We start from the raw sequence: 122,175 nt of genomic DNA on the forward strand, positions 1-122,175 counted from the left end.
TAGGGATACTTTATAGCATATATAAAAGAAATCTTAGCGGAAGATGTTGCTAGAATCTACGTTAAAGAAGTGTTTATAAGATATGGAGTACTAAGTAAGACTATATTGGATAGAGATCTAAGATTCGTAGTAGTATTCTAGGAAGTGTTCTTAGTGGAGTAAGGAGTTTAAGCAGCAACTTCTACCGTATACTATTTGCAGAAAGACGGTTAAATGGAAAGATTAAATTAGATACTAGAGCAGTATTTAAGGCATTATATTAATTATATATAGAATAATTGGGTATTACTGTTACTAGTTATATAGTTTATATATAATATAACACCTTAAGAAGGAATAGGTATATTACTATTTAAGGCAAATTACGGATATAAGCTAAGAATATTATTGTTACTATGGCAAGTAAAGAAAATAAGTAGTATAGCTAAAGAAAGAATAAAGACGTTAATAAATCTTTATATAGACCTTATGGAATTAGTAAAGAAAGTATAAGAGAGAATAAAAAAGTACTATAATGCTAAGAGATCTAAGGGACTAGATCTTAAGGAGGGAGATAAAGTATAGTTACTATATAAAAATTTTAAGAGTTAACGACTAAGTAAGAAGTTGGACTATGTTAAACTAGGACCTTTTAAAATTATATAGAGGATTTCACTGGTTACGTTTAAGTTAAACCTACTAGCTAAAATAAAGATCTACCCTATATAGTATATCGCAATGCTAGAGCCAGCATATAGGAATATTAAGCTACCGGTCTATAAAGCAGACACGTATAGAGAATAAGAAGAAGATAAATAGTAAGTATTAAAGATTGTTAATTATAAGGACATTAACGACAAAACATGGTATAAGGTTAAGTGGATAGGCTATACTAAGACTACTTAGGAGCTACTAAAGAATTTAAAGAACGCTATAGGAAAGGTATAGGAGTATTAGAAGAGATTAGGTTAGGCAGCATTAATAAAGAAGGATTGCTAAAGAATGAGTTACCTAAGGGGGACCTAAGAAGAGCAGTTGCCGAACTATTTAGATCTATTTCCTTTTCTGTTAGAGGAGAGTCTGTTCTTTTATCGCCTAGTTTCTATAAACCTTGTTTTATAAGTTTCTACTCCTTAAAACAAACCTTCTTATAAACCTTTTTAAGATAAAGCAGATAAGTAGACGCCGTAATTTAAGCATTTAAAGCCTTCTATTCCGCGTTATGGGAACGTTCTAACTTAGTAAGGGCTTGCGATAGTTTACTATCTAGCCGCGTAGCAGTAGATTAAATATAAGACCCTAAGATAAATCAATTAAGGAATTAGACGACTATTAAGAGTAATAGGTTGTGTATATTTAGTATTAGAAGTAGAGCGAACGTTATAGGATAAATAAATATTCGCTTTAGTATACTCCAAGTAAGAGAACGGTTATCGCGAAGATAGGTTCGCTAACGTAATATAAACTAACCCCTTTTTTAAATAACGAGAATATAGAGACGGCATAATCTTACTAAGAGATAATATTACAGTAATAGTGCAAGTACGACGTTGGGCGTGTAAAGAAGAAATTGCTTTAGGTATAATAAGCAATAATATTAACTAAATTAATTAGACGGATATTATACCTCTAGTAAACAACTTAGAGATGTTTTAAATCTTTAAGGATAAAGATAAAGAGAAGGGAGATAGTGTTACGGACGCTTTAAGTATAATATTATAACTACTTAAAGAAGAGACGGAAGAAGCTAGTTAGTTAATTTAGGCACGGTCTAGAATGGAGCCAATAGAACTATGCGATAAGGAATGGTAACTAAGGTTATATAGTGTGCTACGTATTAAACAAGAGGAATAAGAGGAACTTACGTACCTTATATATAAGACGTATATCACGTATAAGAAGGATTTTATAGGAGTACGGTTGTGTATTTAAGGACCCTTAGTCCCTACCTAGATAGTTCCTTCCTTGTAGTAATTCTTAGAATACAATTAGAGTTAATCTATTAGGCAATCACTCCACCAGTTATTATTACGTTGTTGACTTTTATACTTGCATTTCCTACACACCTAGCCCAATAACGAGCCCACCGTAGTTCTTGCTACAAGGTTCCGTTACAAATAATAAGTAAGAAGGAAATACTTAAGTAGCCATAATCCTAAAGATAAGAGATAATATAAAGACATAAGAAACTAGTTAAAGAATACCCTAAAAAAAGAAGTAAGGAATAACTAGAGATAATTTATAAATAAGTACACTTTTAACCCAAGCCTCCCCTATAATAAGGGCCTGTAGGCTATAGTAAAATAGGTAAAGAAAAAGGTAGGGCAACTAGTAGAAGACCTATACTTACCACCCCTATAAAGAGTAGGGGAATTATAGGCTACTAACAATAATAATAAGAAGGCAAAGATTCTTATAGAAAGGTTTTTCCCCTAACCGGCTCTAGTAGACCTTAATAACATTATGGGTAAAGCACCAGTAACTTGCCTACGGGTTAACAGCGATATAATAATAGAGGAAATGGCTAGAACTATTAGCCGCCTTTTAAATAACACAGTACTAGGTTTAGATAGGATTCTAAATAAGGCCTTAAAGACCTATAGACCACTTATAGCACCCTAGCTTATAGATATAGCTAAAGCATACTTTGCTATAGGATACTACCCACAACTTGGAAGATTTATAACGACGGTTGTTCTATAAAAAAAAGGTAAAGCAGATTACTTAATCCTAGGAAGCTACCGCCCTATTGCCTTAAAAAACACCCTTAGTAAGATCTTAAAAAAGGTAATAGCGGACCGCATAATAGACACGGCTAAGAAATACGCCCTACTACTATAAAGCTAAATAGGGGTAAAAAAGAACCGCTTAACACTATTAGTACTTACGCTACTTGCTACTACTATTAAATCTATATAGGCGATGCGAAGGGACTTTATAGTATTAATACTCAGCCTAAATATTAGTGGCGCCTATAATAATATACCCCATAAGCGTCTCCTATATATCCTTAGGGCAAAAGGCTTTCTAGAATAGATTATATAATTTATTTAAGGGTTTACAGGTTAGAAAGAAACATTACTAGTCTTTAGTAGATACTAAAGCCCCCCTATCGCAGTTACAATAGGAATACTATAAGGATTACCCCTCTTGCCTATACTCTTCCTTTTCTTTATAAGCAACCTATTTAACTCCTTTAAGGAAGGGGCGACCTAGGGGATAGGATTTATTAACGACACAAACCTAATTATATATAGGCTATTAGCCATAAAGAATTATAGAATGCTAGAGAAAGTTTATAACATCTATATAGAATAGGCAAGACAATATAGAGTCTAATTCTTACTAGAGAAATACTAGCTAATCTATTTTATAAGAAAACGTAACTAATCTATAGATCTCTAGTATATAATCCGCATTTAAGGCTTTAGGGGTTAACTAGTTTAGAGCTTAAGGGTATTAGGAGTATGGGTAGATAGTAAGCTCTAGTAAAGCGTATATACGGCGTAAGCGGCCTATAAGGGCCAAGTATAGTATATCGCATTATCTAGGATCGTTAATTCTATATAGGGCCTATGCTTCTAGAGGTCACGCCTACTATATACAGTAGTTATCCGGCTAACTATGATGTATAGGTCTAGTATTTGGGCCATTGGAGAATCTAAGAAAGGCCCCCCTAAGTCGCTCCTTAAACTACTCTAAAAGGTCTAAACAGCCTACCTCTAGAGTATAATAGGCGGATATAAGCAAACGGCCACAGCACTGCTTAAGAAGGAAGCTAATATTCCCCCCCTATAACTATATATTAAAGCCGCTGTAATATAAAGGGCCTAAAATAAACGCAACTCTAATATTATAAAGTATATTAAGACACGCCTAAATAAACTATAAAGGGACCCTAGGGCGCCCTATAGGAGAATAAACCAATAACCCTAAAGTAGGGAAGATATAATAGAGAAACAGGTAAAGAAAGTAGAAGAAGAATAGTACTACTTTAGGGCCCAGGCCTATATAGAGGAGGGAGGAAGACGCGTAAGAGGCTAGTAAAGATAATAGTAAGAGAGAGAAAGGAGCCAAAGCAGAGCATAAAAGAACGCTAGAAAACTATCTACTGTAATACAATACTAGTTAGACCAACGCTAAAGAGGCGTATAGAAGTTAAAGGTATAGAGGCTAACTAAGATAAGAGGAACCTAAGCTATAGTATAGTTAACACTATAGGGGGTAAACACTCTAGGGCTCTAAGAAGGCCTAATAAAGGCAGAAAATATAATAGCGACACTCTTAAGAACAGGAATAATAGGACTAAAAGACTAGCTCTACCGGGTGGGTATTCTAGTAGGTAGCCTAAGATGTAAATGTGGCTAGCTAAGACAGACACCAAAACACGTAATACTATTATGCCTCTTATACACCAACTAAAAAGTAATACTTTTAGTAACTGGTATAGAGAACTATAATACACTGCTCTTAATATAAAAAGGCCTTAAGGCGGTTACCTAGTGGCTTATTAGCTAAAATATACTAAACCAGTTCTGGGTTATAAGGGAAATAGTAATAAAGGGTGGGGGGGCGAGTAACGGGCGCCCCCTAATAACTCTACAGCAGTAGAGTAAAGTTTGCAATACTAGCGCGTCCGTAAGCTTATTACGGTAGCAGTAGTTCCTAAAAAGGTTAAAAAGTAAGGTAGTAAGAGCACTATAGATAACTCGCAGGCGCCTTGTAGGCGCCTTATAGGTAAGTCCTAAAAGGCGGGAAGATAGATTACGGGGTTTTCTTAAATAGAGTTTTCTCCCTATATATATATAAGGAGTAGTCCGCGTGGGCCTAATAGGGATCCAAATCAGACGTTAAGCAATGAATTATTATTATTAAAAGAGGTATTTAAAAGCTAGATATAAAAAGAGAATTTTAGTAAAAATTCTGTATAAAATATTATCTTTTATAAATATATTTTTAAAATAGAATATAAATTCCAGTTTCTATAAGATTTTTTATTAAATTATTCCGTATAGGATATTATAGGAAATGGGATATAAAATCTAAGTAATTAAATTTTAATATAGGATTTAAAATATAGTAGATTATTATATTTATTAGCTGTTTATACCATATAAATAAAATTAAAAACTATATAGGTAAATTACTAGTAAATCTAGGAATAGTAAAACGGAAGCTATAGGGTATTAGTTCCTATACAGGAGAGAAAAATATAGCTAGTGGCTTCTATAGGGGAGCTAAAGCTATATAGGAATATAAGCTATAGGGGATTAGTTCCTATAGGGCGGTAGAATACGTGGGCATTAGCACCTATAGGGGATTTATTAGTATAGGGGATTTGTTAGCATAGGGGATTTATTAGCGTAGGGGAGTAGATCCTATAGGGGAGTGGATTCTATAGGGGATTTATTAAAGTAGGGGATCGCATCCTATAGGGGAATATTAGGAGTAGGGGATTAGTTCCTATAGGGCGGCAAAATATATAGGCATTAGCTCCTATAGGGGATTTATTTAAGTAAGGGACTTATTTAAATAGGGGATTAGTTAGAGAAAGGGATTAATTCTTTTATAGCCTCTATTTAGGCGGTATAAGGCGGCTTTTAATAGGCTAGGGAGTGGATTATATATTTTATGGAAATATAAAGCCTATATAAAATAGTAGGGTATAGGGATCTAATAATTTGGCGGAAGATTAGGTTATCCGCTTTCCTAGGTTTATTTAGCCTAGGTAACTTACCCTCCGCTATTTTATATACGTTTTAACTAAAGGCTACTACCTAGCCTTAGCCGCCTAAATCTCTGCAAAACTCGTACGGTGGAAGAATATAGGAAAATAAAATGTTATTCTATATACTCTACTAATACCTTTAGATCCTTCTATACTTGCTAAAGAATCTCTTTTATCTAAAAATAAAGCGCCCTATCTTCCTTCTCCTACCTCCCATTTATTAGGAAAACTACCTTCCGCAGCCTATTAACCTACGGCTTTAGCGGTTAGTAATAAGGTGTAAATGCCTCGGCTATACAGTTAAGAAAATGGCCTTCTCTACTTACTAGCCCTAATTTTAACTTAGCTAGCTTTATAGTATTCTTATAGTTTTAATACTTAAACTTAGTTAGACCGATATCTTTACCTGGCCTATTATAGTGCATATATATCCAGAAAAGCACCTAGAAGAATAACTCTAGATTATATCTAAAGGAGTATTTCTTACTTAGAAGTACTCTTATAGCTATAAACGCTTTTATACTGGTCTTACCCTATACTTTTAAAGGTCTTTTTTACTTCTCTTTAATTATAAGATTGAAGTCAATTAAGAATGCCAACTAAGAAGAATTGTTGTCTTCCTCGTTTATTATAAGGTTGCCTATTAAAATATTATATTAGATAACGCCAGCCTGCGTATATAAAGACTTATATCCTTTAATGCCACCCTTTAGTATAGTAAGTATTACAGCCTAAGAGCTTGCCTTATAAAGAGGCTTCCTATAGTTACTAGTAATAACGCGTTAATATACGCGATTCTGCTTAATAGGGCGCTTAGTTAGAGAGGTTAAATATAGGCGCTTACCGGGCGGTAATAGGGCGCTATAACTAGAAGACCTCTTTTTACTAGAACTTTAACCTTTTCTTATACTACCTTGCACTCTAGCTAGTCTTAGAGGCATTATTAAGCCCTCTAGCTTATAGTTTATTGCTTTAGTAATATCTAGCCCCTTACGGATATTAAAAATGTTATTATCTTATCTACCTATATAAATAGTCTTATAGTAATAGTACCTAGCTATATTAACTACTTCCTTCTCTAATATCTTACGCAGTAGTTTGCCTTCTTTCTCGCGCTTTAGGTACTACTACAAGTTTTTAATAATAAGGGGTTTCTTAGAGGTATCCCCTTTATAGTGTTCTTTTTAGCAAGTTATTGCCTAACCTACAACGTAGCGTGCCCGCTTAATAATATTGTTAAGGATAAGACGCTTAGTCTAGCTATTATATATAATTTTAATATACCGTTTGCCGTTTAATGTTAAAATGGTAGGATTGAACCTAAGCTACTCTTTATTTATCTAGAGAAATCCTAATATTACTAAGGTAAATTGTAGTCTATCTTTATTAATATTAAACGGTGAAGATATAATGCCTCCTACCTAGTTATACTCTTATAGCCGCATAATAGATCTATAGAGGGTAAAGCCTAGGATAAAGCAATAAGTATCCTAAGTAGCGAAGACTTCTCTTATATATTTCCTTAAATTAAACTATGCCTATAAGGGTATATTGGTGTTTAGATTACTCTTTAGCTCTCCTAGTATAAGTATATATAACTATTTAAATATTCTTATAAAGCCAATCTAAAGAATGCCGGCCTTATAGCTGTTCTAGCTAGTTAATAGCTAGTCTTTCGTCTCTTACTATACCGTCTTTTACGCGCCGTCTTATATCCTTAATTATTCTATAGCGACGGCTATAGAATATAGCCTCGCCGTTAACCCGCTAGCGCGCCCCCTAGTAGCAATTAAGAGCTTTAATTAATGGCCTACCTGCTAGCCTTAAAGTCCACTTAGCCTAGAGCTAGAACACTAAATTACCGCCCTAAAGCATCTTATTTCCTTAGCGGTGCCTATAGGTTAAGGATAAATAGAAGAGGTTAAGTGTTAGCTTGCGGTAGCTGCGGCGGGGGTATAGTAGAAGTTTACAGCAGCTGTTACAGGGGTATAGTAGACGTTATAGTAGACGGCTAAGTAGGCTCTACGGCAGTAGATAGTTAAGGACCCCTTAGTATCTCCCTAGGGGTCGGATATATAGGAGAAGGTTTATCTAAAGACGGAATCTAGCTATTAACGCGTTTAGGAACAGATATAGGTATAGGTATAAATATAGGTATAAGACCGTCTAAAGACGGATATATAGACTCCGTAGGCCCTATCTAGATACCTATCTTCCCTTACTAGATCTATATAGGTACAAACAATACTAATAACCTTTTTATCTCGCTAAGGCGTTCTAAGATTATCTATACGCGTAATTAAACCCCCTTTATCTCTAAGATCGCGGCCTTATATCTTAACTTAGCTACGGCCTTATAGGCGGGCCAGTATTTCCGTATTATTATCTTATCTAGCGTAACTACGCTAGCTAGCGAGCTTTTTACCTATGTGGTAAACCTCTAGTACTCCTTACAGCTAAAAAGGGAGTCCTTCTATAAGGGGTAGAGTGGGAACTACTTATATAGGATTACTAAGTCCTATAATAGGATTACCCTAAGCATATAGAAGAGGCGTAGAAATCCTAAGCTTATAAGGTTAAGCCGTATAATATTATTATCGGCCCTCTTTAGGTAGTAGGTCTCTATATGTTTTAGCTAGACATTAGTCTCGGGCCATATCTTTAAGTAAAGGGCCTCCTCCGGTACCTCTCGCGCGTAGGGGAGAAAGTAGCCCTTTCCTTCCTTTAGGAAGCCGGTAATTAACCGCATAAACGTACGGGGTAGATAGCTAAGGTAGGCCCCTATTATCGCGTCCATATTCTAGTATCCGGCCTATCTAATTTAGGTCTTCTTAACGCCACTAAGCTTAGTATACCGGACGCTCTACTTATAGGCGCTATAGGTCTTCTCCTTTAAGTAAATTCCTACCCCCTAGAATATCTTCTTATTCTATTTAAACTGCGTATAATAGCTTAACGGCTATTACGGTACTTTAATGCTACTAGGGAAGACGTATAGGCCGTAGTAGTCCTCTAGCTGCTAAAAGGATAGAAAGCTCTTAGCGCTATTCTTACCCTAGCGGTTAAAGAAGTAGAAGGCTATTATAGAGAGAGGGTAGAGGATAGGGTTAGTATTACGCATATAGCCTATATACTTAACCTTACTATATTAATTCTACTTCCCCTATAATATCGATATAATTATATATAGCGCTAGCTTATTTAGTTTAGGCCCTTTATTCTCTAGTTTAATAAGGATAAAGTTAGTAAGCTAAACATTCTATCTACTTTAACCCTAGGTAACGGTAGTATAGCCTAAGGAATAGGTTAGGTTAGAAAACGGTAGCTATATAGACTAGATATAAACCTAATAAATACTTAGCCGCAGTTTAAAGGTAAGACTTAACTAAACCCGGTATCTTAGAGCCTATCTTTTTTTTTTTTTTTTTTTATATGCCCGTTGGTATTATAACTACGTAACCCAATACTGCGCATGCAGCCTCTAGGCTATGGCGCTATAGTTCTATATACATGAATCCTTCCTAGGCAGCTTAACATGTACTAGTAGCTAAGTGGACACTCTGGCCCGTTTTAAATACTAGGGGGAGCTCCTAGCCTATTTGGTGTTTTGTCCTGATATCCTTGCTTACTATGGTCTAGTTTTATGCCAAGAAAATCGCACTAAGGAAATCCTGGCTCTTTTTATTCTATTTCTGCCGTATTCTGCCGTTTCCTAGAGTAGAAAAACGCGCTCTAAAAGAAAGATTTTTATTAAATAGTTTTTGCACTTAAGAATAAAGAGGCGTTATAATAGCTTGGCTAGCTTGGAAGCAGCTACCAATTACCCCTAAAGCGACTTTTTATTCTGTACCCTATCTCTTCTCCTTGCTAAAGAAAATTAAGTAAGATAGGAATTTAGTAATCACATGAGTGTAACTCTCCCGCAAAAATAACCTACTAATGGTATTTTATAAGGGCGAACTCGTTACGTAAACCACTCCCATAGGAAAATTTTCACGAAGTTGTCTTGTATAGGGTATAAACACCAATTCGCTATACACCTTAGATTTAACGTGGCTAAAGTAACACGGGCCGGCCCCTTCCCCTCCCCTACTATAGCACCCCTATCTGCGCATCTGCGGTACGCCTATAGTGCGGTATTGTATGGTATGTTGTGGCGGTGGTGGCGGTTGTGGTAGAGGTCGTCTGCAGCGCGATGGCTATAGACAGGTTGTGGAGGTCGTCTGCAGCGCGATGGCTGTAGACAGGTTGTGGAGAGGTCGTCTGTACAGCGTAATGGCCGTAGACAGGTTGTGGATAGGTCGTCTGCAGCGTGATGGCTGTAGACAGGTTGTGGAGGTCGTCTGCAGCGCGATGGCTGTAGACAGGTTGTGGAAGAGGTCGTCTGCAGCGTGATGGCCGTAGACAGGTTTGTGGAGGTCGTCTGCAGCGCGACGGCTGTAGACAGGTTGTGGAGAGGTCGTCTGCAGCGTAACGGCCGTAGACAGGTTGTGGAGGTCGTCTGGCAGCGCGATGGCTGTAGACAGGTTGTGGAGAGGTCGTCTGCAGCGTAATGGCCGTAGACAGGTTGTGGAGAGGTCGTCTGCAGCGCGATGGCCGTAGACAGTTGGAGAGGGGTCGTCTGCAGCGTGATGGCTGTAGACTAGTTTGGTGGAGGTCGTCTGCAGCGTGATGGCTGCAGACTGGTTGTGGTAGAGGTTGCGTCCGGTGACGTGTCCTCAGGGGCTATATAGCCTGCGGCGCCATAGCGACGACGACGACGGAGGAGCGAAGGGGGAGACGACGACGGAGGAGCGAAGGGGGAGACGACCTTAGAGCCTATCTCCTAGTACTAAGTAATCGCTTTTTTAAGCCCTTTAATATTATAGCCGCTAGTAATTATAAATAGGCCTTAATTAATAAAGCTAACGCGTTAAATCCGGTTTTTATTACGGCGGACGCTATCTAGTACCGCTAAGAGCTTTATACCCTATAGCGGCTATAAGGCCTTACCTTCTAATTACTATATATAAAGCTTAGTAATAGCGGAGACGTAGCTATTTATAACTAAGTATTAAACTATCTTATTAAATAGAGCGTCTAAGGCCTCCTTATCCCATATCTCTTCTTCCTCCTTTATAGCTTCCTCTCCTATAGCTGCGGCTGCTACTATAGCTGCCTTTCCCTTAGCCGTCATCTACCTCTTCTTCGCCCGCTTGCTATCTTTCTATATCTCTTTCTGTTTTAACTTATATTTTTAATAGCTAATAGCCTATAATTCTTAGTTAATAACTTACTGCTCTAAAAATAGGTAAAGCTTATCTTCTATTACCCGGGCGTCGTCTATATTGCCTTTTAGTCTTACGCACTAGTCTTCCTACTCTTTCTACTTCGGCTTATACGCCCTTATTGTATTCTTTAAGCGCTAGGCCTTATAAATATTATATAGCCGCGCCGTCTAGGCCTTAAATTCGTTCTAAAGGCTATAGGAGGAGGAGGAGGCTAGTGGGGCTTTATTTGACCGTAAAGTGGACTATAGAGTAAGGAGATTCCTAAAAGACTCTATTTTTTTTTATATCCGTTATATTATACTACGTATAATACTACGTATAATACTACGCATGCAGCCTCTAGGCTATAGCGCTATAGTCCTATATATATAAATCCCTTAGGGCAGCTTAATATATACTAGTAACTATGTCCTAGTAGTTTATAAGCCCCTAAACNAGGGGTTTATAGTTCCTTAGTAAAATACTAAGTTATAAGCAACTACTAGGTAATGAGAAAACGGTAAAAAACTATAAGAAATAAGAAATCCTAACACCTATCCCTATCCTTTTGTAATTTACTTCTATCCTTTTACTTACTAATATCTCTTTACTAAAAGCCTAGTAGGAGTTACCTCCTTCTATAGATCCTACTGTTATTAGCTACTTTTTAGTAGTTATCCCTATTGTAACGGAACCTTATAGCAGGTACTACGATAGGCTCGTTATTAGGCTAGGTGTGTAGGTAAAGCAAGTTAAAGTTAATAATGTAATAATAACTAGTGGAGTGGTTGCCTAACAGATTAACTCTAATTGTATTCTGAGAATTACTACAAGGAAGGAACTATCTAGGTAGGGACTATAGTCCTTTAAATACACAACCGTACTCCTATAAAATACTTCTTATATATAATATACGCGTGCTCTATCTGCTTTATTACGGATTATATAGATTATATAGATTATACAGATCACCCCACGTAACTTTAGTTACTATTCCTCGTTATATAGTTCTATCGGCTCTATTCTAGACCGTGCCTAAATTAACTAACTAGCTTCTTCCAACTCTTTCCTAAGTAGTCGTAATATTGTACTTAAAGCGTTCGTAACACTATCTCCCTCCTCTCTATCTTTGTCCTTAAAGATCCTAAATATCTCTAGGTTGTTTATTAGAGGTATAATATCCGTCTAATCAATTTGGTTAATATTATTGCTTATTATACCTAAAGCAATTTCTTCTTTCTTAACTACTCGTCGTGCTCGCACCGTGGCTGCAATATTGTCTCTTAATGAGATTATACCGTCTCCATATTCTCGTTGTTTAAAAAAGGGGTTAGTTTATATTACGTTAGCGAACCCATCTTTATAATAACCGTCCTCTTATTTAAAGTGCACTAAAGTAAATATTTATTTATCCTATGACGTTTACTCCGTCTCTAATACTAAATATATATAACCTATTACTCTTAATAGTTGTCTAGTTCCCTAATTAATTTGTCTTAGGGTCTCGTATTTAATTTACTACTATACGGCTAGATAATAAACTGTCCGTTACTTTAGCGGAACTACGCCGTTTTTAGGACGCTAAATAGGAGGCTACCAATACTTAGTAACGGGCCCTCAAGTCTTGTCTTGCGGCGTTTACTTAGTTAATCCATCTTAAGAAGGTTTATAAAAAGGTGCGTTTTAAGGAGTAGAAACTTATAGAATAAGGTTTATAGGAACTTGGTAATAAAAGAACGGATTCTTTTTTAATAGAGAAGGAAATAGATCTAAGTAGTTCGGTAACTACTCTTCTTAGGTCCCCCTTAGGTAACTTATTCTTTAGCGATCCTTTTTTATTAATGCTGCCTAACCTAATTTCTTCCAATACTCCTATACCTTTTTTATAGCATTTTTCAAATTCTCTAGTAGCTCCTAGGTAGTCTTATTATAGCCTATCTACTTAACCTTATACTATATTTTATCGTTAATATCCTTATAATTAATAATCTTTAAAACTTACTATTTGTCTTCTTCCTATCCTCTATATATATCTACTTTGTAAACTAGTAGCTTAATATTCCCGTATACTAGCTCTAGCATTATAATATATTATATAGGGTAGATCTTTATTTTAGCTAGTAGGTCTAACTTAAATATAACTAGTGAAATTCTCTACGTAATTTTAAAAGGTCCTAGTCTAACATAGTTTAACTTCTTACTTAGTTATTAACTCTTAAAATTTTTATATAGTAGCCATACTTTATCTCCCTCCTTAAAATCTAGTCCCTTAGATCTCTTAGTATTATAGTACTTTTTCATTCTCTCTTATACTTTCTTTACTAATTCTATAAGGTCTATATAAAGATTTATTAACGTCTTTATTCTTTCCTTAGCTATACTACTCGGTTTCTTTACTTATTATAGTAATAACGATATTCTTGGCTTATATCTATAATTCGCCTTAAATAGTAATATACCTATTTCTTTTTAAGGTGTTGCATTATATATAAATTATATAACTGGTAATAGCAATACCTAATTATTCTATACGTGATTAATATAGTATCTTAGATACTGCTCTAGTATTTAATTTAGTCTTTCTATCTAACCGTCTGTCTGCGGATAGTATACGGTAGAAGTTACTGCTCTAATTCCTTGCTCCGCTAAGAATACCTCCTAAAATACTGCTATAAATCTTAGATCCCTATCCGATATAATCTTGCTTAGTGCTCTATACCTTATAAATACTTCTTTAATATAGATTCTAATAACGTCTTCTGCTAATATTTCTTCTATATAGGCTATAAAGTATCCCCACTTTATAAGCTTGTCTACTATTACTAAGATTATATTATAATCTTATCCAGTAATAGGATCTTTTAACTTTAGCAACTTAATAATAAAGTCCTATAATATGACCTCCTATAGTCTTTCTGGTATTTTAATAGGTTGTAGCCCTCCATATGGCTTATGCCTTATTAATTTATTCCTTTAGCAATCTAAATATTCCTTTATAACTTTTTATACTAGTCCCTAGATTCCATTAATAATATACTCCTCTTAGAGTCTTAACACTAAGCCCATAGCTCTATTATGTCCTTAAGTTATTCCCCTATAGAAATCTTCTATAAAATGCTCCGCTATACTTTTTAGGATATACTTTACTTCTTAGTTCTTATATATATCCATCTATAAATCTTCTAGCTATACTTTTAGAATTCTTTATGCCTAAAAGCTCTTTAGTATCTTATAAACTCTTTCTAGTTCCTTATTTTCCTAAGTTACTATAATTTTTGGATAATTGTACCTAATTAATCCGTCTATATCTTTTTACAGTAAAGCCCCTAATAGCTTTTTATCGTTTTATAGTTTAGCCTTATAACTTAAAGCATCTGCTCTTATATTATCCATACTCTTAGTATACTAAATCTCAAAATAATATTCTATAAGCATCTCTGCCCATCTAACCTATCTTTAGTTAAGTTCCTTCGTTATTAGAAATCCTATTAAGTTCTTATAATCCGTTTTAACTATAAATAGTTTCTCTATACCTTATAAAAATGCTCTTTATTTTTTTAATACTATAACTATACCTAATAACTTCTTGTTATAGATGTTATAGTTTAACTCTAGTAGTGTTATTTTTCGACTGTAATATACTACTAGGTGCCATCTATCTTAATGTTTTTATATAAAGTATGCCCCTAGTATATAGTCTAATATATCTATCTCTATAACCGTTTCTAATCCTAATTAATAGATCTTAAGAACTAGCTCCTAGGTAAACAATTTCTTAACTTTTTTAAAGAGTTCCCTTTACTCCTCTCTCTATACCTATAGTTCTTCTTTCTTTATTAATCGCGTAAATGGCTTAATATCCTTTAACTATTGCGCTATAAACCTTCTACAGTAATTGTAAAACCCTAAGAACGATCTTAACTGTATAACGTTCTCTAGTTCTTACTAATTCGCTATAGCCTCGATCTTCTTTAAATCTATACTAAGTTAGCCTAGTTTAATAATAAATCTAATAAAATCGGTCTTTCTAGTAAAGAACTCGTATTTCTTAATTACTACTAGCATTTATTCCTCTTATAGTCTCTTTAAGACCTATTTAACGTATTCCCTATATTCTTCCTTAGTTATTAAGTAGATAATATTATTATTAAAATATACCATAATAAACTCATCTAAGTGTTCTCCTAATACATTATTAATACACTTCTAGAACGTTGCTAGTGCGTTTATAAGCCTAAATTATATAACTAATAGTTTATATAGTCCCTCCTTTAACCTAAAGGCTGCCTTCCATTTATTGCCTTTCTTAATTTTAATCTAATAGTACGCCCATCTTAGATCTATCTTTATAAAGATTTACGCATTACCTATCCTATCTTAGATTTCGCTAATTAAGGGTAAAGAATACCTATCCTTCCTAGTAATGCTGTTTAACTATCTATAGTCGATACACAGCCTTAGTTTACCATTCTTCTTTAGTATGAATAGTACTAGATAACCCACTAATAACTATAATGGTCTAATGTATCCCTTTTATAGGTTTTCTTAAATAAACTCTTTTAATACTCTACCTTCTTCTTTAGTAAGCTTATAGATTAGAAAGAACCTTAGACTTATTCCCAGTTTTAACTCTATCTTATAGTCCTATACTATATACTCTAATAGCTTTTTACTTTCTAGTGACCATAGTCTTTTACTATACTTATGGTATCTCTTTAGTATATAACTTAAGCCTTGCTTAGTTTCTTTATATATCGCTCCAACCTAGTACCATACTAACTTAGCTTATTATTATATCTTGCGGCGTTAAGTATCTCTAATATTAACCTAACCTATAACCTAATTAATTCTTAAGTTATATTCCTATAACTAAGGCATTCCCAGTACTGCCTTATTATTCCCTAATAGTAATATATTAAAAGACATCTTAATTTATCTTCCTTTAATAGTTAACTAAATAGGTCCTATTTTAAGATTAATAATCCCTCCTCCGTAAGTTATTAGATCTCCTAAAATTATTACTAATAGGTAAGGGTGCTCCTTTTTCCTATATGGTAATCCTATTCTTTTAACTGCTACTAGTAAGATATAGTTCCTTATTACTCTACTATCTATTAATACTTTAAATTACTAATCTTACCACTTAACTTATAAATTTAGGTATTATCTTTAAATTCCTTTAAGGGTCTAAGGCTCTACTACTAGTTCCCTCTGGTCTCATAGGCCTCTACTTTTCCCAACTATTAGCTACTTAATCCTATTTATACTTAGTCCATCTTTAGCCAATACTTAGTTTACTTTTTATCTTTAATATACCATAGACACGTATTTTCTAGGTATTCCCACTACTATTATCCGTCTAGGCATTCTTCCGTAAGGAATCTTCCTAGCTAAAGTATTAAGTTACCTAACTTCTAAACTTCTACTAGGTGCTAGCTATGTATATACTTAGCATTCCGGTATTTTTATTCCTCGGTTATCTAATACATTCTTATAGGATATTTTCAATGCTTATCTTTAGGTACTCTATGTATATTACACGCATCATCTACGCACGTAATCTATAATAACGTATAGTGTACCTAGTGCTTTAGGTTAACTCTTGGCTCATCCTCGTTCTTAAGTTTAAACCTTTATCGTGTTAATCTAAACGTTACGACTTTATTTACAGGTACTAAGATACGTCTCTCGCTTCTCTAGTCCTCTAAATATTCCTTTAAATCTTTTAATATTATAATTAAGGCTCCTTTAATATAACTTATCGCCTTTTCTGTAATTAGGTAGTCTTAGATAACTTTTTCGTCCAACTATATATAGAAATCTTCCCACTTATCATTATGCCTTTGCCTATACCACTTTTAGTATAATTACTGGAGTATATATAGCTTATCCGTAAGGAAGTATCTTCTTATTATTACGTCGTAATATCCTTTAGTGTAACGCTCCTTAAACCTGGTTGGAATCTCTAAATCCTCTTCTTATTCTAGTTCGGTAAGCCATTTAGCTCTTAGTATGCCTATTCTTAGCCTATTAGTAATTCTTCGTATAGGTACCCTGTCCCTTATACGTCCCAATATACTAAATCTCTTATCTAGTTTCTATTCTTACTATAAGGTAATTCTTGCTCTAAATTCCTCTATGGTTTCTTTCCTTTCGCGTTTTACGAGTAGATCCTTAAAGTCTTCTTACTTCTTAATCTTAGTATTAATTTTTTAATCTTTAGGCCGAACACTATATTCCCCTAATAAGTCCTCTAGGTCCATATATCTGTCTCCTAGTTTAGTTACTATTTATACTACAGATTCTCTAATCTAACTAATAGTCCTTATTTATATCTTAAAATCTTAGTCCTATAGGATTCTCAATCCTAAGCTTGCTTCTAACTTAAGCTTTACTCCTACCTTAGTCCAACTAGGCTTATTAGGTATTTTTATCTTATCTTAAGAGTCTTAAATCTCACTTATCTCGTCTTAAGAGTCTTATGCCTATAGGAAACTCTACCCCAAGCTTATTCGTGTGTCTTTAAACTAAGCTACTGCCCTACTCTATTAATTGCTGTTTATTATAGGTCCTTAGGTCTGCCTTATCTTATCTTAAGAATCTTAAGCCTTTAGCTTCTTACCTTTATTAAGTGCTAAAGTAGTTTACTATCCTACTTCTCTTACGTCTCGCGAAGCGATAGATATTATATCTAGTAGGGTCTTAATCCCTACTAATATTCCCTATTCTATAGTGGAATTATCCTCTACCTCTGTTATAACATCTCTAAGGTCTGCGTACTCCTAGTAAGCCGCCTTTATCGCCTTATTATTACGGAATGTCTCGCCTTTATTAAATTTATTATCTTTAATATCCAATCTGCGAGCTAGTTCGTTAGTTCCTCTATACGCTGTAGATTTTGGCTTCTATAGCTAATAGCTTACGCCATACTTAGCGTCTTTATAAATTCGGCATGCGTTATTATAGCAAAACATAAAACTTCTAATTAAACACTCTTTTATTCCTTATAGTATACTATTATCCCTTTATACGTGTATATCTTCTACTAGTTAGGTTCCCTTTATTACATAGTAGCTTTAACCATCTTTGTAATCCCTTACGAAATAACCCTATTTCCCACAATTCATACAAGCTCCATCTTTAAATTATTAACTTTACTATAGAGTCCGCCTAAACATCTTCTGCTACTAAGATCCCTAGTTTAGCCTCTGCTCCTTAGTCCTATAATTACTAGATCCTTAACCTCTAGGTTTTTACGGTTTCTTACTCTATCTCTTATAGGCTTCTTTAGTACTACTTAGGTCCATTAGCTCTGCGCCATACCATAGTTTTTAACTTAGCTTTAGTTATTACGTACTCTACGTCTTATATAACTATAAAACTCTATCCTAACCTTTCTTAGTCTGTTCCCTTTAGTAGATCTAATTATTAATCTTAATAGCCTAATCTATTAAGTCTCTTAAGGTGTCCGCATCTTCTATTAAAATAATTACGTCCTAGACTTTAGCCTTAAGTCCTTACTTATACTATGCTATAAGTACCTTATTATTCCACTCTACTTATATTACTAGCGTCTAGAACTGTATTATATACTTAATTGCTAAGGTTTATTACATAATGTCTTAGAGTTTTCTTTCCGCCGTGGTTACTGCCTTTAGGTCTCTAAATATTTGTATAAGTTATTCTGCGAATCCTTCCTAGCTTAAGAATATAAATTGTACCTCCTAATTAGTGGTTGTTATTCTATTTATCTATATTTCTATAAGGTAAGGCTTAAACTACTTAAGTGCTCTTCCTAACAGGAATAGTCCTATATAGGCTATTCGATCTATAGGTATTAGTAGCTTTACCCCTTCTTACGTAACTTTAAAGTGCATTTACGTAAGGAATCCCTTAAGCTTTAATCTCTCTCCTAAGAATCTTTTAATTAATGGTAACTTAACCTTTACCGCTCCGATCCCATTAACCCTTTCTTCCAATACTATATTATTAGCTATTAACTAGTCAATTACCTCTTATAATTGTCCGACCGTTATAGGTTGCTATAAGTTAGTGTCTACTATACTAGTGTCGTTACCTAATCTCGAAGTAGTTGCCGCCGTTAATGGCATCGTGGTGGCTGTTTTTGGTAGCATATTGTTTAACTTTCTATACTTATTACTATAACCAGGTAGTAATTATATAACGAAACCTTATAGTAGGTACTATAATAGGCTCGTTATTAGGCTAGGTGTGTAGGTAAAGTAAGTTAAAGTTAATAATATAATAATAACTAGTGGAGTAGTTACCCAATAAATTAACTCTAATTGTATTCTAAGAATCACTACAAGGAAGAAACTATCTAGGTAGGGACTATGGTCCTTTAAATATACAACCGTACTCCTATAAAATCCTTCTTATACGTAATATACACGTGCTTTATCTGCTCTATTACGGATTATATAAATCGTACAGATTATACAGATCACCCTACATAACCTCAGTTACTATTCCTCGTCACATAGTTCTATCGGCTCTATTCTGGACCGTGCCTAAATTAACTAACTAGCTTCTTCCAACTCTTCCCTAAGTAGTCGTAACATTGTACTTAAAGCGTTCGTAATACCTGTCCTGCTTAGAAATAGGAAAAGCGCCTCTTTTCCTTTTAGTGTACAAAATAGCTTCTTTAGAAAGAGAGAAGAGCTTAGTTTCTTTTGCATTTCTCTTCTTTCTTCTCTATATAGGTTGTAGTCTAGTAATAGGTGCCTAGGGGTTTATAGTGCTCTATATTCCCTAAAACATCTACCGTCTTTATCCTCCCCCCCTATTACTTTAGAGAAGGATTTAAAATAGCCTTTTCCTAGCTTTAGCTGGAAGAAAGCTAATTGTAGCCTTTTAGGATATTTATCCTTAGGGGCTTTAAGAGAAAAGGAATAGCTTCCTTTATAGATCCTAGTATAGTGTTTTCCCTTATTCTTATTCTGCTGCTAGTTATTTTTCCACTGTTCTAGTATCTTTTCTCTTACTACTCTCCCTATATAGGCTAGGGAGGTATAAAAAGATTATAGTTTTCTTCTAGAAAGGCCCTTTTTAGCTAGCTTATTTGCTATTTCGTTTTTATAGATTCCTAGATAGCTAGGAACCCAGTAAAAGTTAATAAAGATCCCCTTACTAGCTAAATAGGAATAGCTTTGCGTAATTTTAAAGACTAGTTCTTGCCCCCCTATAAGAGATTTAAGCTATAATCTTCTAATAGCTGCTTGGCTATCTATAAAGATATAGACTTGTTTCTCTTCTAGTCTTTATTGTTTTAGGTGCTTTAGGGCCCTATAGACTATATAAAGCTCTATGTTTATAATTTCTATATAGGGTCCTAGATTCCAGTTTATTGCATATTTAATCCTATTTCTCTCCCCTATTTTATATATAGTAGCTATATTTAATTTATTGTCTTTAGAGCCATCTGTATAGTATAAATCTACTAAGTCCCACTCTAGGGATTCTTATAGATTTTCTACTAGTCTTAGATATTCTTATACAGCTTCTTCCTTACTACCTTTTAAGATAGAAAAGGATGCGGGAATAGGAGGAGACCATGGTTTTTGCCAATTTAGAGAGATTTTCTCTATTTTCTAGTTTTAAATTAGCTGCTAAACTCTAAAGGCTAGAGATAGTAGCTGTGTCTTTAGCTGTAAGAGGTGCTTTATAGTAGAGTTTTTAGGGCTAGAACTAGAGCTAGAACTAGCTGCTAATTCATCCCTATCTTTGTTAATCTCTTTTATATAGACCTTCTTAATTGCGTAGTTTTCCTTAAATTTTAGGATTCTTATTGCGTAGTTATTACAAAGCTTTTTAAATCTAATCCTAGGAGGAGGAATGGAGGCTTTAATCTCTATATCTTAGCTAGGAGATCCTCTAAACGCTCCTAGAACTAGTTTTAGAGCCTTATTTTATAGAGATTGGTACCTATCTAGTAGGTAGTCTCTAGATTTACTTTTCCACTAGCATTGTACTCTATAGTCTACTATAGTAGTAACGCAAGCTATATAAAGCTGTCGTAGGGCTTATAGAGATAGACCTCTTTATATATTACCTAGTCTTCTAATTAAATAGAAGGCTGCCTTTGCTTTAGAGATTTGTATTTCTATATATTGTTTAAAAGTAAGCTTAAAGTCTAGGAATACCCCTAACTACCTAACTAGGGGTTTAGGGGATATTTCTACGTCTCTTAGCTTTAACCCTTCTTCTATAGTGGTACGTTTACTATAGAAGTGTATAAGCTCTGTTTTGCTAACGTTAAAACTAATAGCAGCTTCTTTGGCTTTAGACATTAGCTCTAGCGCTATTCTCTCTAGCTTTTTGCAATTAGATTTGGCTGAATTTAAAGTAACCATAATTACAAAATCGTCTATATAGCTAAGAGAATAGGCTCCTTCTGTCTATATGCTGTAGATATTACGTATATATAGTAGAAATAAAATAGGGGATATAGGCGATCCCTGTGGTATCCCTATTTCTAGTTCTACTTTTTCTTATATTTACTTATTAAAGGAAAGTTATAGCTTTCTATTGCTAAGGAAGGTAGCTACCCATTATATAAACGCTATAGGTAGTCCTAGTTCCTTACAGATAGATAAAAGCTGGTTTTTAGAGACATAGTTAAAGGCCCCTTTTACGTCTAGGAATAACGTAGTAGCTATTCTTTATCTAGATTTTTTTTTCTACTATTTTTAGATTGGATATTATTTAGAAGTAGTAGGACTGCGTTTATTGCGGACTGCTGTCTTCTTCCTCCTAGTTACGAATCTTAAAGTAAGCTAGTGGTATTAGCTAGATATCCTAATCTAGTAGCGAAGATCTTCTCTAGGGTTTTTCCTAGGCAGTTTAATAAGGAGATAGGTCTATAGGACTTTGGTAAAGAGTAGTCCCTTTTATTTGCTTTAGGGAGGATAACCCCTTAAGCTTCTCTCTAGGCTTTTAGTTAATAGCCTAGGCTAAATAAAATCCGGTAGATTCTATATAGAAGATCTTCTATAATAGGGTGGGCCTTTTATAGAATTGCGAAGGATATTTTATCTAGCCCTAGGGCCTTTTTGTTAGAGCTAGAGAAGATTGCCTATTTAACTTCTATTCTTTCCAATTTTAGCTATTCCTATTTACTGTTTATAGTATAGTCCTTCCACTTTATAGGGCTAGTAGAAGGGGGGGTTTAGGAAATAAAGTAGTTATAAAAGCTTTATACTAATCGTCAAAGCTTTTTACTAGTCTTATAGTCCCATCTTTACTATACTTTAGACTAGGAATTGTTCGCAATGTTTTATCCTTTGTATATTTTAGGGTAGTAAAGATCTCTTTTCCTTATGCTTTTTCTAGGAAGCTATTCCAGCAGCTAGTTTTAGCTTCTCTTATTATGTAGAAGTATTGATTTTTAGTTTCTTTATAGGCTTCTAGTTTAGAGCTTCTAGTAGGTTATTCCTCTTAAAGTCTTTCTAGTTTTGCTATTTTTTGTCTTTTCTGTAGGAGCTCTTTATTCCACTATAGTTTAGAGAATTCGCAGGTTCTAGATTTAGGGATAGCTTTCTTTGCTGCTAGCTTTATACAGCTAGTAAGATCTCCTATTAGGTTGTCTACTAGTGTACTTAAGCTCCTATCCCTAGTTCTATATAAATCCTCTAGGGAGGCTAGAGGGCCCCTTTCTCCTGTCTCTATATAGGGGTTTTCTCCTACTAGTTCCTCTAGTACTAGAACCTTTGCTTCTAGTTCTAGTTCTTAAACTTACTCTACTAGAGAAGTAGAGAAGAGCTCCTAGTTTGCTTTTTTTTATAGAGAAAGGAGTTTCTTAAAGAGGGTTTAGGTATCTTTACGTCTCTCTAGTAAATAGGGAGAAGGCTATAGTTTTGTGGTTAGATCCTGTTTCTTCTATTATAGTCCAATAATTTAAGTATTTTCTTAGAAGTTTCCTAAGTAGAAGGCTAGGTCTATAATAGACATTTCCCTTATATTAGATCTATAAAAGGTCCCTTCTTATTTATCTAAATTTAGTAGTTGGTAGTTGTATGTATCTAGCCAGCCTACTAATTCTTTAGCCTCTTTAGTTGGATTTCTAGCCGATGCGTTCCACTATGTATAATATAAATTATAGTCTCCTATTAATATAAAGGGGAGATCCAGTTCTAGTTCTAGAATAGCTCTAGAGATAGTAGTTATACTATTTCTTTGGGTTCTAGAGTTCTCGTCTAGTTGTCTCTTATTGTAGATATTAAGTAATAGAAATCTTTTAAATTGGCCATAGATTTCTAATGCTATAGTATCTGTATCTTTGCAGATATCCTCCCTATTTCTATATTATAGAAAGCTAGAACTAGTTTTCCTTATATAGATAGCTACCCTAGGGTGAATAGCTAAATTGCTAAGGAGAATAAGGTTAAATACAGGATGCGGAATAGAGAAGTAGGATCTTTTTTATCTGTCTTTCTAGGTACTAGGTTCTTGTACTAGGATAATATCTATTTTTCTTCTAAATCCTATTTTTAGTAGGGTTTGCTGTGCTTTTTATCTTTTTCCTACATTACGCTGTATAAAGGAGACTTCTCCTCTAGCTTTAAAAACTAGGGAAATATCTTCTTATTCCTGTATAGAACCTTCTAAGCTTATACTTATTAATATACTAGTTTAGCTGCTTTAAGAGACTCGCAGTCTTTGCTATTAGCAAAGTGTTTTTTTTTTTACAATTACTGTAAAGAGGGGTAGTATGCTCGTAAGGTCTTCCTATTATATTATAAATGGAATAGGAGTAGTCCTTAGATAGATGTGCTACTATATAAAATCGACAGGCCCTAGTAGAGCATCTATCTCCTATATAGCCAAATTTTTGGCAGCTTATATACTGTGTAGTAGGAGAGACTTCTAGGTATTTAACTACTTTAGTAGCTACCCCTGCAATTAGGATTTCCTTCTATTTAAGGATTTCCTGTCTTTTCTCCTTATTTTCTATAGCGAATACTATAGAGCCGAACCTTGTTTGTGGATTATATCTCTTTACCCTAAAAGAGATCTATTTAGGTTGTCCCTATATCCTAATAGGGTTAAAGGTCTCTATTTCTTCCTTTAGAAGTTTAGAGCCTCCTTCTCCTATAAAAGGGGGGGTAGGGACGCTATAAGCTACTATTTAAGCCTAGGGCTCTAGTTTTTGTTCTCTCTTAAAGGAGAAGCAGCTAGACCAGACTTCTTTATATTTAACTAGAAAGTCTGCGTTATATTCCTCTGTTATTATAAGGAGAATATTCTACTTTTCTCTAGTTCTCGCTATAGAAGCTATAACTGGCTTCTCTATTTGCAATTTGGATATAAATCGTTAATTAATTGTATTTTGTATAGAGAAGATATCTAGAGGCTGGTCCTTTTGGTCTGTGACTAAGACTAATTCTCTTTCTTATAGCTGCTTCTTTTTCCCTTTAGTAGAGATAGGGCTTATAGAACTGGTTGTGCTACTAGCTGCCTTACTAGTAGGGGGAATTAAGGAGGTAGGGGGTAAAGAAGAAGACGAGGTAGTAGAAGAAGGGGGAGATAACGACGAAGAAGAGTAAGTAGAAGAAGAGAGGCCCTTCTTTAACTTTTCTGCGTAGGTTTTAGGGGCTACCTCCTTATAGAGGGCTCTTACTTCTTCTACTAGTCCTTTTAGGATATCTGTCTCCTGTTTTTTCTTTTCTGTTTCTTTTATAGAAGGATTTTCTCCTACTATAATTCTTTGTATATCGTCCCTAATATATTTAACTTGCTCCTTACTTTCTCCTTCTAGCCTTAAATAGGCCTAAGTTAGGCTTTCTAGGGCCTTTTATAGGAATTGTTTTAAAGGAGGGGGGAAGTATAAAGTAGCCCTAGAGGACCTCATTTTTACTAGGTTTCTTTTTATGTCTTAGCTATCTTTTTTAGGAGATAATAGGAAGTGGTTTCTTTTTCTTTTTTTTTGGTTCTTTATATAAGCTAGAGACGGCTTATCTACTTCTTCTGTATCTTTATCTTTCCTAAATGAGCATAAAGAAGATAGAGAAGAATAGGTAGAAGAGGTAGATAAGAATTCGTCATCGCTTATCTCTATAGGAGGCTTTGTTTTAGGCTTAAAAGCCTTTACCTTTAGCATTTTGTATTTTATAGCTTATAGCTTATAGCTTATAGCTTATAGGGGGGGGTTCTTAGTTTTTTTAGTAGATAATAACCTCCTTAGGTCTCTTATCTCCTAGTGCAGAGGTGAAAAACTAGGTAAAAAGCCTTCCTAGTTTTTACTATCCTTCTATATCCTTTTTCCTTACTAACCCTACTAGAGAGCTTCTGGGGAAATTAGAGTAAAAGGTAGTAGAAAAACTAGGTAAAAAGACTATAGTAGTTATTTTCTTCTCTATTAGAAGTAGAAAAAACTACTAGAAAAAAAGGACTTATTAGGCTTTTACTAGCAGAAAAGCCCAAAAAGGCAATCCTTTTCTTACTAAGGAAAATCTAACTAAAGGAGATATAGAAAAGTACCTACACCCCCTATTTTATTAGGCTTTTGCTTTATTAGAAGAAAAGCCTAGGAAAAGTCTATATTTTGGTTTTAGTATTCCTATCCTTATCTTCGCTTAGAAGCTAGGACCACCCCTTTAAAAAGATTTCTCTCGAGGAAAGGGGGTAAAAGGGTAAGTAGATCCACCTCTAGCTCGCCAGGCAGTAGAAATTTGGTCTTAAAAGTTGGAAAATCGGTTGTTTTTGGTAGAAAGATGGATATGCGTAAGTTTCGAGGTGCGGCGCTACCTTTTGGTAAGGTTGTATGTGCGGTAAAGGTTTTAAAAGACTCTATATCCGTAAAAGGTAAGGGGGAGACGCGTAAGCGCGGCGCGGGTAAATAAAGCCACTAAACGCATAAATATTAAAGGAGAAGAAGAAGAGGGCTCTATATTATACAATTAGAATTATAAAAGGCCTTTCTATATAAAATCTAAAGCCCTGTACAAGCTATCGCGGGCATAAGAGTAGGAGAGGGTTGGAAAATAGATTATTGAGGCGACGGTGAGGTTAAAGGCGCGCAGAGGCCCTCTATACTAACCTAGTACTAACCTAGGCCTTAAAGACGCGTCTGAAAAGTAGGGGCTACTACCCAAGGGGGGGGGTGATATTTGGACGATATGTCGCCGACCTTAGGGGGTCGTGCATAACCTAAGGTTATGTTAAGCTTAACCCGGACCTCTAATACCTCGCAATAGCCCGTATTATCCACTACTAACCTATAACTAGATTAGCGTAAGCAGCAACGCAGATACTCTAGTGTTTGCCGCTTATGCTAAATACTAGATTGTAATATAGTGTATTTTTTCTAAGTATGATTACCCCGCTCTCAACCTTAATCTTAATTTAGAGCGGATTATTTTTAGTCTTATCGTCGTTAGAGCCTATATTTATGGAAAGAATCATTTATAGCTCTATTGCTATCTTTAGAAGTTATTAAACTAGAATATAATATAGACTGGCGTGTAGAATGTATTGGTACGTAAGTGTAAACGGTATATAAAACGGTACAATTTTTAGACTGGTACGAAACTACTAGTCTTACATACTAGTACACTTTTTTTACTGGTAGGTTCGCAGTACTAGTCCTTGTCCTTCTAATAACGTATTATTAATCCACGCTTTCTACTAGTAAACTCTTCGTACTAGTCTAATCCAACACCAAAAATGTACCAGTCTATTTTTTATACCAGTTATAACTAAGTGACTCCCTTTATACCAGTCTAATTTAAGTATCATTCCTTCCTACTAGCTTTTGGCTAGCTTTACCGCTCTGACGTTGTGCACCGTCTAATCACTTATCTAATTATTTCCCGGAACTTAGATAAACCGCTTTACTTTTAGAACCCCTAGCTAAGCATCCCCTCTAAAAAGGCCTGATCTATAAACAAGATATAAGGTAGGTAAACCACTTGCGCGTACCTCCTTCCTTAAAAAGTCACTAAATACGTCCTGATATGGTTAACTGTGAGGAGCTCTATCCCTATAAAAGTGGTCTTCGGTTACGTCTGCGCCTCCAATCGTACGAAACAACTCGTCTCGGCACTGTTAAACTGCTGAGGAGCAAAGCCTGCATTGGCGTAAGTGACACAAGAACGGAATAGCTTAGAAAGGCGAGGCGCACGTACTCCATTGGCGATTCGAGGTTGTCCGTTGTAATACATATCGTATTTACTGGTGTTAGCGGCGCTAAAACTTAATTGAGGCTATTCGCCTAGGGGAACGGTAGGGAGCAGGCAAGCCGAGCATGAGTTACAGGAGAGTCGATGGAAGAGAACGATATGATAATAAGGGTAGGCAATAGCCTGAAGGGAGAGAGAGAGACGAACCGATAAGGAGGACAGGAGGGCTGCAAGCCCGAGTAAGGGATAAAATATCCCTTACACTCAAAGGCTTAAAATATAAGAGGAGAATAGGGAAGGAGCCGCAGCTAAATATATATGTTGACACAGGCGTCAAATATACTATATCTCTCCTATTTGCTCTTACTACCAAGGCCTTAAATTTATATTTATCTAGGTTAAAGGGCGAACTATAGAGAGAGGGAAGATAGTTGTAAGGTGAAAGCGTGCTGTGAACGGAACGCACGTGATCCCCTTGCGTAGCGTCAAGATTTAGCCAAAAGCAAAGTCTTTAGCGCAGAAGAGGGAGATATAATCTCTTTAAGGATTAGTTATTAAATCTATCCGATCCCTTATACCCTTATAAGTCCTTATAGGACCACCCCTTATAAAGCTCCTCTATCTAAATGCTGTGGGAAAAAATAAGATGGAATATATTTTAAAAAAGACAGTAGATAAGCAGATTACAGGCCAATTGGCCCAATGGCAAGGCGCGTATGTTTCTCACCTTACCCCGCCTTGTTCCGCACTAACTCGAGCAAGTTGACTACGAATCAAGAGATTGCAGGTAATCCCTGCATTGGTCATCCATTTCAATTTTTTTTAGCTATTCCCAAGACCAAAAACAAAAAAAAACACCGTAGAGCGTTAATCGCCTAGTGCCGACGATTAAAATAATAGTGTAGATCTAAATGATCTATCTAAATCGACTAAGTTAAGTAATTAAGGCTAATACGATAACAGAGCAAAGCTAATAGTATATTTATATCTAGGTTAGCCTAGTATTAAAAAATATAAAAAATTAAGGTTTTTTTTATATAATATTAAGGAGCTAAATTAGGATCTTTAAAATATAGAAAATATTTTATCTAGAAATCTTTCTAGTTAGACCTAGCGTACTATAAGCCTAACTTAGGAAACCTACCCAAATCTTAGTAGGTAGGCCGACCTAGTATATATAAATTAGGACGGTAATTAGAAGAGACTCCTATAGATAGGATTCGGCTAGCCGTGCCTAAGGTACCGTAAATACTTAGCTAGCCGCTTGGGTTAGCTAGCTGTTTAGAATAAGGCTAGCCGCTTAGGACTTAGCTAACTAAATTAAAAAGGCTAACCGCCTAGAATCTGGCTGGCCGCTTATATTTTAGCTACAGCTATAGCAAAATTTAAATTCGCTATACGTATCTAATTTCGCTTAATTACTACTAACTATATATAGTAATTGTAGTAAACGCCTATAGCTATATGTAACGACCGTTCTAATTACTAGGGATAATTAATTTAAAGCTATATTATTAGGAAAATGTTTATAGGCCAAGATTTAAGTAGGGATTGTTTGGCGCGTTTTACGTAATTAATATACAATTAACTAACTTAACACGCAGTTGACCAACTTAATAACCCTAAATGTTAACTATATATTCCTTAATATGCAATTAAGGTAATATAATATATTATTTTTAAGTTATATACTAATTATATAAATAGTTTTTTACTATTTTCTTAGCCTATAATATACTAGCTTTTAATACTTTTAAATATTTATTAGGATTAAAATAATTTTATATAATCTTATATAAGCTCAGACCCCTAGAACTTGGTTACCCCCTAAACTTAGTTACTCCCTAAACTCGGTTACCCTACATCGGGAAAATATTCGCAGGATGAGATTTAAGTAGACTTTGGTTTTCGCGTTTCGCGTAATTAATATGCAATTTAACCAACTCAACACGTAATTGACCAACTTGACACGCAATTGACCAACTTGACATATAATTTAACTAACTTAACACGCAGTTAACCTACTTAACATGCAATTTAGCCAACTTAACACGCAATTAACCTATTTGACAACTTTAAAAGCTAACTATATATTTCTTAACACGCAGTTAACCTACTTAGCAACTTTAAAAGGTAACTATATATTTCTTTGACATGCAATTAAGGTAAAGTTATATGCCAATTACGTAAATATATATAATCTTATACAATCTTATATTGTCTTATTACTTAGAGGCTCTACACAAAGCTCTACACGAAGCTCTACGTATAGAGGCTCTGCACGAGGCTCTATACGAAGCTCTACGTAGAGGCTCTGCATGAAGCTCTACACGAAGCTCTGCACGAAGCTCTGCACGAAGCTCTGCACGAAGCTCTGCACGAAGCTCTGCACGAAGCTCTGCACGAAGCTCTGCACGAAGCTCTGCACGAAGCTCTGCACGAAGCTCTGCACGAGGCTCTGCACGAGGCTCTGCATGAGGCTCTGCATGAGGCTCTACACGAAGCTCTGCGTACAGAGGCTCTGCACGAAGCTCTACACGAAGCTCTACGTACAGAGGCTCTGCACGAGGCTCTATACGAAGCTCTATGTAGAGGCTCTGCACGAGGCTCTGCGCGAAGCTCTGCGTATAGAGCTCTACCCGAAGCTCTGCCTCGGTCCCCGCTATATTACCGATAGCCTCTACACGTGCCTCTACCCTGTACCACTTATTTTTACCCTTCCTTCCTTACATTCTTCCCTCCTAGGGAGGCACCAGAACAGCAGCCAGTAGAGGACCGTCGCCAGAAACTAGACGACCGTCGCCAGGACTAGACGACTGTCGCCAGAACTAGACGACCGTTGCCAGAACTAGACGACGACGTTTGAATAACCAGCCAGCAACACCACGAATGATTCAATTAATTAATCGATCGAATTGAACCAGAGCTTTAATATTGGCCTGTCACCGAATTAAATCAAGGCCTCCTAGGGAGGCACTCTAAGACGACCACCGTTTGAATGTAATTAGGCCTTTCAATCGGGCCCGACTCCCCCAAATTAAAACATACACTGACACAGGCAGGCAGGTAGGAGGTAGGTAGGTAGGTAGGGTAGGTAGGCAGGCAGGTAGGAGAGGACCGTCGCCAGAACTGGACGACCGTCGCTAGAACTAGACCACTGTTACCAGACTAGACGACCGTCGCTAGAACTAGACGACCGTCGCTAGAACCAGATGACCGTTGCCAGAACTAGACGACCGTCGCCAGAGCTAGACGATAACGACTAGCCAGCGAACACTATAAACGATTCGATTGATCGATCCGAATCAAAATAGTACAGATAAGTAGCACAAATAGGGAGATGCTGCGGGTAGGTAGATGCGACAGGTAGGCAGATGCAGATAGGTAGGCAGATATAGATAGGTAAGTAGATGCAGACAGGTAAGTAGATGTAGATAGGTAGGTAGATGCTAACGGGTAGGCAGATATAGACAGGTAGGTAGATGTAAATAGGTAGGCGATACAGACAGGTAGGCAATGCAGATAGGTAGGCAATGTAGACAGGGTAGTTAATGCAGATAGGTGGGTAATGTAGACAGGCAGGCAATGCAGATAGGTGGGCAATGCAGATAGGTAGGCGATGCAGGCAGGTAGGTAAGTCAATAGGTAGATAGGTAGAAGAGAACCATCGCTATATTATATTAAATTATCTAAAATAATATTTATTTTACTAGCCTTATAAATAGCTTTAAAGTAGCTTTTTGTCGGTTTCACAGGGGGGTGGCCTATTAAGAGTATACTCTTGTTCTGATGGTTTGCAAAATAGGTATCAAAAGCAGAGGATCGTAAGGATCGCAGTGCTTAAGTAGGGGGCTGATAAGTCACCATAAGGGTGACTAATCAGCGACACGTGACCACGTAACCTCTGTCCAGACATTCTAATATATACATTCCAACACTGGCAGTTCTTTCTTTATGCAAAGGCATGTCCAGGCAAAGCTGCGACATCCATTTATATGCAAAATCCTTATGCAACCTATGCTCCCCTATATCTTAGGCACTGCCAAGCATTATCTCCTCCTATCGTGACATTTGGCTCATTTGTAGTCGTCATCGCCATAATTATTACTATAGTCATCGTCATCCCAATCCTCGCCTTCTGATTGGCTATCGTCCTTGTTGTTAACTTCGTAGCTAAAATCAGGCTGTTCGCAGCTCTTAGAAGTCTCTTATTGCTCTTATTTGTTTAAGGGCTAAGACCAGTTATCGTTGTCGTCGTATTAAACTGATTGTTAAGAGGCTTGAGGCTGAACTCGAGGCTAAACTTAAGGCTAAATTTAAGGCTGAACTTGAGGCTGAATGAAGGGAGGTTGAATCGAGTATTGAGATTGCGGGGAAACTCAATATTGCGGTTGAAGTTACGAGTATTGAGGTTGTTACAAAGGTCGGCCGTATACGTCTGTATTCGGAGGTTGTAGAGAAGGTGGGATAGGCAGACCCATACGCATCTAATCTTCTAGCGTTCCTAGAGGATTTAGGGGTTAAGGCCGTGGCTAAACGTATTGAGATTATAGGGAAGCTTAATAAGAATTTAGAAGTGCTTAATTTAGAGGCTAAGGCTTTGGAGGTAAGGTAAGTTCCTTTAGCAGTTTCTTCTCTAGGCAAGCTTGTAAAGCGTCTGCGCAAGAGAGACCTCTCCTTAGTGTATTGACAGGTACTCTATAGCTAACCAGAAGGTTGCGGAGATCTCGTAGAGTAACTTGGTGAGCTAACTTGAACGTATTAACAGTATATCCCTTAAATCCTTCTTAAAATCTCTTCCAAATATTATCTCATAAAGCACCCTTAAGCGCTTGTATCTGCCGCTTAATATAATTGTCGACTTCGGAGGCTTGCATCTTGTGTAAGGTTCGTAGGTCGCGGGTAAGGGGGGGGGGGGGTACGCTGGCGTTTGGGGCGCGCTATTAACGTAGTTTTTAATAGGTTCAGTAAAGAAGTCGAAGTTTAACGTTGCGCAAGAGTAGGAGGTAGTTGCGCAGGAAGTAAGGGGTAGTCGAGGAACGCGTGGTCTTCTTCGTGTTCGTGTAAGGAAGTAAAGGTGGCAAGCTTGCGGTAAGCGTAATAGACGTAGAATTAAGGGCGGGTGAGGCTGTTAATTCCTTAAATATCTTTTATATTCTTTGCTTGTGTAAGGAGGAAAGAAAATATCTGATATTCCTTAGCATAAGGTAGTTCCGTAAGTTCGTATAAGGAAGTCGCAGAGGCCTTATCTCTTCTGAAAAGACCTTGTCAATCTACGGTATAACCTATGAGGTTAACCATTGATCAATATCGGTTTCACAGGGGGGTGGCCTATTAAGAGTATACTCTTGTTCTGATGGTTTGCAAAATAGGTATCAAAAGCAGAGGATCGTAAGGATCGCAGTGCTTAAGTAGGGGGCTGATGAGTCACCATAAGGGTGACCAATCAGCGACACGTGACCACGTAACCTCTGTCCAGACATTCTGATATATACATTCCAACACTTTTATTTATTTAAAATATNCTATTAGTATAAAAGAGGTAAATATAATTGTGGTTGCTAAATGCGCAGATTGCTGGCAGGTTGCGTGTTAAAAAAACACGACATAGGCTAGTCGGTCGAGTTACTAAATGCCCTTAACTGCGCGCCAATTGCGTCAACTACTAACCATTGAGGCCATTGGTAGGGTACTATATTTTGCCGATGTACTAAATCGGCTACACCACTTTGGAAGCTATTTACACTTAACCAAATCAAATTAATTATTTGCCCCTATATACTATTTAGTATATCGGCTTTAGGCTTTCTATCTAGCGCATTTTAAGGCTTCGACTTTAGCTCCTTTACCCTTATTTTAGTCTTTTTTCCCTCTTTCTTTTCTATTACTTAGTGTTATGCGATACGCTACCTATACCTACGGTATAGGCTGGAGAGTTTATAAGACATTCCAACCGGCAGTCTATCTAGTCGCGAGACACTGCTGCTACCTTTTTGGTGCTTGCTTGGTCAAGTGGGTTGGACTTAGTCCTAACACTTAGTTAATTAAATCTATATATTTTAATATTATATTTAGACCTACTGTTATCTATTTATAAAATTTTGGACTTTTAAGGTCTTTAAGTTGCAATTATAAGCTATATATTTAAGCGTCTATATATATAGCCTTTATAATAACTCTCTAAAGTTATTAACTTCTTTTTTATAAAAGTAACTTAGTCTTTTAATTAAGTATATACTTATTATAAAGGCCTTAAGCTATTAAATATATATTATATATCTCCTTTAGGGTAGTTATAATATTAAATTAATTACTATTGGCTTATTTAAAGCTTAACCCCTTTATTAAAGCTCTATTTTTAACCTAAAAAGATTTATAGCCTTTATATAGATGTTATAAATAAATACTAAAGATATACTACCTAAATTTAATTATCTTTATTATAAGGCCTTATTTTAGGTCTTATAGTAATACTTAATAAAATACTACTTCTTAATTAGAGCTATATTATTAAGATATATATACTTTATAATTTACTTAAAATATTTTAATTTAATAGAGAAGAAATAAAATAGATTTAAGGGCTATAATATTAAATAAAGCAATAATAAATGAGCCATATATTGTATAATTTACGTTTTAATTAAAAAAAATAACTATATAATGGCTTATATAGCTATTAAGGAAATATAATTAAGGTTTATTACTAAATAACTCAGTTTTAGGTATAAAAAAGGTAATAAATTGCCCAAGTATATTAAAATTAGCTATTTAACTATTATTTAAGGTTATTGTCTGTATAAGTAGAGGTTGTAAATAGTATTACGCGCAGAGCGTATGCGGCAGGGGCCGCATAGCGTAGCGTAGGTCACCTGACCACCTACGGCCCGATAGATAGTCCGACCTCAGCCCCCCCTATTTAGGCACCGCGATCCTTACGATCCTCTGCGAAAGAGAGAGAAGAAATCAATTGAGACCAAAACCCCCCTACCGTGATCCGAATAGTTATATATATTTAATAAGCACTTTACCTTAGTATATTTATATTAATTATAGGTATTTTCCTTTAAAATAAATTAACTAGCTAAGGGCAAATATTATCTGTATAATAAATACCTACTTATAATTATTTAATAACTTTATAAATATTATTTTTCTAAAGATATATCTTATAGTAATTAAATTTAAATATATAATTAATATAACTCTATAACGGAATCCCCTAGGAGGTATATATCCGATAAGACAGTAAGAGGTTTTATTTATATCCTATCTATATTCTAGAAGACACAGTTAAATAGGTTAGGGGTAAAAGGTTTTACTAGCGTTTTAGAAGGAATATATAGGAAGCTAGTTCCCCTTTAGAGAAGAACTAGCGATTAGTCTTTAAATAGAAGTAATTAGAAGCATTTGTCCTTTAATATATAAAAACTTATTCTACCTTCTACTTACCTTTAACATACCTTTGACTTACCTTTTACTTACTAGTAATACTATTAATTAGATAATTATACGTTCTGGTTAGGCTAGCCTCTTATAATTCTAATTACTTATAATCTGTTAGGAACGTATAGCTATTAATTAATAATGACGGACTATACTCCTATACCCTATAAAGCAACGCCCTTACTGTAGGAGGCTTAGAGAGTCTCCTTAGAGGAGCGCATTCCCTCTACTTATAAAAAAAGTAGACTAGGAAGCCACGGCTAGTCCGTCTAACTTTATAAAACCCTTAGAAATAATTACCGCTAGGGAATTATTAGAGAGGTTACTATACGAGACCCTATAAAAAAACAAAAGAGTTAGAAATATAATTAAGATAAGTATATTAGGACTACTAAGAATAATTATAAGGACAGTTAAGAGAAGTATAGATACCCTAGACATAAAGCGGACTTAAAGGGGTAACGCTATACTATGCTGTAATGTTAGAAAAACCTAAATTCTATATAAAGGAACCTAATAAGTATAATGGTAATAGTCTCTAAAACTATAATTATTTTTATCTGTTAATATAAAACTAAGTTTTAGCTAGATCTAAAATATTACTCTAATAAGTATAATTAGATATTAATTACTTCTACCTTCCTAATAGTACCGTTAAGAGTTTATAAACACGCTATAAGAAGAAACTTACTATACCCCTTAAATTTAGCGAACTTAGAACCTAGTTAGTTAATTAGGTTTAAGACCCTACTAATTAAGGGATGGACTATAACTAGTAATACTATAACGCTAAATAGTGGGATAGTTAGACTGTGGTCTAGTTTATAAATTACTTAGAAGAACTAGAAGATAATATACCTTACTTAGATTTATAGGATAATACTATATAACTTTACTAGCTACTTGCTAAGCTATAACCTAAGATTTAACAGGCTATATAAAAGAAGGGTGAAATTCCTACCTCTTAAGAAAAGCTTATCTCTAAAGCTACTTAGATTAAGAATGCTAAAAGAGACTATCTAGGTAAGTAAAAGGAATAAGACGCTAATAATAAAGAGCGTAGGACTAAACCTAGCTTTAATAATAGGGGTAGATTCCAACCTAATTGCTTTATAGAAGGATAATATAAGTAGGCCTTATAGCCCTAGAGTAACGCTAATTAACCCTAAAATAATAATAGGTAAAGACCTAATCTATAAAAGGGGAACCGGGAGATATATACCTATTATAACTATGGTAAAAAGGGCTACATAAGCCGTTTCTGCTAGTAGAAGAAGTAAAAGTCGGCCTAATTGGGAAAAGAGACAGCCTAGTAGATCTTTACTCCCTTATACTAGGCTAGTAAGAGAAGAAGGGAGTAAACTGCTGTATAGTTATTTCTATCTCTATTTAAGTTAATAATAAATAGGCAACGAGAGACTACCTTATAGACAGTAGCGCGAGTATAGGGTTTATTTCTTAATTACTAGTAAAAGATTTAGATTTAGACCTTAGCGGCTTATAGGTACGCACCGTTTAAAGTATTAAAGGCCGCTGGATTCCGTGCTATAGGGAATAGATATTTCCCGTTGCTAGCTAGGACCGCGACGGTCTATAGGATATGTAGGAGATACGCTTCTACGCCGCAGAAATTAAGGGGTATAACCTTGTTTTAGGATACCTATAGCTTCGCTAAGTTAACCTAGATATTAATTGGCCTTTAGCCTCGTATTAATACCGGAAGTCTTAATTACGCATTATAGTTAAGGATTAAGAGACTTTCCTAAGCTATATATAAGAAGAAGGGTGGGTATATATTATATATGCCACTTTTAACCCTAAGAATAAAGATATAGGGTATTTATTTTTGGATATCCGGCTATATATAGTTAAGGAACTAGAGATTCTGCAAAAATATATAGACCTAGAAGAGGTTTCTAATAAAGAGGCTATATAAACTTTACTTAACTCTATGTTAGTTAAGTATAAGATAGATATAGGGGATAAGTAACCTCCTTTTGGACTACTATATAACTTATTAGAAAACGAGCTAGCCGTATTACGTTAGTATATAGTAGATAATCTTTAGAAAGGATAGATTTAGCCCTTTATAAGCCTAGTAGGGGTACCGATTATATTTATACTAAAGAAGGACAGGACCCTTTGCCTTTATATTAACTATTAGGCGCTTAATAGGATTACTATAAAGAATTGCTACCTGCTACCCTTAATAGGGGAGCTTATTAATAGGCTGTTGGGCGTAAAAATATTTATAAAACTATATCTAAAAGATATATACTATTAAATCTGGATTAAAGCTAGCGATAAGTAGAAAACAGCGTTTTAAACACGGTATAGCTACTTTAAGTACCTAGTAATACTATTTAGGCTTACTAACATACTGGTAATATTTTAGGCCTATATTAATAAGGTATTATTAGGCCTATTAGATATAATATATATAGTTTATCTTAATAATATTATAGTCTACCCTAATAACTACGAAGTATATACGCACTATGTGTAAATAGTACTTAAAAAACTATGGGAATATAAGCTCTATATAAACCTAAAAAAATGCTTATTTTATATTACTAGTATTAATTTTCTAGGCTTTATTATTAGCGTTAATGGAGTATTAATAGAGAAAAGCCAAGTAGACGCTATTAGGGAATAGCTATACCCTATAATATTTAAAGAAGTATAGGTTTTCTTAGGTACGGCGAACTTCTACTAAAGGTTTATTATTTACTATTTATAAGTAATACTCCTAATTACTAATCTACTAAAAGGATCTAAGAATAGCAAGAAGTTAGGACCCTTTATATTTAGGGAAGCTACTAAGTAGGCAATAGACTGGTTAAAGGATTTATTTATGTTGGCGCCTATCCTAATATACTTCTACTAGGAGCTATATATATACTTTAAAATAGATATATCCGGCTTTACCCTAGGGGTAATTATATCTTAATTAAAAGACGGAGAATAGCATCCTATGGCGTTTTAGTTAAGGAAAATAACCCCTATAGAGTAGTGTTATATAATATATAACTAGGAGCTACTTATAATAATAGTAGTAATAAAGTATTAGCAACATTATTATATAGGAAGTAATTATTCCATTAAAGTTCTTATAGACTATAATAACCTAGAATACTTTATAACTATAAAGATGTTAAGCAGTTAATAAGTGAGATAGGTAGAGATACTATTACAGTATAACTTTAAAATTATATACCGCCTAGGAAAAATAAATCCTACTAATAGGTTATTAAGACGTCCAGATTATAAGATAGGGAGGATCTAGAATAGCATAGGGGAAATAATCCCTATATTGCAAAATTTACTTAAAAAAAAGAAGACTCTTTCCCTAAAATTATAGAATTTCGTAGTAGGGTAGAGGTCCTAGCAATATAGCTACGAAGCAATATAATTATAGAGCCGTAGGATATAGTTATAGACTAGGTTATAGACCAAGCAAACGTTATAAAGTTAGCGTACCCTAGAATTAGCGAGAATTCTATAGGATATGCTAAAGGTGTTACGGCACCTTTAACTTAACGGCGTATTAGCTATAAGTTTTTAGATCTAAAGGGGATAGGCAAGATACTTATCTATAGTATAGCACACTATATAATGGTAGGAGAATCTACTAGCACTAATAGTTTAAAACATTTTATGCTATGCCTTAAGTTTATAATAGCGGCAGGCGAAATAAAAGCGAGTAATCTACATAAAACCTTTCTAGATCTTCTTCTTTAAGCTTAATAAAGGGATGCCTTTGCCTCTAGGGAGAGGTAGAAAGATATAGTAGAGACTAACTTAGCTAGAGTTACTAAGAAGCTATAGTAGCAAGACTAAAAGGGTTTATTGCGCTTTAAGGGTGCTATATATATCCTAAAGGACTAAGCGATTTAAGATAAAAATTTAAAGGTCTTTTATAACGACCCTTTTAAGGGTTACTACGGTGCTAATAAAACCCTTAAGGCCGTTTAAAGGAAATACTTTTAGGATAGAATGTCTAAAGAGGTTAAGGACTATATATTGAGGTATAATATATACTAAAGGATATAGATATCTAGGTATTACCTATATAGCAAGTTATTAGTACTTTCTATTCCACAGGGACCTATATTAAAATTAATAATAGATTTTATTATAGGCTTACCCCCTACTAAGATAAGAACTAAAGAGGTTGCTAATACTATCCTAATAATTGTTAACAGGTATATAAAGTTTTTAGAATAGTTTACTATTATAATAATGATTACGGCAGCAGAACTAGTAGACCTATTTTTAAAATAGTAGCTCTTGTTTAGCACGCTAAGGGGAATTATGTCTAATAAAGGTACTGTATTTAATAGTATATTTTAGTCTTTATTCTATCTCTTGTTAAAAATATAGCAAAGGATAAGTACTACCTTTTACCCGCAAACAGACGGGCTAATAGAGTGTTTAAATGCGTTATTAGAACACTACCTCCGCTACTATATTAATTATTAATAGGATAATTAGACATTGTGGTTGGCTTTAGTATAACATATATATAATATAAGTATTTATAGTAGTATAAAAATAACCCCTTATAAAGTATTGTTTGGGGTAAAAGTAAATAACCCCTAAAATGTTAAGAACATTATTTCTAAAAGAGAGGCACTGGCGGCGTCCAAAAGAATTAAGTAAATAAGAATTCGCAAAGAGGAACTTAAAAAGCACTTACTAGACGCCTAGGCTATATAAAAAAGGTACTATAATAAAAAATATATGCTAAAAGAATTTAAGATAGGAGACGAAGTCTTACTATTTATAAAAAAAATATCCAAATAAAACGCATTAAGAAGAAGCTGGATTACTAGTAGCTTAGACCCTTTAAGATAGTTAAGAAAACTAAAGGAAACTAAGCCTATAAATTAGAATTACCGAAATCTTATCTAATATATTCTATATTTTATATTTCCTTACTAAAGCTATACTAGAGAAGAGATAGTATAGAACCGCCCCTACTTAGTGAAATTAATAGGGAACTGGAATAGAATATAGAAGACATTTTAGACTAAAGATGGCGCCAAAAAAAGCGCGAATTTTTAGTTTATTAAAAAGGATACTCTTAGGCGTATAATAGTTAGAAATTTAAGGAGTACCTTTAGCCGGGATACAATACCGTAATTAAAACCTTCCTAAGAACTAAAGGTAAAGATTTAGAAATGGTTCCGGATATACTATAGGTAAAGTAATAAGAAAGACCCTATAAATTAAAACTATAGGATTAAGTATAGGCATTAAGAATGGAAACGTTTTGCTATTATAATAGAGATCCTAGAATCCTATAAGGGGAAGCCTATAGGATTTATAAGAGAACTACTAGGGATACTATCTAACGAAGACGCTGTTTAAGAATAAGTAGTAGCAATATAAGAAAAGGCCTTAGGGATTTAGAAGGACCCCCTAAGGATAAAAGGAGAGTATTTAGTCTAGCACTAAAGATATATAGTAGAGTTAATAATATAAAGAGGAGTAAAAGGATAGCCTATAAAGAATTAGAAATTTTAAGAAATTATAAGGCACCTATAGGAATATTACCCGTTTATTATATATAGGGATTATAGTAGTGCACTACGTTTATATAGATTGTTACTAAGGCTTAGAGTAAAGGCATTTCTAAAGTATAAAGTTAATTCCTAATAATAGGGCATCCTAGAGGCACCTAAAAGGCACTATATAAAGCTATTCTATAAGAAGAAGGAAAGAGCTAGGTAATAACTTAAATACTAGTAGCAGTAATAGAAGCCTCTTCTTTTATCTTAACGGTATTATTAACGGTATTATTAGCTTCTCTATCCCTAAAAGCATTAGCACTTCCACTAATATTCTTCTTAAAATAATAGGTATTAGAAGGACTAGCATAGGCGGGAGACTAGCAAGGAGAATATTTATCTTAACCTTTGTCGCTATTCTTAGTATCCCTAGGTTCTAAATTAGCGTCTAAGTAGGGATTAGAGAGACGTTAGTTAAAGGAGTTAGTATAGTTTCTAAGTAAGTTACTAGAGAAACTTACCTGGCTAAAGTAGCCCGCGTAAGAGTATAAATGTTATTATTAATAAGGACGAGCTGTTTATATATACGCTCTTAGACACTATATATCTAAGATTATTATATCTCTATAGTAGTGGAAACCCTTATTAAATTAAAGAGTCTATAAGTAAGGGAAGATACCTTCTATCCCTACCTGTTACTATTAGAATATTAGCGGAAATCTTAGATAGCGCGTTAGAGTCTATAAGTCTTATACATATAGATAGCGGGGATTTAGTATAATTAGCGAAATTTAGAATAGGACGGAATAGGAAATACTAGGATACAGGTCTTTCTCCTACTACAATAATAGGAGTACTTAGATTTATTTTTACTAGAGTAAGGCATCTTATAGATATAGGAAGGATCCTATATAAGAGTATAAACGCAGTAATAATAGCATTTTAGGGAAACTGCCGTAAGAGTAATAGATGCTATTTAGGGCGTTACTAGGAGAGAAATAACACTGCCGCCGGTTTAGGGACGCGCAGAAGAACTATAAGCCATTATAAGAGAATACTCTAAGAAGTTAGTATTATTATAAGAAGATAAGGTAGGGATCCTGTTACTTATAAACGCGTTAAGAAAAGATAATAAGGTAGTAATGGAAGTATAGCTAGAGATATAGAAGCTGAAAGGCGAGATATAATAAAAATAGCCTATTTAAGAATAAGACGAATGGTGTTGTTAATAGAAGGATAAGGGAGAGATGACGACTTATAAACAGAAAGAAATTAAAATAAAAGACGTTATTATTAAAGCCTATTTAGGTAAATAGGGATAGTAGTTAGTTAACGTATTATACTAGATAACCTCTAGATCTATTTATAATAAATTCCTAAAATTAAAGAGGTAAATCCCACTAAATTTTTATTACTATTATTAAAATCCTATTATAAAAGCACTATAAGGAGCTAGGGTAGGAGAAGAGTAGAGAAATAAAAGATAAAGTAAAGTTCCGCGCTAGTAAAGAGCTAGCGCTAAGTTATATTATAAAGTACCTTTCCACTAAGGGTTTCCCTAGTAGTTTTAGCCGGAACTCTATAAAAGCTTAGTAGAGGCGAAGTCTTAAAGGACTAAGACCCTAAGAGGGGAGGCAATTATAATGAAATCCCCTGGGAGGTATATATCTAATAAGATAGTAGGAGGTTTTATTTATATCCTATCTATATTCTAAAAGATATAGTTAGATAGGTTAGGGGCAAAAGGTTTTACTAGTATTTTAGAAGGAATATATAGGAAGCTAGTTCCCCTCTAGAGAAGAACTAGTAATTAGTCTCTAAATAGAAGTGGTTAAAAGTATTTGTCCTTTAATATATAAAAACTTATTCTACCTTCTACTTACCTTTAACATATCTTTAACTTACCTTCTACTTACCGGTAATACTGTTAATTAGATAATTATATATTCTAGTTAGGCTAGCCTCTTATAAACTCTAAATTTGTTTATAATATATATATATCTTTTACCTATATATTAACCTTCTTTTATACCCACTTATAAGGGCTAAAAAACTTTGATTTTACTTTAGTTATACCCTATTAATTTATATAAAATTTTTATTTAAAGTAGCTAATTACTTATATTTTACTAAGGGGCTTAATATTACTACCCTAACTAAAGACCTAAGCTATTTTTTTATTTATAATTACGTATATAAGGAGGAAATTTTTATAAGTTCTATTTAAGTACCTAATTAGTAAGCAAGGCCTACTATATAGGAGTTAATTGCTATTAATATTGGTATGTAAATTGCTTTAGAGGTTTGCCATTTAATTAATCGCTTAAAATTAACAAAGGGCACTATACGCGAGCATAGCTTTTCGCGTAGACTTATAAACACCAGATTCAAAATCTGAAATAGCTATTTATAACTTCTGCTTATTTTGATCTATATTGATCAATTCGTTATAGAGAAAATAGGTTGACAAGTTAGTGGTTTGATTTTGGTTAGGTAACCGACTTCGGGAAGTAACCGAGTTCTAGGGGTCCGAGCTTATAGTACCTCGTCAAAAGTGTCCGTGTCGAGCGCATTTTTAAGATAATAGCCCCATTAAATTATTATATAACAACTATATAATTAATTTTAAAGCTTTAAAAAATATTTAAAGTTCATATTATATATAAGCTTTAGCTATTATAACTTTTTTTTAAAATTTAAAACCTATAATTCTTTTAGAAAACCTATTAATTCTTTACTAAAACCTATAATACATAATATATATTTTCTACTACTATATATTAATTTTTTTAAAAGAAATTTAATGTCTTATAAAGATTTATATTTATTATAAAGATTTATATTTATTATAAAGATTTATATTTATTATAAAGATTTATATTTAAATTTAAATTTTAAAAGCATAAAAGTTTATTATAAGATTATTAAATTTAAATTTTTGAATTTGTATGGAAAATTGCGCTTTTTTCTACCTTTTTAACTTTATAACCTTATAATAATTTTATATATTTTTTAAATAAAAATTTAAATAAAAAGACTTTTAGTAAAAGTAAATCTTTAGAGAATGATAAATTTTTAAGAAATATTTTTAATATTATTATTTATTGCTTAACGTCCGATTTAGATCCCTATTAGGCCTACGCGGACTACTCCTTATATATATATGGGGAGAAAACTCTATTTAAGAAAACCCCATAATTTATCTCCCCGCCTTTTAGGACTCGCCTATAAGGCGCCAATAAGGCGCCTATAAGTCACCTATAGTACTCTACTACCTTACTTTTTAACCTCCTTAGGAACCACTATTGCCGTAATAAGCCTATAGACGCGCTAGTATTATAAACTTTACTTTACTACTATAGAGTTATTAAGGGGCGCCCGTTGCTTGCCCCCCCGCCCTTTATTACTATTTCCCTTATAACCCGGAACTAGTTTAGTATATTTTAGCTAATAAGCCACTAGGTAACCGCCTTAAGGCCTTTTTATATTAAGAGTAGTGTGTTATAGTTCTTTATGCTAGCTACTAAAAGCATTACTTCTTAGTTAGTGCGTAAAGGGCATAACAGTATTATATATTTTAGTATCTGTCTTAGCTAGCTATATTCGCATCTCGGGCTACCTACTAGGATACTTACCCAGTAGAGCCAGTCTTTTAGTCCTATTATTCCTGTTCTTAAAAGTATTGCTATTATATTTTCTGCCTTTATTAGGCCTTCTCAGAGCCCTAGAGTATTTACCCCCTATAGCATTAACCATACTACAGCTTAGGTTCCTCTTGCCTTAATTAACCTCTATACCTTTAACTCCTATATACCTCTTTAGCGTTAGTCCAGCCAGTGTTATATTACAGTAGATAGTTTCCTAGCATTCTTTTATACTTTACTTTAGCTCCTTTCTCTCTCTTGCTATTATCTTTACTAGCCTCTTACACGTCTCCCTTCCTCCTCTATATAGGCCTAGGCCCTAAAGCAGCACTATTCTTCTTCTACTTTCTTTACCTGTTTCTCTAATATATCTCCCCTACTTTAGGGTTATTGGTTTATTCTCCTATAGGGCGCCCTAGAATCCCTCTATAGTTTATTTAGGCGTGTCTTAATATACTTTATAATATTAAAGTTACGTTTATTTTACGCCCTTTATATTGCAGCGGCTTTAATATATAGTTATAGGGGGGGAATATTAGCTTCCTTNTNAAGNAGTNCTNTAGCCNTTNGCTTATATCCGCCTATTATNCTCTANAGGNAGGCTATTTAGACCTTTTAGAGTGGTTTAAGGAGCGATTTAGGGGGGCCTTTCTTAGATTCTCTAATAGCCCAAATACTAGACCTATACGTTATAGTTGGCCAGATAACTGCTGTATATAGTAGGCGTGACCTCTAAAAGCATAGACCCTATATAGAATTAACAATCCTAGATAATACGATATACTATACTTAGCCCTTACGGGCCGCTTACGCTGTATATACACTCCACCAGAGCTTACTATCTACCTATACTCCTAATACCCTTAGGCCCTAAACTAGTTAACCCCTAAAGCCTTAAATATAAATTATATACTAGAGATCTATAAATTAGTTGCGTTTTCTTATAAAGTAGATTAGCTAGTATTTCTCTAGTAAGAATTAGACTCTATATCGTCTTACCTATTCTATATAGGTATTATAAGCTTTCTCTAGTGTTCTGTAATTCTTTACGGCTATTGGCCCGTATATAATTAGGTTTGTGTTATTAACGAAGCCTATCCCCTAAGTCGCCCCTTCCTTAAAGGAGTTAAGTAGGTTGCTTATAAAGAAAAGGAAGAGTATAGGCAAGAGGGGTAATCCTTATAGTATTCCTGTTGTAACTATAATAGGGGGGCTCTAGTATCTACTGAAGACTAATAATATTTATTTCTAACCTATAAACCCTTAAACAAATTATATAATCCATTTTAGGAAGCCTTTTACCCTAAGAATATATAGGAGACACTTATAGGGTACGTTATTATAGGCGCCGCTAATATCTAGGCTGAGTATTAATACTATAAAGTCTCTTCGCATCGCCCATACGGATTTAATAGTGGTAGTGAGTAGCGTAAGTACTAATAGTGTTAAGCGGTTCTTTCTTGCCCCTATTTNGCTTTATAGTAGTAGGNNNTNTTNCTNNNCNNTATCTNCTATATANTCCGCTATTACCNTTTCTAAGATCTTACTAAGGGTGTTTTCTAAGGCAATAGGGCGGTAGCTTTTTAGGATTAAGTAATTTACTTTACCTTCTTTCCATAAAACAACCGTCGTTATAGATCTTCTAAGTTATGGGTAATAGCCTATAGTAAAGCATACCCTAGCTATATTTGTAAGCTAGGGTGCTATAAATAGTCCATAGGTTTTTAAGGCCTTATTTAGAATCCTATCTAGTCCTAGTACTATATTATTTAAAAGGCGGCTAATAGTTCTAGCTATTTCCTCTATTATTATATCGCTATTAACCCTTAGGCGAGTTACCGGTGTTTCACCTATAATATCACTAAGGTCTGCCGGAGCCGGTTAGGGAAAAAACCTCTCTATAAAGATCTTTGCCTTTTTATTATTATTATTAGTAGCCTATAATTCCCCTGCTCTTTATAGGGGTAGTAGGTATAAGTCTTCTACTAGGCGCCCTACCTTTTTTTTTACCCATTTTACTATAGCCTAAAGGCCCTTATTATAGGGGAGGCTTAGGTTAAAAGTATACTTATTTATAAACCGTCTCCAGTTATTCCTTACTTCTTTCTTTAGGGTATTCTTTAACTAGTTTCTCATGTCTTTATATCGTCTCTTATTTTTAGGGTTATAGCTACTTATATATTTCCTTCTTACTTATTATTAGCTAGTAATAAGAACCGCGCATTATATAGACTATGCGTGTCGCGTATAGGGGCCCAGTTTTAAGACCGGGCAGTACTCTTTTAGCCCATTTTTAATTGCTACCTAAATCCTTTCTAATCTTTGGTCAATTTCCTTAGGGGTAGCTAATAAGCCTTGCTTGTTTAGAATTAGGTAGATTTCTTCTAGGTCTTAGAGTTATTGTTTAACTATATTAAGGAAACTGTTTATCTTAAGCTTCCTTATTACATATCTTTTACTACTTAGTTACGCCTTAATATCCAAATCTAGCTGTATTTGGATAGGGATATAGTCTAAGGCGAGTGCCTATTTTTCTTTAGGGTTGTACCTTTTAAGTCTCTAGTATAGGCCTTTATCTATAAATATAAGGTCAATTGTACTTCTGGAGGTTCCTTATTGCCATATAGTTGCTCCTAGAGGGGTGGCTAACTTAAGGCCCTAGGTGTCTATAGCTCTTAGTAGGCACTCTACCTATTAATTAGCAGCAATATAGATACCCCCCTACTATAGGTGGTAGAGGTTTATATCTCCTAATAGAATAAACTCTATGCCTTTGGTTTCTAGTAAGCTTATTACTAATATAATATTCTCTATTTATGGGACCCCTTTAACCCTAGGGTTATATACATTAATAATTTATACCGGTCCTCTATATGTCTAGATTATTATAACTGCAATATTTAGGTTAACTGCCTGCTATAACTATAAGGATAGGCTAATAGCCTTGCTAATTATAAAGCATACGTATATAGCTGCTTTTGGTTCGTATAGGAGCTAGAATCCTTAGGGGCAGTATGTTAATTATATATAGGTATTATAGTACGGCTCTTATATAGCAAGGATATAGTGTTTCTTTAGGTCTAAACTGTCTAGTAAAGGCCTTACAAGATGGTGGTTTATATTACCGCAGTTATACTATATAATAGATAGGTGGCGGACCCCTAGCAAGGGTCCTTCGCCTCTTCTTTATTCCTTACTTCTTCTGTTTCTACTTTCTCTAGAATATTTAGAACTTCTATCTCTTGTGTTTATACCCTAGTTACTACTTATTTTATATAAAGCTTTCTATTCCCGTATCTTATATTCTTACTAGCACTTCTATATCTAAATCTATTAATATCTCCGGTTCCTCCCCTATTCTTACTAGCTGGCTATATACCCTTTATAGGTCGGTTATAAATATTATATTTACCGCGTTAAATCTAATTCTTAATTATCCTAGTCTTAAGCTTGCTATAGCTGTCTATAGGGGTTTTCCTACTAGGCGTCCTCTCTTTTGTGTCCCCTGTAACCCTTATATCCCTATATAGTCTAGTAATATCGCACGGCGCCACTTCTGGCCCATTAAGGCTTGGGATGGCTAGCCTAGCCCCCTAGTACTAAAGGTAGGAAACGCTGGGAAGGCACCTACGTCCCCCTAGCTTATCGCCTATTGTTTTTATTTATATAACCTAATATATAGTTGTTCCCGTAGCTGTTAAGCCCTTACCTTCCACCTCCTATATTTAATGCAGTCTTCTCTCTCCTACGCCTTATATATGCTTTAGTGGCAGTTTACGCATTTTATTTAGTCTTAATTTAAGCAGTGTTTTATATCATAGGGGCCTATATAGTGGCCGCAGCACACCTACGCTGCGCATGTGGATTAGGTGTGTCCCTATTATATATAGCGGTAGTATTATTTTAGGCGTAGTCTGTAGTTATAAAGCCTTGCGTTATATATAAGGCCATTTATAATTATTCCTTTTTAGATAAGGAGTTTTTGCATTCTTAATATATATATACTAACGATAAGGGAGCTATATGTTTAACTAGTATCTCCCTAGCAAGTCTCTAGCAACCCTTATATCCTCTTATTATTTTTATTATTTACTTAGTTTATATTTTCCTATTAAAGCTATTAGATTTAGGTAATCTTAAGGCCTAGTATAAGGCGTTCTATATGTTTTACTATCTCCTATATAGTTGCTATGTTGTCCGCCTAGCGTCCCTTTTCTACCCTAAGGCTTATAGGAACCGCTAGGACTTTAACTAAGTAGTTTTTACGGAGCACTTTTATGCTAATACGTTCTCCTAGCCTATCCCCTATCCTTACGGCTCGTTCCTTTACCTATTGGTCCTTTAGGGTAACTCTAATATCTCCGCTCCTAAGGTGTCGGACTATAACTACGTCGTAAACCTCTTTATAAATCTCCGTAAGGACTTCTATTTCTAATTATCCCCTAAACCCCTCTACTTTTTCTATATTTAGTTATATTNTAATTATATATCCGGTTATTATCTTAAGGGGGGTAGGTTCCCTATACTATAGAAGCGCGGCTACGGCGGCCTAGGTACGGTTCGCTAGTAAAGGGGGGTTTTATTTATTTTTAATTTTGCTTAGCCGTTAGAGGATTTAATTAAGTGTTTATTAGAGGGGCGCCTAAGGTTCGCTAAACTAGCGGAGCCATTCTGCTAGCTGTATTAGTTCGTTATAGCTAATAGTTACTTCCCTATAATTCTGGATACTAGACGCGTTTAGTAGGCTTTATATTTTATTAGATGCCTTCTTAGTAGAGGTGTTTCCGCTTTATAGTGTGGTATTCGCCCATCTTTATTGTGGAGGGCCGTTGTTAGGCGTGGATCTGGCGGTTACGCGCGAGTGCAAGCCACCGTCGGTCGACGTATGCCTTCCCTGCGATGCATGCATCTTAGGGGGATTCTCTAGGTGTTTTTCAGGGTTCTTTTTGGTTGGTTTTAGTCTTTTTAGGCCGGGTGCAGCAAGAGCTCCTTTTATTAGTTATAATAATTAGACACAAAAGATTTAATAAAAGGTATCGCAGTCAAAATATTTTTAATATCTAGTAATAGAAAATATACGCTAAATATAGTGAGTTTTAGTAGGATATTAGCATAACATAGCTACCAGCGTAATTTAGACAGGAAGTTCTTATAGAGGGTGCTATAAAAATCTTAAATATAAATTGCCTATAGGTATAAGTAAAGGGATAGGTAAAGAGAGAGTAATATAGGGGGGAAGTAGTTAGAACGGTATAGTTACGCAGGCAATTTATAAAAGAAGAATTGCTAGAAGTATTATTAGAGAGCTTACCTTATAGATAGCTGTTAAGGCTATTAATAATTCCGCTAGCTTAGATAGGCTCATACCCATATTGCTCGTCTTTAGCGCCTACCCTTAAATAACTAACAACTCTTTACTATCTCCCTCCGTTATATAATAAGCTAAGGCTATTTATAAGGTAATAAGGGAGGTCTAATGTCTCTACGCTATACGCTAGGTTAATAACGTATTAGGAATGAGAAATGGCCCAAATACCTCAACTATGCTTAATCTGCTACTCCAGTCTAAGGTACGCGTATAGCGTAAAAAGGGAGGGTGGTTAGGCCCACATTAACTTATTATTGACCCGAGGTATGAGTGGTCTATTACTTTCAGGTGTCCGGGTGTCCCAATTTTCAAACTTTGCCAAGCCAGCTTCTAATTGGTTAGAACAAGACCGCGCGCGGTAAGTTGTGGCAGAATCCACGTGACGAACTTCAAAACACCAAGCTCTACGAAAGCTTTGCACCAAGCTCTACCAAAGCCCTGCAGAAGCTCTGCACGAAGCTCCGTACGAAGCTCTACAAAAGCTCTACCAAAAGCTCTACCAAAGGCTTTGCACCACCTCTACCCACCTAGTGTACTAGCCACGTAGGAGCACGAAGTGCGCAAGGGGTCTCCCCCTTGACGAAGCTCTGCTCAAAGCCCTATACGAAGCTCTAAAGCTCCACTAACACGCAGCACTAATATACTAGTCTTATAGTCGTCTTTACGAACGTCTCTACAGACACCTCTACGACGACTCTACAATTGCCCGTACAATCGTCCGTACAAACGGCTCTACAAACAGCTCTACAAACGTCTACACGATCGCCCGTACGAACGCCCATACGATCGATCAAACGCCTATACAATCAATCAAACGCCCGTATAAACGTCCCTACGGGCATCTATAAACGTCTCTACAAACGTCTCCACGAACGTCTACAATCGCCCATACAATCGTCCGTACGAACATCTGTACGATTCTCTACAAACGTCTGAACGCACGCCTACACGAATGCCTATACAAAGCTCTGCTCGAAGCTCTGCATAGAGCTCTACTAAAGCTCTACAAAAGCTCTGCACGAACCTCCGTACGAAGCTCTGCAAAAGCTCTACTAGAAGCTCTACCAAAGCCTCTACCGAAGCCTCTGTAAGAGCTCTGCCCATGCAGTAAATAGAGCACGTAGTGCGCAGGGGGGGTCCAAAGGGGTCTCCCCCTTGAGCTCAAAGTTCTACTCGGAGCTCTACTTGAGGCTTAATACGAAGCTCTAAAGCTCTACTAGCACGCAGTACTAATACGCTAGGAAGGTTCTACAGTTGGCCGTACGAACACCCATACGAACGATCAATTAAACGTCTATACAATTGCCTATGCGATAGTCTCTATAAACGTTTCTACGATTGATCGCCCGTACGAACGTCTGCACGCCTGCATGCAGCTCTATAGAAGCTCTATACGAAGCTTTACACAAAGCTTTACACGAAGCTTTACACGAAGCTTTACACGAAGCTCTACACGAAGCTTTACACGAAGCTCTACACGAAGCTCTGCAAAAGCTCTGCCCACGTAGTGAATAGAGCACGCAGTGCGCAGGGGGGTCCAAGGGGGTCTCCCCCTTGAACTTAAAGCTCTACTCGAAGCTCTACTCGAAGCTTAGTACGGGCTTTAGGGCTCTACTAACACGCAGCACTAATATACTAGGAAGGCTCTATAATCGTCTACACAAGCGGCTCTATAAACGGCTCTACGAACGTCTGCACAATCGCCCGTACAAACGCCCATACGAACGCCCATACGAACGCCCATACGAACGCCCATACGAACGCCCATACAATCAATCAATCAATCAATCAATCAATCAAACACCCATACAATCGATCAATCGAGCGCCCGTACGAACGGCTCTACGCACAGCTCTACAAACGTCCATACAATTGACCAATCAATCAATCGCCCACACGAACGCCCGTACAAACGATCAATCAAACGTCCATACAATTGCCCATACAATCGTCTCTACAAACGTCTCTGCAATTAATCGCCAGTACAAACGTCTGCACGTCTGCACGTCTGCACGTCTGCACGTCTGCACGCCTGCACGCCTGCGCGTAGCTCTGAACGTAGCTCTGCACATAGCTCTGCACGTAGCTCTACACGTAGCTCTGCACGTAGCTCTGCATAAAGCTCTGCACAAAGCTCTGCACAAAGCTCTACGCGTAGCTCTGCATAAAGCTCTACATAAGCCTCTACTAAAGCTCTACACGAGGCTCTACTAAAGCTCTATATAAGCCTCTATCAAAGCTCTATATAAGCCTATATTAAAGTTCTATATAAGCCTCTATCTAAAGCTTACCCCTTACTATAAAGCAGCCCCCACAGCGTAATACGACGGAGGTATATATATATTACTTCTAAATTAAGCCTAACTTAAGTAGGGCGCCTTAGTCACTATAGTAGATCCTTTTAATAAGATAATACTACCTAGCAGTAACTAAAGCGCCTTAGCTTTACTACTACTTCTAAAAGCTCTATAAGGGGGGGTCTAGGGGGTCTCCTCCTAGAAAGCCTTATATATATATATAGATATTAATTAGACTCTATATTACTTCTAAATTAAGCCCAACTTAAGTAGAATGCCTCAGTCACTGCAATAGATCCTCTTAGTAAGATAATATTACTTAGTAGTAATTAAGGCGCCTTAGCCTTACTAATACTTTTAAATTAAGCAAAAGCTCTATAGAGGGGGGGCCTAGGGGGTCTCACCCTAGAAAACCTTATATCTATATATATATATTAATATATTAATTAAACTCTATATATAAGGCTCTAAGTTAAAGCTTTTAAACTCGGGTCAAAGTTTACGTAGGGTACCTAACGTTCCGCATGTTAATTAATAGTTAAACTTATACTATTTAGATGCCTTACAGATCTACTTAATTCTATTTAACTGTTATTAAGCCTTATTATAAAGATAACAGTTCTAAGCCTTTATAGGATGCCCTAAAAGAGAACTATAATTAACGTGCTTTAAAAGGCGACTATAATTCTAATATAATTATAGTAGAGGTGCCGCAACTATAACGCGGTAGAGGTCGCCTAAAAGGATTATAAAATTACTAATACTTTATTAATTTTAAAGAGCAATTTGTTACCGCTATTAAGAATAGAGTTAAGTTATTAATGGCCTTTATAATAGCTAAGGAGAAGGCTAACTTTAATCTCGTAAAATAGCTCTAAAAGGAAGGTCGTATTATAACTCTTAAAGCTCCTTTCTAAGCATCCAATAAGCAGGAGATTGATAGTCTTATTATAAGAGGAGTCTTTAAATTTAAGAAGTATAACCCTACTAAGTTTAATAAAGTTCGCATCTTTAAGTGTAGCTAGAATATATTGCATTGCAATAGTGGACATATCGCGATGGCGGCTAAGCCGCTAGCGGTAAGCAAGCTAATAGCGATTTTCCATCCTAGGGATGGAAAATCGTAATTGGTTGACAGAAGTTACGGGAGAATACGTAAAGAGCTTTATCCTTTACAACGCGTAGATTATAGAGAATTAAGATCCACCTATAATACCGTATAGTACATATTATCGTGATATATATATTCTGCACGTTGTTAAAGCATACTAACACTGATTAGTGAGCGTGCACAGATTAGGAAACACGCAGATAGCTTAAAAGATAGTTATACTGTCCACCTTGCAGCAGATTGGAAGATAGTTATACTTATCTACCTTTTATATCAGCCTATTTTAGTTAAAGAGAAGAAGAGAAACTACCTAGAAGTACTTGTCTGGTATCCATAATGACTTCTAGACGTCTTGTTTTATCTACTCTAGAAGATTACTACGCAGAACACCTTAATTCTTACCTTAACCGCCTCCTTAACCGCCTCCTTAACCGCTCCCCTACCTTTACCTATAAATACCCTTATCTACCTAAATAATATATAAGATATAAGATGTTAGAAATAGAGAAAGATTAGGAGGAAGAAGCAGCTAAATAGGAAGATGGAATTAACCTAACGGAAGTTACTAAGGACAACCTAACTAACTACCTATAATATAAGATGTACCTATATATAGAGATATACAACTAGCTTAACTTAATACTCTAGGAATCGTTCTAGGGAGATTTTAAGGACTTTACGGTTAATATTTTTATATAAATCCCTTTATACTAGCTTTAGCAATTATATAATTGCCTAAATATTAGAGGAGTATAGGTTAATTTTAACCATAAACAAAGCAAATCGCTCCCTTAGTCTTTATATAATATAGTATAAGAAGAAGACTAAACTAAATAGAGTAGAGAGATAATAAAATTAGCCAAAAATAAGTACGGACCGACGCTATTTAGATTAATTAAGGTATATATAATAGAGGGTACCTTAAAGAAGCAATAATAAGCTAAAGCTACCGCAACCTAACTAACTAGTACACTAAATACCTCTACCTTCACACCATCTATTACACCTTAATCTACAACTACCTCTACTTTTACACTATCTATTACGCCTTAACCTGCAATAACAATACAGTAACTCTACGTACAACCTACGGATAAGGAGAACCGCCCTATTACTATAACTAGTTATAGCAAGGAAATTGTAAATACAGCTAAGATATATACAGAAGAGCAGAAATACGGTGGTATAAACGAAAGCCTTAACTATAAATTAATAATATTCTACAATATCTATAATTAAGCGGACGTACCCTAAGAGGCTTACCTTAAAGCATTCCCTACTATATTAAAAGGACTAGCTTTAGACCACTTCTATATAAACTAACTGTCCCGCCTATTATTTGCTAAAGCTTATAAGCATCTTTAGAACTTCTTTAAAGGACTAAGATTTTAACGCAAGAACCTAGACGAGTAGAATACTATTATACTTATAATAGTAATAGTAGGAAACCTAGACAAGTCGACAAGCAAATATCTCCAATTATTAATCCATAGACTTCGTTAACTATAGCATGGCCTTAGACCTACCCTATAAACTATAGACTTCCTTTATAATAAAATCGTCACTTCTTGCTAGGGAATACTAGTATGCAGATATATAGTCTCTGACCCACCGGATAACCTTAAAGCCCTTATTAACAAACTTTAATCGTCTATTATAGTATATAAGAAAGAGTATACGGAGAAGATATAAGCCTTCTTTATAGACCGACGGTTCTATAAAAGAGATAATAACTACAACCGTAGCAACTGTAATAACCCTCCGTATAACCGCAACTAAAAGAAACTATATTACTTCGTATGTAATAGGGAAGGATGTCGCTTATAGAGACATACTAAGGAGGAGTAAGAAGAGTCTAAAGCTAAGTTTAGAACTACTAATAGAGACAGGTTTAGTAAATTTAATAACCAATTTAAGAAACGACTTAACTAATATATCATAGATTACGAGGATAACAATACCGACTCAGAAGAAGAGCTTAAGGAAGCTTTTTAAGCACTAACTATTAATATAAGTTATAAGGCAACTGATAAGAACTTACAACTAAATATTAATCACTACTATACCTCCCTCGGCCAAGTAGAACAGCAGAAAGCGATTTCTATAGCCACCACCCTAGCTAATAAAGCCTTTAGCCATTTAGTTACAACTATAGACAATACAGTACCTCTTATAACCAACTAGGACCCCTTTACCTACAATGCAACCACATCTACGTCCCGCTATACTGCAGACAAGTTTATAGGTATAATAATTAACACAGGAGCATCTAAACGATCTATAGCAGGATATAGCCAATTCTTGGCATTCTAGAGACTCGATACTAATATATAGCTTAATACCATTATATAAGGCATAGTTAACGTATAGTTCGGCATTGGATTAACCTTATTAATTAGATCAACTAAAGTAACTACCCTAATTGGCATAATCGAGTTTTATATTATTAAGGTTGATACCCTATTTTTACTTTACTTAGCAGATATAGATTACCTATAAGTATACTATAACAACCTAAAAAATATGCTAATCACCCCTTAGAGTGAAGTACCCGTTATATATCGCTTTAGCTACCCTTTCCTACTTTAAAACATATCCCTATATACTTATTTAACTAAGTCATTTAAATAAAACCCTTACTACCTCACCAACATAGAATTAAAACAACTACATCGCCGTTTTGGCTACCCTTTAGTTAAACGTCTTATACGAATACTTAAACGTTTAGGACACGATATTAATAGTAAAACCTTAGATTATCTTATACGCTACTACCACCATTATCAAAAATATAGAAAGTCACCTAGTAGATTCAGATTTACCTTATATAATAATATTAATTTTAACTATTTAATTGTGGTTAATATTATATATATTAATAGCGCTCCCCTTCTATATATTGTTAATAAAGGAACACAATTTTAAACTAGTAGATGGCTGTAAAATATCAGCGCCAAATATACATGGGATATATTATAAATGTGCTAGATTAATATATACCTAGGACCCCCTAATATTATCATATATAATATAGGCAAGAACTTTATAAGTAAGGAATTTAAATAATACGCCATAATATTTGGAACAGCTATAAGAAGCGTACCTGTTAAAGCCTACAATTTAGTTAGAATGGTAGAACGCTACTATAGCCCCCTCCGTCACATATACTATATCATTACTGCAAAACTACCGGACATTAGTAAGGATATAGCCCTATAAATGGCTTTTAAAGCAATTAACGATTCCGTAGGCCCTAACGGTCTTATACCCACCTTACTAGTATTTGGAGCTTACCCACGTATAGTAGAATCCGACGCACCTAATCCTATAGTTGCACAACGAGCAACAGCCCTTAAAAAGGCTATAGAAGAAGTTAAGAAGCTTAGAGCTGAGCGCTAAGTAGTAGATGCCCTTAATATACGCAACGGACCTAAAACAACTACAATCCATAACCTACCACTTAACTCACCCGTATTAGTATAGAGAGAAGGACCTATAGGCTAACCTAGTTACTAGTCTAGCCCGTATAACCTACTTAGTATTAAAAACGAGACCTATACTATATAACTTCTTTACAGACCTACCAACTTCCGCAGCACGGTTGTAAAACTATATTTGGTAGACCCTAAGATTATAGAGGATACGCAGCCAGAAGATAACAAAATTAAACCACCTCTACCTTAAATCAAGCCTAGACCCCTACCTTAAACTAAGCCTAAACCTTAGCCCGTTAAGTATAGAAGAGGTAGACCACGCAAGTACCCTATTAGAGCTAATACCGCGAATATTTTAATATATCTATAAGATAAGGATAATAATCAACTTATAAAGTCCAATTAGTTTATAGTATTACGCCAGAAGGAAATTAAGGGATTACTTAAGAAAGGAGTTTTCGAACTAGTTAACCCTAAAGATATACCACAAAGTAACAGAGTATTTAACTCTAGATTCGTTAATAAAATTAAGAACCCCGGTTCTAATAAAGCCTTTAAGAAGTTAAGACTAGTTGTATAGGCATATAATAACCTAGAAAAAGACCTCGTATTAACTTAATCACCTATAATCTAACGAGTTAGCTAACGCCTTATTCTCTATATTACGGCCATAACTTAGAATAATGGCACACATCTCTACTTACGAGATATTTCATAGGCCTATGTATAATTAGCTATAAAACTAAATTAAGATTTCTATATTAGGGCACCTTTCAAACTTAGTACGGCACTTAGAGTCTTATAAGGCACAATTCTAAAGGTTGTTAGACCTTTATACGGCATTCCTAAGGTAGGCAATTATTAGTTTAAGACTTACTATAACCACTATATTAAAGAACTAAACATAAGCCAATCTACTTATAACCCCTGCTTACTCCACCTTAACAACCCTATAAATTTCGGAATAATTAGTTTATAGACTGATGATACTCTTCTACTAGCTAACTTAGTCTTTGCAGCTTTAGAATAGAAGAAGATTAAGAAAGCTAAGTTCCTAACTAAGGAACGCGAATAACTTACGCCAGAATACCCAATTAAGTTTAACGGAGGCATTATCTAATAATAGGATTATATAATCACGCTTACGTAGGAGCGCCAATACTAGAACTTAACCCTTATTAATATTAAGGAAGCTATTACAACAACTAGCTCTAGAGGCACTATTTGTATAGCACTTATACCTAAGGACCAATACATTGCCCAACAAGTAAGAGGAGCCTATATTACGTCCGTATGCTAGCCTAAAGCTTCTTTCAATTTATCCTACGCTGCCTAGGTAATTAACCCTAATAAGAAAGACGCAAAACTGCTTAATAAGAGGATTTAGTAGTAAATTAAGAACCTAATAAGAGGTTTAAGCTTTATTAAACTTAACATAGAGATATTATAACTACTTGTATTTACTAATTCCTTATTTATAAATAATAAGGACCTCTTATTACAGATTAGATATATCCTAGTACTAGCAGACTTATTAAACAAGGCGAATATTGTTTATTGGTCCTCAGTTAAGTGCAAGAGAATTACTAGAAGTATACTAGCCTCCGAATTATATACTATAGCCTATAGTTTTAACATCGGCGCCGTAATTAAGGCCATAACTAAATTGTAACTTAATATTAACCTACCGCGTATCCTTTGCACCGATTTAAAGTTAATCTATAAATGCCTTGTTAAGCTAGGAACTACACAGGAGAAGAGACTTATAATTAATGTTATATGCCTACGCCAGTTATATAAAAGACGCGAAATAGCTAAAGTTAAATAGATCGATGGAGACAGTAACCCTATAGACGCTATGACTAAAAGCAAACCGTCATCAGCTTTTAAGTGACTTATTAACATAAACCGAATTGAGTTAAGGATAGTAGAATGGGTAGAACATGCTACTAATAATAGCACTAATACAAAGGCATAGGGTAAGGAAGGAAGGAAGAAAGAAAAGAAAGAGAAGTATATATATGGATTTTTAAGCCGTATAGTTGTAGGATACTAGTCCTTCGCATTTTCTAAGTACTCCTAGTATAGCTAGAATATATTGCATTGCAATAGTAGATATATCGCGATAGCGGCTAAGCCACTAGCGGTAAGCAAGCTAATAGCGATTTTCCATCCCAGGGATAGAAAATTATAATTAGTTGATAGAAGTCACGGGAGAACACGCAAAGAGCTTCATCCTTTACGACGCGTAGATTATAGAGAATTAAGATCCACCTACAACACCGCATAGTATATATCATCGTGATATATATATTCTGCACGTTGTTAAAGCATACCAACATTAAGTTAAGAATAGTTAACGAGATTAAAGGCAAAGCTACTAACGCCCTATTTAAGAAATTAAGGCTTATTATTTAAGGTTACAATAATAATAGTAAGGAGGTAATTCTTACGCAATCTCCTATAATTTAACGAGCTAGTTAGTAAGTTATTATTACACTAGCTCCCTCCTTAATAAAGAATAGAATGGCGGTTTATTTATAAGATATTATTTAAGCCTATACCTAATTAGAGACGCACCTTTAGCGCTTAATATTAGCATACCTCCTAAAGTAAATTCGCTACCAGTATCCTAAAGATACAATTATAGTTGTGCTTAAGCCATTATATAGAATTACAGAGGTAGGAACTTACTAGTGGGCTACCTATAGTAAGCACTATAAAGAGAAGCTTTTAATAACTACTTCTAACTGTAAGAAGAGGGGGGTAATATAAGGGATATTATTGCGGATACCTTAGGTTGCCCTTAGGATAACCCCCAGACGCCCTTTAAATGGTCGCCGGTTACGTGCTAAAGGTATATACTCGTAGTATATAGTCTCTACAATCCCAGAGGCTTTACCTCCTTAAAGATTCGTCTCTCTTACCAATCTATCCTGTTCCACAATTATGCCTTATAGCCCCCTCATAGTACCCTTATATCGTTAATATTACTGCCTCTATAATAGAATAATTTCTATTAGTATACCTATATCTACCATCTATCGCTATAAAGGAGGTAATTAAGCAGGGCAAGAACTATATTTAATATAACGCCTTAATAAAGAAATCAAAGCGTATAAGGCGACGTATATTATATATATGGCTCTAAGGTAAGGATCTATAGCTAAAGGAAGTCTATACCATAAATAGTATCACCAAAAGAGGCCTTAAAGGCTTAAGTTGCTAAATACTAAAAAGCTATAGAGGAAGCCGTAAAGGCGGTAGCAGAAGCTGCAGCAAATGCAACGGCGGAGGTAGCGGCGAAGGCAGCTCTAGAGGAGTAGGTCGGCTAGGTAAACTAGTAGTTATAGAGCTAGATAAGGGCGAGAGCGAGCCACGATGAGGGCGCATATGCTGCCTTTAAGGAGGCGGTTAAGGTAGAAGATCACGAAGCTTCTTATTTAGAAGCTTTATAATTTAGGTTAATTTAGTACGTTCTTCCTTCCTTACCCTTTTCCCTACCTTCTGCTAAGACTTACTATTTATAGTATATAATTGATCTAGAGCCGTATTGGAGTCCTGGAGCTCCACCGCCCATTCACCTTATAGAGTGGATTTGGGGGTCAAATCCACTCCACTCCAGTCCAATAAGATCACTAGATCGAGTCTCTAAACGAGCCTTTGCCAAGCTTTCACCCCCTACATAGCCACCTCATTCCTTCCTCTTCCTTCCTCACGTCACATTCTGTACGTAGAATGTAGTTCTAGCCCGCAGCAGGGTGCTCTGCTCTCTTATACTGGGTGTCTTGCTGCTATAACATGGTCACTCCATGCGTTGAGCCTCGTATAATAGACTATTAGGTGGGGTTTGGGAGGCCGGTGGGAAGGGGTACGCTTATACATACATTGTAGTCTCGTATTGTCTTGATTATAGCCTGACTTTTTGCCTACCTGATGGGTGAAGAAACCATGTGAGGTGCGATGTGATCGTGAGGTATATGGGTGAGGGGAAGGGCTGTGAGGAAGACCGGAGATATTTTGAGCTGCCAAGGCAGAGAGTTAGACCAGAAGGATTTGGTCTATAACGGTAATAGCAACTCTGGATTTCTAATTTAGGAGAGCTGTGCTGCCAGCGTCAAAGGTGCGACGCTTCGAAACAGTTGGCGACCGGATATTTGACGGACCGATAAGCGAATGAGACTTGACCATCCAGAAGCGTTCTTCGAACCGCCCGCTTTCCCAACCGCGCAACGGCGAAAAGCAGAAGCGTGTACCTGCATGTACCTGCGTCAGTCTAAGAGACTTTCTCAAATTCGTATGGCTATTATCCTCCTACTCGGCCCGCCCCCGCATTCCAGACTTAAACGCCGTGGAGATCATGCCAAGATTATAGAGCTGTGCCTCTTCCGCAGCCATTGTCACAACATGCGCCGTTGGAACGGGTGTTTGGAAAAAGCGCTAGAGGAAAGACGGTAAAAGCATCAATTATGCTGGGTCGAGGGAATATAAGTGTACCCATGTTCTCTCCCATCTATTTCCTCACTCACACAACACTCTTTTACGTTCTGCATATCTTTGTATATTGTACATTCTGCAATCATTGCCTTAGCTAGTCTGTGACTTACATACTTCGACACACAATATTCACATTCTTTTGAGAAGAATTTCCAGACTTTCACAAGTAAACAATGTCTCTCCGAATTGCCCTGCAGGCTCTAGCGGCTCTTCTTCTTTCCTCACCAGCCAATGGCCATATGTACATGGATAAACCTGTCCCGTTCAATGTGGTTGCACTTCGTCGCGAGAAGGCTCCCATAAATAGCATAGATCAGTATCCGTGCAACCCAACTAGAGAAACAAGTTTCGTTGCCTCAGCACAGAACAATATGGCTGTTGGAGAAATCCAGCCTTTGTCTATTCTAGGGGAAGCAAATCATGGCGGTGGGAGTTGTAAGTTGTTGCCTTTTCCCGATTTCCCATCAACCAACAGGCATGTTGACATCGTTTTAGGTCAGATCAGCATCGCCACAGATAAAATACCTAGCGGATCATCCAAGTTCAAAGTCATTCAATCATTCGAAGGAGGCTGTCCTTTACCTGGTAGCTCCTTCAACTTTACGCTTCCTAGCAGTGTCCCAAACGGAAACGTAGTACTAGCATGGTCTTGGCTCGCTAAAGTTACAGGGGAGTTCTATATGAACTGCGCCCCAGTTACTGTAACGGGTGGTGCGAGTGACGCATCTCAGCTCGATCAACTGCCGGACATGTTTGTCGCAAGAATTCCTGAATCACTATGCACGATCCCGACGGCACCATTCAACACCAAGTTCCCAGACCCTGGCGAGGCACTCGTGGTAAATAATAGTTCCGAAGTGGGACCGCTGGCCGCCCCTAGCGGCCCTGGTTGCGGAAAGGCATTCTCAGTTGGGGGCGTAGCTGCAACAGACAGTGCCGCCTCGAGCGCTGCTATTTCCCAGCCGACTGCAGCCCTTCCAATCAGCAATCCCGGCGGCATATACGCCCCTAGTGCCTCCAGCGCCGCGGTGCCCGTGCCAGCAAATACTGTTACCACACTCGTTACCTCGAGCGCTTCCCCGTCTATACCTGCTGCCACTACATCCCCACAGTCGATTGGCACCGCTTTAGGAGCAGCATTTCCAACCGCCTCCGCTAGTATTGCGACATGCCCCGCAGATGGTGCAGTTGTCTGCAATGGCACCGACCAGTTTGGCATTTGCAACGATGGCAAGGTTGTTTGGGAGGCTGTGGCTGCGGGCACCAAGTGTCAGGGTGGGAAAGTTGTCAAGAGGCACTTCCGTCCGGTGTATAAAGGGCGTCTATCGCGTCCCCGTGCTGCTATCAGGTTGTAGATTATTTCCCTATGTTCTTTTGGCGTGGCATGTTATGTTGAGCGTCGTAAAAGGTGATGTAAGTTTGATCTGCAACTTGGCAGCTAAATTCGTCTTGATGATTCTGCTTAGGCTGGGCAATGGAGTAGAAGAGGTTAAACCGGGGAGGGGGCAAGCAAAAACGTTTAACTACAATTTATAGACCCCACCCTCAAGGGTTAAATACATCGTACAGCGGAAGACCTGCCCACTTCTCAAGAATTTGAAAAGATAAGCACAAGACGAGTACTCCTTGAAACACCATGAAAAGTTCTTTGGATTAGATGAGCGCTCGCACCTAAAAGGGGTAAAGCTTTCAATTTTTCCACCAAACCACTTAGAGCCTGGGATCGCCTCGCAGGTGGGCTTTAAGACCCGGGGTAATCACAGCCAGAGAAGTCTGTTAGGCCCGTAAACTTCTTAATAGCGTCTTCCTGACAGTCCCTTGGCGCAGCACCTTCACTCGTAAAATCTATTATAGCTTTAATTTTCATTCTGACCCAAACTCCATTATTCCCCAAATTTGCGAAAGGCGTACATTCTTCTAAGTTGTCGGCGAAACAGGCGTCTTCAACCTCCTTCTTAAACGCATCGACGTGATTATCAGCTTCAGGGAGACCTATAATCCGAACACCGACGTTGCGGATCATATCCGGAGGTGGTACGAGACTCGAGCTAAGTGAATAATGGACTGCACAGCTAACCACGATTTGAGTGCTAGCTCGAGGTAAGAGGGATTCGACGGCTTTCGCTCCTATGTCTCCAATAAGGTCTCTCGGAGGAAACATTCCGCCTATGTCATTTAGACCCGCACTGGTAAAGGCGAGAAGATAGGTAAGAGGGAGAAGCAACGATGTTTTCGCGTAACGCATTGTAACGGTAATTAGGATAACACAGGTTTGGAGGCGGAAGACCGTGATCGCTAGACCAGGATGGAGATTGTGGAAGTTATTATAATAAAAAAACAGGAAGGACGTCGACCCAAAGAGAACTGGGAGGTGTATTTGCTGATTCTTAAATGTTTCACAAAGAGTGAAGGCTGAGTGGGTCAAATGTTGCGATAAAGATTTGCGATGGTGAAAAAGCAACTTATCCCTTCCATTGATTGTGTCTTAGATATATGGCCCGTGCACGCGACCAAAGAACATCAACTTCCTCACGTCAAGCAGAGAATAGATAACTTCATCAATTAATTACACCACCACAACGGTTCGTAACTATATTTCTAATGGTATAGACCTTGTATAGCCTACTCAGTATCCTACTTCCAAAAGTCGGGTCACGAAAAAGCCACCGTCAGCCCCCGGACTCTACCCTCCCCTGAGGCCTTGGTTATCTGGCGGAACGATTGACCGCCTGCATATGCAGCTTCCTGATTGGTGTGCACGGTGCACACTCCAAGGACGCGTTTATCAATACAAGCGATAAAAAATTCAAACGATTAATCTCAACATATGAACAACTACAACAATCCGAGAACCTAAAACCGTCATCAGCCAAGGTAGTATTACGGAGAATGGCCGATTACCTGGAGATTGTTAAATATACTGCCGCATTGCTTCGGCCTTGAAAAAAGGTAGTAGATAGTCAGGGATGAGAACTCCGTTCTATTGAAGGAGGCTCTTGAGCGTCAACATATACAGTCAAAAGAAGGCGGTCAAGATACCCCTAGTCTATACCCACATAGGCAACAGGACGACGATCGCAATTAGCGTGTCGTTCGAGTGAAGGTCCGCAATTATTGCTCGCTTAAAGGAAACCCAAATGGAAAAATGAGAATGTTCAGCATGCGGAATATTCTAATAAACCATGCTAATAGAATGAACACGAATGGAATGCTTGCTGAAGTTACGGTGTTATCCTTTTAATGAATGTCATTTGGGTATGAGCAACACTGGATGTGGAGTGCCTGCAAAACCAAGTCCATTATGATAGGGTGGCAAAGGAGAATCAAGACCTATGATCAAGTCAAATACGTTTAGGCATACCAAGAGAATGTGTATACGACGTATTATTTCATTGTTACTTAGCCAATCCTTTGTGCGACGTATACCTGGAACCTCATGCAGATCACTAGCACACGGCGAATGGCTTAGAACAGGATTTATGAAGCCAGATCGCACAATTGTCAGAAAAAAACCCCCATTCAACAGCGTTCCGTTACCCCTAATACCTACGAGGTTATCGGCCACTTTCATTGATATCTACAGTGCCGATCTGTAGTCCTTAATCATTTCATACCCACTGAATAGCCGTGTCGAATGCGGAAAAACCGCGATACAAAAGAAGATATCTACCGGGATGATGCAAAACATCTACAAAATGTATAAAAAGAAAAGTGCCATGCCAATGCCACAACGCATGCTTTAGGACGTCGCAATAACGGCCAAAAACCTGTTCATGTCGAGAGGTAAGGCTGCACCCAAGTAGGGCACGAAGAAGTGAAAATATTCAATGAATGACTGGGGTGTCATTTCAATACGTAAAGGCCTCCTCGATGAAGTCAACGCAGCCTACATCTACTCTCTTCCTTACGGCTACGCGCACACTATCAGCGAAGCCCCCGGCACCACAAACAGTGACGGCAACGGCACCCTCACGTTCAGCAATCTCACGGTCGAGTATCGTCTGTATCGGGCAGCGACCAGGAAACATCATGACAGTCTCGCTCGGGCTACGGATCTCGAAAGTGCTTCGTGGCTTTGTGATGAAGAGCATGATCCGAAGTACGTCTTTGCGGTGTGGTAAAGCAAGAATCTCGTCCATCCAAGGCTTGACCCATTCTAGGCACTGTGTTTCGGTGATTGACCAGACCAGGACTACTTTGCGAGCGGCAACGGTGCCATTGGCGTAGCCTGTGACGAGTTCGCGAATGAAGGAGACCTGGTGAGTTATCCCAACACCTGCGGCAAAGAGGACAATGGTGCCATAGGAGGCAAGAGAATCATGGCCGCCATAAGGGCCCTCGACGGCGCCCCAGGTGGTGAATGTGCTCTCTGGAGAAGCGCAGGCACGGTCGTAGAGCTTACGGGTCATGCCTGTCCTAGCACGCACAATGAGGGAGAGGGTGTTGCTTCTTGGTCGTAGACTGAGTGTATCCATGTCCTTCTCTGTCATAGGCAGCCCCGCATCCTGGGGTAAGGAATGCTTCAATGCTGTGCTCCACGCAACTGAGAAAGGGTGTGAAGCCCACAGAGAGATAGTTGGAAGGTATACGTGCACGTGACAGCCAGGACGAGGACGCCACGGTCGAACCATGTCGAAAGTAACTCGACAGGCTTCCCCAGTAAGGGCTTCCACTTTGACACGAGTGACTCGGCGGGTTGAAACGTTGTAGAAGAAAATACGGGCGACCCTGAAGAACCATTCCATTCCCCAGAGAGTGAATACAATCTTAATCCATGGGAGTTGCGGAAGGTGATGAGTATCAATGTGAACGTACACGCCAATCAGAGCGACCATGGCTGCGATCCGGTGGATGTTGAGAAAGGTCTCGTAGAAGGAATGCCGGATAGGTGCTGAAGCTTGGATGGCAATGAATATGAAAACAACTGTTGCCACCATGCCCCATTGATACGATGCTTCCATCTCCAATAGATGAGCCACTCCTTGCCACTTCCCATCGTGGTAGGTATTAACAAGCCATGCGAGAGTGTGGATAACTGACTCGATAATAACCAACCTTGCAGCCCATCGGTGAAGGAGGTTGAAGGAATCATAGCTGACTTTTAAGAGGGGAATCAAGGGATTGTTTCGTAACGCAAATAAAACCGTTGGAATCAAGTTCAGAGCTGCTAAACTTCCGCTTCGGCCTCTCAATGCAGCCACAACAGACTCCCCCACGGGTATATTCCAAGGCAGAACCAGACAGTAGGCAATATTGCTCATAACATACACGACTAGCAACAAAGTGTGAAAGCGAGAAGGTAGTGTGCCGTTAGTGATCGCGGAGGACAGTTGAAAAGGGCGGTTGTGGCGGTGTTTCCATAGAGGGGCTAACAATAGATGTTTCTTCAGCGCAGGCCACCACTGCGTCTGGTTATTTGCCCAAAACGCTTGCCGGTCCGGATTTCCCACTGCGGCCATATGGCGGAGATGTGCAAGAAACATTTTGGTGAGCCGAAGGATAAGTGCGAGAATGCATATTGTGCCAAAGCAGATAACTAAAACGTTGACCCAAAGATAGTTTCCGTGCTGGTCGACGCCTGCTAATCCATGTGAATATGCAAATGGGTCTTTATCTGTAATATCGGAAAGGATGCTGCGCGCCTGGACATTGATCCGTGAGGTAGTTCTAGAGGCTGTCATTTCGCGCTCCGCCCGCCGGGAGTGGAAGTGAAGAATCGATGATAGCTGTATGGCAGTTGATACCGCTATAATGAATGACTGGTGTACTTATGATATTTGCGGTAACGAGTCCAGGTGTGAGTTCCTGGAATTGTAGGAAATTAATCGAGGGCCGAAAGATGGGATAAGCACTCCTGAGCGCTTGGTATTGAAAAGGCTCGAAAGGTTTGGAAAACGACGAGGGGGGGAGGTCAACAGGGATTTCTAGATATATAAATCTCGGTTCGTTGGTGTTGTGGCGTTGGAATGAATGAAGCGTCTCGCGAGACAAAGAGAGAACAATGAATTGTCACCGCGGTAGCATGACAATGTCTTTGTGTGAATCGGAGACTGCTTCTTTAGTGATCTGAGGAGCGTGATGGGGTATAATGCAATGTACAATGCTGGGGACAGTGTGGATGCTGGAGAGAGCCAAGTCCGATAGAAGCAGTCGATGCTTTGTAGTGAAAGGTGCCGCAAAAAGATGCAGAATACAAGCCGGCCAAGCAGCTCTAGTGTTTATGCGATTCAAGTGAATGTTCAAACACTGGATCCAAGCCAGTGGTGAATAGCTCCAATCGGACGATCGCAGGAAGAAAGGGCCCGGGGTGAAAGAAAAAAAGTTCAGAAACGACAGTGAGGTTTCGAAACAAGAGAAGGACGGTGATACAAGCACCGGGGACGACCTCTACAGAGGGAGAGGCCACTGATGTAACTCTTTGAAAGCTGCGCTCACCGAGGGGTTCGTAATTAGTCGGCAGCCAATCAGCCGATAAGAACGCCGCAAATCTCAAGTTCAAAACTGCCCAGACCAGCCACAAATCCGGCCAACGACAGCCTATCGACGCCAGCTGGACCCCATTGCCCTCAACCGGGAAGAGCGTGTCCACAACCGCTTGGGCGGTGTCACTCTTCGCTCATGCACAGATCATAGATCCTTGCTCCCAATCCAAGGGCCAAAGCCTTTGTTCGTTGGACGCCGGCTCTCGAATGTTGGCGCTTCCCCCAAAACCTCGGTTGTTTCATGTCCCGCTATGATAGACGGCGCGAGAGGGCACCCGTTTGCAAACACACCGTTTCGTGAAACATCGACGATTCGGAAATGCCCGTGTGGATGCCGTCTCGCCTCTGCTTATTTGACGCCCCTATTGGGATTCCTGCGATTACGCTTTCAAGCTCACCTCGGGCCGACTTCCATCTCAACTTGGAAGTTGCCCCTGCACCCGACAGCTAAGACTTTTCGAAACATGAAACTTCGCGTCCCACTATCATAGGTAACGTATCAGCCACCCGAACGAGCCAGCCACCCGAGCCACCCAAAATTACACCAAAATCAGCTATCTTTATACATTAATAACTCTACCATCACTTAATATATAATTTTAAAATTTCAAACATATATACTTATACACTTATACTACTAATATAACAACCCTTTTAAGTGTAATTATTTATTAGGTGGTAGTAGAGTTATTAATATATAAAGATAGCTGATTTTGGTGCAATTTCGGGTGGCTCGCTTGGGTGGCGTTACCTTCCAGGCACCACCATGAGCCAAGACCCGAACCTGCATCTGGCCGTTCCACCCTTGCGGCGATCCTTTTGCCTTTCCAGCTTTCTGCTTCGCGCGAAATCCGCTAGCACGATAAGTCGTTGTGGTGCCAATATATTATGGTGTCGAGGTGGATAGTATATCGAACGCGTTACTGTCTTGTCTCATACCTCAGCAAAATCTACCTCAACAATTCGATTTGTGACGTTCCCTAAGAAATGGTGAATAGAGGTCTCAATTTCCACCAGTAACTCGATGGAGTCCATGACATCAGCGAATTTTCGACTCGTCAAACTGGTCCATGTTTTGTGGCACAATTCACATCCGGCGCAAGTTCCGACTGTTGTACAAATGACCGTGTTTGTGACGCCGAACAAGGAATGTAACATCAAGATGCAAGTATTGCGGCTTGATGATAGCCAGGCATATACCGCAAAGCTCAGTAGAGAAATTTAGAGCATGTTATCACGCACGAGTCGTATGAACCAAGTAGTTTCCAAATATAGTCTCATTAATGCACTGCGTCGCCACCAAAATATACCTCTTATCCTTTGTTCCAATCTCATCTCACGGGAACAGATACCAGCTATGCGAAAATGCGATCAATAAAATCGTCCCATGGACTCAGGCCCATCCCCTGCAAAGTTCATCTGCATAATTGCCTCTCGCGGCCACTCGTCTTCACTGTCCTCAGCCATTGATGTGCGGTTAGCAACTCTCAGGCCACCCCTTGACTGTTGCTGGGAGGGCAGTGGCCGTCGGTCACTCTCATGCAACGACTTCTCACCCCCTACGACCGTTGACGGCAGATTCAGGAATGGTTTATTTCCGTAGCTGGGCCGAGGGGGTGCGGCATCCGGATCTTGACTGAGTGGTTGTGGAGGAGATCCTGTTCCGATTCCAGAGTTTCCATCCTGTTGGTTATGGCAATCTTGGCTGTCGTCATCAAATACACTCCTAACATTTATCGGTGAGTATGGTAGTGCGCCATCATTTCTCATCTGAATAGGGAATTCTCTGCGCGCTTCGGTGGGCGTATCATCACTGCCCCTTTCCCTCTCGTCCCGCATCGATTCCGTCACCAGTTCAGGAATAGAATTCGCGTAATCTTGTGCCGGCATTTCAGAGATACCAGTGGGGAGGGATATGTGCATCTGCATTGGCGTTTGCTGCATTCGGAGGGTTTGCATCTGGTTTGTCAGTCCTGGCATGCTACCTTCTCTCTTTAAGCTTCCCTTCACGCTTCCCGGTCTCGGCCCGCTATTCCTGAAAGTTCCAGTACTTGTTCTTCCCCCACTGACACCCATACCGGGCTCTGCTACCTCGGTGATTTGACTATCGGCGCCCTCGGGATCCCGGATGCTAAATTGGGCGATCGTACGCATTTTGCGAGTGACCCAACCCGCAAGAATCTTTCCTCGCTGCTTTTCGCCGAGCCGAGAACGATGGAAATCGCCTTTGCTAACAAAGGCCACTATATCAGTGACCAGGTGATGCTCGTTGAGAACAGCGTTAACTATTACGGGCACAATGGATGCTAAGAAGTTTTTGCGAAATATTTCGACAATGACGACAATGAGCCCGCCCGCTTGGAAGACAGCACTACGACCAGATATCAGTTAAAATTAACTTTAGTCCAAAATCAAGACAAGAGAGCAAGGGCATCTAGGCACGATACGATATAATGAGGAGAAATACATACCAACCACCTGGAACTATATTTCGATGGCATCGTTCAACAGAATTCTCGATATCCACAGAAAAGTGACAGAGGCCGTTAACCTCAAAAGTGTCTCCCACACTGCCCAAAACAAAGAGAATCTGCATCTCAACCTGTGCGCCTCCTGCGCCTATAGGCCTGCTGACATTGTGTAAGAAGCCGAGATCGCCGGTTCGTACATAGTGAACATTTGGATCGCCGTCCACTGTTCTCCCGTTGAATCTTTCAGCATCTAAAAGCTCCTTTGAACCATAGAAACTATGAGCGTTGGCTTCGGACTGAACCCAGATTTCTCCATACTCGCCTACGAGGCAAAGATGGTTCGTCTCAGGGTTGACAATCGCAATTTGCGTGCTCACGGGTACCATGCCAGAATCTTGAACAAGGAGTGCGAAAGGTTCGGTATCAGGATCAACTGGTATAACTAAACCACGCCGTAACGCGTTCATATCAAGCCAGAGCTCGATTGGTTCGATGCACATGTACGAGCGTGAAGCTACCATTGGGTTTAGAACATGTGAGTAAATAGTGTTAATGGCAGTTCGGTCAAGACCCGCTCCTGCAAAGTGCAAGCGAACCTTCTGGTCTGTAAAAGTAAGCTTGAGAGGGACTTTTTTTCAGTTTCGCTGAAATACTTACAGACATCAACTCGAGGTCTTCCGTCTGTCGCGATCATAAGGTTTTTGAGTTCGTGGAGCGTCGTTGCTTTACCGGCTCCATGGGCCATACCATGGTCCAGCATCTGACTAGTAGCATATGTGTCTTTGATCTTATATCTAGAGAGCGTCTGGAAAAGTATGTTGGGGTTTTGAGCAAAATCGACCGGGGATACAAGATACGTGGGTGCGGCTAGTGCTGATCAGTCTGATAGAACTCATCAACTAATACAGATTACACACCTAGAAATATTCCCATCACGCAAGTATAAATAAAACCTAATCCTACAGTACTTCTAACACAACCGAGGACGGGCCTTGTGCTCGTCATCTGGCAAGTCTCCTTTTGAACCTTGCACAGCGCCATAATAGTGTCATGGCCCAATTGGACAGCAATCCGTCTTTGATCCGGTGTCCAGTAAGTCCAGATTAGAACAGGATATCCAGGCTGCACCCAAGCAGGCCGAATGGTTAAGCCCAATTCCCGACAGCCATTCGACTGCTTCGGCGGTTTGGTGGTGTTGTAAGTATTGGGAATTGTAACTCTTAGAATCAAAGCCGACTGCTTTAGATGCTGAGAGACCGTCTTAACTTTAAGCAAGTGGTCTACGTCAGTATTCACAAGGATCGCCTTGACTCTAAAATCTGCAATCATATGAAGCAAAGCTGGGGCGTCCTCGTTCAGGCGGTTCTGGTCAACGGGCGCCATCGGAATTGCTATGGCCCCTAAACAGAAGCAAGCGTGGACAGCGAAGACAAAATCTTCTGAATGTGTGTACATTAGGAGGAGATGGTCACCAGGTTGAATCTTAACCTTATTTTTGAGATACATGGCCACCGCAGCAACTTTGAGATCGAACTTTTTCCAGTTGACGCCCTTTCCTTCTCTGCCTCGACCGTCAATGGTGCAATAAGAGAGCTCTTCTGCCTGCCGTGAAACTCGCCATTGCATAAGATCGTGAATATTGGAGAACTGATTTAAGGGTGTAGAGGTGCGATCATCGATGACAACCTCCCGATAATCCACACCAGAGTACTGTTTGTCCTGCATCATCAAAAGATTTTGCCGCGCTAGTGAGGCCATGGGAGACCAGATGCCACCGGCAGGATCATCCCCAAGTGGAAGATTTTGCACTGCCCTCTCTACGCCAAATTTGACGTGGACACATGGTAACGACCCGTTATCAAATTCTTTTCGACAAAGCATGTTGCCAATTTCTCTCCTGCCGTTCTTAAATACCCTTGGTAGGGTATTCGGAGCTGTGATCATGACACAATAGACACGTAAATGATGCTCCTGGTACAGAACCTCCATGCACCGTTCGGAGAGGGAATCGAGGAACGGTATATCCAGCTGCCGCGGTGGACCTCCAGGGTTCGTCGGAGCTGTTGAAGCCGCCTGGGTTTCTATTAGAATGATTGGTAAATACTCTCCATTCACCTGCGAGTCAAAAGCGGAACTGCTGAAGCATTAGCTATGCAAAGACTGAGAAGCATCTCACTACCTACCAATCGTATATTTTCGGGACAGTTTTCATGATACTGACCACCAGGTGTTGGACAAAGAAGTAACGGTGTTCCGCTTCTTGTACGCCGTGTTCAACCCATTCTACTCTTTGTCGGATACGATCTTCATAAAGACCAAGCACAAATATCTTGCCTTCAATAATGCAGCCAAGAAGACCAGTTCGAAGGAATTCTAGTTTAATAAGAACCGGCGTGGGATTACTTTCTACAAACCTATAAGGTTTTGCATGGAATATGCTTTCAGTGAGCTTGGGCAATGCCCAAAAGCCTCCAGACAAAGAAGGCGAATCAACCCATATCTCACCAATCGTGTATGGCGAACACAAGAGATTGGTCTCTGGGTCGACTAGAGCAAGCGTTGCATCTGGGATAGGATATCCAAACGCTCCTACCCTAAGCGTCCCGGCTTCATTCGCGCGTTTTCTTGCCTCATCGCCCATGGCGAGGACCACAACCTCATTCGTCTTAAGAGCTTCTTTGTCCAGAAGGGCCTCGGTTAACTCCGTACGGCTCTTTTTCTGATCGGTCTTCTTCGTGGTTCCACCTCCGATCAAGCTGGCATAGCCGTTTGAAGCTCCATTATCGAAAGCTTCGGCCATTTTATCATCAGTCTCTTCTTCAAGATCATCCATGCTCAATGGGCAACCCATTCGTTCTTCACCGCTGAGCCAATCTCTTACAGAAACAATCATGCCACCGTGTTCCGGTAGGCACAACATTGGCGCGACAAGTTGTCTGGCTCGCGGGTTTCGCATTGGACGCAGCCACCGATCTGCTAGAATCTCGTGGAACTCACAGTCGACTGTTAAGGTATCAATTAAGCATATCTTGACAGACGCGAAGTTTGGTTCCACATTTTTCTTGAAATTTCTTGTGGCCATGGGATCTTGCTGATAATTGTACGCTGCGCGCTTGAGTCCAGGATAATCCGCAACCATTATTGTGGTTTTATACTTGGAGATCAGGTGTGCATATAAACCTGGTGTGTCTACTGTCCGAGACTCTAGCCAGACCATTGTGTGACCCCCATAGACACCAAAGAGCACTCCTAGTATCATGCCTGCACCCTCACGAGGGTCTAGGTAACTGAGGATAACTTCGCCTGCTCCACTTTTTGGGGTCCCGGCTACAAAATTCCCATTTCTATCTCGCAGTCCGGGGTGGAAAGTGTCGACGCTTTCAGCACCGGTTGGAATGGTGGAAACAATGGCACTCAAACAAGCCATTTGGTGCATAATTGTGCGGTGGCTCAAAACGACCCCTCTGTGATCACCCGTAGGCGCTCGAGAGAATTCAATATAAGCCAAATCAGGTACTTGTAGCGGCGGTGCTTCATCGTGCTTCTTCGGATGGTAGCTTCCAAACTCATTGGTCTTCCACCACTCAACGCCTGTGGGCCATTTGAGCCTATTTTGGCTAATGTCGCGGTGGAAAGCTTTTAGGTTGTTGTCGGTCGTCAAAGCTAGATGCGCTTGGGTAGTTGTCAGTAAGAAACTAAGCTTCTGGTAATCGTCCACGCTGTTCATTGGCACAGCTACAACGCCAGCAATAAAACAACCCAACAATGCAACAGCAAACTCGATAATCTCTGTATCACGGTAGACTAACGCTACTCGATCACCGCGGTAAAGATTGCTCTTGTCTCTAATGACCTTGGCAACTTTTTCAGCTCGACTTGCTACCTTTTCCCAGGTGATTGAAGACGTTTCTTTACCTTTCGGATCCAGTATCCAGTATGCAGGCTGCCTAGGATTTGTTCGACCACGGTGGCGGAGCACAGCACCGATGTTGTCAAATTTTGACATAGGCACGTGACCATTATGAGGGTCATAAACGGCAAATGGTAAATCTCGCGGCTCCAGCGGGAGCTGGCATTCGACAATAGCAGCCGAAGGAAGCTCATTCTGTGAGAGCATCGGAGGAGGAATGGCCGCGGTCGGTGAAAAGGCGTCACCGGAAGAATACCGATTTGGACCACCATAACTATCTCGATTTTCCTGCATCTGTTGACCTGCAAAATCCGAAAAATAACCTTGCTGAGAATCTAGCATCGTGCTTAATCTACTTGCATCCCCGGATGAGCCAATTCCACCAGGGGCATGGTCATTGTAACCAGATTGAGCATCTGGCTTAAATGCATAGTCGGAATTAACCATTGTGCCATCTCTAGAATATGGGTATGTCTCGGGGGTTTCAGGCCTTGGCGGGAAAGACTCCCGTTCATATGAAGGTTGTCTCTGCATAGAATTGTTCCGCACACTTAGCTGCTTTTCTTGGAACCGTCCAATCTGGCTAGGAGGGTATGCCATGTACTCGCTTGAAACCCTCCCACTGTTCTGACCCGACATCTGGTATGGAGATTGGGATAGAGAGGTTTCGGTAGGTTGTTGATAATTGGATGGGTTTGCGGTAAGCGCGGCGAAAGATGCAGCGCGGGACCCATCATTCAGAGAATGATCGGTATCAGCGCTTCGTGTACGAAGATGTGTTTGAACCTGTCCTTCCTGGGCTGGGCCGAGATACTGCGACAGAAGGAGTGTGCGCCGCTTCTCATACCTTTGAAAGAGGTCCTGTGTGTCAGCACGAGCTCCGCAACTTTCAAGCATCCCATGTCCGGAACCAAGAGTGCGCGCGAATTGACTCAGCGGGGCGGGAGGAACGAAACATACCCTTTCCTTGTGATATCTCCCTCCTGTATCACGCGCTCATGATTAGCACTGTGGGTGAACTGTGGGGTCCTGTGGAGGGGCAGTGGAAGGGAAAGAATAAACCACCTCCAGTTCATGTTCGAGCTCCTCCAGTTTTGCTCGCAATTCGGGGTTGGTCTCCGCCATGGCGGCCCGCGTATCAGCGTGAATATTTCGGCAGTAGTTGGCGGCGTGAAGCTATAGCTATCTCATGTACGTGTTGGCAGCGGTCTTGGGAAACATGTCAAGTCCGCGCCCACACGGGGAATGGTTATGGCAAGACGTTTGGCGACGAATATATACTCGAATGAGGCAAATAGATACCATAGAAAGTTATTGAGAGTATATAAGTTGGTTGTGTGAGAGAGCTGGTCACCCTTTTTGGCTGGTTAAGGTACCGTGGATTGCAAATGACGTTGGGGAGCGGAAGCGACTAGATTTAGCCGCTGGCCCTCCATGCTCCAATGAATTTCCCTTTCAAATACTGATATAAACAGGTGTGAAAACATCATGGCGATACTAGGAGTGCTTCAACCCAATGTTACTACAGCATATGCTCGTAAAAAATATATAGTCTTGCCTCACGTACCTAAGGTTCGAGGGCAATTTAGAGATGCAGCCCCTCTCGTGATGCCAAGCTTAACTTGCCTCGGTATCGGCACACGTTTCGAATACGGCAGCTCTTCCTTTTGCTTGCGGCCGAACGGCTTGTCCCTGGCAAACCGTCATAATCAGATGGCAGCCATACAGGACATATTTTCTATACTAATTCTTCCATTCTCCTTCCTCCTTAACTTTTTACTCTACATGTACCACTTTTCTTTCGAATTACTTATACCACATTATGTCGACTCTTATTAGACCTCCGCCTGTCGATCCTTCCAAATCTGCAATCGAGAATGTCCTCGAGTTGACCCAGCTCTCTGATATTGATCCTAACCTTTTCACCAATACCCGTCCTCTATGGCATCCTCCTGGCGCACGAGGCGTGTATGGTGGCGCCGTAATTGCGCAGTGCTTGAGTGCCGCGCAGAGAACTGTTTTGAAGAATTTCACCATCCACTCGATGCATTGCTACTTTGTCCTTGCGGGCAATTCCGAGATACCCATCGTCTATCACGTCGAGCATGTCCGGGAGGGTAAATCCTATGCTACAAGGACAGTACAAGCGCGCCAGAGGGGGAAGGTCATATTCACGACTACGATGAGTTTCGTGCGGGAGGATAGTGGAGGAAAGGTTCGGGTGGAGCACTCAACTGAAATGCCTGATGTGCCACATCCTATGGAAGGTAACGATGACTTAAGGTTCCTTCAAGGGATCGAGGGGCCTCTTCAGAGTCAGAAGATTGACATATTAAACAGTACGTATAGCCATGAACATTTGGTGCGGAGTTTTGCAGCTGATAGAGAACTATGCTGACCTCATTCAAGATAATTCGGCGCACCCGCATATCAAGAAGACGAGGCAATGGATCAAGGCACGAGGGAAGATATCACCAGCCGGAGGCCACGAAGCACATCTCTCTGCTCTCGCATACATGTCCGACAGCTACTTCATCGGAACAATAGCACGAGTACACAAACTTTGGCGATACTCATCCGCACGAACAGGCAATAGCAAATCTACAATAGATGAGGAAGTTCTGAAAAAACTCCTTGCCATGGATGGTGAATCGCTTAAGCGAGTGTCTGGCATCGGGGATCATGACATCCAACGGCTTCAGCGGTCGCGGAACGGGGAGGACTTATCCCGAGAAACGAAGCCAGAAGTCGGTATGATGGTCAGTTTAGACCACACCATATACTTCCACAATCCAAGAGAGTTTAAAGCAGATGAATGGATGTTCACCGAGATGGAGACGCCCTGGGCCGGCGATGGACGTGGTTTGGTCTTTCAGCGGATTTTCTCAAAGAATGGCAAATTGATTGCAAGCTGCGTTCAAGAGGTAGGAGCGTTGACTCGAACTTTTGCAAATGAATCAACTGACACTTGCAGGGTGTTGTGCGACTGAAGCAACCGACAGATAGCAAGCTATAACGTGAGAGGTAGTCGCTCGTATCATTGCTTACTCGGCGCGTGTTCTGCTTGAGTTTGACAGATTAGACCTTACTTCTAGCATTATTTGGTGTTTAGCTTGCTAAATGTATGACATACGACGCGTAGAGCTTCGGAGCTGGAGCCTTTCGGAAGTGGGGATTTGGCAGACAATAATTAAATGTATATTACCACCGTAGATCTCCCCACCATTCCCAGATTTCGGGGGTTAATTGGCAGCTACATGACAAGCTAATTTGTTGCATGGCCGTTCCTGAAGCCGATTTCGGCCAATGCAGGAATACGTAGGGAAAAGGCGGGGGAGAGGCGCATGGCGGAATTTGACTCATCAGAGAAGAGAACAGGTTTAAAATCGTCATTAAGAACACCGAATTTTCCCCTCTGTCCATGCCAATCTACCACAACTCCTCCTTCCTTTATTATTGTCATTACGAGTTGTTTCCTCCCAGGATGCCAATGCTTGCAGACCCCTCCAAGAAGTATCGTCGCTTCGAGCCGCTGCATCTGCCAAACAGGCAATGGCCGTCCAAAACCATCGACAAGCCGCCGCGCTGGCTGTCCACCGACCTCAGAGACGGCAACCAGAGTCTAGCTGATCCAATGGTATGCATTTAGGCATGTTAAGTGAAAGTGTATCGCCCAAATTATTCTGACTTGCGCAAAAAGGACGGCGACCAGAAATGGCGTTACTTCCGGATGCTGGTAAAGCTTGGCTACAAAGAGATCGAAGTCTCCTTCCCTTCAGCGTCGCAGACCGACTTCGACTTTACACAAAAGCTCGTGCGGACACCGGGCGTAGTGCCTGATGATGTCTGGCTGCAGGTCCTCTCGCCATGNCGCAAAGAAAGTCCTTCTCCATCTCTACCTTGCAACGAGTCCATGCTTCCAGCAGATAGTCTTCAACATGGACAATACTGAGAGCAAGTCTCTGGCCGTTGAATGCACACGATATGCGAGGTCTATTACAAAAGATGACCCCAGCCAGGCGGGGACCGAGTGGGCATATGAGTTCTCGCCCGAAACATTTTCTACTTCGAATCCGGATTTTGTGCTTGAGGTTTGCGAGGCGGTCAAGGCGGCATGGGAGCCGAGTGTAGAGAATCCTATCATCTTCAATCTGCAGCCACGGTCGAAATCTCTACACCCAATTTGTACGCTGATCAGATTGAATATTTCTGCCGAAATATTTCAGAGCGAGACAAAATATGTGTCTCTTTACATCCTCATAATGATAGAGGCTGTGCGGTCGCTGCGGCAGAGTCAGCGCAGATGGCGGGTGCAGACAGGGTAGCAGGTACTCTTTTCGGGAATGTGAAAGGACTGGCAATGTGGATCTCGTTATCCTCGCTCTGAACATGTACACCCAGGGAACACATCCCGGAATTGACTTCTCTGATCTAAAATCGGTCATTGACATGGTCGAGACGAGCACCAAGATCCCAGTACACCAACGCGCCCCTTACGGTGGTCAATTGGTTGTTTGTGCATTTAGCGGCTCACATCAAGACGCTATTAAAAAGGGATTTCAAGCTCGGGAGAAAGCCGGCGCAACCTCTAAAAGTCCATGGCAAATGCCATACCTCCCTCTAGACCCTCAGGATATTGGTCGAACCTACGAAGCGGTTATTAGAGTTAATTCCCAGTGCGGGAAGGGAGGTGTGGCTTGGATCATTCAGCGCCGCCTGGGACTTGACCTGCCTCGTGGCCTACAAATTGCATTTTCAAAGATCGTTCAGAGAGAGGCCGATCAAATCGGACGGGAGCTCTTGCCAAGCGAAATCACTAAGTTGTTCGAAGATGCTTACCATCTTAAAAAGAATCCAAGGTTTAGTCTTCTTGACTACGACATTACCAATGACCGCTCGGTATCACCGGCGCCTCCAGAGCAAGGGAAAACCCAAAACACAAAAAACCTCCGAAGGCTGTTCCCTGGTGTCATTGAAATTGACGGTCAAGAGCACAAGGTCAAGGGTGTTGGTAATGGTGCTATCTCGTCTTTAGCGAATGCTTTAAAGACACTAGGTATCGATTTAGATGTTGCAGATTACAAGGAGCACGCCATCGGTGAGGGTAGAGAAGTTAAGGCTGCAACGTACATTGAATGCACGGCTGCAAACTCGAGTCAAAAGGTATGGGGTGTGGGGATTCACGAAGATGTCGTTCAAGCATCCTTGATCGCTCTTCTTTCCGCAGCCTCATCGGTATGGCTTCATCCCTTTTTATAAGGCTTGCCGAAGTTCAGCCCACTAATTTTCAACAGTTCCTTTCAAGTCGGCCGAGTACGCCAATACCATTCCGTCCGAAAAGATCAAACACACTAGACCTTTCCAGCCCAGAATTATCACCACTGAGACCTAACGGCGCACTAGAAAGCCGCTCTGACTCTGCTGATCACCTTGTTGCTCATTTAGAGACACAGGTGGATAGGACCCATTAACAATCTTTCACGCTTTCAACTGAACAAAAGTTAATGTCTTCGTTTCACTTTGTTTATCCGGAGTTAAAGCGAAAGGTGGTGCATATTTGAACGGGATGGCGACATTTGCATTGGCGTTTACAAAATTTATGCCCGCTAATGAGCGAGCCCACATGCGGCGACAGACGACGCAATGCTTACTATTGCTGAAAATTACATACAGAATGAAACTATTTTCTCGCGCATATCCCACTTGGAACTAGACAAACTTATGAGACGTAGCTATTTGTCGTTGCCACACTGGACATCACCCTCTTTGATTAGGTTTCCAAGCGCCTTCAGACCTAGAGTATCATCAAAACAATAGTATAACCCCTGATTGATTCTTAAGAGTTTGCTTTGGTAGCTCTACGGGACCTGTCTAATGTGTTTTACGGAGTTCCGCTGACTGAGCGAGAGGCTCGCAGCCCATAACCCGTATTGCTTCTGTGCCTCGGTACTGTAAACCCCCGCCTCGGTCCAATTCGGCGCGTGGTTGTTAGCAGCACTGATCATTGAATCCCGAGTCATTTTACTGAACTACCTAATGTCTACCAATTATTGCCATTCAAACCTCCTATCTTCAGGTTCGTAGTCATTCAAAGACTCCTTAATCTTCATCAATTATGGCTGAAGCAGACGTCAAACTCGAAGACTTCAAGAATATCTTTTCACTAGAAGGCAAGGTTGCTGTTGTCACTGGAGGCTCGCGAGGATTGGGTTTGCACAGTGCTTCGGGGTATGCCATGGCTTCCAGCTCGACCTTTTACAATACTTACTAAATGTCATGCTAGTCTACTACAAGCCGGCTGCTCTAAAATCTTCATAACCTCGCGGAAGGTTTCTGCCTGTGACGAAGCTGTTGCTGCCCTTAATGCCCTTCCTAATAAACGTCCTGGCGCCATCGCCATCCCCGTCCCCGCCGACAGCTCGAAGATTAGTGAAATAGAGAGGCTAGTTAAGGAGGTGGAAAAGTATACGGACCATGTGGATATTCTATTTGCCAATGCAGGCGCGACGTGGGGCGCCTATTTTGATGAACACCCCGAAAACGCATTTAGCAAGGTCATGGATCTGAACGTTAAAAGCGTATTCTATACCATTCAAAAGTAAGTTGAAGGTTCGCTTCTTTGAAGAACAGAGGGGGGTATGTTTCCCAGAGATATAGACTAACAGCTAGATCAGATTTGCACCATTGCTAGAGAAGAGGGCAACGGTACAAGATCCTTCTCGCGTTCTGGTTACTGGCTCTGTGTCTGGCATTGCCATTGGTTTGCTAGGACCCAATGCCACGTACTCCTACTCTGCCTCGAAAGCTGCCGTCCTGCATCTAGCGCACAATCTAGCTGTAGAGCTAGGCCCGCGGCATATTTTAGTCAATGGCATCGCGCCAGGCTTCTTCCCGTCTAAAATGGCCAATGTATTGATGGAAAAGAGTGGTGGGACAGCAGCTCTTTCGAAGGCCAGTCCAAATCGGAGGCTAGGAAAGGCAGAGGATATCGCAGCGACAGTGGTGTTTTTGTGCAGCAGGGCAGGAGGCCATCTAAATGGAACCACAATTGTGTTGGATGGGGGAATGGTATGGGGAGCTAGTAGATTGTAAGTTCTGTGCACACAATTTCAGTCTTTAGCTTCTACTATAAGCATATCTAGTACTAGAAGATTAGGAATCACCAGTTCTGTCCAAAAAAATTCAGTTCCCATGCCCAGAAGCATCCCTTGTGCGTCAGTCCTTACACATCTCCCTGTGCTTCCTTCATTTGGAATTCCCATCCCATGCATACCCCTGTATTCTGGACACCTCAGCAGCTCCCATCCCCTCAACACATCCACCCTCTTCTCTTCCGCAATATCCCATATGTCAACCTTGATTGATCTACAAGTCTCTTTCATTTCTTTCGACCCCTCTGTACTACTTGCCGCTTCATCTGCCATATCCCATCCCCAAGTCGACAAATCGCCCCTGGACATGTGCTTAAGTAGGTCCTGCTCGGCAAAAAACTCGATATAGGAGTCGAGAGTTGCAGAGGGCGCTTCCATGAAGAAACATACGTCAGGGTCCAAACCGGTAACCTAGAAGACATTGAGAACGTCGTGTGCATCGAATTCGGTGAGGCCGTAAGGAATGATGACACGGACAAGGTTAGAGTGGCAATGGTAGTCATAGAAGGTAGATGTGAGCATTTGATTTACTATTTGGCGTTAACGATATGAAAAGCACTCCTCAGGTGTGGCAGAAGGAATTGAATAAACTTAAACCTTCGAAAGGCATTTAGCCCCTGCTCCTCTACTATGCTCTCCCGCTTCTCTTCTCCAAACCCCGCGCAGAGCAAGACAAAAGCAGAATCCAAATACCAAGATGGTGTGAAAGAGGCAAAAGTAGCGGTTAGGCATACCGTAAGGATCGCACCTTGTCCCTAGTAAATCATGACACCGTCCTCCCCACCTTGTTCTCTCGCCCCTCCGTAGCCCATCCCCCCCCTCACCACCCTTTCGCCAAGCCCACATCTATCTCTAATCACTCCGCACAACGGCCTCATAAACGGTAAGCAACTCCACAACCTATCACCCTTCCTTAGATAACTCCCTACAATTGCCTTGTCCTCGCCGCCTAAACCTCTCACGCGGATCTTGCGCATTCCAGATATTAAGGTCTCCAACTTGTGGACCCAAAGGCGTTGAGAGCCGAAATATGCAAGTCGCGGGCACACGGAATGCGAGGCCGGAGCGGGGCGGGATGGTAAGAGTTTGAATAAGGGTACGGGGGCTAGAGGCGATTCGGGCATACAATGTGCTTGGGGGATGGAGGGGTGAGTTGGCGGAGCGTCTAGATGCGCGACATCAGCAGGAATACTTCGAGGTGTTTTAAACCCGCTGTGGTAGACGAAAGGGTCCATAGCGCTTTCAGGCGCGCGCTGAGTTGTAAGTCGTTTCGGTTCGTGTTTTTCATGAGAAATATCGCCGATGCGGCTCTCGGGAGATTAGAAAGCCTTCACAGCAGGAGAGGCAGAAATGGGGTGACCAGTGGATCTTGTCCATGGTGGCTTACTAGAGCCCTTTACGGTAATTTCGACTAGTAACATAACATTGAGAGATGAAGGACTGTGTACACATACTTTGATGACGTATTACGATCCTCGCTGTTGGAAGAAGACACTCGTCGTCTTAGAATCTTGCGCTGAGGTGCTGAAGAATTGCTGGGAACGGTGGGTGATTGGCGTTTAGTCTGTTGTTTGCCTAGAAGAAGACCCGCAAAGAAGGAGCCTCTATCCCCTAGAGAATCAAAGACATATTTAAGAACCCGGAACGCTCTTTCATATGCATCGTTTGGATATGGGAAACCGAAAGGCCCTCCGTCGTATTTGCAACCCTGAGCAATGTGATCAACTGTAATTATCCAATTGCGCTTGTAATCTTCGAACGTATTTGCTGGATCCAAGTGATCTTGCTCAGCGACGCTCCTAATTGCAATTTCAGCGCAGGGTTCCTTTAGCGTCACCTCGACCCTGGAACCAAACTGTTCGACTTGCTTTTCGTCCAGGTAAAAGGCGTTCACCCATGATTGTAAGTGGGGAAGGACTCTCTCAGAAGTCACCCAATCTTGTAAATCGGATGCGGATAGATAGGGGATTGTATGGGTGTTTGACGAGTAATAATGCACCTGGTCACTAAAGTGTCCGCGGCCTTTGACGGCTGTGATTGAGGACGCTGCGTTCGCCTGGAGGAGCAGCCTTTAGCCTCCGTCTGGAAACTGTGGCTGGTGGGTACTGCGCGGAAAGCGGGTTTCAAGGTCGGGATGTTGTGTTACGCGGGAGCAAGAAGGAACGAGAGATGAAGAACAAATTAAAGATTTAACCGCAGAATTTCGCAACTGGCGTCCTCCACCAACCCGCTAAAGTGGCCATGAACAGCTCAACATACGCATCCCTAAAAAACCCTTTCATCCAAGGCCTACACTCTAGACTGTTCATAGAAATGACATCGTTGATCCCAGACACGCCTAAAACCAGGTTATGAGCTTGATTGAGACTACCATGAGAAGAGTATTTCCAACCATAACGGCGAGAGCCACTGGGGCTATGTAGTGCATGGGGGATCTAGCACTGTTGAGAGCTAGAATCCGAGTCAACTATTCGCAAAGCCCAGGATGTATATCTAACGTGAGTAGGCAAGCAAAATCGATTTGACTACGAGAATTGTGTAAGAGGCCTACTTCATCCACTCACCCACCAAATTTTCGAGCATTGCTATCATCTCAGCTTTCCTATTTTCATCGCACCAACTCTCTTCTATGCTGGATCTACAGATACGCTCCCAATCATCAATATCCAAATCGAAGGCCTCATGGATGGCGCAATAATTGTCTAGTACATACCCTCCAAAATATGCAGGATCATCGCTATTTATACTGAATTTGATGCCGGCATCCAAGAATTTGCGAATAGGGATTTCTTTTAAGGATCCAACGCACCCCAGTACGACGTTACTCAATGGGCATATCGTAAGCATAATGCCGCTTGCTGCAACCTGCGCCATGAGCTCCTCATCATCCGCAAGACGAATGCCATGATCGATGCGCTCGATGCCTAAAGTTTCAAGCGCACTTGCGATAAAGCTGGCAGGGCCTTCTTCCCCGGCGTGAGCCGTACGCCGCAGACCTTGCTTCGTTGCTTTCTCATACATATCTTTGAACAAGTGTGGCGGAAATCCGAGCTCACTAGAATCTAGCCCGATTCCCTTGATGGCGCCATTGATATAGCTGGCCTGGATTTCCTCTTGTTCAAATATCGCTAGACATTCTGGTACTGGGAGATGCCGCAGGAAACAGCATATTAATTCGGTTGTAATACCAAGTTCACGCTGAGCACGACCCCGCGCAGCATTGAACCCATCCAAAACTGTCGAGTACGATACGCCGCGGGACATGNGGGCTTGTGGATCAAAGAACACCTCGGCATGTTGGACACCATCAGAAGATGCATGCTGGAAATAGTCCCATGCTACAGCTTCGAAATCATCTTCATGGACGAGGACGGACATGCCAATGAAGTAATAGTGAAGGAAATCGTCGAGGGACGAAAAGCTATAAAGGTCAGCCAAATAAGCTCTTTAAAGATATTCCAGCAGCTATAGGGGAGGTCAAGGCAATCCATGCTATGCTGTTATGCCGATCTTACCGTTTGTACCGGGCTAATAACGCCTCGTGAGAGTTGAAAGCCTCATCGTCTAGAGGCAAGCTAATTGCATTCCGGCTAGCAAGTTGGAAGAGAAGAGATGGCGCTAACGCACCCTCGAGATGGATATGTTGCTCGCATTTCGGAAGTTTTTCCAAGAAACCGTGAAGCTCGGACTGGCACATGGAGGCGTCAGTTCAAAGAACATGTAGGAGAACTTTGTCCGTATTGATTTCTCAAAGGATCATTCAGGGCCTGTCCAAAGGGGAGATCGTATTTGCGAAGGAAAAGAGCCGTGGTTAACCTTAACTTCAGAAAGCAATTACGACGTTACCTCGACAATTGATAAGAACTACTTCAATCCGAAAAACCGCACAGCCACTTGTACAGTTAATTAGGCGTTGTCTTCCTGCACGGTTCTAGAATAGTAGTGCCTGCGTGTCATCGTGAAGCTTAGATAGCGCTACAAAAATCTCCACAGGTTTTCGGGAAAGGTACGCGGATTTTGCTGAACACTGGAATTCTCCGAAATCCGCTTGCTCCTAATTCAAGCTTAACTAAGGAAATGCGCGTGTTTTCCTGTATTGGAAACAATAACGTGACCGCCCATGCGCGATGACACGGGCCGAGGAATTCTTACGGCATTTCCCAGTTTCATCAGCAAGTTCCTCGAAGAGCTTTGCCTGATCCGACGGGAAGTTCCAGGACTAGCGCTCTTTTAAGTAGGTGGATGCCGCAAACGCCCCCACGGAGGCATCCATGATTTCTTCAAGGATGCAATCATGAAAAGCACCAAAAAAAGAACTCATTATCGCGAGTGCATGACAGAAGGATCAAAAGCATGCGTAAATCACTCACACGCTTCTCATCCAAGCTAACCGGGCATATCGGAACGAACACGTGATGCAGCCTTTTTACGCCTTTCCATCAACTTTACTTTCGGAAATAATAGTGACTTTAAGTAGCTGCTAAAATATGGGCATTCGAGTTGCATTGAGACGATCAAGCCTTCTTAAGTGATGCGCTAAGCGTAGCACCCGCTGTACACCCATCTTCTAGGCAAGTTACATCGATGAAGCTTGGGCTGCCCATCGTGTCAGAAACTTGTTTGAGCGGTGGACAGGATCTCCTCGATTTGCTGGTCCTCTGATCAGTCAAATATCAATGGGGTCTAAGAATTCACATGTCACAACAATCCATAGTGTAGATCTCAGCTACAGCAAAGTCGCTACAAGGGAGGCTCTTTTGTCTGCTTTTCGAAAGTGGACAGGCAATTTGCTCCTCTAATCATAATTTATTCAGCAGGATCAAAATCATGCCAGGATTCGTCTATTAGCCTGAAAGAGCCCGTCCTTATTGCAGTCAAAACACAATCCACACGAAAGCTTTTGCCGGTGTACGTGTAGATCGGAGCGTGTCTACTCACCTTCCCAACTTAACCTGATGTTGCTTCGGCCATGCAGCCCATTTGTATATGTGACAAGGGTCGAAACACCTCCCCCTTTTCTAGTCCCTTGTGGAACTTTTCTGAATACTGGGCGATGGTCAAGAGCGATTCCTTCTTTTGCCTATCTGCTAGTTCCTATGTAAAACCTTATAAGTGGCCGGTAGTAGCCATACATGTACTTTCCTGAAAGCCGATGACAGAAGTGGTCCGGCGATCTCAACCGAAGCAGGTGCAGATTGACAGGGAAACTGACTGCGTGCGCCGGGTCTGATCCAATAACAAACTCGATCATTCAGCGGCAGAGCCGGGAGGCATCCGAGCGGCCGGGAGGCTCCTGCGTGTGCAAAAAAGATGCAAAGAGACGGAGATCTGCAGATCCGTCATTGGAGATCGCCACTGACGGTGCCCTGTGTGGAAGTTGGTTGCATGCGGTGAGTGGTCTGAATATTGCAGTTATCTCAGCCAGGGACGGCGGAAGACGTGGCCAGGCGAAACGATTGTTGACTTGTCCCAGCACCTAGCAAGCCGAGGTAGCGCCGGGGTTTTTGTGGAAAAGGGCAGTTTGTGGGCGGTACGGCAGATACTAGGTCGCTCACCGATGTCAGACGCCCCGAAACCGTGCCTTAGCGCGACGAACGGCATTGCGCAGGGCAGGGCACGGCTCCAGCGTTGCCGGGAACGGCGATTGAGCCTCTTGAGACACGCCGCCGAAGCTTTCGCGTAGCTCTGGTTTGCAATGGTCTGCAATGGTCTGCAGTGGTCTACAGTGGTCTGCAGTGGTGTGCGACGGTCGGCCAGAGGTGCGCAAATTGTTCGCGTCGGCCCTTCAAAGTCTAGATGGGCCCCAAGTCCAACTATTGGGTCCTGACACGTCCGTCCGCAGTGCCAAATGCGGCGGAATGGGGAGGGAGGCGTGCCAAGGCGAGTCTGGCCCATTCGATTGGAACGCTAGAACGCGGCGAAGAAACTCTTTCCATGCACCCGCCCTCCAGCCCGCCGCGTTCCACCAGCGCCTGGCCAGGCGAGACATCGGGTGAACGTGGGGAAAACGTGGTCGCGTTGCTAAACGGGAGCCACAGTGGCATGATAGCTTTTGCTTGTGGCTAGCTCACGCTTACATCCCCCGGTTAGGGGCTCGGCTTCCCGTGCCGCCAAACTCTGCCTCCCGCCAAACTGTGATTGGCATCCGCCCCTGGGACGCTCGACAGACTATTAAACGTCCGCGCAGTTGTCAGCTGCAGTGCGCGGCTTGTGGGACGTTGGACGCACGCCTGCAGCAGACTCTTGCCGACTCCAGCTTGCTTGAGACCAGCGCGGTGGAGCAGCTGGGCGCTCTCTGTGTGCTATGTAGCCGAGATGTCTGTCTTGCCCTGCGGGATGAGGGCCGAGAGGCAAGGGCACTCCCTGGTCAGTCAATCGTCTTACGCAGCCCTATCACTCCCCGAAACCGAAAAGCAAGAAATGCGCTTTCAGGTCACCGAACACCCAAGACAACGCCTAGGCGCCCTGAAGAATTCTCGGCACCCGTGGCCAGTTCCTCGAGCCGCAGGGATAGACACAGGGATAGACGAGGCGGGAAGCAATTATCACTTGCGCCTGTGTTCCAGCAAATCCCGTCACCTGCCAGCTACATCCCTGACCGACGGGGCCTTACCGCACGTCTGCAGGTGCATGATTGATGGCTCCGTCTGTTCCGCCGCCGTGGAGTATGGCGTACGCGCAAGGCGAAGGCTGGCATTTGGTAAAGGGATCTTTAGAAAAATCTGGATCGCCACTGAAGCAGCTGTCAGAACTGAAACTATCCACCCGGATCTTCATTCGGCAGTCGACCGGTTCACTCTACTCGTACTTCATGCCTAGCAGTCGCCTCCCTGCGTGTTACTTCCACACGTACGCACCACGAGAATCATTGGGCTTCAACGGAGCACGATATGCTGTCCTACCTTGTTAATCAACATGCTGCCGACCGTTGATGGCGGCAAAATACTTTGGTGAGTCCCCTTCTGGCTGTGGCGCCGGACGCCACAGCTTCCCGTGCCGACCTCGAATGGGATTCGTGAGAAAGTGGAGTGTTTACTTGAGTAGTTTCAAATCTCCCGGATTGCCTTGAGGAGATCCCAGCAGCTTCCATCAACCGACGTTTCCCACTGTCTCTTTACAACATTGCGGCTGCGCGCATTCAAGACTAATTCCGCAGAAGGCTGCAGCGAACATTAAAGTGTGGCTCTACCATATCTGACCTGCGCTGGAGGCACCATCACCAGCATTCGGGGTCTGGGTCGATCATCAGGCGTAACGTCGCCCAGTTTTTGACGTCAAATCCTCGTCTGAGCCTATCTCTCCTCACGCCAGCGATCAACTCTCTCTCTTTTGTAATAGGTAGGCGAGATCATCTCTCACATCTATTCGCTACACTCTCCGCCACCTTCCCTTTCATCTCACACTTCTGCATCTAACCACTCATCTCCAGAGTACAGCACCGCAAGCCTCTTCAATCCCGAATCACCTAGCCTTTCTCTTCTTTGATTTTACCAGGACGTGCGTCAGCCCTGATTCAATTTCAGCCTTTCTAGGCGGTTTCTTTGCGCGCTGATCTGGCCGCGTTGATCTGTTTTAATCAGAGCGGAGCAGCCGAACCCCGTCCAAAAACCTGGCTTGTTCGGGTCCATCGGCTGCCCAAGGGTTTGTCGCACCAAGGGCAAGCTTCCTTCAGGCAAGGCCCTTCTAGTCGGCAAGCCTGGTTGGCAAGATCAAAAGTATTCCGCCCCCTCCCCTCAAGCCTCAGTGATGCAACAGGACAGTTCGTTCCCATTGGCTTAATCAAACTCCTGGCTTCGGAAACTTTCCAGTCTGTTGGGCAAGTCAGGGAGGTTTTCGGTTGATGCCGAGTACGACGGCGTAAATACCCCACAGTGTCCTTATTCATCTATTCAGATATAGCTGCGTCTACTTTCCTTTCTTAGCGGATATGGATGGTACTGTTTCAAAACCATATCAAAGCCACTCTCATCATCATTCAGTTGGGATGCACTCTTCCTCTTCAGTCTCCTCAAATGCATCGCCGCAAAGTATGATACCACCCGCCAATATGTTTGGAACAGGAGCCCCAGGGCGCCTTCCTAGCCTATCCGTCCCGTCTCATCAACATCAACCCGGGACAGGGTCTCCAGGGGGCTACAATGCGACCACTTATAGTCAATCTTATGCCGCTTCATCGGCATCTCCTAGCACAGCCTCTGGCAGTTTACAAGACCTACCTTCAAACGAACCGACAATACCTACTTCTAGCATCTCTCCAACACGCATTTCGGCTGATAGTCTGAGCGCACAAAAAAGAGCTTATCGCCAAAGGAGAAAGGATCCAAGCTGCGACGCATGTAGGGAGCGAAAAGTCAAGGTGAGCAATACATCTTACTCTAACTTTGTGCAGTCGATGTGCTGTTCACAAATGGTGAATATTTTCCTTTTGCAATGCGAGCCTGCTTGAGTCAACAAGTGCACGCTGAGTTCCTTCAATGCCTCATGTATAACACCAAGGGGATCGGATTGAAGTCACTCGCTGTTTGCCGAGAGCAGGGCTTGAATAATAGGACTATCGCGATAAATGTCAAAACATTAATTCCTCTGTCGTTACTGAGCGCTCGTTAACTCTCTCGGCTGGCCCTGGTATCGAGACTAGTAATGAGAAAGGGGACAACTATTCTGTTCCGGCGCTAATTCGCTTTGCAGTGTGATGCTACAGAAACCTCACCCTGCTCCGAGTGTTCTAGTCGTAGCCATAAATGTCAATTTACAAAGGAGACAAATCGTCGCATGGAGTGTTCTAGTCGTAGCCATAAATGTCAATTTACAAAGGAGACAAATCGTCGCATGGAGTGTTCTAGTCGTAGCCATAAATGTCAATTTACAAAGGAGACAAATCGTCGCATGGAGTGTTCTAGTCGTAGCCATAAATGTCAATTTACAAAGGAGACAAATCGTCGCATGTCTTCCATCAAGTAAGTTTCGCCATCTACATGAACGTGCATGTGAGTGCTAGAGAAATCCTGCTTACTCTAGAAAAGACAGGTACAGGATCTTCAGAGTCAGTTAGCAGAAGCCAAACATCAGATCAACCATCTGCGATCACTGCTTCACGAGAGAGGTGGGGACCTCGACCGCAGGGCAATGGAGATGCCATTGCTAAAGCTTCCCGACATCATACCGAATCTAGAACGAAGGCAAAGTCCACCAACAATGAATAACTTCGACCACGTTCGGAAGAATATACGAATATACGGTCGAGGGATATTCAAATCCCCGCCTCCGTATCGACAACTCGCTTCTCAGCCCTCTTACTCGTCCACCCCACCCCCCTTGCCTCCGAGACAAGTTACAGATCGACTCATTTCCCAGTTCTACGATTCAACCCACAGATCATATCCCTTGATCCACTGGCCCACATTTCAACACGAAGTTGAAAAGGTATACTTGGCAGGGAGCTTTCACGCCATGCCTCAAGTATGGGTGGCGTCATTNTTCGCTGTTCTGGCTTGCGGCACTCTTCAAACTTTGGATTCTTTGCCACATTCTCCAAAGGCCGAAGTTGAAGGCATGTCATATCTTGACACATCTGCTCGGGCGTTGAACAATTGGACAGATGAAATGGTGATCGATCATGCCAGAGCGTCATTGCTAATAAGCATATTTGCCACAGAAGTAAACTTGAAGTCTGCTGGGTTAGTGTGGCTTGGTTCTGCCGTCAGAATTGCGCAAGATATAGGGCTACACTGTGAGACCGGGCCGTGGCCCGTTGTGGAAGGAGAGATACGGCGGCGGGTGTGGTGGGCTATATATGCCTGGGATAGGTAAGCAGTAAACTCAGTACCCTAATGTGTGGTCTCTAATGCAGTTTAGGCTCTTGTCCTTAGAACTCGGGCGTCCGCTATCGATAGACGATGAGGACTGCGATGTCGGATTTCCTTCTCCCGTTGACGACCGATACATTCAACCTCAGGGCATTATAAGGACGCCTGCTAACTATGCCCCACATACTGGTCTTGTAGCCGCTATCCCTGTTGTGCGCTTCGTTTCACACTTGAAAAGGACTCTAAAGACAGTCAGCATCGCAACCCACACGCTACAGACATACGACGACTACTTCCATGGAATCATGTCATCTTTCCCAGAGCCCTGCCACGCAACCACTGATACGTATTTGGATCCTGTTTTGTTGTCATCTGTATTAACCTTACAAGTCGCTCGTTTTCACTTGTACCGACACAATCTCTCTGTAAGCTGTCGGCCTGCAGAACGGGCAGACGCATTACGGCGCTGTGCATCCGTGGCACAGGACACAGCAAAATATATCTCCCGCAGCCTACAGATTCCACCAGTAAAGATTGAGCCATCTGACTTCTCTGAGTCGCCTAGTCAGGGCTGGCGAGCTCGAGTGCTTTGCTCCGCATCAAATATGTTGTGCACCCATTTGTGGCGATGCATGCTAATATTATGCCTTCGCGCCGACTATCATGCCGCCCTCACTTGTCTGCGCCTCAGTTCTGCTATAGGAGACCTACGCAAAGTAAACGTGGCATGTGGGAGGAATCTATCCTTTTTCCTTGACCGCCTGATAGATCGTATCTGCAGTGGCAACGGTAGTCATCACCAGCTCGAGCAGGACGAAGAAATACTAGCATATGTCAGCGGCGACATGCAGGGGTGTTTAGAGAACTCGTGGGTATGGACAGGCAGTGAGATCGGTCTGAAGTTGAACACACCAGTCCTCGCAGTGGGTGATCCACATTCGAGGGAGAACGGGGAGACATTCGAGGGAGTCCATCTACCACTCCGCCCAAGCCCGTTGCTAACTGAAAAGGAGTCAAGAGAATGGGGTGGGTGGGAACGTATTGAACGCATGATAGGCCAGCTTATGGAGGAACAACGCACTCGACTTGCCCAGCCACCTCCGTACTATCATAGGCCGCCACACAACCCCGGAAAAAGAGTACATTTGGCGCTGGATGCGGCAGTGCCGGCTTCCGTAGCTGCGTCGATGGCACCGACTTCAACGAGCACCATGAGTTCCGTAGGCTCATCTCGCATCAGCATTGCAAATATAATCTAGAGTCACGTTGGTTCCAGCCCTATTTTCCTCTCGATTAGGGTCATGGCAGAGCGGCAACTCTAGAAGCTTCCACGGCAGCAAGAGGATTTCCCTTGGCCTGTCCCGACCCTTTCCATTTTCCAGGCTTGAAGCCGTGCTTTCTGTTGCTTGGTAGCTGGTACACTTAGAAAGTGTTTAGCGTAAAACGACCTTTCGTATGTTTCAAGAATTTCTTTCATGTCTTAACTACAGGAGGCTTCGAAATGGGGTAGCAATATCCTAATGAATTTTTTAGTACGGCATCTGGATATTTTGGGCTGTTAGTCGTCTCGGTGCGGGCTGTAGTATGTTATGGAAGGGTTGAATAATGACGAGCGCCGAGTACGATAATGAGGTATGGAGGTCACATGAAATGTAACATTAATGCATAAAGCTGCGGTATAATCATCTGATTCGTTAAACATGGGGCTCCAGCTTAAGATACTTTAGATCTAGAAATGGCTTCGGCGTAAAACAATGAATCATTTTTACTTCCCTGTTGTCATAGCATTACCGCTCTTCTCACTGGGACCAAAATTCAACAGACCAAGACTTGACATTCGGCAATTCCTGTACCTACTTGTCACTGCTTGTATTATACCAGTATGGGGCGGCAATAAATAAGCGAGCCGGCCTCAGGCGGACCTGGCGGGCAGAGCGGGGCATCTCCCCTCGTTCCCATGCAGTAAAATCTCCGTGACAGATCGACGTTGTTCCAAATCGAGAAGGCGTTCCTATTATATCACGTAATCTGCCACACAAACGTCGTGTCATGCTGCAAGAGGCACAATGGCGGCCCTGACGTTACAATTGGCACCCGCGACGTTAAGCTCGCGAGGACGGTGTTGATACTCCTTTGCTACACGAATTACCCGCAAAGAGGGGTATGGTGGGGAGAAGCTCAAGGCCTGTGATACAGCACCATCCGATGCTCTCATTCTCATTCGACATGCGCTTGCGTTGATATATAAAAAGCACTTCGAGAAACTGCAGCGCGTGTCCGGAGCGTCCGGTATTACTCGTCCCAGGATCCCCAAAGCAGCCCCTGCTTGCTTGCAGGTGTGACGCCATGCCGATTGGCGTGCAGGATCAAGCTTCAGGCCGACTGGGTTTCGCAAAGCTTGGTTTACTTGCTCCATCTCCCCCGCAGGATTAGAACTCTACCTCACAACGAACTTCACAAAAGCTCTCACGCTCTCCATCTCCAGCTCCATCCCCGAGCGATATTACAAGCAACAAGCTAGCTACTCAATTGGACATCCCTCTGCTCACTGAAATCATGGTTCATCTCGCCAGGATCCCCACAGACAAGGATGTCACCGCCCCGCTCGTCGACGGGCTTGAGAAGATCAAATTCGATGATGTCGGCCAGGATACCCTCACTACGTCCGTGTATGGCTCGAGGTTTGCTGCTGAGGATCTTCCTAAGTATGAAATGCCTGAGCGGGAAATGCCAAAGGAGGTGTGAGTATTACCCCTCCATACCACGCCATCCGCAGCTTCCCGCTCATTGATTGCAGCGCATATCGCATGATCAAAGACGATCTAACTCTCGACGGAACTCCTACATTGAACTTGGCAAGCTTTGTCACTACTTACATGGTACAAAATAATCCTCTTAGTTTCTATTAAGCCATAGGAAGTTAATCCTCAGTAGGAAGAAGAAGCCGAGAAGTTGATGATCGAATGCTTTTCCAAGAACTTCATCGGTCCGTATCTATTTACCCTTGACATTCAAGCACATTTGCTAAGCCGGAATAGACTATGAGGAATATCCCGTCTCCGCAGATATCCAGAACCGCTGCGTATCTATGATAGCCAGGCTCTTTAATATTCCTAGCCACGATGAAAATACCAATGCTATGGGCACCAGCACAGTTGGCAGCTCAGAGGCTATCATGCTTGGGGTGCTTGCTATGAAGAAACGTTGGCAGGAAAAGCGCAAGGCAGAGGGCAAACCCATAGACCGCCCGAATATTGTTATGAATTCTGCAGTTCAGGTCTGCTGGGAAAAGGCTGCTCGATATTTTGATATCGAAGAAAAGTAAGCATTCCCTATAAAAGAATCCACAATCCACTAACAACTAATTAGATACGTCTACTGCACTGCCGATCGATACGTCATCGACCCGAAGGAAGCAGTTGATCTCGTTGACGAAAATACAATTGGTATATGTGCTATTCTAGGGACCACGTATACCGGCGAGTATGAGGATGTCCAGGCGATCAATGACTTACTTATCGAGAGGAATATGGACACCCCAATTCACGGTTCGCTCTCATGGTCCTCCGATTAGTCAGTTGTTTGCTAACCTTACACAGTTGATGCTGCCAGCGGTGGCTTCGTTGCACCTTTTATTAATCCAGGTCTTCTTTGGGACTTTCGCCTCGAAAGGGTCGTTAGCATCAATGTCTCGGGGCACAAATACGGCCTTGTTTATCCGGGCGTGGGTTGGGCCGTTTGGCGTGATCCGGAATATCTTCCTAAGGATCTCATCTTCAATATCAACTATCTTGGTGCCGACCAAGCCTCCTTTACCCTTAACTTTTCCCGCGGTGCCTCTCAGATCATTGGCCAATACTACCAAATGATCAGGTTGGGGAAGCATGGATATCGTTCCATCATGCTGTATGCCGTTGCATTTCCCCCTTTTATACATATTTCTGCGATTTTACTAACGATCCTAAAGCAACCTCACGCGCACAGCTGACTACCTGGCAGCTAATCTTGAACAACTTGGTTTCATAATCATGTCCAAGCGTGGAGGCAGCGGGCTTCCCCTTGTTGCATGCCGCATTGATCCCTCGAAGGGTAAGGTATACGATGAGTTCGCCATTGCACATCAGCTACGAGAGAGAGGTTGGGTTGTCCCGGCCTACACCATGGCGCCGCATAGTGAATGCCTTAAGATGATGCGTGTCGTCGTCAGAGAAGACTTTACACGTAGCAGATGTGATGCTCTAATCGCGGATTTTAAGCTCGCATGTCAAACTCTGGACGCTATGGACAAGAAGAAGGTTGAGGAGCATCAGGAGTAAGTCATATCCTCGCCTTAATATATCTCTCAATTTCCTTTCTCTTGTACATCTATCGACTCGTCTTGTCTATTCAGTGTTTCTTTGTTTTGTGTTGCAAATTCCTAATACGACCGCACCCTTCGACCCCTCTTGTTTTAGCAATAGGACTAATCAATTTAGACATTCTAAACGTTCGAAACATCGTGCTACTCGCACGGGTCGCCATCACCACATCAACAACCACTACTCGGATGAGAAACACAGCCTTCAGGGCAAGACAGGCAAGACACATGCAGTGTGTTAGAAATTTCTTGCCTCAAACTTGTAGGGCTTGTCATTTTATTACGGCCAAGACAGGATAGGTAGCAGGGCTCTGACCTACGGGGTCAACTATCTATGCGTGAGTGGTGGGAGAATTTGTTCGAAAAGTTTGTGGGTGTATTTATGATTCAAAAGCTTGGTTGGATCTGGCCATACAACTCGTGGTGCGTTTTACACCGCATGAGGCCGGATTTGCCTTGCCTATCTTGAAGCTGCGAGTTGAACGAGCAATATCTATTTCCTCGATATCTGTGGTTACCTTGGGGGTAACAACGGAGCACTGAACGGTTGGGTGGTGAGAAATAGGTGCGAACTCCACTTGGATAGAGTACCTTAGAATATAGCACATATCTCGTTCATGATAAAGGATCGAAATATCTCAGGCGGCAATGTCGACACAACACATTAAAGATATGCGTTTGTTTAAGTATTCGTCACCGCTTCACTTTCATAAGCATCTCAAGGGCCCAAAGACACTACGGATATTAGACAATCGCTATCCTGATGGTAGATCGACCGAACCCAATTTAGATATACTAGTGACGAAGGCCTAGAATTCATATTATCAAGCTATTGCAAGGGTACAGCGCCAAGAAACACCAATTAGTTGGCTCTCTCAAGCGTATACTAGCTCTCGATTGTGGAAAAGCGTGTCTACAAGTTTGCGCCCCGCCGCTTTCCTCCGCCTGCCTGCTCAGATTTCAAGGCAGCATCAACGATTTCCATAGCATGGCATAGCCGACGCTCTTGTAGTCTCGGGGCGACAACTTGGATGGAGAGGGGGGTGTTGAGGTACGTGGAGCGGTCCACCTTTGTCCCTGTCCACGATCGTAAGCAAAAAACCCTGCGGTGCATGGTGCACGACCCCGGAATTGAGGTCAAGAGTAGTGTGGCTAGGCAAATTACAGACTCACAAGGCTTGCGATTCATCTTATCCCCGACGACAGTGGTGGCGTATCGAGCACTTCGCCCTGCATATCCTTCGCGCCAAACATTCGTACGGGGATCACGCCCGCAGGGTAGTCGAGCGGCACAAAGGAGCTAGTATAGCTGACGCTGTTCCAGCGATCGATAGGTGGGACGGGGTGCGGGGCAACTGGGCAGATAAAAGCGTCAATGCTCCGTCTCCGCCCTGACCTGTCCTTCCGTTTTTCGCGCGTGCAGCGAGCGGACTTGATCGAGCGTCTTTGGAGCCATGCGTTTCAACCGCGTGGAGAGCCAGGGTGAGAGTGGTTCGGAGGTCTGCTCGAGCAGGTCAAACATGTTGTTTCCACCGTCGATGCTGAAGAGGGCATTGGCGAGAGATTGGCATTGCGAAAAAAGCGGTGTTATGTCCATCTCGACGACTTCAATCTTAGAAGCGCGGAGGGTAGAGACAACTTCGTCCAGGAGGTGTTGAATAGGTGGGAGCGGATCGATAACCCCATCGCGGCGAACTATACCAATAGTCGGGCAGGATTTTGATATAGTGGAGAGCGACATCCAGGGGCTGGGCAATACGTCTGGGTCTATTTCCCATGGACTTTGGCTAGACACCGCGCTGAAGAAGAGCTCTAGGTCTCGCATGCAGTGCGCGAGTGGTCCTGCACTGGCAGGTAAGGCCATCTTGGAAGAACCTGGCAGTACTCCACTCTCTTGTCTTGCATATGGTATCCTCTGCCAACTAGGTTTGATACCGTAGAGTCCGTTGCACATTGCGGGAATTCTGATGCTGCCTCCCACATCAGTCCCGACGCTTAGCACAGAACCCCTCATAGCAATGAGAGCGCCTTCACCACCGCTACTCCCACCAACCACCGTGTTATACGGGTTTAACACCCTTCCGAATACGTTATTATGAGAATCAGGCGCCATTAGTGTTGCGGAACGTTTGTCTTGCAATAAAGCACGGCGCCAGCGTTAAGGAGGACGTCGACTAGAGCGGAGGCGGTTATGGAGGGCCGGAATGCAAGAGCAGCGATACCGATAGAGGCGTCATAGCCAGGGATCTTGAAGGTGTCTTTGAGTGATACGGGAACGCCATGGAGAGGGCCTATAGGTGGATTACCAGCCTCGAGGTGTGCGTCGAGTTAATTAGCGCGGACGAGGGCTTCGTCGAAGAGTATTTCGGCGAGACAATTCGTCTGGATGCGTCAGCGGGCAGTACATAAATGTAAAAGTGGGTGAGATATGGCATACTAGTTGATGTGCAATGGCTGCTCTCTTCCACGGAAGACCTCAGTATCTTCCTAGAAAGTCGATTTGCGGGAGAGGTAGTATACTTTACAAAATGCCTTTACGACGTTAAAGCTCTTCAGGCGACGATTTGAGATCTCGTGAGCCAATGCGGTTGCGTCGTATTTCTCTGTAATCTCGAGTTCTTGGTCATTGAGCAAACCGCATTTGCGGGGAACTCAACGTAATTAGTCGAATCTGGCGGAGGTGAGCTCAAGAGCCAGCCTTTTGGAATTCTGGAGGCCTGCTCGTCCTTATTTTGCCAGGAGACCAGCTGCCACTTCTCCGGCATGATGATGGCTATCGGTGAAGAAGAGATATGGTAATTTAGCGTGTTGATGACAGTTATTGCAAACAAGGTTACAGCAAAGAGAAGCCGAGGTTGTAAGATATCTAACTTCTTCAATCATAACAAAAGGGAAGGGTATCAAATGTTTATCTCAACACTACTACTTTATTTTCCTAAAAAGCCACAGCTTTGAATTAAGACTGTTCCTAAAATTATGTAGAAGATTGATTTCCTAGAGCGCTGCGCAAGAAATTTACGAGACTCAATCTGGCTAGAAAAAGAACCTGGAGCAAGTCACCGTCACTAACCCCTCCTACAGAATGCATTTATTTCCCAAATAGCCACCGCTGCGTGTTTACTACGCCCCAATCAACCCTCAAGTACTTCAGCAGCTGCGGTGGGATCCAATCTCAGCAACTCCAACTCAAAGTCTCCTAAAGGTTCCTCCAATATGATCTTTCCTTTCGCCTTAGGATTGTTCCCATTATAAACCCATTTTGCCGTTTTATTTGATGCACTAATAGTGGCTCCAGCATCACTGCGTTGCTCACCATTGTCGAGCACCCACTCTTTCATCAACGACTGCGGCGCATACGCTCCTTTGTCTTCATATCCCTTTCCCCCCATGCGAAGGCGCGCACGTACAGAAGCATGCACAGTTTCGTTTGTATTCTTCAGGAGATCTGGATCCTCCTTTCCGGTAAAGTAGTTCATGCGGTGATAGATGTGCGGTGTGCGTGACTGCCGTCCCGCTATGCTCTGCGGGAAAGTGCACGAATTGTATAATCTACCCAAACCCCATCCACGTGAAAGGGGGGTTTTCTGGCTCGCATTATATTTCTGATTTAGGTGGAACTGTTTCTCAAGGTAACCAGGCTTGAAATCAATCCATTGCTTGAGGTTGGACATCATCCAGGCCAAGGAGATGTCGGCTATTCCAGTATCATCGTAGCTACCCCCCACGTTTGAATGGACCCCGGGAAACCAGACTTGCTTGAGCACAGTAGTGCAACTTTCCGGCTTTTCCCAGATAGTGGGCGAATAGGGGGCTCGTTGTTCGTCCAGGGCTAGGGCATGAAACGCGTGTTTAATGTGATTATCTATTTTAACATCAAGGAACTTCGAAAATCAGTCGCGTTCGATTAGGAGAATGGGCGACCTGCCTTGTATTCATGAAGGAAATCTGGTAAGCCCAGTTTTTTAAGAAACGGTATTGTGGGAATACCAAGAGCGCCTTCAATGAATGTAAGCAATTTTACAGACGACTGGAAAGACAACTTACCGACGGTGTCCCACACTCCAATTGCCTGTATCTCGACATCCCGAGTCAATCCTCTCTGTGTTGCTATCAGCATAGGCAATCTTAAATGAGGTGGTGGTCAAACCTTTTTGAGCTCGCTTCGGTAGCCTTCAAGGTAGCTCTTGATGTCGTGTGGAGGAGATTCGATAGAGAAGTCAGGAATATATTTTAATATCATCGGCTTGTAATTTTTTACGCCAGCATTCTCCCAATCTTTGAATATCGCATAGAACCAGGGCTAAAAAGGTATTGTTAGTCAATTTAATATAGAAAAGCAATGGTGCATTGTACCATTCCCTCTTTCTCTAGCAGCCCTATCCCGCCAATTAGCCCCCCAATACTCCTTGCGGTAAAAGCACCTCGAGAAAAGCCAAGTAAGAAGATTGAGTCGCCTGGAGTGTAGTTGTTGGAGAGAAAACCGTACGCTTCGCGAATGTGCTCCCCTATGCCCTCGCCGGTACCGCCGCCAACAAGCCGCTCGAGAAACGTGCTGCCGTTGCCAACACCAGACTGATAATAGACAATTTGGGGATGATGGCCCTTATCCTCCGCCAGGATGGCTCGCCCTATCCTAGTGACATTGGAAGGGGTTTGGAGATGGCCAGGTCCCCCAAACCAGGAGCCTTTAACCCACCCATTGTCGCTGTCCTGATAGGTATTAGAAGTCAATGGCAGTATCTATATGGAAGCGCGCACCATCCATGTCCCTATCGTAAATTAGCCTAAGTTTAGTGAGAGCGTTTTGGAATGCCATTTCCTACCGTCACAACAAGCAATGAGTTTCTTGGGTCGTTTAAGAGACTGCTCTGCCATGTTATCTCCGATTGCCGTACTCGAGTATCTCGCACTTGTTAAAACGTGATGAGGAGGAATCAGGAATGCGTAAGAGGTCTGTGAACTTGGTTTGAATATACGATTGGTGAAGCTTCTAAAGCTCTTAGAACGGGAAAGAAATGACGGAACTGTACGAAAGTATGTGCTGCAGCTATTAACCATTAATTTCCTATAAGCGTAGGATGATATTTGATCAAGGGACGTGTATAAGCGCTAGCATATGAGAGTGGTTGGAATGGTAATCCCAACCGTAAATCACTACTATTATTATAGCAATGGCAACTTGAACTGGGAGGGGAGGGAGCTATTAAACCAGGCTGAGCGCCCAAGATATATGGATTAGCTGGATGATCCTGGTGGGAATCGGGAGCGCTCTTGGCACTGGAGGATTGCAAGGCGATCCAAGGCAGCCAAGGCGATTAAATGCGATTTGTGGTTCAGGTTGCTTCTTGCAAGCGCTGAGCCACCCGGATTGGTGGCACCGGGAATGGCTTGGCAGCTAAGATCAGAGATCGACGCACGATTCGGGACTGATCTGCTCGGAGCCTGCAAAAAGCTACGCAGTGGGCCGCTTTCGGCACGCCGGCCTGGCAGCTGAGCATTGCCGGCGGCCCCATGTTACCCTCTAGCTTTGCCCACGCCCTCAGGTGCATGCATCAAGGCTGCCGTTGGCCTCTCTGATTGACTGTGCATTGCGATGCCATCAATGAGCTTGGAGCATAGCGAGAACTCCATCAATAGCGCCGGATCTGCGCAAGCAACGCAAAGGCTAGGTGGACCGTTAAATTGGATCTGCACCTTTGTTTTCTTCTTCCATCGCCTCCCGTCTTATCCATGCCGCTGCAGGATTCGAAAAACCGAGGACAAAGGGGAGGGAGGACAGAAATCTGTGTCTTATTGCCCCGCTTTACTCTAACAAGTACACGCCAATACCCTCTACACGTACAGGCAACCTTCCTTCAGCCAGACACAAAAGATCTTCAGCTAGCCACATCTTTGTGTTCCGGACAAGTCTCGCCATAGAGCAACACCTCCCAAAATCCGTCATGGAACGACACTCCCGTACTCCGACATCAAGTCAACACCCTCAACAGTCCATTGTGTTCCGTCGCAATATCCAAGCACAGGTCTTCCCCAAAGATTCCTTCCCTTAAAGGCTATAATATCTTCCAGCCATGACCAGATCTCGGCAGCAAGGCCCTGAGCTCTTCCTTTGGGAATCGGACAAGCGGGGTGATCGAAGTTTTGACCGTGAAAACAACAGCATTGGTCTTCGGCAGTCGACAAAAGGTCTGCCTCTCACGCTTAATGATAATGTCCCGAGGCCATAGATTGTTCACGTTTCCGGGAAAGAAGTCGTTCGGTTCCTGGATGAACGAAGTTTCTGCGAGGCTTTCGCCCGGTGGCCGTACTTGGACAAAAAAGGACGATCGTTCCATGAAGCTCTTTTGGTACAGCCGGCTGAAGTAGCTGAGGGCGTTAGAAACACTTTTGGGAGTCTAGTCAGAACCGGCTTACTGTTCGACGGGTTTAGAAAGCTTACCCTCCCACTGCGGCACTGAACCATAGATCTGTGACCAAACTGCCAATCCGGTCTCGAAGATACCAGCCAGCCGGGGAGAATGTAGCGCTCGCGAGTCTGGTTTTCATTAGCCATTCTTCTCTGCCTATAGCTAAACATTTTAAAGTATTTACAGAAGATGATGACCAGTGAATTCACTTTTCATCATGATGTTAAAGTCTTCCACGACCAGCCGCGCCACCACTTCAAGCGGGTGGAGATTGTATGGCATCTTTATGGAGAATTCTTCCCCTGTCATATTATTGCGTATCCACTCCTGCCCCAAGTGCCCTTCAAAAATCTCATGTTCCTTTGGATATTCCTTAACCAAAAACTGGATTGCCGCTCCAAGATGTTCTTCACAGGCTGCTTCACCCCCTGGAAGGCGTTGCAGCACTTCCTCTTTCGCTTCTGATGGAAGCTGCTGTCTTGCCCTATAGTATTGGTCATATTCGCTATCAATCGTCAACCAGTTTTCTGCGTCCAGCTTTCTCAAACCCATTGTCATGTAATTTGATGGATGCTTCTTGAACGCGGAGCTAGGGTAGCTCTTCAGGTGCGACAGGTTTGAGAGCGGCATGCCTTTGAGACTCGAGCCTTCTATGGACGTCTCTGATGGCGGACTATCTCCATCTTTTGCTGTGCCACATTGGTTACGTCTTCGTTCTTGTATTTTCCTTCCCAACACTTCCTAAAACTCCACTGAGCGCTTCTCTGTCGGTTTTGTGGGTTATAAATGGTGCATTCAACGCAGGGATCCTCACTGCTTGTCTACCCCCAGGTGCTCCATATTTGATCCGCTTGTAGGGCGCTTGGATAAGCTAGATGGAGTATCCGGTGATGAAAAGAACTGTGAGGCCGAGAAGGACTAGTGGAAATGTAATATTGAACATGGTGACGGCTGGTAAACTCAAGCCGCCTTTACGGGTAGGAAGGTTGGTTCGAAGACGGTGACCAACGATACCGCGGTGGGGGAGTGAGTAGTGTGAGAAGGATACGTGACTAGCCGTGGTGGCTTGTTACTAAACGATGCCATTACGACTGTCATCACCATGGCGGTTGATGAAACTTACGAATGGCCCACATCCGTATTTACTCTCGTGCATTCCCGCGTCTCATGGGGGGATACGCGCCTCACAGAATCTCATAATTTCATTTATTTGATCACTCTAAGTAGTCTGCCACATCACATCGTCTTGTGTGGCTGATGGTTGGTCTAAAAGGTTATCATTTTCGGCGTCAAGGGTGGAGAGCTTGTATAATGTTTCTCTTCAGTGCCCCCTACGGATCCTCCAAGGCTACCCACACGGCTACGCTCCGTTTTAAGTGCCCTGGAGTGGAGAGCGTAACGCTATTCGTTGTTGATATATTTTCCTTTTTGGTGATTATCATACCGGAAATCTCACCAGATCATGGCGGTATTAGGCCGTAATGTAGGTGATAGGGTCATGACGGCGATAGGGTTACCCACCTAGGTACAAGCCAATGAAACCAGAGTACGAGAACCCGAACTATTCCCGATCAGGTAAATATCCCTCTTCACTCTTCGTATTCTCACCTCAAACCTCCCATTCTTACGAAAAGTTAGGAATTTGCAGGACGGGAATTCCATCTTACTTTTTAACAAAGGTTTCAATAGGTATGTAGCAATAACGAGCAGTTCGATAGGAAGGAATCTTTATATAAATTCACTTACATTCTGTTAGCAATGATCACTGTCCGAAATGCGAAACGCCGACAAACGGCAGCCGCCAAAAAATATAATTAAGCTCGGGCCCTTCGCAAGAACCTTCGCGGATGAGCTTAGGGGTAAGCCGTGCACGGAGCCGTGCACGAAGCTCTGCAAAAGGTCTGCACGAAGCTCTACTCGAAGCCCTATATGGAGCTCTAAAGCTCTACTAACACGCAGCACTAATATACTAGGAAGGTTCTATAATCGGCCGTACGAACGCCCATACGATTAGTCGCCATACAATCGTCCCTACGAACGGCTCTATAAATGTCGCACGATTGCCCGTACGAACGCCTATATAATTAATTGATTGATTAATTAATTACCTATACAAACGCCCGTACGAACGCCTATACGATTAATTAATCAAACGTCTATGTAATTGCCCATACAATCGTCTATACGAACGTCTCTACAAACGTCTCTACAAATGTCTGCACGAACGCCTGCACGAACGCCTATATAAAGCTCTGCTCAAAGCTCTATATAAAGCCCTTTATAAGGCCTTCAAAAACAAGCCTAAATACAAGGTCTATATAGAGAAGCTCTATCAAAGCTCTACTCAAAGCTCTAACCAAGCTCTGCTTGAGGCTCTGCTCGAAGCTCTGCTCGAAGCTCTACTCGAAGCTCTATCAAAACTCTGCTCGAAGCTCTATCGAAGCTCTGCTCAAAGCTCTGCACGAGGCTCTACTCAAAGCCCTATCAAAGCTCCACTTGAAGCTCTGCTCGAAGCTCTACTAACACGCAGCACTGATATACTAGGAAGACTCTATAATCGTCTATACGAACGGCTCTACAATTAATTAATTTATTAATTAATTGCCTACACGAACGCCTATACGAACGTCCATATAAACGCCCGTACGAACGTCTGCACGTCTAGACATCTATACGTCTACACGCCTGCACGCCACACGTGGTTCTGCATAAGGCTCTGCGCGAACCTCTGCACAAAGCTCTACTAAAGCTCTACACGAGGCTTTGCCTAAAGCTTACCCCCCGCTGCGAAGCAGCCCCCGCAGCGCAGCACGACGGAGGGATAGGATTTGCTTCGCAAATCCCTACTAACTAGTATCTATAGGTTAAAAGTCTTTTTTTACTAACAACTCCTCTATATTAAAAAGTAATAAGTCTGCTTTAGAAGCGATAATATTTAATAATTTATCCGTATAATGCTGAAGTTAAATTTTTAAAGGGGTGCCAAGAAGATCTGTAAATATTACAAATATCGCCAATACTCGCCAATATTGATTAGTAACAATATTGATCAATCTGATTGGCAATATTGATATTGAAAACCACGCTGGCCTCATGAAGCCACCTCGTTGTTCCCTCAACGTCAGTGGTATTAGAATATTCCTTCAGAATGCTCTCTATTGATCCCGCAACCGGGGATGGTCCCAAACCCTTCTCGATCTCACGGATGCACTTGCTGCAGAACTCGGTGAGCCCCTCGATGTGCTCCTTGCTCGCTTCCACAAAACGTAGGAGTGTAGAGTCGGGACCTTTGGCGGGAAGAGCGTCTGCTTCCCCATCCCCAAATTGAAGTTCCAACATTTCTTTCATCTCCCTTGCAAGCTGAGCCAATAAGTCACTCCCCGCATCCCCCCCGAGTTTTCGTACTTCCACAACCCAAAATGCAATGGCAGCACGGATTATGCTATATCTTATGGGTATTGACTCAGCCCTGCATGCCTTGGCCAAGCTCGTCGTTTCGAATACTGTGATACTGAGCCTGTCGAGAATCGGCCAAAGCGTCTATTTGGGAAGTCAATACCAGATTGAGCGAGGACCTCGTTGATGAAAAATAACTTACGATGGACTCATTGACGGCTGCATGGCCATCCTTGATGCTGAATGGCTGCTTCAGGCGTAGAAGGCAATGCAGAGCGACGTTTGAAGCTTCTGGTTGGTGCTTTAAGTCATCGTCAAGCTGGACAAGCTTCTGCTCAAGTGTCGATCAAGGTGGCAATGACGTAACAGTCGTCATTGTCGACGTCAGCCTTCGCCACCTATTTCATGTATATATAGTCTCTTTTCTTCGTAGATTAATCTACACGAGTCCTTTTACGACCCATTTTTTTGCGGTCGACAGTTATGAGCCCGGGTGACTTCTTGCGCATTTTAAGAAGCACCAGTAATATTACCACATCACGACTATAACATGAGTTCGATTCCCCTCAGTTTTGGAAAGCGAGAATTCTTCACACGCCAGACTTAGCGACCGGGGGCACAAAGGTGGGCCAAGAAACGAGGCAGGTGCTGGGAGCCGGGTTAAGGCGGTGCCGGGGCCGGACACGAGGGCAGCTGGATACGATGCAGGCCGGGGGTACGGAGAAAAACTTCAAGCGCTACTAGCTACTGTCAAGCTACTAGCCCCTGGGGGGGTGTCAACCTATAAAATACGTCCTATTTGGCTTCGCCAGAAAGACCGGTCTTTTTGGGCCAATTGGGCGATCGACATCAAGGCTGTCTAAAATCCATAGCTCCCCGGTAGCTAAATACGTGGCCACGAGGGTTTTGATAGCGTTCAAATCGGTCTGCTGGTGGTTTGGAAGGAGGAGCGGCGTGGGTTGTGTGTCAACGAGCCTTCAGGTAAAGCTCGCCGTAGAATAAATTTCTTCACACGCTTTGGCCATACCTTCTGCCTGTCCAGGACGCTCGTGAGGGTATCATCCTTCCATTCTTTCAAAAAAAAAACCACCAGACCCACAGAGATCCGCTCGGGCAGGATCCGGGCAGTAACTCTTGGCAGTAACTTTACTGCCCGAATCTCTTGCCAAGTTTCGTTCTGCCGGTGTAAAATCAGTGGCTTGGAGCTTGTTTTCAGTGTTGTAGATCTAGATTTTAGAACCATAGATCAATCGATTGGCGTACTGCAGGAAAGTCGTGATGCTTGGCGTGGTGTTGAACTTGAGGTGCCTCTGCCACTGCAGTGGCAGAGGCGCCCTAAATTTCTGACGATTAAGATTTTGGACTACAGCAGATCAACTACTCACTAAAATATGGGGTGTCTCTATTACTGTAGTAACAACTGCAGTGACAGAGATACCCCATATTATGAATTTAGATTTTCAATCGCAATTGCCAAAAATCCAGTTACCCAAAATCCCGTCAGGAAACGTAATCCGGAGGCAAATTGACGTGTAAACGCGATTTGTTCGGGAGTTGCAAAGGCGACTTAAACAAAGACTTGAGAGGTAGGGTCACCTAGGGAGAAGAGTAAGTCAGTGTTGGGTTAGTGGTAGATGGTAAATAAACATTCCGGGCGCTTTAATACCGAAGTACTCCGAGACATGCCACCGCACGGTTATATTATGTATTTGGTGGGTCCCAATACTAATTTGTAACTTGGATGTACTAGAAAATGCCACATTCTCTGTGCTGTCGGGAGAGGGCCGAGGGAGGCGATTTGGGGGAGGTTGTTCATTAAATGGACCCGAATCCACTGCGGCAATTTGTTCCTTTCCTATTCTTCTAAGTCTTAAGTGTCGTAGTGCTTACCAGCTTCCGGCTCGAGTAAGTGTTCAGGAGGGTTTGATTGAATAGCTGTCTGCATCGCCGCAATCGCGTTCTCATTTCCTAGCTTCTCGTGAGCTGAGTTTCCTGAGGCGTGGCGGCAGGAGTAAGTGAGGTAGAAGCGTCCATTTTGGATGAGAATCTTGGTGTAGGGAGCCATTGCCACGTATTTATATAGAGCTTGGGTGGCGATTGAGCGGCGTTGGTTGATGTGACGTTGATCTTGGCAGTGACAAAAGTACGTGCACCTCCGTTTAACCGTGCGGCAGCTTGCGGGGCATGCCGGGGTGGGTGAACATTGCATTTGTATGTAAAATAGGTGCCCGAGTAGTGCCTTGGTTACCTGCTAAGCCGCCGCTGATCAAAAGATTCGGGCGGTAAAGTTACTGCCAAGAGTTACTGCCCGAGATCCGCTAGCCCTCGCATATTCCATTATCGTCAGGGTTGACTGGAAATACGGCAAACAACGGTCAACGCATCCTCCTGGTGCGGAATCAAGGTGAAATCGGTCGTATCTTGAATGCTCAAACCCTTCTTGGACTTGCTCTTCTTATCAGCTTTCTTGCGCTTCTGAACAGAGGCGTTATTGTTGACTGGCGGGAGTGTAGTGGGCATTTCAACTATGGCATTCGGTAGCATGAATCCCACAAGGACACCGCTATCATATCGGTCATCGGGATCTAGCCGCTGAGCTAGCATATCCATCGAGGCCCTCTGTGAGGGGACTTTGTAGACAGGGGGCTATAAGGCACGATTGTAGGAACAGGATAGATTGTGGAGGAGACGAATCCTTGAGGAGGTGTGAGGCCTCTGGGATCAGAGAGACTATATACTACGTGCACGTGCCTCCGGCACGTGACCGACGGCTATCCTAAGGGCAACCCGAGGTGACCGCAATATAACCCCTTACACCCTTGGTGTGCTCAAAACTTTAAATTTACGGTCTTTAAATTAAATTAGAGTTTTAAATTAGAACTCTAAATCGAGGCTTAAATAAAAGGCTTATTAAGCGTAAACTTGGTCAAAACTTTCGTTGGTACCCCAATGATTTGTGTTAGTTGTACTGGTGTCCTAGTTTTACGTTAGTGCCACATTTCTGCCTGATGAGAAAAGCGACATTATTGATGTTAATGTCCTGCCCGGCTTTGGTTCTGGACAGAGCTCTTATTATTGAAATTAGCCATCGTAGGTTTAGGAGGCGCGGCCATAATGTTGTTGTACGTTGGCATTACGAGAAAGCTGGGCTGTTCTGCCAGGGCTCACTTGCATATTACTTTGCCGATTTCGGAACGCTGCCCAAGCTTGCCTTGTCGCGCCTTCTTACTGAAGACGGTTTCCCATTTTCCTAGACTTCTTAATATTCCGCTTGAGGGGGAAGGTGCTGAATTGGATGGGGCTGTGGGAGAAAGTTTGCAGGTTTTTGGGCAAAGATATTATAAATAGGGCAAAATATCGTTGGGCCTGAAAAACTGTGAAGGAAAGCGAAGAACCCGTTTCTGGTCGCTCCACTTCCGGAAGTTCTCTTTTGTACAGTGGCAAATCATGTGTCTGGAACAGTGGCGGAATCATGGCTGGCGCTTTACTGGATGTATAAGGTAGGATGCCAAGACTCACGTTTGCGAGCGGGGTAGACTTCATTGGGACTACTCGAGAGGGGAAGCCGGTTTCGCTAGTGACTCATTTGCGCAATGAGCTTTTTTATAATAAACGTTTCCAGCTCTAGCAAAAATCTGATGGGTAATGAGCCGCTACCAACACAACTTCAATCGCGATGCAAAAGCTGACACGGTAATCAGGTGAGTCGCTCGATGTTTATTTATGGTTTCCGCATGGATAAACGCGATGTGGAGCGTATGGTGTCGCTGCACAAGCTCGAGGTTTGGTATTCCGGCGCGGAACAACCGGCGAGCCTAGCGCGCATGGCAGACGCTGGCACGGCAACTGCCTTGTCACAATAACAGGAGACAGACCCATTGTCACCATATCTCTCCCATCACAAACCATCTCCAGCTCCTTCCCGACGCTTCCACTCTTGCTGAACCGCCTCCATCCTCAACGCTGCGCCCATGGCTCTCCCCGACGTATGGCTAATGGCGGTCCTAGATGCGGGCGGTGACTTTGAGCCGCCGCCCGACCCGCAAATCCCTACAGACTACCTGCAGAAGCCTCGAAGGCAGCGCCCCGCATCTGAGCAAACTCAACTTCCATCCTTCCACCCCCCTTCTCCGCCCGCATCCTTCTCCAGACCCAAACGAAGGCGCGCTGCGCTCGCAGAGATCGACCCCCCGAACGATCCGCGCCCGCGCAAGCGACAACGAGCGCCGAACGCACCTATACCCGTCATGTCGCATGCCCCACGATCGCCATCGAAGATATCGAGCAGAATCGCTGCAAGGGAGGCAGGGGGCGCAGGGGGCGGGGCGCCGGCGGCAGAGGATGTCATGGACCCCAATGCCACACCACGGCCAGTTCGTGCCAGGCGCAAACTCGCTCCGGCTCCGGCTGCTCCTACCATGCCTGTTCCGGTCCTGGACGAGACAGCAATGCCAGCATTGACGCCCAGCGCATCTGAGGGCGAACTAGACATCGACAGAGAAGACATGGACCGGTCAGCGTCGTCTGTCACCGAATCAACCGGCTCGAAGGCGCGATCGCGCAGCCCGACCGAACGAATGGTCGATCTTCGGGTTGCGGAGAAGATGGTGGCCCCAAAGACGGTGAAATCGCCCGCAGACGTACCGGAGGACGTGCGGGGACTTTACAAGGCAATCCAAAGCTTGGCTCGTGTGCCCCGTAGCGTTATTCCGCTGGGAATCGAGGTACGAGTCCGTCCGCACTCATCTCCACTCCCTTCGCTTACATTTCCACTAGGATGAGGTTAAAAATGATGCCGGTGGCGATCTTGATGATTTGGACCTTTTCGTGGACACGAAAGCAAACGGCATAACTAGGGAACAGTTGATGGACGAATTCAAAGCCTTAAGAGGGGTTCGGGACTCGACTGCGTTTTGCAAAACCAAATACGTTCATGAGCCTACCTGGAACGAACGGGTGCACAGCCGGATGCTGGAACAAGCGGTCTGTAATCGCCCTGGTTTCGAATACCATAATATCAAGACTGCGCGCGTTATTAAGGAGCTGGTCCCCGGGAACAAGTATGGCGAGCTCTTAAAGAGCAAGATGATTGATTACGCCATTACCCTTAAACCGCCGCTCTTCGGAGAAGACCAGGTTATTACCCGGCTGGCCGCTTCTCCTCGACCACTCCAACGGACCATCAATNCATGCGACTATTCGCCTCTCTGCTACAACCCCGTCGCCATTAGCATTGAGACTAAGTCGCCCGACGGCGGCAAGGAGAACGGCGAGGTGCAGCTGTCCGTCTGGGCAATGGCGTACTTCAACCGCCTGCGCACGCTCACCCAGGATCCCGTGCCTATCACGCTCCCACTTGTCCTAGTTTCCGACGAGCATTGGAAGCTTATGTTTGCCCGGGATCTAGAACACTCGATTGAGATCATTGATGCGGTGGATTTTGGAGATACCAGGGATATTATTGGGTGTTATAAGATTTTGGCAGCGCTGAGGCTTTTGTGTGGGTGGGCAGAGGACACATTTCTGGGTTGGTTTTCGGATAGAGTTCTGAAGCCGGAATGAAATGAAAGATTGTTATGTCGAATTTGAAATCGCAGCTCCATGGTTTGTTCAATGTGATTATTTCGGAAGCGAGATCTAAAGACGCTCCAAGTTAACAAGAGGTCCGACACACTGACAAAGGTGACGCGCGAAGCCGCCGTTGTGTATGAAGTCCAACACCGTCTGAACAAACCCTGGAGAAGGTTCGTACTCGATCTCCACAGACTTAAGTAATGAATCTGAGCCTTCCTCCCAGCGGACCAGAGGGTCAGCAATTAGATGGAGTGCTCGAACGCAGGACCGAAATTGATGGTGCTGGCAAACCTGCACTAACCTTCTTTCCCTTTAATATCCGCTTAGCGGACGCTCCAGTTAGCGTTTAGGTAGGCGTCCGCCAGTTAACTAGTGCTGTGTTTATAGTAGGGGCGGGCAATTTAATTATTAATATATTAACCGTTTGGTGGCGCTTACTGCTTAACATCCTAGGGGCTAATAGGGTAGATATATTAATTAATTATAAAGCTGCTTCTACGGATCGATTTAATGGTATTTCTAAGATTATAGCTGCTATAGGGGTGTAGATCAATTTCGTTAAAAAAGGTAACTACTCTATATCGCGTCACTTAAGAAACGTTGGCAAAGTCTCTCAGACCGTAGAATCAACTTTTTAACAAAAAAGGTTAGCGATATCCGCTTGCGGATATACGTATGGGCCATTCCCTTATCGATAACGTAGTACCCTGACGGTTCAAGGGATAAGTGGATTTCCTCCACAATATAATAAAATAAGGTCCTTAGAAGTTCATAGGTAAATATTAGGGGGCTACTTTATATATTAAAAGCCTTTAAGTTATATTATCCCCTCCCAAATCTAAGATTAATTTCGTTAAAGTTAAAATTCCTATTATTAAAAGTATAAGCACTCTTATATATCCCTAGCAAGTTGAGAGCCTAAGAGAAGAAGGACCGTGCACGAACACCAGTATCAAAACAACGCGTATCAAATTCAGCCAATCTAAGTGGCTATTTCTTATCGATAAGCTTAGGACCAATTTCAACGTGCTAAGGGATAGGCCCGTATAAAGGCGCAAAAGCCTAAAATCTTATAATCTATAGAGCTAGATCTCCCGAGTAATTTAATATAATTTTTACCTTAAGAGACGTTATCCCTTCGACAGTCGAGTTGTGTCCAACGTTATCGATAAGATTTTAGCCAATAAGGAACCTTAGATTGACGAACCTTTGGCGTTGTATGCACGGACCCATTATCTTATCGATAAGTAGGACGCCGACGGTCGAAGGGATAGAGATCTTAAGAGTTTTCCTATTTAAAAAACGCCTGTGCTTTCATACAAATCTCGCCAAAGTCCCTCAGACCAAGAAATCGATCAAATATCCGAAGGAGATTAGCGCGCCAGCGCAATCGATTTCTTAGTATGAGTCCACTGAGATAAGGAGAGGGTTCTTCGACGTGATTATATCATCAGGTGCACGGTCCTTACTCTATATTTGTATGGAGGCTTGGCAAAATATTCAATATTCAATATCAATACGACCTTATATTGATATTGAATATTGATTAAAGCACTGCCTCAGTAGCATCTTTAATATATGAACAGCATGCTTAACTCACCAGGCTTAATCATGGAAGAGCTCTAAGCGAGGTATTTCCAACGCTACTCATCCCTAGGGTATTACAATCACACCATCTATTCGTTAGATACTAAAAAGGCCTACTGTTACAGTTCCCAGCACCATGGTCAGGATTTCTACGTTCTATAACAAACGACCTCAACGGCTTAAAGCAAAAAATCGAAAGAAAGTCCCATAATGATACCAGATATGCAAAAACGAAGACAGACCCGCTTTTCCTTTAAGGAGAAGCCTTCCGAGATAGAAGACCGTACTGTCATAGCCGCTTTTGCATGATCGTTGAACCGCTGTCACAACATTTAAGGTTGTATCTACTTCGCAATCTCCACACCTCCGGTGGCACCAAGAGCCTACTGTGGTCAGCCATAATGATATTCCGTAATATAGGAGAAAAATCGAACATATACCTTCTTGATATCACCGTAAATAGCAAATTGACCTGCGGTCAGGGTCCCCACCATGAACAGGCGAGCGCCGATGCCAGCATAACTGCCGCGCAGTCCGAGTTCTTTGGCAATCTTAATCAGACGGCTGGTTGTCCCTTCACCGGGAAGACCTTTTGTTTTGTTGATTTTGCTAAGCATGGTATCTGCGGGCTGAGAAACCAAGGCAGCAGCGAAACCGGCAATAAGACCGGAACCAAGATTGACGGTGGTTTGCATGCCGGAGGAGAGAGAGTTCTTGTCGACAGTCTTGTAGACGAGTTCAGAGACCTTCTCGAAAACGACGAACTTGGCCATGGTGTATGGGACTCTGTAAATAGGTTAGTAGCCGATGTATGTACCATATCCCTGATCCTAGACTTACTGCTTGAACAGAATGGGGCCGAAACCGGAGTAGAAGGCACCCACACCCTCATTCTTCAGGATCTTCCCAAAGCCACTCAGAAGGCCACTAGCGAAGGTTGGCTCGGAGACGAGACGGATACGGGTGGCTTCCAGAGGACATAGGGCAATATCTGCGAAGAACTCAGCAGCGGCAGAGGAAGCAAGGTAAACGGCCGTCCGGTTGTTAGAGGCGGTCTCGTAGCCAAGGTAGTTGATGCTCTGCTGCTTGAAGAACTCGTAACCTCCGAACTTGAATGCGCCCTGGAGGAAATATCCTGCAGCGGTAGGACCAAAGCCAGTCCATATCGCACCGGCACCTTCACTTGAGATGACTTGTCGGAAACCTCCAATCAGACCTTTGTTATATTTTACCGGGTCGAGTTGGATCCTGGTCTTGACGCTATTCAGGGTCCATGTTAGCCCCGGCAATTGGGCGGCGGAAAGGAAATGTATTCTTTTGGCTCGGCCATTTTATAGTTTGCCATTGAGTGTCCTGATAGTATTGAAATGAGTGAAAATAGCTTACACATCAACGGGAGTGAGAGCGCCATGGGTAACGGAGCAGCACACAGCACCAGCAAAGGCGAATCTCGAATAGAGCTGGAGGCCGCTGAGTTTTGCAGGGTCCGCAGCAGTAGCGGTCTGCTTGAGAGCATCGAGCTTTGTGGAGCCCGTGGATGCAGGAGGAGGAGCAGCAGCCATCGCGGAGGTGGTAGAAGCGAAGGAATTGAAAGAGTGAGAGGAGAGGAGAGGTTGAGGTTGGAGTTGGAGTTGTGATGAAGATAGGGAGTGGGCGAAAGTTAAGGTGTTTTCAAAAGATCATCTCAGCCGTGCTAAATTTGCCCCGGGCCAACCCGAACCCGGAAAACGCCATGCCGCCCGAACTTCAACCACTCACAACCCATATATTTTCTCGTGCTGATGCTGCCGATCAACCGAGCAACGCTGACCTAGCCCTCTATATATCCTAATCACCGCCCATGACTCGTCGCAGGCCGTACCTAGGAATAAAGTATCATCGGAATCACTAGGTTAGAAGTGCTTCTCCAGAGGTAACGAAAAGCTTAACCACATGCTAATCCCGTACTCCAACATGTCAATTGGCATGCCGGCCCCCCCAACAAAGTCAATGAGATAAGAATAAGGTCAAAATTAAAAGCAGAAACATGGAAGCCTCATCATCACCGTAATCCAGACGAATTGGAGTTCTTATTGATTGAGGCATGCGCATCGTATGCATTACTGAGCACATCGTGATACTCGCTGAATGTTCCCACCATTGCTTGTAAGGATGACCCTAACCCGTCACAGTGCTGTAGTGCAGATTGGGTGACGTCTTGGATGGTATTATTATTATTCCTCGCTCGATGCATGAAGTCAAAGGTTCCTGGGTGGCTTAGACGCTTCATTCTCTCATCTTCCCTGGTAGCTATATCCTCCCTGTCGAGAGCAAACATCCTCTTAGCTCATGTCAATAATTTTCGCGAGTTCGCACAAGTATCACCTATGAAGCTTCCAAGGGTTTGTTCATGCGGCTCAATGTTCTGAAATTCTTGTTGCACACTTTGTACGAATAGAGTGTACTAACCCTCGCATGATTGTATGAGTTCAGAGAACGGAGCGAGTTGCGTGGCCAAGACTGATTTTTGCGCTGCATAGAGAACTGTCAGGCCTTGCAACTCCTTTAGGCGCTTATCTTTTTCGTGCATATTTCCCTGCTCTATTTTTTCAAGTATCTTTTTCTTACACGCTTCATAAAGAAGTCGGTTCAATAACCGCTTTTCCTTTCCGAGGTGCGCCGTTTCTTCGGTATCGTTTACAGCCATTGATGTTCCAGATGCGCTTGCAGCAAGGCATGTTTGGTTGCATAGTGACGGTTTAATTCCTTCCACACTAGACTCAAGCCTTTCTTCATCGTACCTTTATCTCCCCTAGCACCAAAATGCATGTAATTCTGGCCAAGATCATCATGCGCTTGGCTATCCTATCGCACTGGAACGCAGGTGTATAATGGTAGAACGAGAATATACCCCTTACCGATACCTGCGCTTAGAACTGTGGCCCGTGCGCACCAATCAATGAGGTGTATACACGGGCGGTAAGATGCCGATCGCGTGCACGGGCCACATCTCTAACGAAGATATCGGTGCAAGGTTATCTCAGGTGCCTCAGCCGCTTCTCCAAGGAATTTGTGGCGTTGCATGGCCCCACTCTCTTGCCACAGCCCCACTCTGCGGCGCGCACTAGCTCCTGCGGACTCCTGAGCCAATAAAACGTCGCGCTACCCCCTAGCCCCCCTGCAACCCCTAAATTCCTCTGCGAAGCGTCTGAGAGATTATGGGCGCGTGTTTGGTGCAACTCGTATGCCATTTCCAACGTGTATTAAATTCAAATAGCTATACCAGGGCCAATTTAGCAGCTATTGCCACAGTTCGCGATGTATTTACATTATAACCTCTCCTACTAATATATTCTAATTAATTAAACTAGCTAATTAACGTATTAGGGGGCGAAGTACAGCCTTAAAGTTCAAAGACGTGTTTTTGAACCCGTATTCACCTAACTACCCTCATCAATATGGCGACCGTACTCTACCACCACAACTCTATTTACTATTAAACTTTATAAGGTACCTCTTGTACCCTATTATAAACAGCTCACCTAATTATACTATACCTAACTGTCGTGCTGCGGGGGCTGCTTCGCAGTAGGGGGGAAGCTTTTGGGCAAAGGCTCGTGCAGAGCTTCGAGCAGAGCTTCGTGCAGAGCTTCGAGCAGAGCTTCGTGCAAAGCTTCGTGCAGAGCTTCGTGCAGAGCTTTGAGCAGAGCTTCGTGCAAAGCTTCGTGCAGAGCTTCGTGCAGAGCTTCGAGCAGAGCTTCGTGCAAAGCTTCGTGCAGAGCTTCGTGCAGAGCTTCGAGCAGAGCTTCGTGCAGAGCTTCGTGCAGAGCTTCGTGCAGAGCTTCGAGCAGAGCTTCGTGCAGAGCTTCGTGCAGAGCCTTGTGCAGAGCCATGTGCAGGCGTGCAGACGTGTAGATTGCAGACGTGCAGACGTGCAGACATTCGTACGGGCGTTCGTGTGGGTGACTAATTNATTGATTAATTGTATGGACGTTTATANAGCCGTTCGTACGGGCGTTTGGTTANTTNATCGTATAGACGTTTATAGAGCCGTTNGTGTAGACGATTATAGAGTCTTCCTAGTATATCAGTGCTGCGTATTAGGAGAGATTTGGAGCTCCGTATTAAGCTTCGAGTAGAGCTTCGAGCAGAGCCTCGCGTAGAGCTTTTAAGCAGAGCTTTTGAGCAGAGCTCCGTGCAGAGCCTTGAGTAGAGCTTCGAGCAGAGCTTTGATAGAGCTTCAAGTGGAGCTTTGATAGAGCTTTGAGTAGAGCCTCGTGCAGAGCTTCAAGCAGAGCTTCAAGCAGAGCTGAGCTTTGAGCAGAGAGCTTCTCTATATAGACCTTGTATTTAGGCTTGTTTTTGAAGGCCTTGTGAACGGCTTTGTATAGAGCTTTGAGCAGAGCTTTGTATAGGCGTTCGTGCAGGCGTTCGTGCAGGCGTTCGTGCAGGCGTTCGTGCAGGCGTTCGTACAGGCGTTCGTACAGACGTTTGTAGAGATATTAGGGGCATAATCGGGCTCCATTGCGGATGGATTCTANAGAGCAAGAGGAGGGCTTTCGAATGGAGGTATCGGCGAGTTGAGCGGTGGTATATTAGGGGGCGATATACGGCGTTGAAGGCAAAACAGCAGTCGTCTACTAGCAAGAGTGGCACACTCTTACAAAACGCGACCATAATCCCTCAGACCCTCGGAGAGGAATCCACCTCGGCGCTTTGTAATTGGCTGCTAAAGCTAGCGCAAGCACTAACGCCTGCGGCGTACGTTAGGCTGCGGCGCCGGCCGCTAATTGGCTTAGGAGTTTGTAGGAGTCACAGGGGTTACAGAGGTGTGGCGGTGCCAGCCGCTGATTGGCTCAGGAGTTTGCAGGAGGTGAGGTGGATTTTCTCTCCGAGGGTCTGAGTCAACTGAGATAAGTGCAAGGGATACAAACAAGCGAAGTTATCACGTGATCGCAGGAAGCTCCTGTGGATGCCCACGTACCACCCCCCTACCAACATATTCCAACCCTCCAGCTCCTTAAGAACCTCGGCGTAGGACGGAATTGTAGGCCTTGGATCACAGCCTGCTGTTATTGAGCTTCCGGTTGCCTGCTTGCTATATTTAGCAGATTGGCTCCTTCCTTTTCGTAAACTCGCTAAGAGGTCAAGGTCTTCCCGTGGACGAGGGCCACGCCCTGCACGGTATTCATCGAGCATAGCGGTATTCACACCGAGACCTGATGTCTGCATGAAGATTGGCTCAACTCCTTTGAAGCTTTCAGAGGCGCTATAATCAAGGTAGATCATGATATTCTCCGTGCTCGCTGTGCAAGTAAAGGGGCCACAGCTGTGCTCTGGTTCCCACTCTACCTTTGCCATTTCCTCCTTACGTAATTTCTCTAGGCGCAATAATATGTCTGGGAGGTCGGCTGAGTCAACTTGGGCGACTGGAGCATCTGAATATCGACACGGACTGATCGGTATGTATCTGATTCATCTTCTGTAACGTCCGGGTCTTTTGAGTGGAATTTAACATGTTGGCTTGTAAATGACACTGGACGGCCTAGTTGGCCCGACCTCCTATAAAGTGTCTTCGTTGAGAATCTTGGAAAGCTGCATTTTTTAGCACTTAGCCTTGGCGTTAGCGGCTACGTTGGGTAGTTTAGTAGCTGGAAAATGGAAAGTCTTGTATTTGGTTTTTTTTTTGCGATAGCTTGAAAATTTCATATTTAATTCTCGGCGTAGATAAATAGTATTCCATAAATGGCCTCATTAAGTATTGATTGTCGCGTAGACGTTCTCTTTATTGGGGCCGTGGCTATGCAGATACGTGTGAGAAGTTAGAGTGACGTTAGGCCAAATTCAAGGGCATGACCTAGGGTATTTGCGGAGCGTGCATCTTTATCACTTTATGAGCTGACTAGTGATATTTGGCGATGACGGTAACGATAAAGTAGAAGGAAAACAATATGCGGCTTCTTGCAGCCTTTGAATTGATGAGTGTCTGTAAGAGGAGAGTGGAAAGTGAGAAGCAATTGGATCTAGCAACACGAAAGTGTGGATAGTTGTACACAATACAAATACATGTGGCTATCCAAGAGCACATAGGAAATCATTGGAACCTGATCCTTCTCATCTAGATGATGTTTTGATAAAGGTGAATGAACTTCTAAATTTAGTTTCTGAACGAAGTCTTCGTGAATGGCTTGATGTATCACGCATTGAGCGCATCATTTAAGTTCTTCTGGTTATTCAGTTTTAGAGTACTTCAGGACCTCTTCCAAAACTTATACGATATGGCAAGGACTATATAACTGGCTCGTCGCGCGTATATTACGCCTTTATTAACGGCGTGTGCAGGTGGGATGATCTGCTCTGCGCGTGGCTGCAGCGCAACGAATGAAGAAAGAAGTAATCCGGAGAAATATAGAGCCAAATCACGTATGATTGTAAGCAATTGATGAAGTTTCATGAAATGCAGCACGTTGGAGACTTTGGGCTTTCCAGTGGAGCGCCGATCATTTCTCGCTTCACGTGATGCCAAGCGCACATTTGGTCTCCGCTTATCCAAAATCTCAATCTCGACTTTGCAATCCGTTGAACGACTCACGACGATACCGCGACAGCCAACTTCCAGCCAACTTCCCAGACGAGTTGCCCATCATGTGTACGTATTGCGCACTGCCCGGTATCAATTCCAACAATGTTGCTAACTAGGATGTAGCTCTCGTCTCCGGAGAGAAAAGCAACTTTCAGTACATCATTCGTTTGCTCAACACCAACGTCGATGGCAAGCAAAAAGTTATGTACGCCTTGACTAAGATCAAGGGTGTCGGACGCCGTTACTCAAATTTAGTTTGCAAGAAAGCCGATGTAGACTTGAACAAGCGGTACGGGAGCACATTGCCTCAGTCCTTAGTTGTGTCACCCAGAACTGGAGGCTAATTTGACATTCTCTATCACAGTGCTGGCGACCTGACCTCTGAAGAACTCGAACGCATCGTGACCATCATCCAAAACCCCACCCAATACAAAATCCCCGAGTGGTTTCTCAACAGACAGCGCGATATCGTTGATGGCAAGAACTCACAGATCCTGGCCAACGGCGTGGACAGCAAGCTGCGTGAGGACTTGGAGCGACTGAAGAAGATCCGCGCTCACCGCGGCCTCCGCCACTACTGGGGTCTCCGCGTGCGCGGCCAGCATTCGAAGACGACTGGTCGGAGAGGACGCACTGTGGGTGTGTCGAAGAAGAAGGGTTAAGTCCTGCGTTGGCATGTGGAGATGGCGTGGGGAAGGAGGCTTGGGAGATGTGGGATTGTATGGAGGGTGTTATTTGCATGGCATTGATTGGTTCGATACTACGCTTCATGCGGCTCTCTGCGGGTTGAGGAAGGCCGTGGGATGGCCAGCTGTATCAAAATGGAATCCAATCCCAAAGCTCTGGAACCACTGTAAGTCCGTTCTGACCCTGCTACGTGGAGCCTTTTAAACTTCCGACCTGCATCCGTCGGTTTTGAGAAGGATTTGTTCACGCCGCGGACCCTCTAAAGCCAAGGCTGGCATGATTCGGTCGCAGATGCGGTCAAAGTACCATCAAACACGTCACACCCCTGTAGAGCGCCTACAACCCATCGTACCCTTCCAGAAAAAAAGCCCTCTTTCTAGCACCCTCCACTATCTAATGGTTCTAAAGTGTCTCCTGACACAGACGGCCCGCCCCGGATTTGCGGAGCTTTCTTCCCATCCTGCGTTTCGCGTTTCTTCTGCTGAACGAGCTAACAATGCAACGGCTGTCCACCCATCCCAAAGCTACTGTAGGTATGGAGTACCTTAACCCCCCAGGAGTAGTGATATAAGCCTCCAATCCCAACTTGTCTTCCTTTCGCGCCTCTCGTCTCATATTTCCTACTGTGTAAAAATTATATATCATCATGATGAAGAGTCCAACCACCCCGTCTCCTATGCCGCAAGTCCATAGATCTCATTCAGAGATGTTCAAGTCTGCATCACAGCTTCGCGCCTCTCCTTCTCCTTCTCTGTCCAAGCTCTCGTCTCAGGTCTTTAGACCCTCTTCGCCGGCCTGCCCGGCGCAACCGGCCATAATTGCATCAAATATCAATCAAATCATAATTCCTTCGAGTCCCAGCCCGTCTCCTTCAGCATACTCTAATGCGTCGACCATTCCCGATCATAATACGAATAATCACCCCTCATCTCGCAGCCCATCGCCTTCAAACGACTACGAGCGCCGGTCGCTCCATGAAGATGAGGACTCTGTCGCAGTTGATCCCTGGCTTGTTCGCGTCGTCCTTGACCTCTACGACATTCAGCGTTTCGACTGGATGATGATCGCTGGGCCCATTCAGCGCATGTGGGGTGTCGAAACCTCCAGCGCCGCGGTACTCGCAATTCTCCAGCGCAACGGTCGCATCCAGAGGACTGTTTGGTGGGACTAGAGTTGCTCTGGTAGACAACACTTTTACTCGAGCAACACTGCCGGAGCATCGGAGCGGCTGGTATAGTTTCCAGAGTATAAAAGCAAAAGCAAAATTAAAAGCATCAAGAGGAGTCACTTACTTCGGTCTAGCGTAGGATTTCGTATTTTCGGCATTTTTTTTCAGTTATTTTGAGTGCTTATTGTTTGCTGTTTCCGGCTTGGGGTGGGGGCATTCCTTTGCATTTTCTTCTTTCAGCTGCATTGGGAGTCAGGCTTCCTTCCGTCTGCATCTGCGTCTCGCGAATGGTTTCCTTTGTGATTCGTGCTGATCACGATATCTAATGACTTATGGGTGGATGTAGGCTCATCCATATGACTTGACGAATAATGAATACGTTTTACGAACACTTGAATGTATATATAATACGAGCCAATAAATCTCCTGTCTCAATTAGGGTGCTTTGATTGTTCCTGCTGCAATAAGGTAGTCCCGGAAGTAAGAATTTTGCAAAAGTGCCCTTATGAGATATAAATCAATCCAATTGAAAAGAGATTCTACGGCTTAAAAACAAGAATGAATGGCTATGAGATTATGAGATCGCAATTTTAAAGGCTTTAGGACCAGCTTTTCCCGGCGCAGAAATCTCATCAGTAATAATACCAAGATTAAGGCTCCTGGTTGACCGCATTATGAGCTACTTTCTACAATGTAGAACTGTCATGGTCTCCAAGCTGACTTTATTATAATGAATGTGCACCAAAAAGGGTAACTCTTGGAAATGCGTATTGCGAAAGCAGGTTTTCTAGCAAGAATACAAACGCTTATTGGGAAAGTCTTATATGAGGGTCTCCAATAAGACATACCATATAAACCGTCTAGGAATCACCATAAAGTGATAACAGGGAAATTAACAACATTCAACGTAAAGATGATTGACTGTTGATAGATGGGAACTCTAAAAACCCTGAGAATTGCGCAACAGGTCGGAGAGTGTTGGCGTGCGTCTTAGACCGAGGACACCTTACGAGGCAGAAGAAATGCCGCATTCGTTTCTGCCGGGATGAATCGCAGATCCACATATCAGGTGCTCAAGGTTAAAGATGTGTGAACACTCATGTGCGCTGGGGTAATTGGAATGCAATTGCAGAAGCCGGTCCCAGTTCGAAGTCCAGCGAGCGGGATCCGAGATCGGCCTCGTGCAGCCAGCATCCAAGACGGAGGATATCGAAGTTGTTGGACAATCTCACAGGAGAAGCGACCAACGGTAAAATCTGTGCTGGCATTCAACTCGCTGTTCTGCTGTTGCCCACGTCCCTTGCAAAGGGAGATGGTGTTAGTTGCCAGACGGTTGGAGACTGTATCACGGCGGCACGCGGATGACACGGTCGATGTGATCTACTGCAAATGAGGGCCCAAATCGAATACAACAGCCAGTGCAGCCTAGATCGACGGTAGAGCCACAGGATGGTGTGGGGATCCGAAGGATCTATCGACATCGCATTGGTCGAGATAATGCCGCTTTTCAAAGGATAGGGTGATGGGCCTGTCTGAGAAGTCCAGAATAGAAGGGTGCATATCTGCAGGCTGATTGCATGTTCAAAAGGTGAACGTAGGGAGGGGAATAGGGTTTCGTGCTCGTGGTAATGATGTACCCGCTCGGTAACCACCTGTCAGGACCTTAGTGGTGGATGCACGCTCGCAACCGAGCAATCGCGAACAATGTTAAGAATCATTGGAGCGACATGCATTAGTGCAGAATTTAGAAGCAAAGCTACTTCCAACGTTTGTCTTCGTGGTACCAACAGTCGCATGGTCTGAAACCGTTCGAAAATGCTCTGGTCGAGTCGTTGATGATGCGGAGATGCTCGAGGTCATCCTTGACAATCCCTATGATTTGGAAGCCCGATCTGGTGGTCTCGTAATTAGTGACCGAGAGGCGCAAAATTTCTCGGCTCCACGATGAATCGGTTTCTCTAGAACTTAAGTGGATATCGTATTAAGACGAATAACTTTCAACAGCCCAGTTATCCGGACTATGGTAAGGAAACGGAATATGCGAAATCCTCTGTAGTTTGTAACTAGGGCAAACAAGATCTCGTAGGACCCTCAAAAGCATAACTTCACCAACTGACAAACGACGCAATGAGAAGGCGAGATAACTAGTGAAGAACAATCATAAGGGACCCACCACTTGCGTTCAATGAAATAAAATCGCAGAAAGGACGGA

At 42.1% G+C, this 122,175-nt stretch overlaps 18 protein-coding genes across 18 annotated transcripts; 9 read left to right on the forward strand and 9 right to left on the reverse strand.

Moving 5' to 3' along the window:
- Window positions 1-19,496: 19,496 nt before the first annotated feature.
- Window positions 19,497-19,706, reverse strand: K441DRAFT_571117 (uncharacterized protein; the record flags this gene model as incomplete). The annotated part of the gene is made up of 1 exon (XM_067643962.1): window positions 19,497-19,706. A coding segment is annotated over one exon (210 nt), but the record flags the coding sequence as incomplete, so codon positions are not given.
- A 40,872-nt stretch (window positions 19,707-60,578) lies between these two features.
- K441DRAFT_570931 (lytic polysaccharide monooxygenase) lies at window positions 60,579-61,760 on the forward strand (the record flags this gene model as incomplete). Its single annotated transcript, XM_067643952.1, has 2 exons — window positions 60,579-60,840; window positions 60,901-61,760. The coding sequence occupies 2 exons, from the start codon at window positions 60,579-60,581 to the stop codon at window positions 61,758-61,760; spliced, it is 1,122 nt and encodes a 373-aa protein (XP_067501648.1).
- Window positions 61,761-61,953: 193 nt separating this feature from the next.
- K441DRAFT_185940 (uncharacterized protein) lies at window positions 61,954-62,857 on the reverse strand. Its single transcript, XM_067640401.1, has one exon. It carries the CDS (start codon window positions 62,648-62,650, stop codon window positions 62,147-62,149), a length of 504 nt encoding a protein of 167 aa, XP_067501649.1. The 5' UTR covers window positions 62,651-62,857; the 3' UTR covers window positions 61,954-62,146.
- A 1,396-nt stretch (window positions 62,858-64,253) lies between these two features.
- On the reverse strand, window positions 64,254-66,086 carry K441DRAFT_679074 (uncharacterized protein; the record flags this gene model as incomplete). Its single annotated transcript, XM_067651220.1, has 1 exon — window positions 64,254-66,086. One exon carries the CDS (start codon window positions 66,084-66,086, stop codon window positions 64,254-64,256), a length of 1,833 nt encoding a protein of 610 aa, XP_067501650.1.
- Window positions 66,087-68,186: 2,100 nt separating this feature from the next.
- Window positions 68,187-74,646, reverse strand: K441DRAFT_663361 (acetyl-CoA synthetase-like protein). The gene is made up of 7 exons (XM_067649184.1): window positions 74,334-74,646; window positions 74,229-74,251; window positions 71,542-74,115; window positions 70,276-71,492; window positions 70,016-70,225; window positions 69,359-69,962; window positions 68,187-69,258 (listed from the first exon to the last, which is right to left on the reverse strand). Exons 1-7 carry the CDS (start codon window positions 74,391-74,393, stop codon window positions 68,259-68,261), a joined length of 5,688 nt encoding a protein of 1,895 aa, XP_067501651.1. The 5' UTR covers window positions 74,394-74,646; the 3' UTR covers window positions 68,187-68,258.
- Window positions 74,647-74,952: 306 nt separating this feature from the next.
- Window positions 74,953-76,474, forward strand: K441DRAFT_186058 (Thioesterase/thiol ester dehydrase-isomerase). The gene is made up of 2 exons (XM_067640402.1): window positions 74,953-75,607; window positions 75,678-76,474. Exons 1-2 carry the CDS (start codon window positions 75,091-75,093, stop codon window positions 76,256-76,258), a joined length of 1,098 nt encoding a protein of 365 aa, XP_067501652.1. The 5' UTR covers window positions 74,953-75,090; the 3' UTR covers window positions 76,259-76,474.
- Window positions 76,475-76,752: 278 nt separating this feature from the next.
- K441DRAFT_688461 (2-isopropylmalate synthase) lies at window positions 76,753-78,739 on the forward strand (the record flags this gene model as incomplete). The annotated part of the gene is made up of 6 exons (XM_067652192.1): window positions 76,753-76,905; window positions 76,969-77,149; window positions 77,199-77,393; window positions 77,426-77,613; window positions 77,670-78,503; window positions 78,563-78,739. 6 exons carry the CDS (start codon window positions 76,753-76,755, stop codon window positions 78,737-78,739), a joined length of 1,728 nt encoding a protein of 575 aa, XP_067501653.1.
- A 532-nt stretch (window positions 78,740-79,271) lies between these two features.
- On the forward strand, window positions 79,272-80,467 carry K441DRAFT_706805 (oxidoreductase). Its single transcript, XM_067653684.1, has 3 exons — window positions 79,272-79,496; window positions 79,552-79,866; window positions 79,943-80,467. The coding sequence occupies exons 1-3, from the start codon at window positions 79,384-79,386 to the stop codon at window positions 80,358-80,360; spliced, it is 846 nt and encodes a 281-aa protein (XP_067501654.1). The 5' UTR covers window positions 79,272-79,383; the 3' UTR covers window positions 80,361-80,467.
- A 2,419-nt stretch (window positions 80,468-82,886) lies between these two features.
- On the reverse strand, window positions 82,887-84,116 carry K441DRAFT_679079 (adenosine deaminase; the record flags this gene model as incomplete). Its single annotated transcript, XM_067651221.1, has 3 exons — window positions 82,887-82,912; window positions 82,984-83,840; window positions 83,935-84,116. The coding sequence occupies 3 exons, from the start codon at window positions 84,114-84,116 to the stop codon at window positions 82,887-82,889; spliced, it is 1,065 nt and encodes a 354-aa protein (XP_067501655.1).
- Window positions 84,117-89,331: 5,215 nt separating this feature from the next.
- Window positions 89,332-91,484, forward strand: K441DRAFT_679080 (uncharacterized protein; the record flags this gene model as incomplete). The annotated part of the gene is made up of 3 exons (XM_067651222.1): window positions 89,332-89,376; window positions 89,447-90,225; window positions 90,275-91,484. The coding sequence occupies 3 exons, from the start codon at window positions 89,332-89,334 to the stop codon at window positions 91,482-91,484; spliced, it is 2,034 nt and encodes a 677-aa protein (XP_067501656.1).
- A 1,297-nt stretch (window positions 91,485-92,781) lies between these two features.
- Window positions 92,782-94,541, forward strand: K441DRAFT_679081 (glutamate decarboxylase; the record flags this gene model as incomplete). Its single annotated transcript, XM_067651223.1, has 7 exons — window positions 92,782-92,966; window positions 93,023-93,104; window positions 93,160-93,211; window positions 93,264-93,546; window positions 93,595-93,773; window positions 93,825-94,131; window positions 94,193-94,541. 7 exons carry the CDS (start codon window positions 92,782-92,784, stop codon window positions 94,539-94,541), a joined length of 1,437 nt encoding a protein of 478 aa, XP_067501657.1.
- Window positions 94,542-95,495: 954 nt separating this feature from the next.
- Window positions 95,496-97,347, reverse strand: K441DRAFT_688467 (amidase signature enzyme; the record flags this gene model as incomplete). The annotated part of the gene is made up of 8 exons (XM_067652193.1): window positions 95,496-95,685; window positions 95,784-95,983; window positions 96,015-96,715; window positions 96,805-96,892; window positions 96,926-96,964; window positions 97,020-97,043; window positions 97,103-97,192; window positions 97,240-97,347. The coding sequence occupies 8 exons, from the start codon at window positions 97,345-97,347 to the stop codon at window positions 95,496-95,498; spliced, it is 1,440 nt and encodes a 479-aa protein (XP_067501658.1).
- Window positions 97,348-97,504: 157 nt separating this feature from the next.
- K441DRAFT_663376 (uncharacterized protein) lies at window positions 97,505-99,759 on the reverse strand. Its single transcript, XM_067649185.1, has 7 exons — window positions 99,406-99,759; window positions 99,341-99,351; window positions 98,936-99,292; window positions 98,730-98,882; window positions 98,627-98,681; window positions 98,508-98,578; window positions 97,505-98,463 (listed from the first exon to the last, which is right to left on the reverse strand). Exons 1-7 carry the CDS (start codon window positions 99,455-99,457, stop codon window positions 97,714-97,716), a joined length of 1,449 nt encoding a protein of 482 aa, XP_067501659.1. The 5' UTR covers window positions 99,458-99,759; the 3' UTR covers window positions 97,505-97,713.
- An 876-nt stretch (window positions 99,760-100,635) lies between these two features.
- On the reverse strand, window positions 100,636-101,619 carry K441DRAFT_679084 (uncharacterized protein; the record flags this gene model as incomplete). The annotated part of the gene is made up of 3 exons (XM_067651224.1): window positions 100,636-100,966; window positions 101,022-101,151; window positions 101,199-101,619. 3 exons carry the CDS (start codon window positions 101,617-101,619, stop codon window positions 100,636-100,638), a joined length of 882 nt encoding a protein of 293 aa, XP_067501660.1.
- A 7,962-nt stretch (window positions 101,620-109,581) lies between these two features.
- Window positions 109,582-109,947, forward strand: K441DRAFT_571336 (uncharacterized protein; the record flags this gene model as incomplete). Its single annotated transcript, XM_067643979.1, has 1 exon — window positions 109,582-109,947. A coding segment is annotated over one exon (366 nt), but the record flags the coding sequence as incomplete, so codon positions are not given.
- Window positions 109,948-111,553: 1,606 nt separating this feature from the next.
- K441DRAFT_614935 (mitochondrial carrier) lies at window positions 111,554-113,171 on the reverse strand. Its single transcript, XM_067645703.1, has 4 exons — window positions 112,933-113,171; window positions 112,387-112,806; window positions 111,987-112,332; window positions 111,554-111,929 (listed from the first exon to the last, which is right to left on the reverse strand). Exons 1-4 carry the CDS (start codon window positions 113,106-113,108, stop codon window positions 111,891-111,893), a joined length of 981 nt encoding a protein of 326 aa, XP_067501662.1. The 5' UTR covers window positions 113,109-113,171; the 3' UTR covers window positions 111,554-111,890.
- A 4,701-nt stretch (window positions 113,172-117,872) lies between these two features.
- Window positions 117,873-118,770, forward strand: K441DRAFT_688471 (40S ribosomal uS13 domain-containing protein; the record flags this gene model as incomplete). The annotated part of the gene is made up of 3 exons (XM_067652194.1): window positions 117,873-117,956; window positions 118,225-118,397; window positions 118,473-118,770. 3 exons carry the CDS (start codon window positions 117,873-117,875, stop codon window positions 118,768-118,770), a joined length of 555 nt encoding a protein of 184 aa, XP_067501663.1.
- Window positions 118,771-119,441: 671 nt separating this feature from the next.
- On the forward strand, window positions 119,442-119,966 carry K441DRAFT_679088 (uncharacterized protein; the record flags this gene model as incomplete). Its single annotated transcript, XM_067651225.1, has 1 exon — window positions 119,442-119,966. One exon carries the CDS (start codon window positions 119,442-119,444, stop codon window positions 119,964-119,966), a length of 525 nt encoding a protein of 174 aa, XP_067501664.1.
- Window positions 119,967-122,175: the final 2,209 nt, after the last annotated feature.

Source organism: Cenococcum geophilum (genome assembly GCF_001692895.1).
Source record: "Cenococcum geophilum 1.58 unplaced genomic scaffold K441scaffold_33, whole genome shotgun sequence".
Classification (NCBI taxonomy): Eukaryota; Fungi; Ascomycota; class Dothideomycetes; order Gloniales; family Gloniaceae; genus Cenococcum; species Cenococcum geophilum.

Excerpts from the sequence above, each read along its gene's own strand:
- K441DRAFT_185940 (XM_067640401.1), bottom strand. The coding sequence starts at position 62,650 with ATGCGTTACGCGAAAACATCGTTGCTTCTCCCTCTTACCTATCTTCTC.
- K441DRAFT_663361 (XM_067649184.1), bottom strand. The coding sequence starts at position 74,393 with ATGGCGGAGACCAACCCCGAATTGCGAGCAAAACTGGAGGAGCTCGAA. Across the intron at positions 74,252-74,333 it reads AGCTCGAACATGAACTGGAG|GAGGGAGATATCACAAGGAA; the intron begins GTGGTTTATTCT and ends CGCGTGATACAG. Across the intron at positions 71,493-71,541 it reads GTCCCGAAAATATACGATTG|TTCCGCTTTTGACTCGCAGG; the intron begins GTAGGTAGTGAG and ends ATGCTTCAGCAG.
- K441DRAFT_186058 (XM_067640402.1), top strand. The coding sequence starts at position 75,091 with ATGTCGACTCTTATTAGACCTCCGCCTGTCGATCCTTCCAAATCTGCA. Across the intron at positions 75,608-75,677 it reads GAAGATTGACATATTAAACA|ATAATTCGGCGCACCCGCAT; the intron begins GTACGTATAGCC and ends ACCTCATTCAAG.
- K441DRAFT_706805 (XM_067653684.1), top strand. The coding sequence starts at position 79,384 with ATGGCTGAAGCAGACGTCAAACTCGAAGACTTCAAGAATATCTTTTCA. Across the intron at positions 79,497-79,551 it reads GGTTTGCACAGTGCTTCGGG|TCTACTACAAGCCGGCTGCT; the intron begins GTATGCCATGGC and ends ATGTCATGCTAG. Across the intron at positions 79,867-79,942 it reads GTATTCTATACCATTCAAAA|ATTTGCACCATTGCTAGAGA; the intron begins GTAAGTTGAAGG and ends CAGCTAGATCAG.
- K441DRAFT_663376 (XM_067649185.1), bottom strand. The coding sequence starts at position 99,457 with ATGGCAGAGCAGTCTCTTAAACGACCCAAGAAACTCATTGCTTGTTGT. Across the intron at positions 98,682-98,729 it reads ACCGAAGCGAGCTCAAAAAG|AGAGGATTGACTCGGGATGT; the intron begins GTTTGACCACCA and ends ATAGCAACACAG. Across the intron at positions 98,464-98,507 it reads ATTTCCTTCATGAATACAAG|TTCCTTGATGTTAAAATAGA; the intron begins GCAGGTCGCCCA and ends TGATTTTCGAAG.
- K441DRAFT_614935 (XM_067645703.1), bottom strand. The coding sequence starts at position 113,108 with ATGGCTGCTGCTCCTCCTCCTGCATCCACGGGCTCCACAAAGCTCGAT. Across the intron at positions 112,807-112,932 it reads GCTCTCACTCCCGTTGATGT|CGTCAAGACCAGGATCCAAC; the intron begins GTAAGCTATTTT and ends GACCCTGAATAG. Across the intron at positions 111,930-111,986 it reads TTTACGGTGATATCAAGAAG|GCTCTTGGTGCCACCGGAGG; the intron begins GTATATGTTCGA and ends TGACCACAGTAG.